Raw genomic sequence first — 120,447 nt, 5'->3', positions numbered from 1 at the left:
AGGGCCGGAGCTGCCACAGAGAAGACCCTCCCCCGGGTGGTAGCCAGATGGCATTGGCTGGTAGACGGAACCCGGAGGAGGCCTAATCTGTGTGATCTAATGGGTCTTTGGGAGGTAATTGGCAGCAGGTGGTCTCTCAAGTACCCAGGTCCAATACCATGAAGGGTAGACCATTCTCTCCTTGAAATTTTCTAAGGCGCCTGTAAAATTAGCTCCCACTGCAAATAAAAGCTTAAACACAAGAATCCTTGTAGTATTATATGTGACAATTACCTTTTTAATGATTAATGTTCTGCAAGCACATTATCCTCCACCTAAATAGCTAAAGGGGGGGGAGAGAGAGAGAGAGAGAGAGAGGACGTTCTTCCTATTCCTTCCTTTTTCTCTGAGTATCTAATGGCAGTTTTTACTTCCCTAAAGTTAATCAAGGCCAAAGGAAAAGACGGTAGTTCTCTCTAATTCAATGTTTTGCTGATTAGCTCACTTTGCAAGAAAGCTAACAAGGTTCTAAAAAGGATTATGGCGTAAAGATAACATTAAAAAATGACACTTGGGAAGGGATAATCAACCTAAGACTAATCGTGTACCATAGCAGTGTTCTAATTCAGTGTTTCTCAACCGCAGCAATTTTTTAAGCTGCGTGGATTTCAACTCCCCATGCTGGCCGAGGTAATTCTGGGAGTTTATATCTACACAGCTTAAAGCTACCGAGGTTGGGAAATTCTGTTCTAATCCTCTGCACGCTGGGAGGAGAGTTGAACTCTGCTCCTAGAAGCTTTTAACTTGGATTTTTGCTTCTAATTGCAAAACCACTTCTAGCCCATCCTTCTTGATAAAACCAGGGTATCCGCCAACAATTAAGAACAGTGCATAATTTAAACCATCACAGTGACTCCAATTTGTCCTTGGTCGTGCTTCATTTCCAAAGAATTAAATGTTTTGGTTCTTGAGACAAATAATACATCCATCCCCTGCCTGCCTGCTAATATCTGTCCTACCCTGATTTTGCAATTCTTGCAGTGAGGCCTGTTCTGGAAAACTTCCTTGAGACATGGTGCTCCTGGGAAATCATCCCCCTGCTTGAGGCAGTCACTCACCTGCTCTTTACTCCAGAAGGGGCAATTCCAAAATTCATATTTCAATAGTGACAGCTCCAAAAGGCGAGGAAGTTGCTCTGAAGATTGGAGGTGAACGATAGGCTGGGATTGTCTATAAGCAGTGTGTAAGAAAGTTATGCAAATTAACTGCTCTCTTCCTGGTAATTTTTCCCTATTTATTAGTTATGGAAATATGTAGAATCCTAGTAATGATATACCCCCCCCCCGTCCTCCTTTAAATGCATGATTGCAATTTGAATACTAGGTGGTATTCCATCAGTGGTGGGATTCAGCCAGTTCGCACCCATTCGGGAGAACCGGTTGTTAACTTTCTAAACAGTTCGGAGAACCAGTTGTTGGAAGAAATCTCATTTTGTTTTTTTCCACTTTGCAGGGCTAATCCTGTAAGGAAGGCAGGAAGGAAACATTCTGGTGTTGTTTCTAACCTAATCTTTATTGCCCTGCTTACAGAAACTGCCTCTCTGGTTAACCCTTATGACATTGTAACAGCTAAGGCGAAGCGCCCATCAACGTGATGTTGAGTTGGCCACGCCCACCCAGTCACACGACCACCAAGCCCCACCTACCCCGCTGGTCATTAGGGCAAAGAACCAGTTGTTAAATTATTTGAATCCCACCACTGTATTCCATCCATTCAAGAATTACAGGCTGCAAGTAAACACATATAGCAGAACTGGAGCAGACGTTTTCATAAGGAAAATAATTCTTTGAAAGCTCAGCTCAGTACGGAGAAAAGCAGATGAGGTGGAGGTTAACTCTTCTCCAGTCACAGCAACCTTTCGCCAACGAGTTTAATACAGGTTTTCACCAGTAAATTCTGAATATGTTTAGGAACTCAGATTCAGGGGAAAGAGTAACAGCCCCACCCTGTGAAATCTTTGTTCCAAATTGTACCCACTAGATCAGTGTTTCCCAAACTTTTGACATATGTGTACCCCTTCTATAATTTTCGTAACGCTGAGTACCCCTCATAAAAAACGCTGAGTACCCCTCATAACTACATAAAAAAATGTAGTTAATGATTTTCACGCTTTCATCCAGAACTTTCTGTAGATCAGCGGGCATCTTACGTGTTGCCAAAGCCTCTCTGTGTATGCAACAATGTGTGGATATGACATTTGGAGCAACATTTTGAATTCTTGCAACGAGTCCTTTATTAATTCCAACCATACTTTTTGCTCCATTTGTGCTTATTCCAACACATCTATTCCAATCAATTTTGTTCTCTTGCATAAATGTATTCATAACATTAAAGATTATCTTCTCCTGTTGTGATATTCCCACGTGATCCCCACCAAACTCCGGTGCAACGCGTACCCCCACCAAACTCTTCCCGTACCCCTGGGGGTACGCGTACCACACTTTGGGAAACACTGCACTAGATCTGTTCACACACACACACACACACACACACACTCTCCTGACCAAAAAAAAAGCTTTAGCCAACTCACAACCTCTCTTCCTACCTTGCCAGGTAGACTTTGAAGATGTGATCGCTGAGCCAGAGGGAACCCACAGCTTTGATGGAGTGTGGAAGGCCAGCAACACCACCTTTACCGTCAGCAAGTACTGGTGCTACCGGATTCTCTCAGGGGTGCTGGGCCTGCCCCTTGCCTTGCTCTGGGGTTTCCTCTTTGCCTGTGTTTCTTTCTGCCACATCTGGGGGGCTATGCCTTGCATCAAGAGCTACTTCATAGAGGTGCAGTGCTGCGGGCGCTGCTATGCCTTGTGCATACGTACCTTCTGCGACCCTCTCTTTGAAGCAGTAGGGAAAGTTTGCAGCGACGTCCGAGTGGCCCTGCGCAAGGAACATGCAAAGGACTGAGGCCTCTCCTTTGGATCAGGAACAGGATTCTGGCTTCGTTTTTCCTCCCCTTGACCCACTCAGATGGGACAGTAGCTCAGCTGGAATCCTGAGTCGGTTGACTGATGGGCGGAAACAATCTGGCTGATGGATCTTCCCCTTGAATTCCTTGCCCCCAAGAAATTAATCCACCTCTTTTTGATTAAGGTGGGAAAAATAAACAAACAAACAAAAAAAAAAACCCTGTACTCAAAATCAGTGTTCCTCAACCATGGCAGCTTTAAGATGTCTGGACTTCAGTTCCCAGAATTCCCCAGCCAGCCAGCCATACTCCAACTTCAAGAAGTCCACACATCTTAGCAGTAGCAATAGCAGTTAGACTTATATACCGCTTCATAGGGCTTTCAGCCCTCTCTAAGCGGTTTACAGAGTCAGCATATTGCCCCCAACAACAATCCGGGTCCTCATTTCACCCACCTCGGAAGGATGGAAGGCAGAGTCAACCCTGAGCTGGTGAGATTTGAACAGCCGAACTGCCGAACTGCAGTCAGCTGAAGTAGCCTGCAGTGCTGCTTTTAACCACTGTGCCACCTCGGCTTAAAGTTGCAAGATTGAGAAACACTGCTCTAAATTCCCCTCCCCATCCATCTCTCTCTCTCTCTCTCCCTTCCTTCCTTCCCTCTCTCACATACACACACACAAACACGTATCACAACATAGTGGCAAGTTCTTCTATACAAGTCCACTTGTGGAAATAAATAACTGTGCAGGACTGCTGTAAAAGTTTTGTATAGCAAGGCTTTCTAGCAGCAGAATAGGACAATTTGCCAACTTACCGCAGCCAACTTGCCATGCCATGACCTGTGGGTCGTTTCAGCATCATAGCCTCCACATTCTGGGCACATTCTAAATGTGCCACAATCACAGTGTGTCCAGAATCTCCCAGCAGCCTGGCTGCGGGATGTTTTGAGTTGCCCCTTCCACAGTACATTGAGGCAGCCGATGGGGATTAGAGCTATCCTATCCGGGATACAAAATTCGAATACTGCCTTAAATTGGAACAAGATGATAACATTGTCCTAGGAAGGCATTACAGAGATGCTTTGAGTACAGCACTAAAGCCTCGTGACCCGTCAAAACCGCAGTAGACAAAAGCGCGCTCGACGAAAGCGCGTACCTGACGTCATCAGCAGCGCGACGAAAAAAATTAAAAATAAATTAAATTGAAATTAAAATAAAATTAAAGCAAGCCGATTCACATAAAGGTAAGGGTTAGGTTTAGGGTTAGGGTTAGGTTAAGGGTTAGGGTTAGGTTTAGGGTTACGTTAAGCGTTAGGGTTAGGTTTAGCGTTAGGTTAAGGGTTAGCGTTAGGTTTAGCGTTAGGTTAAGGGTTAGGTTTAGGGTTAGGTTTAGGGTTAGGTTTAGGGTTAGGTTTGGGGGGGTTAGGGTAAGGTTTTCGCTTTAATTTTAAATTTACCGCTCACAGCGCGATGTTTTCGTCGCGCTGTGATGACATCACATATGCACTTTCGTCAAGCGCGCTTTTGTCTACCGCGATTTTGTGGTGGAACCCTAAAGCCTTACACCTCAATCTCTCTCTCTTGAAACTCACTACATTACGGTTTTCTGCCAACACATTTCATGTCATCACTATGGTAGCTTTCTTTGAAATCAGTTTGTGGGCACAACATTTACTCAATCAGTGCTGCCCTTTCTTAAACCTTAATGCCAACTGCTACTTCGAAACGAAAACGGACAATTTTCTAAAATTATAAAAGATATTTTGCATTTTATGACAATAAAACCCAAGCAAATCCTTCAGTGTCTTGTTTATTCTTTATAAAATCCTGACTGGCAGGCGCTTTCTGTGGAGAGTTTATAAATCCAGTTTATTGCAAGAAACAGAAATCAACAGGCTGTATAGAAAGATCACAGTACAGTCATTTTTTTTTTGTTAATGACAAGCTAAATACCAGGGCTGTACATATGCTGTAATTCGCGAGAAACTCACAGGATGCGGCATTGGGCACAGAATTCTGCTTCCTGAGAATGTGAAAAAAAATTATATATATATAAAATTTTTATATATATAAAAGAGCAGGTTTCTAGCCCTTATGTCTATAAAGTGATGCTGAAAAGTGTGGTTTTAATTTCCTGCTAAAAGTTTGGAACCACGAGGGTGCCCATTAAGTCAGATTTCCAGTTGTCAGATTGGCAACATAAATTATGGAAGAGAATCTCTACGAGTTGAAGTTGCATACTTTACACATGTAAAGGTTGCAGGTTGCAGAATTCAGCTTGACTTTACACAGCATTTTAAAGCACAGAATACATGCAGCCCTGATTAATACTGAGCAGTAAAGACAAAAATATGATGATGAAGTAGAAGGTGGGGGAGGGGGGCAGACAAACTGGACCTTGGATGATGAGGGGAAAATTGGCACATGGGTCCCCACCACAAATATGTCCCCTTACTTATTGCCCCAATGTAGGAGGGTGATGCGTGCAGGGTTGGATGAGGCTGTACCAAGTAGCGTGTGTGGAAAGTTTTAAATTCAGACGAATGTTTAAAGCAACAAGAGATACATTGCCGGGGGTTGAGAGTCGAGGAAGGAAGGAGAGGAGGTGAGGGCTAGTGTGAAGCACGTCAGGAAGAGAATAACACACATGTACAAAACAATGCCCGTCCTTTCAACCTCTGGCACCATAACTCACTAGACATGATTCCCTTGCCAAGGCCAAGAACAGAGTCCAGGAATCTTGGCACATCCCCTCCCCCCATGCATCCCTTCCACATGAAGATCCAAGTGCAAACTCTTTGTGACAAAGGAACAGCTGGCCTGGGTGTTGGGTCCCAGGATCATCCTGATGGGAGCTGTATGTTTTAGTCCCAGTCACATCCACAACATGAAATCCTTCAGATGCACCTCCAGTGCAGGAAGACGTCCAACAGCAAATGCATCTTCAACATTTGGCTTGGAGGTCGGAACACAAATGCTGATAATCTTACATCACCCCCCTTTCCCACCCACCCCCACCAGGAGAGAGCAAGACACAACTGCCCTGAGTTGGTATCCGGAACAGGAAGGAAGAGGAGGAGGAGGAGGAGGGTAGCCACAGTATTGGGCAAGTCACACTGGGGGGGTGCTTTTCCCCATGTTGAGTTTGACTCACTCTCCATTTCCCAAAGACTTGAAGACCCCTTTGCCCCGCAGAAGCGCCCTGTTGGAAGAGGCTGGCTTGGCAGGGGCGATACCCTTCTTAGCCAAAGGATTGCTCTTTGGGGGTTCAGAATGATTGGGAGGGTCACAAATCCCCGTGTGCTTCAGAGTAGTTTTCCCAAGAAGTTCTTTGAACACAGAATCCATATTCCTGGCAACCTCCTATCAATGGAAAAAGAGAAAATATGGTGAAGGGAGCAAGAGAGGGAGGAAAAACTAGAAAGGGGAGGGGGAAAAAATGAGCAGGCTCTTACCCGGTCTACCTCTACTCGTTTCTCCGTTGGTCCCTGCCTCTCAAAATTATTGCCAGCCCAGGTGCGTGGAGAAACTTCGTTCCAGCGGTCTGGCCTTGGGGAAACACAAAGACCACCAAAGAGTGTATGAAACATAAGACTGCATATGGATTTCTTTCTGAAATATACTTTTTTTTAATTTTCTATTTTCATAACATAAAATCACAGGTATACTATTACATAGCCAATATCCTATTGTATTAAGTAGTAATTACATCAGTTCCTCTTGCCATCAACGCCCAGAAAGATAACAACCCATTATTAGCTCTTCTGCTCTCCATACACCTTTCTTCTACCTCTCTCCTACCTCCTTTCGGTTCCACCACAAAACCGCGTTCGACTAAACCGCGCTCGACTAAACCGCGTAGCTGACGTCATCAACAGGGCGACAACAGCGCGGAGACAGAAGCACGTTGTAAACGCTAAACCTAAAATTAACCCCTAAACCTAAACCTAACCCCCCTAAACCTAATCCTAAACTTAACCCTAAACCTAACCCTTAACGTAACCCTAAACCTAATCCTAACCCTTAACCTAATCCTAAACCTAACCCTTAACCTAACCCTAAACCTAACCCTAACCCTTAACCTAACCCTAAAGCTAACCCTAAAGCTAACCCTAAACCTAACCCTTACCTTAAGTTGAATCGGCTTGCTTTTAAAGCGCTATTTAAAGCGCCCTTCTTTCTCCGCGCTGGCTGTTGTCGCCCTGTTGATGACGTCAGCAACGCGGTTTAATCGGGCGCGGCTTAGTCGAGCGCGGTTTTGACGGGTCACGCCTCCTTTCTTCCCTCCATCATCCTTTCCTACTCTACTTCCCCTTCCTTTCTCCTTCTCCTCTCTCTTCATTCCACTCCTCCTTATCCTCCTCATCTTCCCCCCTTACCCTCTCTCCTATCCCTCTCTTCCTAACTTTCTTCTCTCCTCTGTTTTCCACTCTTCCTCTTATTGGTGTATTTCAGCTTCTGAGCAAACTCCATTCTATGGTATTTATGCTTCCATATCAATATACTTAACATATCTTAGTTTTAAAGAAAAAATAAGAAAAGACAGTATACATGTGCATTCATATTACTTTAAAATCTAACACCCCTCGTCAAGCCTAATATAGATCCCTCCCTCCCACCCTCCGCCCCAACCCCCCCACCCAGCCTTCCCTCCCCCGACTTCCCAGAACCCATACACGGTATAAATCTTTAACAAAAACAGTCTAAAATATATTTGAAAAAAGAATAGAAAATTGATAACATCTTTAAATTGAACTTAGCTCCTCCTCGCTAGGCTAACTTTAAACAATTTATATCATTCCTGATCTTAATCATAAGCTATCTGGAATTTCTTGGTCCCATATTTATTTTGTATATAACCGATAATTTCTTAATTGTATCATTAATATTTTATCCTGTGTGTTTTTTTTCAGTTATCCATCCCTCTCAATTATCTTAAGTTTATATTATGTTAGCACTTTCCAAGTGCTGGTTGAATAGGACATTTGATAGACGAGAAAATGCCCTGCGGAGAGCTTTGCTAGCTATCGAGCACCTGTTGGAAAAGCCTATGGAAAGCACACATTTCGGTAATAGAGCAGAGTGATCAACATCAGGCATCATGTCCATTTGTTCTCTCCATTCCTCTGCCAACCTTATTCTGTCTGTATTGACAACATTCTCTTGCAATGCCACTTCAGCTAATTTTTTTTGCTAGCCAGACTATGTATCATGAAAAACACTCAGCTGCATTATCAAGAACACGTGATCTGCCTCTGCTTTATAATGCTTGTTTTGCTTGCTTTCTTATTTATTTATTTATTTACCTACTTACTTATTATAAGGGAGCATTTCCGAATTGGATGCTCTGCTTCCTTGTAGTCATATTTACCTACCTACCTACCAGAGCTGGGTTCCTGCCAGTTCGCACCTATTCGGTAGAACCGGTTCGTCAAATCTACCAAACCGGTTAGAAGAGGTTCCACCAGTGGACCCGGAAAGCAGGCCACACCTACAGAAGAGGTTCCAAAAGTTTTTGAAACCCACCACTGGTCCTTGGATATGATTATTCTACACTATCATGCTCATATTTATAAAACTCAGTGCCTCTGTGAAAGGTGAGGATGACTGCTGCGTTTGTGGTGCAATCAGAACATTGCGTGTGTTGAAGTTGTTTGAACGCAAACCAAAGATGCCTTTTAAAAAACAAGTTTACACCATATTCTTATGCATGCCAGTGCTGTGTGTGAGGTAATTTAAGGTGGTTCTGACAAGTGTCGTCGGCATCTTCATATCCGGTCACGTGGGCGGCAAGCCACTCCCATCCAGTCACATGGGCTGCAAGCCACTCCCATCTGGTCACATGGGTGGCAAGCCACTCCCATCCGGTCACATGGGCAGCAAGCCACTCCCACAAAGGAGGCCACACCCACAGAGTAGGTTCGAACAATTTTTGAAACCCACCACTGCTACCTACCTACCTACCTACCTATTATTTTCAAAGCATTTGAAATGGGAGTCCCGTGATTTGTTATAACAGAGCACTCAAAATTAGAATCTCCGCATTTAATTATATCCCAAACCACAAAGATATTGTCTATTTTTCTCCTGTCCCATCTAATGCAGATGATTCTTTTGGACTCTACCAAAGCAGACATGAAATACTTCCCAAATACAATTTGTCTAGGACTAGGTAATATAAGAGCCACCTCTAAATGTCCCCCCCCCACCTAATTAATCCAGCACATGCCAACGCACATTTGTGCCCTCCCCTTCAACACTCTCACCGCTCAACAGGATGAAAAGTCTTGGCCTGGTTTCCTTGTAGGATGGGAAAGGGCAGGCGGCCCCCATCCATGAAGGGTGATGCCAACTTGCGAATGGGGCTGCTTCCTCCACGCTGGCGACTCACATCTGAATTGACACGCAGTCTAAAATATGAGAAGTGGGGGGAGGGGGGAGAGAGAACGCCTGCTTAAGAGACAGATCCAGTCCCAAGACAAGCCCTCTTTGCAGCAGGCAACAAATCACAGAGGTAGCATCAGTGACCATCACGCAGCGCTGAGAATTTGGATGAGATCTACCTGCCACACTTCTCCTACCTGCTGGCGGGTTCAGGGAGCGGTTCCTCCAGAGGTGGTCCAGTATCAATCTCTAACCTGGAGCTGCGGGTGTTAGATTGTTTTTCACTGCAAAAGAAGCAACCAAGGGACCAAGAAAGTTGTTAGAGGGGTTGATGTCTCCTCCCTCACACCTTCTTCCACAGTCTTCTTTTGAAAAGATCTTGGAGGACACTTAATCGTTTGACGTAAAAAGGCAGTCCCCGAAAGTGTTTCCCCCAAAATATGACATGTCCTGAAACTAAGGCCATGCCACATTTTTCGGGTGGGCAAAAATATAAGCCCTCCACTGGACAACCCCACCCCCTCCAGCCAGGCAGAGCAACGCTCACCGACCTAGCGGTATCCCAAAGGCAGTAAGCTGTGGGAGCTGGGGGGGGGGGCAAAGTGCTCACGTTGCTTGGCGCCTTCGGGATTCCACTAGGTTGGGAAGTGGCGCTCTGCCTGGCCGGAGGGTGGAGTTGCCAGGCAGATGATTTCTTGTGAGTGGGCTCCCGAAGAGCCAGACACAGTCTCAGGGGCGAACGGCTGTGTTGCACTGTCGCAGCAGTGCAACACAGCAGGCATAAGGTGACCACGCTCACGAGAAGCCGCCCGGCAAACTCCCTATCCAGCCGGGCAGATAGCCATTCACTGACCTAGGGGGTATCCCTAAGGCACCAAGCCACATGGCGCTCTGCCCGCCCCCCCCCAGCTCCCGCGGCTTGATACATTCGGGATACCTCCTAGGTCAGTGCATGGCGGTCTGCCATCTGGAGAGAAGCGGCTGTTCATGAGCATGGTCACCTCATGGCTGCTGTGTTGTGTTGCCCTGATGCTGTGCCTGGCTCTTCGGGAGCCCGCACACAAGAGACCAGCCACCCAGCAACCCCAAAACAATTAGCCCTCCTCTGAAAATAAGGCCCAAGCCATATTTTGTGGGTCAAAAGAAAATAAGACCTTGTATTATTTTTGGGGAAACACAGTATAATTTGAATTTTGAAACTACAAAAGGTGAAAGTGAAGGTTAGTGTAAAAAAAAAAAAAGTGAACAGATTGGCCTCTAAGAGTGACCTTTCTCAGACTTTGCTATATGGAAGAGAACTGAGATGGTAGGAGAAACCTATAACATAAACAAGTTAAATACAGTAGGAAGTGCATTATTAGTGTGAAAGAACCCTGAAATGGTTAGGGCGTACAGAGAGAAAGAATAAAAATCAAATCCCCAGAGAAATATATGAAGAACCACGAACAGTTTGAGAGGATGTGGAATAAATGTATGGTAGATGACGTGTTGAGCTCTTCAGAAAAGAGCGACAAGAATTTTAAAGAACAAAAGGCAAAGGGTGCCTAAAGAGGTGAATCAACAGGAGACAAGAACAGTTTGCCAGAATAAAAACATATGAATTATAGTATGAATTGTGTTTCTGTTAAGCCATAATTAATTCCATTTCTTTTCCTTCTCTCTTTCCTGTCACTTTAATTTCCTTCTCTATTCTCCTGTAGTTGTGCTTTGCAAATTGTTACTTACCTGAAAGGGAAGATCATGTAGAATTTATAACTCCAAAATGCATTCCCACGACCACTTCCACTGCAATTGTCTTTAGCAACCTTTTTTTTGTAATGAATATTTTATTTCCATTTTCATTTTCATAACACACACTCACATGTATACTATACATAGCCCGTATCATATAGCATTAAATAATAATTACATCAGTTCCTCTTGTCAACAATGCCCAGAAAAATAGAAACCCATTATAGCTCTTCTGCTCTCCATACACCTTTCTTCTACCATCCTCCAACTTTCTATCTTCCTTCCATCATCCTTTTCTACTTTCCCTCCCTTTCTACTACTCCTCTCTCTACAATCCACTCCTCCTTATCCTTGTCATCCTCCCCCCTTACCCTCTCTCCTATCCTTCTCTTCCCATCTTTATTCTCCCTTCTATTTCCCACTCCTCCTCTCCTTGGTGTATTTCCGCTACATGTCAATATGCTTAACATATCCTAATTTTAAAGAAAAAATAGTAATAATAATAGTAATGAAAATATAAGGGGGAAAAAAAGAAACAGAGCCAAGGTGGCGCAGTGGTTAGGGTGCAGTACTGCAGGCCACTTCAGCTGACTGTTATCTGCAGTTCAGCGGTTCTAATCTCACTGGCTCAAGGTTGACTCAGCCTTCCATCCTTCCGAGGTGGGTGAAATGAGGACCCGGATTGTTGTTGGGGGCAATATGCTGACTCTGTAAACCGCTTAGAGAGGGCTGAAGGCCCTATGAAGCGGTATATAAGTCTAACTGCTATTGCTATTGCTATGTAGGGTCAAATTATATTAAAATCTAACACGTCTCATCCAACCTAATATATATCCCTCCCCACCCTCCCCCACAACCCCCAATCTTTTCTTCAGACCCCAAGACAACCCTAAACATATCCACATCCACACAAATCCATAATCCTTGCTCACTCACATGTATGGGAGCATTTGGTTTCTATTTAACTGACACTGTTATTGGGTTATTTCTATCTCCTCCTCTCAGTCCAGATTGGGAACGAGCCTTCTTGGACATTATTTTATTTTCATTCTGGGATAGTTTCAACTAAAGCTCGCAATATGCAGCAAAGCCTCCCTTTTATGTGCTAAACATGAAGATTTCGCCAGCAATCTTGCATCTTTCCAAAACTACCCTGGTCTGCTTGCATTCACGACTGCTACTTTCCTCTTGACTGACAATACAAACGGCCACTCACCTGTCTGGTAAGACAATGGGTGGCACTAATCCTCGGTTGCCACCACGTTCACCTCGCCGCCAGCCCACTGGGATTCCTCGCACAAACCGCTCTTCAGGTTGAGCTATGGGGCCAGAGCGGGGCACAGCTTCCGATTGGGAATCGCCTTCTGAGAGGGCAAGAAAATGAATAATTTGTAAGTCAACAAGCCCTTTCCAACCCACCAGAGGTGGGTTCCTACCAGTTCGCACCTATTCGGTAGAACCGGTTCGTCAAATCTACCGAACCAGTTAGAAGAGGTTCCACCAGTGGACCCGGAAAGCAGGCCACACCTACAGAAGAGGCTCCAAAATTTTTTGAAACCCGCCACTGGCCTTGGATATGATTATTCTACACTATCATGCTCATATTTATAAAACTCAGGGCCTCTGTGAAAGGTAAGGATGACTACTGCGTTTGTGATGCAATCAGAACATTGCATGTGTTGAAGTTGTTTTAATGCAAACCAAAGATGCCTTTTAAAAAATAAGTTTACATCATATTCTTTTGAATGCCAGTGCTGTGTGTGAAGTAATTTAAGGTGGTTCTGACAAGTGTTGTCAGCATCTTCATATCCGGTCACATGGGCAGCAAGCCACTCCCATCCGGTCACATGGGTGACAAGCCACTCCCACAAAGGAGGCCACACCCACAGAGTAGGTTCGAACAATTTTGGAAACCTACCACTGCAACCCACCTGCAGAAGAACACCTCAAATGTCAGCCAGAAAACATGTTTCTGCAACTCCACAGGGGGAAAGGTAACGAAGGTTTATTTACAGCAGGGTCTACACGAGGAGTTGTATCCTATCTTAAGGATATCCACACTCTGTTCTTGTTGGAATAATTGGATCTAGCAAACAAAGGATGCTTGTGTGTGCAGACAGATGGACAGAAACATGCAGGTAGTCCTCAATTTACGACGGCTGCTTGGAAACCATTCAAAGTTATGATGGACCTGAAAAAGGGGAGTTATGTCCCAAATCCAAAGTTTCAATGGTCGCCAAACTTTGCAATCATATGACTGCACATTAGAGGTTGTCAATACAGCTAGAGCTGTATGATTTGAAATACTTAACCACTATATGGATTAATAATTCATAATGGAAAACTATTATTGGAACTCTGGATGATTGGTGGCATTATGGTCAATTGAAAATATGAATGTATATTACAAATTAATGGGAATTCTTTGTTCTAATCTCCGCTTTTTCTCCTTGGAGATAGGTGATATTATAATACTTTGAAGACTTGTTGTTATTAGATAGATAATTATGAATTCAAGGAAATAAGGATTGTTACAAATGAAAGAATATTAATGGTAACTTGAAAACACATAATGCTCAATGACAGCGAAATATTCAGTTATGTTTAATGCAAAACCAGTGATGTTATTCTTAATCTTAAGAATCGATGCACCAAAACTTGTAACCAAACGGCATGCTTGATGAAATGGAGGAAAGTTTTTTTTTCTTCCTCTTGTTTTGTATGTGTTGTTTTGTTTTTTAAGAAAAAGAATAAAAATATATATTTTTTAAAAAGTACAGCTAGAACTACCCTAGCAAACAATAGGTTTGCTTAATGAATTCATTTGACAACCAACTGTATTACCGACTGCTAAAAAAAAAAAGCTCATAAAATCAGATCGGTCACAAGACTGACCTGTTTTACAATCGTTAAAACAGCTTGCGAAGCCTACGTTAATAACAATTAAAGAGCTACGAAACTACATGAGAGATCCTTTAAGCTACAGAGTGTGGAGAGAAATGTTAAACTTTGAAAAGATTCTAATAAGTGAAATGACACAACTGCTGGCAAGAGAGAAAGGATTATTTTGCTACTGGAAAGACACTGCCTGAAAATGCCAATTGATAAAAATTAGCTAATTTTTGATGGTTAATAAGTAGGGATTTTAGTATTTTGTAGACTCTTATAGATTATCATTGAATGTTTAATTGCTAACATATAAATATATCATGATATTAACAATGAAAGGATAACCTTAATTAGGATAAATAACCCGGCCACAAATTGCAACTGAGTTTTGGTGGTGTGATAAAGCCTATTAATTTGTGTTTCAGACCTTGTTATGAAGCTATAAATAATTTGGATTAGAATAAGAGGTGATGTGATGTAAATAGCAAACTATTGTTTTCTTCTCTGTCTTTCTCTAATTACAATAATAAAAGGGAATGTTAATGCATATCTTGGAAATTATCAACTAGACATTTTAATTTGGATTAGAAATGGCAAACAATTGTGTTTTTTTTCTGTCTTTCAACTATAAAAACAAAAGGGAAGGTTAACATATACTTCGGTGATTATTAACTAGAAATGTCAACATTTTTTCCTTTTCCCTTTAGATTGTCTTAGACTTTAAATGGTCATTTTGTTAACACATATTAATAGATTGTTGTTTAGAGATTGTTGCTTTTTGCCTTTGTGGAGAGAAGAGGAGAGAAAAATGCCAGCAGGTGGCTGTGTCTTTGAATCTTAACTAAATGAAAATTGTGGTATGGCGATAGTAAAATATATAAATTTTTAACATATACAATTTAAACTGAATGGAATATATGTGATTGTGGACAGAACGCACGAAACGTACTTGTGACCAATGGATACGCTTTCTACAAGATGTAATGAAAGATGATGCTTTTCTTTTTGTGTTTTTTTTTGTAATAAAACTAATAAAAAAAATTATTAAAAAAAACAGCTTGTGAAGCTGAAGCACCATCTGCGTTTAAATATTGTATTGTCAAACGGAAGACTGAAGCTTATTGAAAAAGCTTGTAAAATGGTCCTCATTATCATAAGTAGGGAATAGGAACTCATAGGAAAACCATTATTTTTATGAATATCGATGTCACATTATTGACGCAGGCAGGGGATGGTGGGGCCACGATGCATATTTTTCTTCTCTGAAGGATCTATGGGATGAGCGTGTCAGCCAGGTTCATTAGGGCAGGGGAGGAACAACTTTTGCCTCCTAAAATAAAGTGCAGACTGTGACATGCTTGTTCCATAAAAAGAAACAGATGTGAACCAACATCCCAAAGTATCTAGTCATACTTATTCTTGCACAGACTGTCTTTAATTCTACTGCATGGCCAGATGATACTCCAATAAAGATATGGAGCCCAGAAACCCAATTTGTATATATCAGAATTCCATAGCAGGTCCTCTAAGACAGTGTTTCTCAACCTTGTCAACTTGAAGATGTCTGGACTTCAACTCCCAGAATTCCCCAGCCAGCGAATGCTGGCTGGGGAATTCTGGGAGTTGAAGTCCAGACATCTTCAAGTTGACAAGGTTGAGAAACACTGCTCTAAGAGACACATTTAAAGCATATCTAAAGGAGAATGTTCAGTGTTGCTCCCAGCATCCCTCATCATTTACCATGTTTAACTAATCAGGGACTAATCAGTTCCAACTGTGAAAAACAGACCCTGATCCAGGACATGGACTCATGTACTCTGTTTTAATTCATGTCTGTGTTTAGATATATGGCTTCCTGTTCTGACCCCCCGTCTTCGCTCGTTCACAGACGACAGTCAGACAGAACTTCAAAGGAAATATATTTATCAGTCCTGGCTCAAGCTGGCTGAGAGCCCAAAATTAAACGTAGATAAAGTCTCTGGCAAAAAGTTATAATGCAAAAACAAAAAGCTCTTACAGCAAACCAGGTTTACAGAAAGCAAATCACTTATCCAAGTGCCTCTTTGAATCAGGTTTACAGAAAACAAATCACTTATCCAAGTGCCTCTTTGAATCTCCAAACAATGAACCACACACGATGAACCACGAACGTTGACTTCTGCCACGAAGGCGTGGCACCATCCGTCTTTTACCTGCAGAAGCCGACCCTAACGAACAACAGCTGCTCATTATTCCTGCATCCCGACGCAACTCACAGCAAGCTTCTGCTGAGTCACAACAGCTTCCTATATTGTCTTCCTCCAAGAAGCTCAACTACAGACTCCCTACCACTGATTCCCTTCTTCCTTTAGCACTGAAAATGCTATGGTTTAGGTTTAGGTTTATTAGATTTATATGCCGCCCTTCTCCCAAGGACTCAGGGCGGCATACAACATTAAAAGAAACACATAATACAAAAATAAAAAAAAAATTAAATAGAATATCCCAAACAAACCCATTAGAATTGACAATAACATTTTTTTAAAAAAAAATTCGAATTAAAATGAACAATGATCAATAATTTATATTGTTTTGTTCAGGCCAGGCTGGCTTGCTGGAAAAGCCAACTTTTTAGGGCGTGCTGGAAGGACCGGAGGTCGGGGATTATGCAAAGTTCCAGGGGTAGCTCATTCCAGAGGGAAGGCGCTCCCACAGACAAGGCTCTCCCCCTGGGGGTCGCTAGCCGACACTGTCTCTGAATCTGTGGGATCGCACTGGACGGTGGGAGGCTACCGGTGGCAGTAGGTGGTCTTGCAGGTACGCTGGGCCTCTGGCCCTGTAACCTAACTATTCTTTCAATCCCCCACCCCCATGCGGAGGGTAGTATCAAGTACAACAAGCAGGACAAGACAAAAGAGGTCTCAGAACTTCCTCTTACAAACACACACACACACACTCACCATCCTCACTTGCTGGAGTTTCTGGGGTCCCCTCAGTCTCAGGTTCTTCTGCTGTAGTCTCCAGGGGCAAGACATCACTGTCGAAAGAGAGACAAAGAGACAAAGAATGAGAGCCAAGGGGTGTTTTCGCATGGCACCCTTAACTAAGTTATTGGGCTGGAGCTGTACAGCAAATCAAAGCACGTAGGCACACAAGCAACACACACATACCATGACTGTTCTTATTTCTTATATACTTGCTTCAGTCGCAGACCAAAAACATACAAGAGGGAAAATATTAACACAGGCCACATAAAAGCTATTGACACTCATAGTTGTCTGATGGCTGATTTTAAAAAGTACCCTATTCAGAACAATTGTGCCATTCTGTGGATGGGAAGATAGAAACAACGAAGTAGGCACTACAGGTTTGGCAATATTAAAGCCGGTGGGTTTCAAAAAATTTTGGAACCTAATCTGTGGGTGTGGCCTCCTTTGTGGGAGTGGCTTGCCGGCCATGTGACATGGTGGGAGTGGCTTGCTGGCCATGTGTTCTCGTTCTCTCTCTCTCTCTCTCTCTCTTTCCTTCCTTATGTCTCTCTGCCCCTTTTTCCTTTTTTTCTTTCATCTCTCTCTCACTTTTTCTTTCTTTTTTCTTTTTTTATTTATTTATTTCTTCCTTTCTTTCTCTTTCTCTTTCTCTCTCTCTGTGTGTCAGTCTGTGTGTGTGTGTGTGTGTGTGTGTGTGTGTGTCAGTCAGTGGTGGGTTTCAAAAAATTTTGGAACCTCTTCTGTAGGTGTGGCGCCTGCTTTCCGGGTCCACTGGTGGAACCTCTTCTAACCGGTTTGGTAGACTTGACGAACCGGTTCTACCGAATAGGTGCGAACTGGTAGGGAACCCACCTCTGCCGTATATGCAACACTGCCATTTATGCCCCTGCTAGATTTTCCGGGCCACTCTAGGTATTTCTATCCATTGTTTCTATTGTTTGATAAGGCTCGTACCATAACACACACAAAGTGCCCAAATTCTGCATGACAGCGTGTGAAATCAGAAAGACGGCCACAAGAAGTTATCAAAAACGGTTTCCCCTCAGTTTTTCTTCCTTCATTTCCTAATGCTTCCTTTCACCCTCAGCAACCACTTTTATATTTGCTCTACTTGTTTTATGTATTTATGTTTACATTTACCTGCCCAACATACTACTTGGATATTTATATAGGACTTTTTTTTTGAAAAAAAAAATAAACATTTAAACAATATTTTAATCTTACTTAGGCCTAAATTCCTGATAATACGTCCTGTCCCTCACACAATTCCCTTATATCACCCTTTTGCCTTTTGTATTGTAAGTCTACATTTCTATAAATCCTTTCTTATTGTATTGTATTAAGCTGGTCTTGGGCTAAAATAAAGTTTTTGTTTGACACTGGTTTAGAAAAAGGAAGGAAAAAGAAAGGTGGATCTATCACTCACTCAAACAGAGTAAATAGGCTAATATTGGGGGCTCTAAGCCATTCATAGCAAGCAAACCCAATGATTTCTATTCTGACCCCCCTCGTCTCACACCAACACACAGTCCGAGCCAGAGATAAGTTACAGCATTTAATTACTCGACAGACAGGTCCTTGGCAGCAAACCGGCACAGACAAGCTTGGGCAGCAATAAACACAGATAAGGCTTGGCAGCAATCCAGCCTGCCAAGCTCACAGTAATGTCCTCCGACATTCAATCCTGTGTTGACTTCTGCAAAGAGGGGCGTGTGCACAAGGAGTCTTTTTATAGTCTGGAGAGGAGCCTAATGACCACCAGCTGAGTACAATTACCTCCTGTACCTGCGCAACTTTTCCTGACACCTACTAGCTCTTCGATGGCGCGCATCCAGGAACAACTCACTACTGGCAACCAGCTCACTCTCCCTTGTCTCCTCCCCACTGGTCCAAGGCTTAGGTGCCTCCTGGTGGCCAACCAGCCTCTCTGCGCCCTGCTCGGAGTCGGAACCCTGTCCAGGGTCCTCCACATCCTCCAGAGCCGACTCATAGGGCCCCTTGCTGTCGGAGTCTGGTGGCAGCTCCAACGGCTCCTGCTGGGCCACAACAGATTTCTAACTTCAATCAAAGAGAACACAATTTCATCTATTGCAGTGGCTCTACCAGACTGATCCCTTAGTAGAAAGGACACGATTTCCGACTGAGGCCAGCCCAAGCATCTGATGAAAGGATTCAGGTATAACACAGGGTGGGCAACTCAGCAGGACAAACACATGTCATCCAAACAGATGCAAAGGCATTCTTGAATAGGAATATGATGCCCCTCTGTTACCTTTGAACAAAGGGCACCAAATCTTGCCAGAGTGAGCACCCTTGGGGCAGACCAAAGTTGAACTAAGCAAGCTTAACATGCTGATGTAGATGCAGATCTTTAACTAACTTGGTTCAGCATGGATGTGATCCGAGCTGCCACACCGCCATGGAAGACTGAAGGGCATGATATGCAAAACCAGCACTGCATAAGCAGTATCTGCACACACACCCCTGGCTGCTTTGCCCCCAGTTTAGAGAATCCTCCTCCTCTACTCCTTCTCATACCAGTACTCCTCTTCGGCCAGAGCCATGACTTTTTCATACTGGGGCCCAGGCAGCTGATTAGCTCCAGGAAAGATGGCTTCATGATGGACGATCAGGCACTTTACCACCTCGTTGATGTGAGGCTGCACCGACACGGCATCCTGGCCTGCAGGTACCGTCACCAGGGTGGGGCCGAAGCAGACAGCTAGGTTGTGGGGGTCCATCATATTCTCATCACTGTACTGAGATAAACTGCAGGAAGAAGAGGGGTGGGGGAAGGCAATGGCGTTCCCTTAGCCAAAGAAAGCTCTCGCCATGGAAATCCTAAGGAGCGGGTTTACTTGCCACACGGTGCCCGAATACTCACTGGTTGAGGAAAGCAAAAAGGTACCGCAGAACCACCAACACTACCGACGGAAGCTGGGAAATGAGAGCCCGGAGGTGTGAGATGCGATCAGCTAAAGGCTCCAGATCTGGAAAGCAATGGATGGCAGTGTGAGATAGAGGACCATGCATTGGATGGATCAGTGCTGGACCACGTGCTTCTGCATCCCCCCAAAACTAGTTAATTCTCAACTTTGGGTATTATAATTCATAACCACTTTGTGCTCAAAAGGAAGAATGGGAAATGATTTATACAGTTAGTGCATTATTGGCGCATGAAGCATTCAACATGTTATTCATTTGTTTATATTTCGTATTTTTAAATCACCCATCTTCCTCTGTGTTAAGCCATACTCCTCTTCAGAAGTTGACTGTTTCAATTAATAAATCAACAACAGTTGTCATTTAGCAATTGAGAATAGCGACTTCTCCATCTTGCCCTGCAAGAGTTTTAGCATCACCTAAATCTCCCCTTGTTAGTTGAGATTTGAGATTTATTAGATTTATATGCCGCCCTTCTCCCAAGGATTCAGGGCGGCGTACAACAATTAAAAGAAACACATAATACAAAAGTTAAGAAAAAATTAAATGGAATATCCCAAACCCAATTAAAATTGACAATACATTTTTTTAAAAAACAAATTGAATTAAAATTAACAGTGATCAATAAGTTATTTTGTTTTGTTCAGGCCAGGCTGGCTTGCTGGAAAAGCCAACTTTTTAGGGCACGTCGGAAGGACTGGAGGTCGGGGATTATACGAAGCTCCGGGGCAGCTCATTCCAGAGGGAAGGCGCTCCCACAGAGAAGGCTCTCCCCCCTGGGGGTCGCTAGCCGACACTGTCTGGCCGACGGCACCCTAAGGAGGCCAACTCTGTGGGACCGCACTGGACGATGGGAGGCTACCGGTGGCAGTAGGTGGTCTCGCAGGTACCCTGGGCCTAAGCCATGGAGCGCTTTAAAGGTCATAATTAGTACCTTGAATCGCACCCGGAAGACAACCGGCAACCAGTGCAGGCTGCCTAAAAGGGGTGTAACATGGGAGCACCTAGGTGCCCCCATGATAACCCACGCAGCTGCATTCTGGACCAGTTGAAGCTTCCGGGTGCTCTTCAAGGGCAGCCCCATGTAGAGAGCGTTACAGTAGTCCAGGCGAGAAAGGACGAGGGCATGAGTACCTGTTGCCCCCAAATAAACTCTAGGGCCAAGGATCTGTATATTTTGCTGGCATTTCCTGTTCTGAGAAATACACCAATAGAAATCAGCCCAATTAAGTTACCTAGCCTGCTCCCTCTGCTTGGAAAACCAGAAAACCAGATGCAAACAGTCTGGGAGCTGTGGGGGAAGTGGTGTGTGGATACCCTCTAAACTTCCAGAAAAATAAGGGAAGGGATGAAAATGTCAGCCTTACTCCACTCCTAAAGGACAGGGCTTCTTGATTCCTTGCTAGTTAGGGATAGGGAGAAACAACTGGAGCTGGGGAAATGTGATGAATGAAACATGTCTTTAGATCTGTTTCCTAATGACATTCCTAATGACAGAACATTTTACCAATGGTTTCCTCTTTGCTATAGAAAATGGACCATAAAAATAACTTACTTATCCCTTCTCTAAGCCTAATACACCCCTTTAAAAATCACAGAAGTGGGGGGGGAAGGTATCTCATTCTCAATTTTAAATTCTTATACATTTATTTTTATTTTGTTTCACTTTTATTCCATTTTTCAATATATGTGGCCTCTACACAACTAGCTGTAGAGGCCAAACATACATGCACACAGATACCATTCAAATCCTATAAAGTGTGCATAAAGTTACCGTACATTCAACCAATTGACGAATAAAACAAATTATCAATACATTACTATAAAATACTGCATTTGTTTCTAATTAGCACAAGATTCTTGCTTTATTACAGGCTGAATAAATGAATTATAGGTAGCGATTACTGACACAATTGGGACCAGCAACCCCACTGCTAAGTGATATAATTAATATGACCTCATTGCCCTTATGTCAGTTCTGCTGCAGTTATTAAGCAAAGTACCCACAGCCACAAAGCACAATATGACATGACCAAGACCTTCTGCCGGCTTCCTCATTTTGTTCGTTAGAAGTCAGTTGTGAAAGTTGCAAACAGTGACCCATTGACTGAGGGACTCTGTGATTGTTGAAACAATTTGTGCTGGCTTGCAAAGCACCCAAACCACGTGACCCGACAAAAGCATGTACAACAAAACTGCGCCGACAAAACCGCGTCGCTAAAACCGCGACATCATCAAAGCGCCGACAACAGCGCGATGGCAACAGCACGTCGACAGAAGGGCGATTTAAGGGCGATTTAAGTTAAGGTAAGGGTTAGGGTTAGGGTTAGGGTTAGGTTTAGGGTTAGCGTTAGGTTTAGGGTTAGGTTCACAGCACGCTTCTGTCGCCGCGCTGTTGTCGCCGTGCTGTTGTCGCCGCGCTTCAGCGCTCATTCGTTGTCGCGGTTTAGAACTCGCGGTTTTGTCACCGCAGTTTAGTCGGGCGCAGTTTTGTCGGTCGCTCTTTTGTCGGTAAACCCCCAAATCACACTCACATGACCTCCGAGACAATGTACAGCCACAAGTTCAAGGACCAGTCATAAGTTTACTTTTTTCAGTGTCATCATAACTTCAAAAGATTGCTAAACAAAGTAATGGGTAAGTAAGGAGTATCTGCATTTATATTGAAGCTGGTGGAGATGTCACACTCTATCCCATTTTTTTCTTACCTCTGGCCAGCTTTATTCTCTTGTAAAGAAAATAAATGTTTTTTTTAAAAGGATGTATGTAAGAGAGATAGGTTCCACCACAAATCCGTGAAGCCCTTATCCGCGGAGACATAAGCGCGAAGACTAATTCGCACCGTTCGAAGCACTAAGGAAAAACGCGACCCTACCGCGATGACATAATCGCGGAGGGCAAACCCGCGCATTTCCAAGCACTCAGTAACCTAAACCTAACCCTAACCCTAACCCTAACCCTAACCCTAACCCTAAACCTAACCCTAAACCTAACCCTAACCCTAAAACAAACCCCTAAACCTAATCCTAACCCTTACCTTAATTGAAATCGGCTTTCTGCTGCGGCGCCGTTTTAAAGCGCCCTTCTGTTGCCGCGCTGTTGTCGCGGCGGTGATGACGCGCGGTGATGACATCGCGGCTTTAGCGACGCACTTATGTCTCCGCGGATAAGGGCTTCGCGGTTTTGTCGTGCCACGAGAGAGATAGAGTGGAAGTTCACATGTAAAATGTTAACTCTTTGATTTTGTAAGAAATGGCCTGTATATCCCAATGCAATGCATAAACATTCATATTGGCTGCAACAGCAACACCGAGGAAGAGGCAAATATACTTACGGGCCGTGGCCAGCAGCTCAGGAACAATATCATAAGGAAAGAGAGGTTTCTCCAGTCCCCGAAAGTACAATTTCAGCACTCCAGCCACTGAATCCAAGTCATGCTGTACATAGCTATCGGCTAAGGGGTCCTCACCTGGTGGAGAAAAATCAAACTTGCAACCACAGGTAAAAGATGGGGTCCAATCCCAGGCTAGCTATGAAAATGTCTAAACAACTTTGAATGTGGTAGCCAATGCCAACGCTGAAGGCTGTTGCAATGGGATCTGAAGACCAATATCTGTTGTGGTTATAATTTCTGGAATGTCAATGCATAAGAGGTATTTGATGTACCTCCTGCTTCTATGGCATTCTAGAAATGCCATGGCAAGCTTAATAAAACCTTTTAAACGTCCTCCTGACTGCTCACCTTTCTCAAAGGCATTCCTGATCTCCGCTACTTGTGCTTGAGATCCAGGCACACGAAAAACACCTTCATGCTGGAGGCCTGAGCAAAGAAGAAGGTGGGGGGGAGGAAATACCAAGGGGTATTTTCAGTGAAGAACTCATGGTCTTCACAGTTCAATTCCCAGCAAGGTGACCAAACATGAGCACAAGGAAAGAGGGAGGAAGGAAGGAAAGGGGGGATTAGCACAGGACAGTCTTACCATGGAGATTGATGAAGCGGATGCAACTTTCCACCACAAGGGGCACCGCTTGGCCCGAGGCCTGGAGTTACAGGAAGGAAAGAAGAGGGTCACAAGATAGCATTCTCACAACACACCCAGGACTGCTAGGGACTAAGCTCCTAGCTGCCGTGATTGGGCCTGTTCCAGTGGTGGGTTTCAATTTTTTTTAGAACCTCTTCTGTAGGTGTGGCCTGCTTTGTGGGAGTGGCTTGCCGGCCATGTGACTGGGTGGGAGTGGCTTGCCAGCCATGTGACTGAATGGGAGTGGCTTGCAAGCCATGTGACCGGGTAGGAGTGGCCAAGTTGTAAACTGTGGTGAAACTCACTTAACAACGCTCTTGCTTAGCAGCCAAAATGTTGGCTCAGAAACTCTGGCATTTGAAGCACGGAAGTCTTAAAGCTGTCAAGTTACAGGACCCTTGCACCCCTAACCCTTTAGGAAAAAAAACCCAGGGGTGTTCAAACTTGACAGCTTTAAGACTTGTGGACTTCAACTCCCAGAATTCCTCCTCCAGTCATGTTGACTCAGGAACTCTGGCATTGAAGTGTGCAAGTCTTAAAGCTGTCAAGTTACAAGACCCTTGCACCCCTAACCCTTTAGAAAAAAATACCCCAGGGGTGTTCAAACTTGACAGCTTTAAGACTTGTGGACTTCAACTCCCAGAATTCCTCCTCCAGTCATGTTGACTCAGGAACTCTGGCATTGAAGTGTGCAAGTCTTAAAGCTGTCAAGTTACAAGACCCTTGCACCCCTAACCCTTTAGAAAAGAAAACCCCCAGGGGTGTTCAAACTTGACAGCTTTAAGGCTTTAAGGTTTAGATAGGAGTCTTAGAGGTGGGCGGGGCGATTGGTGAGCCAGCCAATCAGTGAGCGGCAGACAGGGCAAGCGTGGTGCGGATGGGCGGGGGGGAGTGGGAACTGGTTCTAAACGGCATGGTAGTGGTTGGAACTGGCAGGAACCCACCCCTGTTCATTACTTAATGACATCTTTATTCTGCTCTAGCAGATAGAGCAAAACAAAATGCTGCAGTGGGTATAGCTAAAACTCTGATTAGGAAGTTTCCTGCTCATCTTATCTTATAACTCAAATGGTTTACTCGTAGTCGAATCGCTCCCTCAGAGTCAAACTTTTATCTGCAAGAGGGGCAAGAATAGCGCCTTAGCACAGTTGTAACAATTGCTGTACTATAATGCAATCTACAGTAACTCACTGCTGTAACTAGTGAATTGCTGTAATGACTGAAATAAACGTGGGGAAAAGATGGGTGAATAAAAATCATTTGGGTGCTGCTGACAGCTGTTATCAGTAGCTTATTTTATATGTGCCTCTTCTCCACACTATTGACGCTCTGCAGACATGGGAGGTTTTGGAAACAAGACAAAAAGCTTTGGTTATCAACAGCAGAAACAGAATAAGTGTGATCACCATTAGCAATGATCCCTCTTACTGTAAAACTCAAATGTTTGCACTGTGTTTTTCTATATTCAGTGCAGCACGCTAGTGGTGGGTTTCCAATTTTTTTTACTACTGGTTCGCTCGTGTGCGCAACACTTCTACGCATGTGCAGAAGCGTCTTGGCGGGTGGATGGAGCCTCCCGCCGCCGCTACTACTGGTTCGCCCAATCTGTGCTGAACCCGCAGAAACCCACCTCTGCAACATGCGCATTGGAGGGATGAGAAGAGTTGGATTTAAACTGGATTTTAGGGCAACTGTTAACTAATTCAGTGGCAAAGAAACGAGGACTTTCTAATGCACACTAGCCAAGCTTATACCTTGGGCTTTTGAAGAGAAGACTGTGATACAAATAAAATAAAACTGAGAGAAGAAACTTTTTAAAAATATGTCTTTTCTCTTTTATTTTTTTGGCCAGGTGCATCAAATTTTACAGGACAATTGTGAAGGCGAGAGCCACTTTGGGGTAGTGGTTCAGGCATCAGGCTAGAATCCGAGACGCTCTGAATTTTATTGCCCATGAAGTCAGCTGACCTTGGGCCAGTCCTCCTCTCTCAGCCCTAGGAAGAAGGCAAGGCCAAGCCACTCCTGAAAAAATCTTGCCAAGAAAACTTCAGGGGGCTTGCCCAGGCAGTCACCAGGGGTCAAGACTGCCTGGAAAACAGAAGGGAAAAAAAAACATGTGAAGATAAAATGAAGCAGGAAAAAGAGAAGGGAAAAAACCTCCAGATACCTTACTCTGGCCATTCTTGGGAAAAGGGTAGATCCTATCCAAGTAATTGCATAATTAGCCCATCACATTTCCATTCTTCAGGAGAGAGCTTCAAAGCTTTAGATAAACCATTTTAATTTGTCCTCTAAAAACTGCAGAACAAACGGTTTGGTCCACATAATTTTACTTAGCACAGAAGTCTGTATTATGTTTTAAAGCAATACCAACCACGCCCCAGAGCTAAGAAAATTTCTACATATTGTTCAGAATTGCAAAATCAAAAAAAGAAAAAAAACCCAACTTCCTCTCAGTTTCACTTTTTGCACAAATATAGCACTGAGTGAGGGGGAAGGGCAGGGGGCAAAAAAGAAATTAGAGAGAGAACCTGGACTTTCCCTACTTAGGCAAGCATTATAGATCATAAAGAAAGTAAAAGCATCTTGAAGAGAGCTCACCCCACCCTACCCTACTTCCGGTACCTACATTTATACATTTTTCTCAGTACTATTATGGAAGCAGTTTGCTACCATCTCTTTCTAGGTTGATGTCTTGATTTCCCAGCGTAGCCTGTAGGCTTGAACTGAGTCTCCTTCTACAGCAGGAGTGACAACTCCTGATGACTCTGTCTGTGTCTGTGTGTCATTTTGTCTCTGTGCCTCATTTGGGGATCAAAGGAGATGTGGCTGTAGGGGGTTCACCGACAAAAGGGCGAACGACAAAAGCGCGCCCGACTAAACCGCGGTGACAAAACCGCGAGTTCTAAAGCGCGCCGATGAATGAGCGCTGAAGCGCGACGACAGAAGCACGACGACAGAAGCGCGCTGTAAACCTAAACTTAACCCTAAACCTAACCCTAAACCTAACCCTAAACCTAACCCTAAACCTAACCCCAAACCTAACCCCAAACCTAACCCTAAACCTAACCCTAACCCTAACCCTTACCTTAAATTAAATCGCGCTTCTGTCGGCGCGCTGTTGTCGCCGCGTTGATGACGTCACATTGATGACGTCGCAGTTTTAGCGCCATGCTTTTGTCAGCGCGCTTTTGTCGTGCGCACATTTGTCGGGTCACGGCTGTAGGGTCATTACAACATCATCAGAGGAGAATGACAAAATGTCCACTTCTCTTCCCCATGTTATTTTTTTTTTACTAATAAGCAACAAATTTGCTAGAGAAACTTTCAACAACTTGGCACTCATCTCACTCCTTAAAACCTCTGCAAATGGGGCGGGGGGGGGGAGATATAATCATTGCAGGTGGGATTTTAAAAACAGGGTGCCTTTATCATAGGGAAGCTTTAAAATGCTTATCTGAAGCCTGAAACACCTCCAACTTCCTCAAAACTGGGGAAACCCATTTGAAGGTTTTGGCCCCAGGCGCTTGGGAAACAAAACCGGAGAGCTAGAAAGGCGGGGGTGGCAGGAGTGCGGATTCCACATGTGGCTTGCAAACTGTTAAAATTGCTCGGCCCTATCTTCTCATGTATACAATGGAAAAAGCAGTCTATGAGCAAAATGACTCAGGGTGTTAAATATTAAGGCACATTCACTGTTTAGCACAGAAAAAAAATGGGCAGGGGGAATAATGGGCAAAGTCTCTCTTTTAATACAGTAATATCCAACAATGAAACAGCAAAACAAGACATCTGGTGTATAGAAGTAGAAATAGTCTCATTTTAGCACTGAAAACCACCCCTTCACCCACATATATACCCTGTGTGTGTGTTGTGTATGACTGCAAAAAGACCTGGTAAAGCAGAGTGATTTCCCATTCCATGCTGGGATTTGAGTTCAGGTTCTCACGCATTTACCACATTTCTAACACGTGGATAAATTGTGGGTGGAATCCAAATGTAACATGGTGAGAGTGGATCCATTGACACCAAAGAAGAATCAGATTAATTGAGAAGAATTCAAATCCCTATGAGTTCAACAGATCACTTTCAGCATGATGTATGTCTAGATCAAACCCCAAATCTCTCGCTTTAATCTGTTTATGAAAACTAAAGTAAAGTGTAAACCATAAAAATCAAACAAATCTGCACAAGCTATTAGTGGTGTGTGAATCAAACAATTGTGATGATCTGTAGGCAAATGGTGAGAAGAGGTATTGCCTACAAAATAAGCAAAAAGGAACAAGTAGTTTTTCTTAACTAGGATCCGTTACCTACGGTTATCAAATAAACTCCTGTAAAGAATGAATGAATTAATCCGCTTAATTATGGACAAATTTGAAGCAATCGAAAGCTTTTAGTTCAATCGCATTAGCGTATTTTAATATCCTTATTCTAATGATATAAAATAGGTGTGTCAACTCGCAACGTCGTCGCGTGGCATATTGCAACTTTCCCCCCCCCTTCGCTAAAACGGGGGTGGGCGTCGCCAGCGCGTGACGCATCTGGTTCGCGGGCCACGAGTTTGACACCCCTGCTATAAAACAAATTCTGCAGAACCTTTTTTTTCACACGTCGTTTGACTGGAAAGGTATCATTTCTTCTCAAATGTAATCAATACTTTATTTTATTGTTAATTTATGGGTGTAGCTCCTGGTCACTGGCTGGCTGGCTGGCTAGGCAGGAAATTTTGGTTCAACTTACTTGGCTCAGGTCCCCAGAGTTATCCCTAAATTATCAGCTTAAAATTCAAAAGAAGCAAAGGACTCCAGGCTGTGATCCACAGGGTCAGTTATTGATGACAGCAAAATGATGACACACACATGACAAATGCTGCAATGACATTTGTTGTCAACAAACACATGTGTTGCAAGATCTGTGTGATTATGTCATCATGCTCTATCTGCCCCTTTGCCTCTATGGATGCTCATGCCAGCGCGCTATTTCTTGGAGGATAATGTATTGCAACGATACAGCAAAAGCAACGAGCATTTCCCAGAAAGTAGCCGGGACACAAATTCAAAGCTTTCCTATACAGAACTAAATTTTTACAGCCTTTTAATGGACTGAAAGAGACCATCAGACAATGCATAATATATATGGCTAAAACATGCAGTCATGTCTTATTTCGATAACACATCAAGATCTTCCAGTGACAAGTGAACATTAAAAAAAAAAAAAAAGATGGAATAGTGCATGTGCAGAAATACAAGCAAGATAGCACTGCATGCACATCGTGACCCGTCAAAACCGCGCTCGACTAAACCGTGCCTGATTAAACCGCGTCGCTGACGTCATCAACAGGGCGACAACAGCCAGGAGAAAGAAGGGCGCTTTAAATAGCGCTTTGAAAGCAAGCCGATTCAATTTAAGGTAAGGGTTAGGTTTAGGGTTAGGTTTAGGGTTAGGTTTAGGGTTACGTTAAGGGTTAGGATTAGGTTTAGGGTTAGGTTAAAGGTTAGGTTTAGGTTTAGGTTTAGGTTTAGGGTTAGGTTTAGGTTTAGGGTTAGGTTAAGGGTTAGGGTTAGGGTTAGGTTAAGGGTTAGGTTTAGGGTTAGGTTTAGGATTAGGTTTAGGGGGGTTAGATTTAGGTTTAGGGGTTAATTTTAGGTTTAGGGTTTACAACGTGTTTCTGTCTCCGCGCTGTTGTCGCCCTGTTGATGACATCAGCGACGCGGTTTAGTCGGGCGCGGTTTAGTCGAGCGCGGTTTTGTGGGTGAACCCATGCACACATAGGCAAGTACATACAGAAATGTAGTATTAAATAGTCTGATGTGCAAAGCATGCTTCATGCAAGGTTAGCACTTTATAATCCCACAAATACTTGCAGACACACTCATACATAAATATATATATATAAGTGAGTGAGTACACAAACACTCAAAATCATGGTCTGTGTGTGTGTTTTTTTTTAATGAGAAAGTACAGTCCATCACGCAAGCGGCCTATGTACCCTTCCATGCCCCTTAGGTTGGCAGGCCTCCCCACCCACCGAGTCAGGCTACCGTTTCCCACCGCCAGTCCTGTACCTGCTTCCGTGCCTGCAGCCTCCGCCTCCTTGGGCAGCAGGGACAGGAGAGACAGAGTGAGCATAGACATGTTACAAGCAAAGGGAGCAGCAAAAGCCATTAGGGGGAGAGCCAGAGGCAAAAGCTGGGCCAGAACAGCGCAGAGTAATCACACTAGGCAAAGGGCAAGAAAGCAAGACTAGGAGCTGGGCAGGAGGGGAGCAGCTGAGGGCAGCAGCCGGTACCTCCAAGAAGGCCTGTAGGTCACCCTCGAAGAGCTGGTGATGACAGCGCGAGGGAGGGCGGGACCGCCGGATGCGCTGGGACTGTGGCCTGGAACCAACATTTTTGTGGTGTGGGGAGGAAGGCAGATGTCAGAGCGTTCCCCCACCCAAACTGGAACGGTGTCCTCCCCAGAGTTCTGCTTGGATTCTCCACTGCAGAGTAGGCCTGAGGGATTCTTACAAGGGAACCACCACCACCAACTGAATCTGCAATTTTCATTCATCCCAGGATTCCTTTTTTACCTGGCTAATTCTCTATCCAACGCAGCACCTGGGAAAGCAAGGAGAAAGAACAAGAGGAAGACCAAGAAGTTAAATTTGGAGTCTTAGTGGCTTTATTCATGCCTCTGATTTTAGAGTAAAATCAGAGAGCTTGTTGCTCGTCGAAGATCAGCTTGTTGCTTCTACAGTAAGAATCTCATTGGAAGGAACTCACTGATACAGATTGCTAGTTCTCACTGGGCCCAAGCTTAGCAAGAATCTGGTTTTGGTCAGAAACCAGAGTTGCACGAGTTGACAGAAATTGTGAAACTTCTTTCCCTGCTTTTCAAGAAGAAGGTTCAATTGGCAAGCACTTGTCCTTTATTTATTTATTTTTAATTGCTTTTAAAATAATGCCAAAAAAGGGAGGGGGGAAGTACATAGATGCTTTTTGACAAAATGTAAAAAACACAACAAAGGAAAAAAGAGAAAAATAGTATATCATTTTAATAGTGAATTCTATACAGCATACACTTAATTTAATGCAGATATTAATATATATATTTCAAACACATTTATATAATTTTCCGCTCTTATCCTACTCTCCAAACCAATTTCATCTCTCTCAAAATATATATAAGGTTTTAAAAAATAATAGTTTCAATGAAGCACAGAACTTATATTTGATCAAGTAAATATGACAAAGGAAAGCCATACAGGAGAGAATCACAGACTTTGTCACTCAAAGAGCTATCAGCATTCAGGATTCAAAACAAACACTGTGTCTCTGTGTGTATGAAAGTGTGTGTGTGTGGTGGGTGGTGTGTGGTGTGTGTGTGTGTGTGTGTGTGTGTGTAAAATACAGAAGGGAATGCAACTCCCCAATAGACTGTTCCTTCTTCCCTTAAGTGAAAACAACTAAACAATTCTCACCACAGAGAACCTTGGGATCAGAAATTCTCTCAAAAGAGTACCAAGGCAAACTATTTCTGCAACCTGTAATTTTGAGGGTATTCTGGGAGAAAGCATGACAAAGTGATTTATTCTTTTAGATATTATCAGGTGTTTCTCAAGTCCTTAGAAGCTGGATGGACAGATGGGTGCATGTGTGAGTGGATGGATGGACAGACGGACAAATATAATAAATACCAATAATAGGCTCCCAATCGAAGAGTACAGGTATTGTCTATTCCTTCACACCTCACCTTTCTCTATCGCTTCCTTCATCTGGTCATGCTTTGCTTGCAGTTTTGTTTGAATGCTTCGTCCAGAGAGATATTCTTTGAATTTCTGTGCAAGAGATAGCATGAAATCTGTTATCAAAGATTGGGCCGAGTGGGACAGGTTTCTCTATATACTGATCAAATCCAAGACATCTTATTGAAGCTTTCAACAAACTGGAACCATGCCAGGAAGACTGAATGGGAGAGAACTTATCTTTCATCCTTCACAAATGTTTAGCGTCTTGTTGCATCTAGCCAGCTATTTAAAATCCAAGAAAGCGGCCTGGTCACCTTTCTACATTATTTCGATAATTGAGAAGAGCTAAATCATCAATTTCAAAAGTAGGAGGCATTCCACCATTGAACAAGAGTCAGAAACTGTTTTTTTTTCTCAAATCAATCTTCTATCACTTTATTTTTAAACTCCGGGTCTCTATAGTATCTAATCAGGTCAGAGGTTCTCATTCTACAGCAGATTCATAATTTGTGTTTCTCCGCTTTGAGAGACAAAATCCAAAGCCACTATCCCTAAAAGTGATACTGCCATTCAATTGGGAGGAGGGGGACCTTGGAGTCGATTTATTAACAGTGCCTGTGACAACTGAGATTTCACAACTGGTCTCCTGATGCCGAAGCGCCTTGAGATCCCCTCACCTTTTGGGGAATGTTTATGATGGCCATGTGGGACAGTTCACTTTAATGTCTAACGGAAGATAGCCATGGGAATGTATGCTTATCCAGTTCTCAGGGCAGCCTGGTAAAGGAACCACCTTCACACTTGTGTATTGGCTAAAATCTGCATTCTGACGAATGGGAGGGGTCTCTACCGCTTTAATTCTAGTTGTCTTGTCTCAGGGGATTCAGATGTTGCTTTGAACTGATTGTTTTCACTTCTACTTAGTAAAAGGTTCCTTTTGAAATACTTCATTTCAAGAGTCTTCACTTTCTTAAGCTAGAAGGAGAGGCAATCCTTACAGCCACCTTCTTTTTGTCTAGGTTTCTAAAATGGGGCTGAAGGAAGGGTCTCTGGCAATAGGTCTTGCTCAGAACAATGCTGAAGCAGGGATTAGTTCAGGGTGGTTCACCGACAAATGCGCGCCTAACAAATGCGTGCCGACAAAACGGCGAAATCAAAAGCGCGCCTACTAAAGCGCGTCGACAAATGCACGCCGACAAAAGTGCGCCATCGAAAACAACATGAAAACAATGTTAACAACATCAACAACCCTAACCCTAACCCTTACCCTAACCCTAACTTAAAAACCCTAATCACGCTTTTGTGGGCGCAGTTTTGTCGGCGCGCTTTAGTGGGCGCGCTTTCGACTTTGCCGTTTTGTCACGGGTTTTTTGTCGACGCGCGTTTGTTGGGTCACGGTTCAGGGTAACATTCTATCAGTGATTTCATAGAGAAATTGTCGTAAAGAAGAAACCTACCAATAGCAAAAGTGACCTTACGCTGTCTTATATAAATAGGAGGAGGGTGAGTTATCATAAACAAGTTCTGGTGAAATCTAAATTAATTAAAATAAAAATAACTATCTAAATGTATTAGGTTATGGTGGCCTCGTCTTTATGACCGCATATTAAAGGTGCATCAAGTTTAATTCTTTCAGGCATCTAGGATTCTACCATGATATAGAAGCTTTCTGTATCCTGCTGGTTGGCCCGGCGCTTTGCCAATGCCTGCTTCCCACCAGCATCAGAACCTGTGGACTTGAGTGACTCTGTAGACTGACAGCCTTGAAAGGCATCCAGCGCTTCGGGCTCCTCTGCTGTCAAAAGATCTATCAGGCTTTGCAGGGTGGCCTTCAGAGTCTTGTTGACCTGTGAAAGAAAATAGAAATTCCTATACCAGGAGACCTCTACAGTAAAAAGGTCTTCCTAAGAGCCCAGCTACATTCTGATGAATCCTAGGAATTCCTCTCTAGCACTAAGGGAATGGGGAATTGGAATTGGAATTGGAATTTTATTATTTGTATGCCGCCCTTCTCCGGGAGGACTCAGGACAGCGAACAATTCAAGGGGGAAAAAGGGGAACATAAAAAACAAAATACAAATAATAAAAGTAAACAACAGTTGCACAACCATACATGTCGAGAGGGGAGGGGAACTCATCAACCCCAGGCCTGCCGGCAAAGCCAGGTTTTGACGGCTTTTCGGAAGGCCTGGAGAGAGGTGAGGGTCCGGATCCCTGCGGGGAGTTCATTCCAGAGGGCCGGAGCTGCCACAGAGAAGGCCCTCCCCCGGGTAATAGCCAGATGGCATTGGCTGGTAGATGGCACCCGGAAGAGGCCAACCCTGTGAGATCTAATGGGTCTGTGGGAGGTAATTGGCTGCAGGCGGTCTCTCAAGTACCCAGATCCGATACCATGAAGGGCTTTATAAGTTACGACTAGCACCTTGAAGCGTATCCGGAGACTGATCGGTAACCAGTGCAGCTCGCGGAGGATAGGTGTAACGTGGGTGTACCGAGGTGCACCCACAATCGCTCGCGCGGCTGCGTTCTGGACGAGTTGAAGTCTCTGAATACTCTTCAAGGGCTGCCCCATATAGAGCGGAAGGCTTCTGCAGGACAGTCAGTGGCAGGAAGAAGTGCCAGAATCCCCCACCCCCACCCCTCCAGGCACTTCTCCTTTGCAGTTCCTAAAATTAACGAAACTGATTTTTGAAATTGCAATTAATTCCTGCCCATCCCCCCCCTTCAATTGCACCTCACTCTCTCTATTGGTACCTACTTCATCTGTCTCCAGGGTGATGGAATTGAGGCGAGACTGGATGTGCTGGAAACGGGAAACTAGTTCATTTCTCAGCGGACCCTCAGCCCGGACTTCAGATACCTGAAGATAGAAAAAGTACAGGAAAGAAATAATAAGGGCCAGCCTGAGCGGAGAGCGAAACCTGTAGAAGAAGAAGCAGCCAGGAATCCTCTCACCTCGTCGCCTTCATGAGGCTGGTAGTCAAAAGACAGAGGAGGGCAATAGGCTGCAGGGTTGGCCTCCATCATCCTGGACTTATCTCCCAATGGATCCAAAGCATCAACCACCCCTTCAATGGCGCACAGGCCCTGTTGCCAAGATGCCTGGGCCCGTGATTCTGCGGCTAGGTAGGTCCTCAGTACTTTGCCCAGCGACAGGTGGAAGCCAAGGTCAAAACACTGCAATCATATGATAAAGATGTCATTAGTTATCAGATGAGCCCGATGGTCATTAGGTTCCACGGTTGACCGATCCCCACTATCTTTTCCAATAGCTGCACGATGACCCAACAAGCACAACTTTTGTTCTTGGTGCATCTTTTCTATGACGTGCAAATGACCGTCTGCTACAAAGGCAGGTCAAGTTATGAAATGGATAATAGTGTAGAAATAAAGCCACGATAAAGTGTGCAGTAGATTCTGCAAGAAAGGGAATAAATTCTGCGGGATTTGGAATTTTGTGATTGCAAGATTAGAAATTTATAACGTTTCATGGTTTAGGAGCACAGGAAACAAGACAGCCAAGTAGAATGCCCTTGAAGCTTCATAGCAGAAATTTACATTTTAATTAGGACAATTATATCCTTGTGCAGCAAAGAGCTACGCAAAACTCCAACTCTTTGTTGTCACCTAACAAGTCATCTAAAACAGTGGTCCCCAACCTTTTTATCGCCGCGGACCAGTCAGCCTTTGATAATTTTACCGTGGCCCGCTGAGCGCGCGCAGGCGTGGGCGGGCGTTGTTCGCGACGACACATTGATTGTCGTGGGGGAAATAGGGTTTGGGAGTATTAGGTATCTTCACTACCATATATAAAAGGAGATACTATCTTAAATAACAAAGTGGGCCCCCACCTCCAAAATATACTAAAAGAAAAAAGATTCCATGTGCTCAACTAATTTTTTTTTAAATCATCACTATATTATGGACTACAGACATATATATATATATATATATATATATATATATATATATATATATATACATACACACACACACACACACACACACACACACACACACACACACACATACATGCATATATACATACCGTACGTATGTACGTACGTATATATATAATGTCCAAATAACAGGAAAAGCGCTTCAAGGACCAAAGTATATTCCTTTTTTGCAGCCTTAAGAGAACTCTCGTTTTTTGAGGCTCAGAACCAGGCATTCTCGTGGGCTGCAAAAAGGAAACGCGACCCGGGAGCGCAGCCTCCAAGAGTCCATATCGCCAATAATACGCGTGGGGGGAAAGGAAATGTGTTTTGTGAGGAAGAGAAAGAGCGCGCTTCACCGATGCCCGTTGGCGAAATTTTGGAAGAGAGGCAAGAGACTTCAGGCACCGAGCCCCCACCCCTGCCTGCGCCAACTGGAGCGGGCGGGAGGCAGGAAAAGGGTGGGCAAGACCGCCGCTTTTCCACCGTGCGCTGCCCCCCATCTCCCCTCAAAAGACCCCCCCCCCGCCCTCGGCTGCCCGACGTTCTCTCTCTCTCTCTCTCTCTACCTCTCCCGCCGTTCCTTCTCACAAGCCAAGGCCGGGCGGGGAAGCCGCCAGGGCCTCCAAGGGCTCCGCTTCCAGCGCATGGTCCGCCCCCTCCTCGCCTCGCTTCCAGGCGAGCCGACTGAGGCAAGAAAGGAGAAAGAGGCGGAGGCGTTCACGGAGGGGACGGCTGACTCGGGGAGGGGGCGGAGGTGGTGTAGTAGCGGGGGATTCTTCCTCCTCGCCTCACTTGCTCCTGTGCTTCCGCGCAGCTCCCCCCCGGACCGGGGGTTGGGGACCACTGATCTAAAATGTTATAACTGAGATATGGTAAACTTATTTCAGTTGGCGAGCAGAAATTGCTCCAGTATCTTTTTCAAGGTTCTCATTCTCATGGGGGGGTTAAACTTATATCATTTTTAAATGGAGAATGCCCCCATTAAAATAGCTGTTAAAATATGGCAGGCACTGTCTTTTTAAAAAAAATCAAGTTACAGGAAACTAGCTAACTTCTCTATACTGTAACTTTTAAAACAGTGGTCTCCAAACTTCCTGGCACACAGTCTTGATTCCAGTTTGAATACTGATGCATACTCTCTGCTTTTCCCAAAATTGTTTGAACTATAGTTCTGTGAATGAAACCTATGAGCAATTTCAACATTCCCACCATACAGAAGGTTGCAGGATACTTTAGACAAGCCATGAAGTTGCACTGGAAGACCAGTATACATTTGATATATACATGGACTCGTGCCCTCACATAAACAATAGCAATAGCAATTAGACTTATATACCGCTTCATAGGGCTTTCAGCCCTCTCTAAGCGGTTTACAGAGTTAGCATATTGCCCCCACAGTCTGGGTCCTCATTTTACCCACCTCGGAAGGATGGAAGGCTGAGTCAACCTTGAGCCGGTGAGATTTGAACCGCCGAACTGCAGCTAACAGTCAGCTGAAGTGGCTGCAGTACTGCACTCTAACCACTGCACCACCTCGGCTCTAAACAGTGACAAAAGGAATTCATATAGGCAACCAAAGGCTTGGCAGTTGATATCTTAGTGCAAACCCCTACGTTGCTGATGGGCATGGAGAGAATTGACTCACATCTAGCAGGTCAGCCACATCTCGTACATAGTAGTTGCTCATGGCAGAGTTAGCGGTATGTAGATTCAACAAGTAATCATTCCGAGCCTTGGCACACTTCAGCTTGCTTTCCAGGAATTTAGCCTGTCTCTGCGAAGATCAAGAAATCGTTATGTTAACATTCCAGACTGTCCTTCCTTCTTCCCTCCATTTCCCTCAGCTTAGTACTTTTGCAAACATCTTTTTTCCTGATAAATAGTGGCAGCAATTGCTCATAAAGGGAACAACCTCCTTCCTAGCCTGATTCCAGCAGAAGTTGTATGATAAATCACTGAGCAAGAAGGAAGAAGAAGATCATCTCTGAAATCACTGAAGAAAACAGCCGAAGGAACTGTTCAGCAACTTTATTCGATAGGCAGCTGAGGAGTGACAGCTAACTATTTCTTCCTTCCCATTAATCCCCTCAATTATACTTTTTTCCTCCTAGCATTCTACTTTCCCATAACTTTTGCATAATAAGAAAAATCTGGTAGGTTCTGGTAGAATAAAATTCTTTTTTTTTGTTATTTTTTATTTTATCAATTTCATATATACATTCACAATTATATGATCTCATAACTGTTATTAATAATATGTATTTATAACAATTTTTTCCCTACAGTTGACAATATACTTGAAAATTGCTTTCTTACCATCCCATAGATCCATCTTATTTTACAAGGGTCCTACTTCTTCTTCCCTCACTCCCTCTTTCCTTCCCTCGTTTCTTCTCTCCTACTCTCCTTCCTTCCCTCCTTCCTTCCCTCCCTCCTTCCCCCTTCCCTCCTTCGTTCCCTCCTTTCTTCTCTCCTTCCTTCCTTCCCTCCTTGCTTCCCTCCCTCCTTCCCTCCCTCCTTCCTACCCCCCTTTCTTCTCTTTCTTCTCTCCTTCCTTCCTTCCTGCTCTCCTTTCCCTTCTCTCCTTATTCTATTGCAGGGGATCTCCCCTAACCATTTTTTAAACCGATGGATATATTTGAAATATTGAGGATACACCGGAGGCACCAGAGTTGTCATTTAGTAAAGAGATTATATAAAATGATTGAAAAAAACGTGGGAAGAGCGGTATTCATAAATATCATGCTGGGGTTCCAGATCTGCTATATATGGTTCATACAGTTTGACTTACAACCACGATGGAGGCCAGAATTTTGACTGCAAGGCATTGTGATCGTAAGTCAAGGCACTACGTAACTGGACTTGATTTTATGATTGTTTTATGACCATTAGAGTACAATCATTAACCAAATCTAACATATCCAATGAGTGGTGTTTTTTTTGCCATTTTCTGCTGGTTTCACACGAATGCAGGATGCCACAGCCAGTTGTAAATGCACTTAGCAATAGAAATAGCAGTTAGACTTATATACCGCTTCACAGTGCTTTGCAGCCCCTCTCTAAGCAGTTTACAGAGTCGGCATATTGTCCCCCAACAGTCTGGGTCCTCATTTTACCCACTTCGGAAGGATGGAAGGCTGAATCAACCCTGAGCCTGATGAGATTCAATCTGCCAAACTGCTGGCAGCCGGTGATCAGCAGAAGTAGCCTGCAGTACTGCACTCTAGCCACTGTGCCATCACGGCTCTTGCAGTCCACAGAAAGGAGTGTGTGGCAGTCATAACTTCAAGGACAGTTCATAAGTAGCTTTTTTAAAAATCTATCTTCAAATGGTTGTTAAGCAACTGGTTGCAAGTTGAGGAATACTCATCCTATTTCCTGCAATGCAGGACTCCTCTGTGAGTAGGAACAGTGCAAATACCCTGTCTGCCTTGCATTACCCCAACAATTCCACTGTTTCCATTGTTAAAAGGGCAAGTTTTGAGACGTTAAAAAAAAAAAATCAGACCAAGATAAATCACTTCAGATTTTTTTCTATATACAACATTTAAAGTGTACAATTCAATTGAAAAACAAACTGAAACATTTTAGGGGGGAAATAACAATAAAAAACATACAATAGGAATTAAAGGCAGTAAGTGCTATCTAAATGGATTCAAGGAATATAATCTAGGCTAATCTGTAATCGGCTCAAGAAGGAAAGCTACAAAGATACGACGAGAACTTCATTTAGATGCAAGACGTTAAGACGGATATATTCTCCATGACTACACAGAAGACAAATCTTTAAGATTTTCTTCCAGATTTCTAAGGGGCATAAAGGGAATTCTGGCAAACTCAATATATGTATGAGCTCAGTTTGCACTGACATTCTAAAATGATTAATGGAGTTACGTGAATGTTGGAACAACAGTGTGTTTAGTAGGGGAGACTTGTAACCTATGTTAGTGTTCCTTAAAGACAATTTATTTATTTATTTATTAGACTTATATACCGCTTCATAGGGCTTTCAGCCCTCTCTAAGCGGTTTACAATTTTTTTTTTAGCAAATTGAGTCAGCAACTTGCCCCCAACAGTCCGGGTCCTCATTTCACCCACCTCGGAAGGATGGAAGGCTGAGTCGACCTTGAGCCTGGTGAGATTTGAACCGCTGAGCTGCAGATCACAGTCAGCTAAAGTGGCCTGCAGTACTGCACCCCTAACCACTGCGCCACCTCGGCTCTTAATTGCTATCGGTTTTGTTGTTTAGAAACAGCCTTGTCAGATGGAACCAACCTTGCCTCCACCAAGGTCACAAAAGTTTCATATCAGCCCACCAGCAGCAGAAAAAAGAACCAAAAGAAAAGGAAGTGGTTTGTGGTCTGAACTTACTGGCTCAAATCATTGCAAGGTAATAAATGGCCATAGATTTGGGTTGGCCTCAACTGCCAGCCATTCTGTGTTCTCTCAAAACCTTCCCCCTTCTGTGGGGAGATTCTCTGATGCACCTTTGAAAAGGAGCCTCTGGTCACCTCTTACTCCCCACACCTGCTCCAAATCTGAAGCTGGAATGAGCTGCCTCTTCCAAAGGACAGTTCACTGAAGACCTCTCTTCTCCAAACCTCTCCAGCTCAAAATGGGAAGATTAAGATTTACGGGCTGAACTCATATTTCCACATTTCTCACCCAATATACTGAGCCAGAAAGAAGCCAAATGTGTTCATAAAACACACGAACCCACAAAAAGAACCTGAAAAGTTAATACACACAAGTTTATGTTATGCAAATGGCTTTTGTCCTGCCCCAATTAAGCAGGCTGTGTGAACAGGATGATAGCCCCACAGTTTCAAACCAAACATATTTACTCCAAGTCCTAATATATTCAGTGAACAGTACTAGCATCTTTACCAAAAGGCCCAGTCGCATTTTGATCTATGATCAAAATTTCCAACACTCCCACCCCCCATCTTCTAGCTACCTTTTCCAGGAGGCGCTCCACCTTCCGAAGTGAAGCGCGACGAGGGGTTTTGTCAAGTCCAGCCCCACCCGGGGATCCGCTAGGATCTGAATGCTTTCCGCCGCTGCGCTTCTCCTCTTGCCGTTCAGCCTCACGCAGCTTCGCCTCAGCATTCAGGCAATCAATGCGGTACGTCTGGTATGACTTCATAGCCTAACAAATAGACAAAAGCTGATCGGCTCAAAGTTGTCAAACTTTGTTAAGAAAGAAAAGACAAATCTTAATCGTTAGAGGATTAAACAAGCAGAATTTTAGCCAACAGTAAAATGTCGCTACAAAAACGGCAAAGGTGGTTTTAGATGGTTCCACCACAAAACCGCGGTAGACTAAAGCGCGCTCGACGAAAGCGCGTACGTGACGTCATCACAGCGCGACGAAAACAGCACGCTGTGAGCGGTAAACTTAAAATTAATGCATAAATCTAAACCTAACCCCCCCAAACCTAACCCTAAACCTAACCCTAAGCCTAACCCTTAACCTAACCCTAAACCTAACCCTTAACCTAACGCTAAACCTAACGCTAACCCTTAACCTAACCCTAAACCTAACCCTAACGCTTAACGTAACCCTAAACCTAACCCTAACCCTAACCCTAAACCTAACCCTAACCCTAACCCTTACCTTTATGTGAATCGGCTTGCTTTAAAAGCGCTTTTTAAAGCGCCCTTTTTCTTTCTTGTCACACTGCTGATGACGTCACGTACGCGCTTTAATCGGGCGCGCTTTAGTGGACCGCGGTTTTGACGTGCCACGGTTTTAGATGACCTCTTCAGAAGTATACATTTCAAATCATGAGAAGAAACTATTCAGCTCTATTGAATTCTGCTTTCATCTGACCCATTTCAAGTACGGTATCCATTTTGGGGCACCACAAATAAAGAAGATTCATAAAAATTGAAACTGGCTAAATGCTGGAGATGCGATTGTCTCGATGCTACCTGCTATCATATATGGTGGACTTGTAAAAAGGTAAAAGCATTTTGGATAAAAATATGGTGGATTATGCAAAATGTTCTTTAAAAAAGGATAAAGTTCACCCCTCAGTTATTCTTGTTAGGTATAATTACTGATTGTACAGTTATAGAGACTAATTTGATTTTGCATTTAATAACTGCAGCAAGACTGTTGGTGGGGCAACACTGGAAGAAGGAAGATTTGCCTACTATTCAAGAATGGATATTAAAAGTAACAAACTTAGCAGAGATGGCTAAAATATCAGCATATCTCAAGGATCACTCAAATGAGAGATATAAACTGGAGTGGAGAAGATGGATTGGCTATACTCTAAATAAATATGGGACTAAGAAATTCCAGATAGCTTATGACTGAAGAAACAAGGAATGATATAATCTGTTTAGAGTTAACCTAGCAAAGGGGAGTTAAAGCTCAAATGAAAGATGATACTAACTATTTTTAAGCTTAATTTAGAATATCTTTGTTAAAGATTTTTACCCTATATTGGTTCTGGGAAGTCGGGGGGTGGGGCAAGGTTGTGGGGGTTGGGTGGGAATGGTAGGGGGAGGGAGGTAAACATTTGTAAAAGTTTTTTTTCAAAAATTTTCAATAACAAAAAAATTGAAACTGGCTCAAAGAAAGGCAATCAAGGTGATTGGGGACTAGAAACCAAGCATTGGGAAGAAAGATTTAAGGAGGTTGGGTCTTTTAAGTCTCCAGAAAAAAACAAGGGAGGGTGGATATAACAGCCCTCTTTAAAAGTATGAAAGGATGCCACAAAGAAGGAGGCCAGGCTTGTACTTTCTCATTCCAGAAAAACAGAATATGAAATTATGGGTTTAAATGTCAAGAAAACTGATTTTCCAACTAAATTATCAGAAAATCCTTCCTGAGCACTTGGACAGCAACATCAGTTGCCTAGAGAGATGGTGGTGTTCAAGCCAACACTAAACAGCCATCTGTTGGGAATACTTCGAGTATTTCTGCTCAGAGGAAAGAGTTGGACTTGATGCAGTGGTGGGTTTCAAAAATTGTTCAAACCTACTCTGTGGGTGTGGCCTCCTTTGTGGGAGTGGCTTGCCGCCCCTGTGACCGGATGGGAGTGGCTTGCCGCCCCTGTGACCAGATATGAAGATGCCGACGACACTTGTCAGAACCACCTTAAATTATCCCACACACAGCACTGGCATGCATAAGAATATGATGTAAACTTGTTTTTTAAAAGGCATCTTTGGTTTGCGTTAAAACAACTTCGACACACACAAAGTTCTGATTGCACCACAAACGCAATAGTCCTCCTTACCTTTCACAGAGGCACTGAGTTTTATAAATATGAGCATGATAGTGTAGAATAATCATATCCAAGGACCAGTGGTGGGTTTCAAAAAATTTTGGAACCTCTTTTGTAGGTGTGGCCTGCTTTCCGGGTCCACTGGTGGAACCTCTTCTAACCGGTTCGGTACATTTGACGAACCGGTTCTACCGAATAGGTGCGAACTGGTAGGAACCCACCTCTGACTTGATGGCCCCTTCCACCCTAAATGCATAGTCTGGGGAAAGCGGCATCTCAGTCTTAGAATAAACACAAAGACTCTTCCATGTCTACTGCTGTAAAACGACTTGAGTCATTATATTATTGCTATCCTGTTAGAGCAGGGGTGTCAAACTTGATTTCATTGAGGGCCGCATCAAAGTTGTGTTTGACCTCGGTGGGGCTGGGGGGGGGGGCTGGCCAGAGTGAGCATGGTCAGCTCGGCGCCACTCGTGTCAGGAACGCCTATGGAGGCCTGAGTAGTCTGCCAGCAAAAATGGGCTCGCGAGCTCCGTGATGGCTTCCTGGAACCCACTGCCAGTGAAAACGATGCTCCATTTTCGCCAGCAGAGGCACCGTGGGCTGGTCCTTTGCTGTTTCCAGGGTGGCCCAGATCTAAGAACCCCGCAGGCCAGATCTGGCCCCCCGGCTTTGAGTTTGATACCCCTGTGTTAGAGACTAAATGAGATGACAAATGCAGGATAGGGACCCTTTCTTTCCCACTTACCATCTGCAACTCTGAAATTGCCTTCAGGAGCTCATCCTGCATCTGCTGTTCCATCTCTTTGCTCTGACCAGGGAGGAAAAGGGAGGAAAGATTAAGATAGGGCACCCTGGGCTGCACATAGTCTACTCAACTATAGGGGTAAACAGAGACATTGTTATTGCAGCAGGCTGAGAATCTCAGCTTTGATTTTTAAGGGGGGGAAAAGGATTTAATCCTTGTTGTTACAGAAATATAGTTGCAATCCAGCAAGCAATGCTTTAGAAAGCACCATAAACATGGCAGTGATTAACAAGGATTTCCAGTGACCAAAGGATAGGGCTTCAAATGCTCAGGCAGTTCTTGGCTTCCCTCCAATGACACAAAGGATTTGCATAAGCAGCCTACACATGCTTTAAAAAAAAACATAAAGGCCAATTCAGACTCTCACTGCATAAAATTACAGACTATCCTGGCAAGAAATGGTTGAATACAAGTGAATTCAGATGTAATAGGAAAACATTATTTCCTGTTTTCTGATGGTGCATGTCTAACATAAAAGAAGTAAGGTCTTAAAAAATACCATATTTTTTGGACTATAAGACGCACTGGACTATAAGATGCACCTAAATTTACAGGAGGAAAACAAGAAAAAATAGTTTTTGGCCTCTGTGCATCGCATTTTCGACCTCCCTTGCCCCCAGAAGCACTCTGCAGTGCTCCGCACGCCCCATTTTCACCAAAAATGCGCAGAGGGATTGGAAGCCCAAAACTGGGTCCATTTTGGGGCTCCCAAGCCCTCCCTGCATCGTGTTTTTGTCTTCCCAGACCCCCAGAAACACTCTGCAGTGCTCCACATGGCTTTTTTTTTTTTTTTTTTTTTGCAAAAAAGGGCCCATTTTTGGCCTGCAAAGTGCTTCTGGGGGCTGAGTAGGGTGAAAATGCAACACATGGAGGGCTTGGGAGCCCAAAAACAGGCACGTTTTTTGGCAGAAATGGGACGTGCGGAGCATTGCAGAGTGCTTCTGGGGGCCGGGGAGGGTGAAAATGTGACGCACCATAAAAACCTGTATTCGGTCTATAAGATGCACCTAAATTTTCACCCACATTTGGGGAGGGAAGGTGCGTCTTATACTACGAAAAATATGGTAACTTATCACAAAAAAAACCCCACCAAACCTTCGTTTTGCATGCTTCCTATGGTCAGAGAATTGTAAATTGTTAACAACGGAAGGTAAAATGTCCGATGTCCTCCTTACAGTTATTCAAGTCAATTTTTAACTCCTGGTAACTGCCGGCACAAGTCCTTGCAGTTTATTTGGCAAGATTTTGGATGTGGTTCGTCATTGCCTACTTCTGAGAGAGAGTGACTGGCCCAAAGTCACTCAGCTGGCTTTGAACCTCAGGTGGGAATGGAGCACTCAGTTTCCTGGTTTCTAAGCTAATGCCTTAACCACTACATCAAACTGGTTCTCAGTTTTCACAGCACCGGTATCTGTAAAATAGAATTCTAGTATCTCTTGGATAAAGCACTTGTAACTTCCAGGATAAATTGTTGAATATAATGTAGGGTCACACAAATCGGTTTCCTGGCCTGATTTACCTAGCAGAGCTAATGTCTTCTTAACAATCCCACTGGATCAACCAAGGATTGCAGACAGACATAACTGAATCGGGTAAGACAGTGGTCTCCAACCTTGGCAACTTTAAGACCTGTGGACTTCAACTCCCAGAGTTCCTCAGCTGGCTGAGGAACTCTGGGAGTTGAAGTCCACAGGTCTTAAAGTTGCCAAGGTTGGAGACCACTGGTGTAAGAGGACAAATCTCTTTTGTGGTACACTTGATGGGAGTATTTGAGCCTGGTTACCCAATTTTCTTCTCTTTGAGTGTTCTTAATTATAATGTTCTCATATAGGGAGGCAAATGCTTGGCTTAAGGCAGCAAGTGCTGAAAACCACCTTATACTTTTTAAATGGCAAAATGTTCATTTACTGTCCTTCTCAGCTTCTTTGCCTGTAGGTCAGACTTAAATAAAAAAAAAAAGTGAGACATTGACAAAGGGGAGGCTTGCAAACTGTGAATTTGTGAACACATTGTTTTCAGATCAGGAGAATCATTCTAGAAGCTAGTTTAGTGTAAGAGCTCCAAATAAAAACTTGGAAATTACTGTGCATGACCATTTTGAACCTTTGGTGAGCACGATATAAAACTCGGAGGAAATTACAAGTAGAATGGGGCTTCCTACAGAGATCATAAGGATATACTAAATAGAAATAGACATTGGGCTCAGAGTATTTGAGCCCATTCTTCATGTCCCTCATACACAACACCCATCACATTTGGTGCTGGTACTTCACAATCACTGCTCTGCCAGGTAAGAACTGGATCTGAGAAAACATTTTCCATTATTACTTAACAGTCACAGAAACATTAGCCAACTTCTGAATTGATCAGGAGGCGACTGGGGAAAATATTCTCGTACAGATGCTAGAGAGCCATAAAAACTCTTCATTTTGTCCATTTTCCCTTTTCTTTTTTTTTATAGAAAGTTTTTTTATTTTCCATTTTCATAGCATATAATCACATGTATACTATTACATAGTCAATATCATGTTGTATTATTAAGTAATTACATCAATTCATCTTACCATCAACTACCAAAGGAAAAAAACCCCCACCAATTATTGGCTCTTCTGCTCTCCATACACCATATTTATACCTTATCCGACACTTTCTTCCCACTCTCTCCTCCCCATTTCTACATCCTGTCTTCCCTCCATCATTTTCTACTCTACTTCCCCTTCCTTTCTCCTTCTCCTTTCCCCCCTTACCACACCTCCTTATACACCTCATCTTCCCCCCTCACCCTCTCTCCTGTCGCTCTCTTCCTATCTTTCTTCTCTCCTCTGCTTCCCACTCTTCTACATCCTGTCTTCCCTCCATCATTTTCTACTCTACTTCCCCTTCCTTTCTCCTTCTCCTCTCTCCTCGTTCCACTCCTCCTTATACACCTCATCTTCCCCCATCACCCTCTCTCCTGTCCCTCTCTTCCTATCTTTCTTCTCTCCTCTGCTTCCCACTCTTCTACATCCTGTCTTCCCTCCATCATTTTCTACTCTACTTCCCCTTCCTTTCTCCTTCTCCTCTCTCCCCTTACCACTCCTCCTTATACACCTCATCTTCCCCTCTCACCCTCTCTACTATCCCTCTCTTCCCATCTTTCTTCTCTCCTCTGCTTCCCACTCTTCCTCTAATTCACTTGGGGTATTTCAGCTTCTGAGCAAACTCCCTTTTGTGTTGATGGTATTTATAATTCCATTTCAATATACATAAAAAAGAAAAAATAGCAGTATACATGTACAATCATAATACCTTAAAATCCAACACCCCTCCTCCAACTTTTCAATCAGGAATAATAACTGGCTTGATGGCAAAGGGTGATTCCAGCGAGGGCAAGGCGAAAGGATAGTATAGGCTACAAAGAAGAGGCCTATTGTTCAAGCCCTGTACAAAGTCTAACTTTGACAGACATTATCAAGGTGACATGAGGATGGAATCCACCTTGGTCTTACTCCAAAGCACTTACTTTCCGGGCTAATCGCCCCACATCCTCGCTGATGTGCACCAACCGAAGCACCAAATGCCCTGTGTAGATTTCACTCAGTGCTCCATGATCCCGGCTTGCCTGCCGTGTCTGGTTGAGGATTGTATACCAGCAGTTCAAAGGTGAAGGGAGATTCTGGTCCTTCCTGCATGTAAAAAAGGAAGCCCTTTAATCTTTGACTGCAGGAACAACACACTCTGCATCCTTAGCTTTTATCATCTTTCATCGCTCTTCCTTATTTGCGATATATTCGTTTTATTTTCTCCACCATTTTACTCCAAGGAAGTAATGAGTACCTGAAACTGGTCTTAGCCAAGTCTGGCCAATGTGCTAGATAAAGGCCAACTGTCTAAAATTAACTATCACCACCCACAAGGTGGGAAAACTGCGGGAAGTAACTGAGCTCTGGAATTGTGGTTAGCCTATTTTAGATCAGTTTGTATTACCTCTGAAAGAGGAGGTCTGCTGGGTGGGGGAGATCCAAAGCTGCCTCTCCATGGTTGTAAGGAGCCGAGGTGGTGCAGTGGTTAAATGCAGCACTGCAGGCTACTTCAGCTGACTGCTAGTTCGGCAGTTCGGCTGTTCAAATCTCACCGGCTCAGGGTTGACTCCGCCTTCCATCCTTCCGAGGTGGGTAAAATGAGGACCCAGACTGTGGGGGCGATATGCTGACTCTGTAAACCACTTAGAGAGGGCTGGAAGCCCTATGAAGCGGTACATAAGTCTAACTGCTATTGCTATTGCTATTGCAACAGTGGCAAGGAGTTTGCGCAACCACATTTAGTGTGCCAACTGTGACCATTCCTAAGCCATTTGGACCTAGTTCACAACATAGCTACAGCCTAACGTGACTGCTATGTTGTGTTCCACCCAGTTACACCACAGATACCTTAAGATGAAAGTACTGCATACACAGAAAAAAGAAATCAAACACGCCTGATAATTGTTACGAAACTTAGAAAGAAAATTTAGGGATTTTTCACTTTTCCTGCTGCTCAGCTTCTATGTTCATATCAATTATCAGAACTCTGCATCTACATGTTTTTTTCCTCAGAAGGAGGAGAGATGCTGTCTGTGTGCTGACATTGCACTGGTACATCAAACCAAGTATTGCTGGTGAGGTAACCTAGTCATTTTTCCCCCCGTCTATATTTAATTGTGTCTGATTCGTGGAGACTTCCTGGATCAGTTCCTGCAGTTTTCTTAGCAAGATTTTTCAGAAGTGGGTTGCCGTTGCCTGCTTCCTAGAGATCAGAGAAAGTGACTGGCTCAAGGCCTCTCAGGTGACTTTTATACCTAAGGCAGGAATAGAACTCAAGATCTCTCTGTTTCTATCCTGGTGCCTTAACGCTAGACCAGTGTTTCTCAACCTTGGCAACTTGAAGATGTCTGGACTTCAACTCCCAGAATTCCCCAGCCAGCGAATGCTGGCTGGGGAATTCTGGGAGTTGAAGTCCGGACATCTTCAAGTTGCCAAGGTTGAGAAACACTGCACTAGACCAAACTGCCTTTCAACCTAGTCATAACATAAAGCATTTATATCCTCCGGGATAAATTGTTGAATATAATATAGAGCAGTGGTGGGATTCAAATAATTTAACAACCGGTTCTCTGTCTTAATGACCAGGTGGGTAGGCGGGGCTTAGTGGTCATGTGACCATGTGGGCATGGCCAACTCAACATTACTCAGGTCGATGGGCGCTTTGCCTTAGCTGTGACAATGGTAATAAGGGTTAACCGGAGATGCAGTTTCTGTAAGCAGGTCAATAAAGATTAGGCTAGAAACAACACCAGAATGTTTCCTTCCTGCCTTCCTTACAGGATTAGCCCTGTGAAGTGGAAAAAAACAAAAGGAGATTTCTTCCAACAACCGGTTCTTTAAACGAATGAGGTCCGGTCCCACCAAGATTGAGTGTATGGTGCGTTGCTTTTAAATTTGTTTTCCTCCCTATTTTTAACTTTTTATCTTTTAGTCTTGTTTTTGTAAGCCGCCTGGAGTCCTACGGAATTGGGCAGCATATAAATTTATTAAATTACAATTAAATTATTACAATCTCTTGGAAAGTTAAGAACCGGTTCTCCCGAATAGGTGCGAACTAGCTGAATCCCACCACTGATATAGAGTCAGTGTCACACAAATTTAGTTGCAGATGATGTATATATTCAGACTTAACTCCCATCAGCAAGCCACCTTTCCTTCATCTACCATCCCATCAGGTGTTTTCTCCAGGGCTGGCCACCTCCAGAAATATTTTTTTAAAAAAATAAAGTGTCACTCACCTGGCTTTCTTGCCTAAGGTAGGCAAATGAATACAGATTAATATTATATAATGTGGACCTTTCCATTTGGAAATCCTTCTTATATATTATGATATTCCAATCAATTGTACCATAATTATGTTAAAGTACTAATCAATGTTTTATTCTGTATTTGCACTGCACTTAGTTACAAGCATCTGCTTCAATCTGTTCTCCTGACTATTACCCTTCAAGTATCCAGGGATATTTTTGGTAGGGTTTTTTTTTTAATAAATCTTTGCTTTCATATGCTGTTGCGTAAAATATATGTCAATGTTGTTGCACTTTCAATTTTCTTTATGAAATATTTCTAACAGAAGGGTCCCCGACCCCAGGAGTTTTCTATCAGTAGTATGACACTGATTCACAGGTTATGAAACATGCTCCACTAAAACTGAACTGCGGTATTGACTGAAGAATGGGTAAAAGGTCAGAGGGATTATGTGCATCCCATATCTCTAGCACTCCCAAGAGATTGGAAGGCTGGGAAAGATTAATCAGTTTTCTAACAAAAAGGAGAAGGGGTGGGGATGAGGCATGATAGCGTGAACCTAAGCACACTGAGAGGAAACTGGGCTAATAAGGAACGTTCCAACAAGGGTTGCCTCCAAGTGCAGGATTACTGGTTACCAACCGATGAACTTTCTACTTCTTCCTGTATAGTTACTTGCTGTAATGTCTCTTAGATATAATTAAGTATTTAATAAATTTATAGGCCGCCCAATCCCAAAGGACTCCGGGCGGCTTACAGAAATACATTTCCAAAAATAAAAAATTAAAAGAGAAAATTAAAAAAAAAAACAGATTAAAAGATCACTTCATACACTCAATCTAGGCGGGACTGGACCTCATTCATGAGGTCAACAGCCCCAGGCTTGCCGGAATAGCCAGGTTTTAGTAGCCTTTCGGAAGGCCGGGAGAGTGGGAAGAGTCCAGATCTCTGGGGGTAGATCGTTCCATAGGGTCGGAGCGGCTACAGAGAAGGCCCTTCCCCGGGGGGTCGCCAGACGACATTGTCTGGTCGACGTCACCTGGAGAAGGCCTGTGTGATCTTATCGGCCGTTGGGAGGTATGCGGAGGTATAATAAGATACATATAATCGCCATTGCACTGACTTACACACAAAATGGACGCCAGGAAAAACCTTGCCAGGAAAGCTCCCAGGGTCAAACTCTTGACCTGTTCAATAATGTCTCTAAACCTTTTTTTTTTTCAGCTTCTTCCCACGCAATCATCACCCTCAAGTTATCTCCGCGGAAGGTCCTTCTCAACACCTGTCCACCCTTCCCCCCCCTGAAGAATCCAAAGACTCTAACCTGAAGTTCTGATGCTCCTTGGAGCCACGTATCTTAGCCGAGAAACGTTCCGACAATTTCTCCAGTCCTCTGGAATATTCTTGTTCCACTTCAGCCTTCCGGCGCAGGAAGTCGGCCACATCTTGGAGCAACTGTTGTCGACTCTCCGCCTGAGAGTCAAGACCTCGGACTTGCTCCCCCATTTGCCAGCGCATTTCTGAGAGAGAAGCACAGATTATAGTAGAGAGGAAGGTTTGGAGAAAAAAATCACCTCCGGTGGAAGCGGTGGTAAAAAAATTGGCAACCCACTACTGCCAGGAGAGGCAGTTTTTGCCCTCCCAGAGGCTCGAGGAAAGCCTCCGGAGCCTGGAAAAGGCAAAAATGGTCCCCCCCACCATGATGCAGGAGGCCAACTAGGCCATGCCCACCATGGCAACCAACCACCCAACAACCAGGCATAGAACCTGTTGCTGAAATTTTTGAAGCCCATCCCTGCCTCAGGCAATGCCTAGCTAGAACAAAATCTTTCCTCCGGACTCAGACACACAGAGAAGGCCTGTTAAAGATTTCTCCTTCAAGAGACATGACTGAGAAAGCAGACCTTCTCTTTCACAGCCTCATTCTTTGGTACCTTCTCTGTTCTGACCCACCTCGTCCCACACCAATACACTCCGAGCCAAAGATAAGTTACGGCATTTAATTAACAGACAGACAGGTCCTTGGCAGCAAACCGGCACAGACAAGCTTGGGCAGTAATCCAACACAGATAAGCCGTGGCAGCAATCCAGCCTGCCAAGCTCGCAATAATGTTCTCCAGCATTAGTTCCTGCGTTGACTTCTGCAAAAGGGGCGTGTGCACAAGCAGTCCTTTTATAGTCTGGAGAGGAGCCTAAAGACCATCAGCTGAGTGTAATTACTTCCTGTACTTGCGCAACTGTTCCTGACGCCTATTAGCTCTTCGGTGCCGGGCATCCAGGAACAACTCACTGCTGGCGTCTGGATCACTCTCCCTTGTCTCCTCCCCACTGGTCCAAGGATCAGGCGCCTCCTGGTGGCCCACCAGCCTCTCTGCGCCCTGCTCGGAGTCGGAACCCTGTCCAGGGTCCTCCACATCCTCCAGAGCCGACTCATAGGGTCCCTCGCTGTCAGAGTCTGGGGGCAGCTCCAACGGCTCCTGCTGGGCCACAACACTTCTCACCATGGAGTTATGTGATTCTTGAAATTTTTTCCATTTCACAGAGAGATGATGAACTCTATTTCTGCAAGCCATTATTCCAAAGTAATTGTTAGACCAGAATTAGGTGATTAGGACTTGATCATTTTATTATATGATTGTATTATGGTTGGTTGCACAATCAGTCAGATATTGAGACTGGGATTTGGCTATTTTATTCACCTATTGAATTATTATTACTATAATAGCTGCAATTATTTTCCTTGCTTTGCTTTATTACATTCACAGGGTTTTTGCCACCCAGCGTCCACTAGGATAAAGGTTGGATATAAGCACTGCTAAACAAATAATGCTTTTAGGAAAGAGGACCATCGCAACATGGTGTCCCATTCAGTTAGCTTGTCTCTCTATCAAAGAAGTTATTTGTCTAGTTTCAAAAGCAAAGGATGCATTTATAATCTTGCTTTTAGACTGAGAGTAATCGCCTTTTGTGGTCACACTAAGCAGATATTGAACTACCGTAATAAATGAAGCACTCAGTATTTTTAATACCAGGAGTGTAAACTTTTAAAATGTAAATGATCTGTTCCATCAATTTTACTACTTAAAAAGGAAAGACAATATAAATATAAATAGGAGAGTGAGTTTGTAGCACAGAGGGAACACACCAGAGGTGGGTTCCTACCAGTTCGCACCTATTCGGTAGAACCGGTTCGTCAAATCTACCGAACCGGTTAGAAGAGGTTCCACCAGTGGACCCGGAAAGCAGGCCACACCTACAGAAGAGGTTCCAAAAAGTTTTGAAACCCACCACTGGTCCTTGGATAGGATTATTCTACACTATCATGCTCCTATTTATAAAACTCAGGGCCTCTGCGAAAGGTAAGGATGACTACTGCGTTTGTGGTGCAATCAGAACATTGCGTGTGTTGAGGTTGTTTTAACACAAACCAAAGATGCCTATTAAAAAACAAGTTTACATCATATTCTTATGCATGCCAGTGCTGTGTGTGAGGTAATTTAAGGTGGTTCTGACAAGTGTCGTCGGCATCTTCATATCCGGTCACATGGGCGGCAAGCCACTCCCATCCGGTCACATGGGCAGCAAGCCACTCCCACAAAGGAGGCCACACCCACGGAGTAGGTTCGAACAATTTTTGAAACCCACCACTGTTTTAGACTGAGAGTAATCGTCTTTTGTGGTCACACTAAGTAGATATTGAACTACCGTAATAAATGAACCACTCGGTATTTTTAATACCATGGTGTAAACTTTTAAAATGTAAATGACCTGTTCATCAATTTTACTACTTAAAAAGGAAAGACAATATAAATATAAATAGGAGGGTGAGTTTGTAGCACAGAGGGAACACACCATTCAGTATTCTTTTCATTCAGCTTCTGTTATGAATTGATATCAGTTTTTACAGCTCAAAGTTACTTATGGCAAGAACAAATACAGGTAGTTCTCAAGTCACAATAGTCCATTTAGTGACTGTTCAAAGTACAGTGGCACTGAAAAAAATGACTAATGACTGTTTTTCACACTTACAACCATTGTGGCTCTATAGTCACATGACAAAAATTTGGCTGCTTGGCAACTGGTTCATATTTATGACGGTTGCAATATTTCAGGGTCACATGATCAGCTTTTTCAACTTTCTGATAAGCAAAGTCAATGCGGAAGCCAGGTTCACTGAACAAGCATGTCACTAACTTAACAACTGCACTGATTCACTTAACAACTGTGGCAAGAAAGGAGATAAAATGAAGAAAAATTCACTTAACAAATGTCTCACTTAGCAACATAATAAATTTCGAGCTCAATTGTGGTTGTAAGTTGAGGACCACCTGGTACATCTGAAAAAACTATTGTGTGCTTCCGCAATAATTCACTTCCCCTCAACTTGACATGTATGGAATATCTATTTGACCAAAAACCGAGAATATATTCATTGATTTTTCAGTCGTCTTATTCACTGGAAAGTTAAATAATGAAACACCCCAGATAGGAAATACTTCCAAGTCTGTTAACAAAAACAAACTAAATATAAATCAAACATTTTCACTTTACATCAGTATGCTAACCCAGTTATCTCCTGACAAGTACTGTATAATTAAGATCTTGAAAAACATGATGTAAGAGTCTTAAGACTTTTTAGAGTATATTTTTAGAGACAATATTGAGAGGTTTTTTTAAAAAATGCTGTCAGTTTCACAACTCCTTTCAAGAAGAGAATTCACAAGGAAGCAACAGATTGCAGCTGGGAGGAAAAAGAATCAGTGAATAATTGCAAGAAGACCCCTCCCTCTTTGATTTGGGGACCCTGATTTCCCAATTGTAGTTTATACCAAGGGATTTTATATAAGAGAGGGATTGGGATGTATTTCTTAGTAGCATGAAAAATGTTCTCTGGATATACTTAGGGATTCTCTACTATTATTGTCTTGTATACAAGAAAGAGATAAGTCCTGACATATGTTATTTCCAGAAGGAGGGTAAAGAACTATAATAAACATTCGATCCATTACAGAAATAATCCTGCATTTCCTATCTGCAAACTGAAGAGATTAAGAAAACAGCAGACACCTTACAGCAGAATTGCAGATGCTCTTCTGGCACCCATAAATTCCACAGAGTTTAACAGTTAGGTAAAAGGAGTCTCTGCTCCAGAGGTGGGTTCCTGCCAGTTCTAACCTCTTCTATAGAAGAGGTTCCACAAATCTACCGTGCCATTTAGAACCGGTTCCAGCTCCCTCCCTCCCCCCGCCCGTCCGCACCACGCTTGCCCCGCCCGCCGCTCACTGATTGGCTGGCTCACCTATCACCCTGCCCGCCTCTAAGAATCCTATCTAAATCTTAAAGTCTTAAAGCTGTCAAGTTTGAACATCCCTGGGGTTTTTTTTTCCTAAAGGATTACGGGTGCAAGGGTCTTGTAACTTGGCAGCTTTAAGACTTGCACATTTCAATGCCAGAGTTCCTGAACCAACATGACTGGAGGAGGAATTCTGGGAGTTGAAGTCCACAAGTCTTAAAGCTGTCAAGTTTGAACACCCCTGGGGTTTTTTTTTCTAAAAGATTACGGGTGCAAGGGTCTTATAACTTGACAGCTTTATGACTTGCACACTTCAATGCCAGAGTTTCTGAGGCAACATTTTGGTTACTAAGCAAGAGCGTTGTTAAGTGAGCTTCACCACATTTTACAAGTTGGCCACGCCCACCCCATAACATGACTGCCAAGCCACTCCCACTCGGTCACATGGCCGGCAAGCCACTCCCACAAAGCAGGCCACACCTACAGAAGAGGCTCTAAAAAAATTTGAAACCCACCACTGCCCTGCCCGCATGTTGTGGATCATCGGAGTTCATAAACAGAAGATCTGATAATGAGAGAGAGAGAAAAATTATACACAACGAGAGTGCTTCTTCGCAGACAGCTATCTTAAAAACTCTCATAAGAAACTACAAGCATAGTAAATAGGCACCGTACCTAACAATACCTTGAGACTTACAGGCACAGGTGCCCAAGACCAAATTTTGGCTACCTTCAGGAGTCAAGAGGTATCTGGACACAAATAAGGAGAAGGGAAGAACACGTGCAGAAATTAGCAAAATTGATCCCTAAGGGAAGCTTCTATTGGTATCTTCCAAGGCATGGGGCTTTCAAAGCCAAGCTGAACCAATTAAGTACCATAGGCTCAATTCCTGCTAGGGGAAAACATGCTGTAGAAATGCTGCCAAGTTTCCGCTTGGTGGGTGAACTATGCTGTGTTTTGCCAGACCACATAGAGCAGGTAGATAAGCTAACTTCTGGTAAAGACCAGACAATGTCCAGGAGTCCTTTTACCATAGCACCCACACTCTTTCACAACAACCACAATCAAGTCAGTCTTCTCTACTTCCAGTGAATGGTGAGGCTGAGACGTGAGGACTTTCAGGTTATTTCGTTTCCTCTTTTCTTTGCAAACTTTTCTCAATATTCAGGGACACATTTTGATGCTGGTTGCAGAAACTCATAGCGGCATCTCCGCAAGCAAGGAATCCATTTCACATCTTTTTTTGTCACCAACAGCAATAATCACCAGAACACTCCTAGATTCTTCATCGTCTTTGGCAATTCATTGGTCTAGGAAGTCTCCTCTCCAGAGGTGGTAGTCAGCAGGTTCTGACCAGTTCTGGAGAACCGGTAGCGGAAATTTTGAGTAGTCCGGAGAACCAGCAAATACCACCACTGACTGGCCCCACCCCATCTATTCTCTGCCTCCCAAGTCCCAGCTGATCGGGAGGGAATAGGGATTTTGCAGTAACCGTCCCCAGCCACGCCCACCACGCCATGCCACATACGAGGTGGGGAGCCGAGGTGGCGCAGTGGGTAGGGTGCAGTACTGCAGGCCACTTCAGCTGACTGTTATCTGCAGTTCAGCGGTTCAAATCTCACTGGCTCAAGGTTGACTCAGCCTTCCATCCTTCCGAGGTGGGTGAAATGAGGACCCAGACTGTGGGGGAGATATGCTGACTCTGTAAACCGCTTAGAGAGGGCTGAAAGCCCTATGAAGCGGTATATAAGTCTAACTGCTATTGCTATTGCTATCCACCAAGCCACACCCACAGAACCGGTAGTAAAAAAATTTGAATCCCACCACTGCAGAGGTGGCTTCCTACCGGTTCGCAGTGGTTAGGGTGCAGTACTGCAAGCCACTTCAGCTGACTGTTATCTGCAGTTCAGCGGTTCTAATCTCACCGGCTCAAGGTTGACTCTGCCTTCCATCCTTCCAAGGTGGGTGAAATGAGGACCCAGACTGTGGGGGCAATATGCTGACTCTGTAAACCGCTTAGAGAGGGCTGAAAGCCCTATGAAGCGGTATATAAGTCTAACTGCTATTGCTGTTGCTATCCACCAAGCCACACCCACAGAACCGGTAGTAAAAAAAAAATTGAATCCTACCATTGCTCCTCTCCCCTTACATGCTACGAGATAAGCAATTACTCTATTCAAAATACCACACTGTGCTTTCCATGGAGCCACTGGGATCGACCCTTAGTTGCTTCATGAGGGAGACAGACTGAAATCGTGACTCATACAGTGCCATATATGATCTCCCTTGAGTTGCCTCAGGAATGGGATTCTGAGTAGGAGAAGAATTAGGAGGAAAGTAGGGCATCCTTCTATTCTTGGCTTACGTGATGGTATGAAAGTGGTATAAACACCTCTATCAGTCTATGTGAAGCAGTAAATGAGGTGGGGAGCAGTTGAGAGCCAGACTTTTTAGGGCAAAGATTGAAATTAAGTCAGCAGCCAAGAAGAGCCGAGGTGGCGCAGTGGTTAGGGTGCAGTACTGCAGGCCACTTCAGCTGACTGTTATCTGCAGTTCGGCGGTTCTAATCTCACCGGCTCAAGGTCGACTCAGCCTTCCATCCTTCCGAGGTGGGGGAAATGAGAACCCAGACTGTGGGGGCGATATGCTGATTCTGTAAACCGCTTAGAGAGGGCTGAAAGCCCTATGAAGCGGTATATAAGTCTAACTGCTATTGCTATTGCTAAGTGCCCAGCTTTTAAGATCAAGCAGCACATGACAAAGGGTCCATTAAATTGTAGGGCAAGATTAGTACTATTTCACCATGCAAAAATCCAGGATATTAATTTATGCTACATGGGGGAGAATCCTCTCTCCAACTTTCCTAGTGTGGGGGCCTTAAGCTGGACCTGTAACTTGTGAACTACTCCTGGTCTTTTGCCTGGCCATGATGAGTCAATTTTCTATCTCCGGTTGTATAGAGTTGTTAAGCTACTTATGCAAAAGTGAGTGAGGGTATTTCTCTTCTTCCCACTAGTTAGACTTACTCTTCCATTTCTAACCCCTTTGTCCCAAGTGGTATTTATGTTTGTATATAAATGCAGGGTTACTGGAAGGCAGTGCTGCATCAAGGGCATATGGTACTTAGCTGGCATTGATAGCACCCCTTCCCACCAATGGGAAGTTCTGTATGTTTAGAATGATTCGGCAGGCAGGCTGGCATTGGTGCCCCCTAAGCTTTGGTATCCTAGGTCAGTCTCTGCTCATCCTTATTGTCAGCGTTCCGAATACCATGTAGAATCAAATCAGAATCGAAGGCGAAACTATGCTTAAAGTTCCAATTTAATAAAGCAGGCATGTTGGCACATAGCTGTGGGATCCCAACTCTGGAAGTTACATCAGAATCCCACCCAGTTAAAAGTTCATGATCTTGTCCCCACACCCACAATCCATCACATGGTCCAATCTCCTTCTTCCACGCTGGCGTCCATGCCCAGCTTCTTCTGGTCAAGTGTACTGGTGTGGAGACAAAGGATGACCTTGGCTTCTAGCAAAGAATGAAAAACAATACATTCCGAAATCCTACTCCTTCTAATCCCCCTTCCCATTGACTATACTTAAAGAAACAGCACAATGAAATAAGAGAAAGTGTGGCAGGCCAAAATTCTAAAAGGAATATAAATGCAGGCCTGACCCTTATATTCATCTTTATTCTTTAGGCAACCTTCTCTGGAGAGGTGTTTTGTGCCATCACTCCGTGATATGATTGTGACAATGCAGAAGTGAGTCCTACGAAGACTTTGTCTTTGAGAGTGATTTTATATCTATTACTGGTACTAACTTATTTCTAAAAATATATATATCACCATCTCATACAGCATAGACAAACCTCTTAAATGAAACATGTAAATGACTTCATGACATTATGTGCTAAAAGTATTCTAAACATAAAAGTGAACATGATGAATCTTTTTTTCTTGTGGATGATGAGCAATTTATTTGCAAAAAAAAAAAAAAAAAAGCCCTCAATTTCCTGCAATCAACAAAGCTGAATTGACAGACTTAATTGGCTGCCTTCCTTTTTCTCATCATAGCAACAAATAAAGCTCTCAAAATAAATGCCTTTTGTCCTTCATTTACTGCAACACACATCTAGGAATCTTTCCTTTAAGTCAAAATCCATGACATTTTAAGATCATTTCATCTGCTTCCACAATGAAGAAATGAATTAATGTTATATCAGTTTAAAGAATTCATCCTATTGTAAAGCAGCAATAAATACTACCAATGCAACTACTACTTAATAAATCAGTAGTGTATTGTCTTTAGTTTTATGCAACTAACACATATCTGTTCACAAATTAACCACATCATTTATGACATCTAGAGTAATGGCCCCCAACCAGAGGTGGGTTCCTACCAGTTCGCACCTATTCGGTAGAACCCGTTCGTCAAATCTACCGAACCGGTTAGAGGAGGTTCCACCAGTGGACCCGTAAAGCAGGCCACACCTACAGAAGAGGTTCCAAACATTTTTGAAACCCACCACTGGCAAGGATCTTGTAACTTGACAGCTTTAAGACTTGCATGCTTCAATGCCAGAGTTTCTGAATAGCTACTTGGACCAACCTAAGTACTAATTCATAATTTCATATCTGGTCACATGGGCGGCAAGCCACTCCCATCCGGTCACATGGGTGGCAAGCCACTCCCACAAAGGAGGCCACACCCACAGAGTAGGTTCCAACAATTTTTGAAACCCACCACTGCCCCCAACCTTCTGGGGCACCAGGAAGCTGTTCCATGGGGAGGTTTTCCCACGGACCAGAGGGGGCGTGGTTTTGTGTGCTGCCTGCATTTGGTGAATGGGGCGTCACTTGTTTGCGCAGCCCAGTTTCTGGCATGCTGCGAACCTGTGTTGGTCCCTAGACTGAGGATTGGGGACCCACGATGTAGAGCAGGGGTGTCAAACTTGCATTGTCACGACATCATGTGATGTACAGCAACTTTCTCCCCCCTTCACTAAACCAGGTGTGGGTGTGGCCAGCGCATGATACATCCGGCCCACAGGCTGCAAGTTTGACAGCCCTGATCTAGAGGATATGCAGTGGATATAAAACATCTACACATCACTGTTAAAATGCCACGTTTTTGAGATGTAAAAAAAAAAAATCAGCCCAAGATAGATCACTTCTGAATTTTTCCCACCTTTATTGGAAAGTATTGAATACAAACTAATATCTTTTTAGGGAGGAAATAACAGTAAAAAAACATGCAATAAATAGTACGCAACACCCTTAAAATAATACTTTGCTGAAGCACCTTTTGATTTTATGACAACATTAAGTCTTTTGCAGAAGTGGGTTCCTACCAGTTTGCACCTATTCGGTAGAACCGGTTCATCAAATCTACCGGACCGGTTAGAAGAGGTTCCACCAGTGGACCCGGAAAGCAGGCCACACCTACAGAAGAGGTTCCAAAACATTTTGAAACCCACCACTGCTAAAGGGTTAGGGGTGCGAGGGTCTTGTAACTTGACAGCTTTAAGACTTGCATACTTCAATGCCAGAGTTTCTGAGCCAACGTGACTAGAGGAGGAATTCTGGGAGTTGAAGTCCACAAGTCTTAAAGCTGTCAGGTTTGAAGACCCCTAGGTTTTTTTTTTCTAAATGGTTAGGGGTGCAAGGATCTTGTAACTTGACAGCTTTAAGACTTGCACGCTTCAATGCCAGAGTTTCTGAATAGCTACTTGGACTGACCTAAGTACTAATTCAAAATTTCATATCCGGTCACATGGGTGGCAAGCCACTCCCACAAAGGAGGCCACACCCACAGAGTAGGTTCCAACAATTTTTGAAACCCACCACTGGTCTTTTGGTGTAGGAGTCTATTAGCATGGCACAAAGATTGTCTTGGGAATCTGTGCCTACTCTTCCTTGCAAAAAGCCCTCCAAATCTGTCAGATTGCAAGGGTAACTCCTGTGCCCAGCCTTCTTTGGGTAACCCCACATGTTTTCAATTGGATCCAGATCCAAGCTCTGGGTAGGCCATTCCAAAACTTTGATATTCTTCTGTGAAGCCATTCTTTCGTTGATTAGGAGGTATGCCTTGGGTTGTTGTCGGCTAAAAAGTGAAATTTCTCTTCATTTTCGGCATTTTAGCAGAAACCTTTCTGCCAAAATTGACTGATATTTGGAATAAGTTCATACCTTGACTAAAACCCCAGTTCCAGCTGAAGAAAGGAAGCCCCAAAACATAATAGCAGTTAGTAGTTAGACTTATATACCACATCATAGGGCTTTCAGCCCTCTCTAAGCGGTTTACAGAATCAGCATATCGCCCCCACAGTCTGGGTCCTCATTTTACCCACCTCGGAAGGATGGAAGGCTGAGTCAACCTTGAGCCGCCGAACTGCAGTCAGCTGAAGTAGCCTGCAGTGCTGCACTCTAACCACTGCGCCACCTCGGCTCAATGCTACTACCACCACCATATTGCTGTATGCATCTTGGCAGCCTGTTGGACCAGTTTTCTTTTTTCCTTTTTATCAATTTTGAAGGAATATCCAGTTTTTGGTAATGTCACTATTGTGCTTTATTTTCCCCACCTGTTGATGACTGTCTTCCATGGTATATCAAATGCTTTGGAATTTTTTTGTATCCTTCTCCTGACGGATACCTTCCAACGAGATGCCTTTCATGCTTTATCATCTCTTTGCAGACCATGGCTTTTGCTGTAAATGTCAGAAATGTCAGAAAAATCCTACGAGAACAGCTGAACTTTCTATGGGCTTGATCAGTCACATTAATTGTGTGCTGCTACTATTTAACATCAGTTTGAATGTGATTGGTTAATTCTGAACACAGCTACTTCCCTACTTATAAAAGGATGTGCGCACTTCACCACGTTATCGCAAGTTTGCATTGTTATTCTTTCCACTAATGATTTTAGTTTGTTTTTCAACTGACCTGTGCAACTTATATGCTATATTAAATGTACAAAAATTGATTTATCTTGGTCTGATTTTTTTTTTAATATTTCACAAACCTGCATTTTAACAGGATTGTGTAAACTTTTTATATCCACTGTAAGGTGGACTACAGCCTCCCTTAATCTCATGCCAGGACTATTTCTCATAAATTATTCATAAGGTAACTTTCTTAGGAAACATAAGTTTTAATAATTACTATCACATTTCTGCATGTTGCTTTCTATCTATAGCCCCCCCCTCCTCCGAATTTGGTATAGAGCAGGGGTGGGTTTCAACCGGTTCGCGGCGGTCCCCGCGAACCGGTTGGTCGGCAAACCCAGAAGTAAGTAACTTCCGGGAACGGCGAAGGGCCCACCCGCCCGCCCGCGTTCCTTACCCGGTTTTGACGAGTTCCGCGCCTCCACGTATGCGCAGGACGCATACAGCGCCTGCGCGATCCTCCAGGAGCAGCTGGAGCATCGCACAGACGCTAGTACGCATGCGTGCGCTGCGCGCGTGCACGAGGACGCCGCCGGCCCCGTTCCAACCGAACCAGTTGGAATGGGGCGAGAAACCCACCCCTGGTATAGAGGTAGTCCCTTGAGTTACTACCACAGTTGAGGCCATAATTTTGTTGCTAAGTGAAACATTTGTTAAGTGAGTTTGCCGCATTTTTTGACTATGCTTGCCATAGTAATTAAGTGAATCACTGTAGTTGTTAAGTTAGTAACATGGCTATTAAGTTAATCTGGCTTCCCCATTGACTTTGCTTGTCTGAAGGTTGCAAAATGTGATCACATGATCCCAGACACTGCAACCGTCATAAATATGAGGCAGTTGCCAATTTTGATGACGTGACCATGGGGACGCTACAACAGTCAAAAATTCACTTTTTTTCAGTGCTTTTGTAACTTTGGTCACTAAATGAACTGTTCTGAACAGTTCATGAACCTGTGCTAGTGTCAGGTAAGAAACCATAAACCTGCACGGTATTCTAATAATCAAGGCTAGTAATTCACTTAATGACATCTATAAAAACAAAATGCAAAGGTAAAATAAAAGCAGAATCAGGCTGGATTTGATGCAGAGAGGCACAACTTGCATTAAGATCTCACTACTGCAATCAAAACCATCCCAAAGGCACACCTTGGAGCAGAATTGCATATATAGTTATTAAATCACATAACAATGCTGACTGCTGAATACTGCTTCTCAATGATTCTAGCAAGCATGAATGTATAATTAAATATCATGACAAGAGGCCTGGATCTACATAAAGAGAAACCATGGCTTCAAAACCTATGCAAAAAGGAATCCCATTCTTACTGAACAATCATTCCTATAAATTGGTAAAGGAAAAGAATGCCTATGCCCTTTTCATGTCATGCTCATAGTTTGTCACTGGCATGGGCATATTATTGTAAAAATTAATATTCTGTGTTCAGATGCCCTGCATATGCTCAACTATCATATATATAAGCAAATGTACTTCAACCATTTCAAAAATCTTCCGGCCCTTTGGAACAATCTACCTCCCCCGAGATCCGGACCCTCCCCACTCTCCCGGCCTTCCGTAAGTCTGTTAAGACCTGGCTGTTCTGGCAGGCCTGGGGCTGTTGATCTTGATTGAACTTCAGCCCCTTTTAAAAACTGAGTGCATGTTGTGTTTCTGTTTTTAAGCCGTTCTCTCTTGTGTTTTTAAATATTTTTTAGTATTTTTTTAAACTGCTTTTATGTAAGCCGCCCGGAGTCCTTCGGGATTGAACGGCATACAAATCTATTAAAAGTTGAAAAGTTGAAAGTTCCGTTTTTTCCTAAACCCAGTTTAATGCAATGCCGCAATGCTAAATGGAGCTCACACTGATTTCATGTGTCTTTACACTGAAATAGGCTTGTGAACAATTCATCTGAAGAGCTAGCGTAACAATTAACAGGGAACACGAGGCAAGTAGATAGGCAAATAGGGATGGAGGAGGGAGGGAGATTAGAAAGAAGATGATAGAGTGATAATAGATGATAGATAGGCAGATAGAGATATAAATAGTCTGTGTGTGTCTCTCTCTCTGTGTGTAATACACCCACGCTTCCTTTTTTCACTTGCAAAGTATGACCTACACACTATATAGTAAATTCAGAAAATATCCAGATCACCTTGGTTTCTGTCCATTTTGTTGTGCTGCAGCCTGATTCTAAAGTTGGTGAAATTCATTTTCTCTCATTAACTTAGTACCCTACTATGTCAAAGTGAAAACAGAATTTTAGAAATGTCTGTAAATTTATTAAAAAGAAAAAAAAAACCCTGAAATTGAGATTGAGATTTGTTTTATTTATATGCCGCCCTTTTCCGGGAAGGACTCACGGCGGCGAACAACTCAAAAGGGGAAAGGGAACATAGGACACAATACAAGTAGTTAAAATAGCCAAGAACCACACAGCCACACAGGTCGAGAGGGGAGGGGAACTCATCAACCCCAGGCCTGCCGGCACAGCCAGGTTTTGACGGCTTTTCGGAAGGCCTGGAGAGAGGTGAGGGTCTGAATCTCTGTAGGGAGTTCGTTCCAAAGGGCCGGAGCTGCCACAGAGAAGGCCCTCCGGGTGGTAGCCAGATGGCATTGGCTGGTAGACGGAACCCGGAGGAGGCCCACCCTGTGTGATCTAATGGGTCTTTGGGAGGTAATTGGCAGCAGGCGGTCTCTCAAGTACCCAGGTCCAATACCATGAAGGGCTTTATAAGTGACGACTAGCACTTTGAAGCGTATCCGGAGACCGATCGGTAGCCAGTGCAGCTCACGGAGGATAGGTGTAACGTGGGTGTACCGAGGTGCACCCACAATCACTCGCGAAATATCACATTGGCGTAAGTATTCAGACCCTTCACTCAGTACTTCGTTGAAGCACCTTTGGCAGCAATTACAGCCTCGAGTTTTTTGGGGATATGACACAATACACTTTGCACACTAGATTGGGGGGGATTTTATGCCATTCTTCCTTGAAAATCCCCTCAAGCTCAGTCAGGTTGGATGGCAACCATCAATGGACGGCCATTTTCAGGTCCCTCCAGAGATGTTCAATAGGGTTCAAGACAGGGCTCTGGCTGGGCCACACTAGGATATTCAGAGTTCTCCCTAAGTCACTCCTGTGTAATCTTGGCTGTGTACTTAGCATCATTTATCATGTTGGAATGTGAACCTTTGGCGAAGTCTCAAGTCCCAAGCACTGTGGAACAGATTTTCATTGTGAATGTCCCCTGTATTTACTCTATTCAGCTTTCCCTTCCTTTTTTGCACTGAGGAGAAGCTTCTGTCCAGCCATAAAGCCCAGATCGGTGGGGGGGCCTGCAGTGATGGTTGTTCTTCTGGAACTCTGTCCCATCTCCACATAGGATCGCTGGAGCTCAGTCAGAGCGACCATCGGGTTCTTGATCATTTCTCTTACTAAGGCTCTTCTCCTCCGATTGCTCAGTTTGACCGGGCGACCAGCTCTTGGAAGAGTCCTCACTGTGCCAATATTTTTTCCATTTGAGAATTATGGAGGCTTCAGTGCAGTAGAAATTTTATTGTAGCCTTCCCCAGATCTGTGCCTTGCAATAATCCTATCTCCGAGCTCCTCGGGCAGTTTCTTTGACCTCAAGCTTTTGCTTTGCTACAGTATGCATTGTCAGCTGTAAGGCCTTCTATAGAGAGGTGTGTGCCTTTTCAAATACAATACAATACAATAGCAGAGTTGGAAGGGACCTTGGAGGTCTTCTAGTCCAACCCCCTGCCTAGGCAGGAAACCCTATACTGTTTCAGACAAATGGCTATCCAACATCTTCTTAAAGACTTCCAGTGTTGGGGCATTCACAACTTCTGGAGGGAAGCTGTTCCACTGATTAATTGTTCCAACTGTCAGGAAATTTCTAAGTTGCTTCTCTCCTTAATTAGTTTCCACCCGTTGCTTCTTGTTCTGCACTCAGGTGCTTTGGAGAATAATTTGACTCCCTCTTCTTTGTGGCAACCCCTGAGATATTGGAATACTGCTATCAAGTCTCCCCTAGTCCTTCTTTTCATTAAACTAGACATACCCAGTTCCTGCAACCGTTCTTCATATGTTTTACCCTCCAGTCCCCTAATCATCTTTGTTGCTCTTCTCTGCACTCTTTCTAGAGTCTCCACATTTTTTCTACATCGTGGAGACCAAAACTGAATGCAGGATTCCAAGTGTGGCCAATCAAATAATGTCCAATCAATTTAATTTACCACAGATCAACTCCAATCAAGGTACAGAAACATGTCAGCAACAATCAAGAGAAATGGGGGGCACTGGAGCTAAATTTCAAGTGTACTTACGTCAATGTAATATTTCAGGTTTTTTTTTCTTTTTAATACATTTACAGCCATTTCTAGAATTCTGTTTTCACTGTGTCATTATGGGGTACTGAGTGTAGATTAATGAGGAAAAAAATGAATTTCAACAACTATAGAATGAGGCTGCAGTATAACAAAATTTACAAAAGTGAAGGAGGTCTGAATACTTTCTGAATGCACTGTATATGTGGAAGCATCAGCAGGCAGAGGGAGGGATTGCCCTACAAGAGACATGCTGTAAATATTCCAGAAAAGTGTAGGAACAATGTAAGCAGTGGTAGTGAGAGCTGTGGGAAGTTATCATCCAGCCCTCTTCCAGAAAAATGAAATATCCTAGGAAATATTGAAAAGGCAGAATATTTCTCTGGATGTGAAAAGAAAGAAACATGTTTTAAAAGACAGAATAGTTGCCTGTAGCTTCCTGCCCATCCCCACTTTGTCAATGGGCCATTAAGAAGGCCAAGATAGTCCACTTTACATAATAAAGACTTCACCAGCAGCTGCAGAAAAGCATGATAATATTGGCCCTTTACTCAACTGACCGCATGGCATCTGAGAACTCATCCATACCTGGATTCAAAACACAGCCTAGAGAGTTGCCCCTGCATGGCCCTATGGGAGTCTGACAACCAATCAGAATTCATTTCTTACACAGGAACAGGAACACAGAGAGGTGGGACTGAACAGGTTATAAAAAGCCTAGCAAGCCCCTCCCTCAGCCCTTCTTCACCAACATTGAAGCATGTGATCCCCTTTTCTGTTCAGGGCTCAAGCCACGTGGTCCTGTCCACCAATAAACCATCTTTCCAAGCAGCCTCCGTGTCTCCAGTGTCTTTTTCCCCACTTGGAGCTGAACCCAGAAGGACATTTCTTTCATCAGTGCAAAATTCAGCTTCTAGTCCTTTGAAAGTGTGAGATTATACTTGAAAATGTGTGAGAAGCCCATGCCTGTTGAAACTGCAGGTCAGCTTAGACGCTAGATATTATTAAATCAGAGGTGGGTTGCTGCCGGTTCAGTCGAACCAGTAGCGGTGGCAGTGGGAGGCTCTGCCCACCCGCTCTGACGAGCGCGAGCAAACCAGTAGTAAACCAGTTAGCAACCCACCACTGTATCAAATGATGTGGGGATTACATTTTTGAGCAACGTTTTTTGCATCTACCTTTTGATATCACAAGGTATGTGTGCACATATTGGTTGACTGAATAAATTTATATGTCACCCATCTCACCCAAATTTATGAAATTTGGAAGGTTGCTGGGAGATAATACAGCATTAAAAAATACTAGAATCCAAAATAATGAGAAGAGAATAATCTATGTCCCGGAAGAAATGTTTCCAGATCTAGCATGAACAGGTTTCATGTTAACAGAAGATGTAAGAATGGGTTCACCGACAAAAGGGCGACTGACAAAAGCACGCCTGACTAAACCGCGGTGACAAAACCGCGAGTTCTAAACCGCGCCAACGAATGAGCGCTGAAGCGCGCCGACAGAAGAGCGCTGTAAACCTAAACCTAACCCTTACCTTAACTTAAATTGTGCTTCTGTCGGCGCGCTGGCGGTTTTAGCGCCGCGGTTTTGTCGGCGCGCTTTAGTTCTGCGTGCATTTGTCGGGTCACGGTAAGAATGAACTTTAAAAAATAAATTAAAATTAACAATTTCTATTCAAATTAAAATGAATTCCTTCCACCAACACTCACCCTAGAATTTTTTTAAAAAAAACCATGATCCATGTCAGATCCCAGGGTGCTGGAAGTCCATTGCTTAATGGGATGGGGGGCATTGAGAAAGGAGCCAGCAATTAAGGAGGCGGGGGGTGGGGTGGGGGAGGGCATCTGCTTTATCTACCAGCTTTATCAACAGAAAGAAGAAGGAAGAGTAAAGAGACACAGAAATGGATAAAGCCCCTCCTCCACCCCTCAGCACAAAAGCCTCTGAAAAATCAGAACTGACAACTCGGAAGCTATACTCAATGGGGAGAGAAAACTCATCTGGGAACACGGGGAAGGGGGAGTTAGTTGACTGGGGAGAAAAAGAAAGTCAGTAATATCAGGCCATTCCCCACCCCTCCCCTGCCCCCCATGCAAAGCCTTGATTCAGCAACAAGATAAGAGCACAAAGCCAAGGATAAGGGGAAGAAGGACAGAATAAGAAAGCCTCCAGGAAGTATTTGCTTCAATCCAGTGGGCCTGTAGAGAGGACTGTGAAAATAATCTATATATTAATCGCACTAACAGATACGAGAGTCAGGCATTCAAGAGCCTACAGATAATCTGATTTATAACATGGCTCAAATCTTCGCCTGAACGCAGCTACAGGAACTCCTCGGCATCTGACTGCAAGTGGGACTGGAATTTCCACTGTAAGTCACTACGATTTGTAAGCCAAGTCAGATCCAATTTTGTGACCATTTTACTGCCGTTGTTGTTAAGTGAATTCGGTTTCCCCAATGGGGCGTATTTTGCCAGAAATCAGCAGGAAAGGTAACAAGCTATGATCATATGTGACTGAAGGAGGTGAGCCAATTGCCAAGCACCCGAAATGCAATCATGTGACCCCCCCGGGGATCTTGTGACAGTCATAAGTCACTTTTTTTCTGAAGCCATCTAACTTTGAACAGACCTTAAACGAACAGGCATAAGTCAAGGACTACTGGTGACACTATATTCTTCTCATGCAAACTGTCATGTTCTTTAGAAAAGTAGTTTGCTTAAAAAAAGATTGACTTAGTGATGTAATTGCAAGGATCTTATTTATTGCCTTCAAATTTGTACGGCGGTTCAAACAGATTATGCTACCATATTGACTCTCCAGCTAATCTGGTATCCAAAACTCATCTCCCTCAGAGCAAATTCTAGTTCACTAAAGTTCTCCTTTCACTACCTAACCTCGTGCCTTCTAGATGTGTTGCACTACATCTTCCATAATTCCCAGTCAATATGGCCAAACATTGTCCTATTAGGAACTGTTGGAGATGTAATCTAGCACACCCAAAGGGCAGTGCACCCTACCATTGCAGCTTAGCTAGCTTCATCTTATACCTTGAGTTAACTTGCTTTGGTCCCAGTGGTGGGATTCAAATAATTTAACAACCGGTTCTCCGCCCTAATGACCATCTGGGTAGGTGGGGCTCGGTGGTCATGTGACTGGGTGAGCGTGGCCAACTCAACGTCACTCCCGTCGATCGGCGCTTCGCCTTAGCTCTTACAATGTCATCAGGGTTAACCGGAGAGGCAGTTTCTGTAAGCAGGGCAATAAAGATTAGGCTAGAAAAAACACCAGAATGTTTCCTTCCTGCCTTCCTTACAGGATTAGCCCTGTAAAGCGGAAAAAAACAAAAGGAGATTTCTTCCAACAATCGGTTCTCTGAACTACTTAGAAAGTTACCAACCGGTTCTCCTGAATAGGTGCGAATTGGCTGAATCCCACCACTATTTGGTCCCAACCATTTTACAGTACTGGCAGAAGCAGAATAGGAAATATGGTCTCTATCTTTAATGAAAGTACAGAGCCCCCAGAGGTGAAATTATTAAAGCAGAACATCCCACAAGTGCTTCTCCCTCTGGTAGTAAAAATACCTTTGTAATTATAAATTAAATAGCCCTTCTGTTCCCTTCCATTGAATGAATGGCCTGAAACAACAACCTCCTTCTAGGGAAAACCAAGCATATCCTACATTTGGATCAGAGGTGGGTTCCTACCAGTTCGCACCTATTCGGTAGAACCGGTTCGTCAAATCTACCGAACCGGTTAGAAGAGGTTCCACCAGTGGACCCGGAAAGCAGGCCACACCTACAGAAGAGGTTCCAAAGTTTTTTGAAACCCACCACTGATTTGGATCTATCTTGACATCTGGTCTAAAGCTAAACTACTTGGGTTCAAAGGGTCTGCATTCAGTGCACCCCTGGATGAATTTGTATTGCTGCGGCCACTTTTCTAAAATGGCTTAAGGAGGAGATTCACAACCAGACCCAGAGTAGCACATCTAAAATTGAAAAAGTCAGCTTGTATTCAGCCTCTGACTCTCGTTTCCAAGCATGTAAACTAGTAACGCCCCCCTTCTACCACTCCAGCTTCTCTTTTAAAAGAAAAAAAAAAAAATAAGAGCAGCATAATTGCCACGTTTTTAAATAAAGCAGTGGACACCAAACACCTCCTTTTTTTTAACTTGTAAAGAATGCCATTCTTGGAGATAAAGATGATATGAGAGCATTTTGTTTTGTCACTACCGTCTCCCACGCAAGAGAACTTTTGAAAATGTACTAAGCTTGAAGGAACACAATGGAGATGCTCTTTGGCATGTTGGAATCCATAGCCACCACATCGGCTATTCCTACCCCAGGGGCATGCCATCTGTAACACCAAAGTCAACATATCAGCAAACTCCACTAAACTAAGCCCCATGATGAAAGCATCCCCCAAACCTCCTCAGGGGCTATTTTCCCACACTCAAAATCTCCTTACACAGATCTTCAGAAGTGCTTCTGAAGTAGATGAATCACCTTTTGCTTCAGGGAAGACTAGATCATGATAACAGAGTTGGAATGGTCATCTAGTCAACCCCCCCTGCTCAAGTAGGAGACCCTATACCATTTCAGACAAATAGCTGTCCAGTCTTTTTAAAAGCCTCCAGTGATGGAGCACCAACGGTTCCACCACAAATGCGAGAACGACAAAAGCGCGCCTGACTAAACTGTGGTGACAAAACCGCGCCGACGAATGAGCGCTGAAGCACGCCGACAACAGCACGCTGACAGAAGCGCGCTCTAACCCTAACCCTAAACCAAACCCTAAACCTAACCCTAAACCTAACCCTAAACCTAACCCTAAACCTAACCCTAAACCTAACCCTAAACCTAACCCTAAACCTAACCTTAACTTAAATCGCGCTTCTGTCGGCGCGGTTTTGTCGGCGCGGTTTTGTCGGCGCGGTTTTGACATCGCGGTTTTAGCGCCGAGGTTTTGTCGGCACGCTTTTGATGTTCGCACATTTGTCGGGTCACGAGCACCAACAACTTCTGAAGGCAACCCATTCCACTGGTTAATTGTTCTCACTGTTAGGAAATTTCTCCTAAGTTCTAGGTTGCTTTTCTCCTTGATTTAATTTCCACCCATTGCTTCTTGTCTTGCCTTCTAGTGCATTTGAAAATAGGTTGACTTTCCCTTCTTGGTGGCAGTCCCTCAAATGTTGAAGCGTTGCTATCATGTCATTCGGTCTTTCTTTTCACAAGACTAGATACACCCAATTTCTGCAACTCCTCTTTATATTTCAGCCTCCAGTCACCTAATCATCTTTGTTGCTTGTCCCTGCACTCTTTCCAAAATCTCAACATCTCATTTACATTGTGGTGAGCTAAACTGGATGCACGTATTTCAAGTGTGGTCTTACTAAGGCTTTATAAAGTGGTACCAACACTTCACGTGATCTTGCTTCTATCCCTCTGTTAACGCAGCCTAGGATTGTATTGGCCTTTTTGGCAGCTGCAGCACATATTTAAGTGATTGTCCATTAGGACTCCAAGATCCTTCTCACAGCTACTGCCGATGCCTTCTTTCAGCAGCAACCCAGGAAAGGAAGCATAAATTCATTTGCGTCTAAATATATTTGTGTTCTATTCCTCCTTTATGTGTAGTAGCGTGTATCCAGTCTTGTATGGTTTAGGAGGAGTATTGTAGTGAGCAAGGTAATAGGACTTCTGGGAGAGGAAATTAAGCTTAGCAATGGGCAGAGATACCCACAACAATAAAGCAAACCTGTGTATTTTAGATGCCAAGTAATCGAGGATAAACATAGTAAGGTAGCTTAATGGATGTACAGTTTTATAGCCTGTTCCCCTGATGCGTAATATATATTACTTATTCAAATCAAAATATGATAAGTCCACCCTGTTGCATTTAGAGGATTTCCTGCTGGAACCCCCTGTTCGGTGGGTTCCAGGTGTCTGCCACAATGCCCTGCCTCAATGCCATCAATGGTGCTTTGCCACTGATAAGAGAGGTCTTCTTCACAACGTAATATCCATTGAATAATATCCTATGCAAATTGCATTAAAATGGAGCACTATCCTCTCGTACAGCTGCTCCTTACTGAAACCGAGCTTATACTCCCATGCACACACCCGGTTGTCTAGAGATCATGGTTTCTCAACCTTGGCCGCTTGAAGATGGGTGGACTTCAACTCCCAGAATTCCCGAGCCAGCCTGGGGAATTCTGGGAGTTGAAGTCCACTCATCTTCAAGCGGCCAAGGTTGAGAAACAATGGTCTAGATCAGTGTTTCTCAACCTTGGCTACTTGAAGATGTCTGGACTTCAAATCCCAGAATTCCCCAGCCAGCATTCGCTGGCTGGGGAATTCTGGGAGTTGAAGTCCAGCCATCTTCAAGTGGCCAAGGTTGAGAAACACTGGTCTAGATGATGGTGATCCCCAAGTGGGGCCACTCTTCTTTCTTCCCCAAGCATCAAAATGCCTTAGAAGATTTTGTGCGTCGATCGGTTAAATGATAGTAAAGACTGTGAAGCCAGACTGCTGGACCGAAGCCTTCTGGTATTCGGTGGAAGCTTCTGTTATACACAACGACAAGCCGAGGCATGTTCAGAAAGATGCCATGAGCTGGGGAGGGAGAGGAGCTGCAAATGAATGGGGCAGAGGCAGAATTCTTGCTGGTTGATCACTCACAACAGAGAGGAAGTTGAACAACCGGAACCTTGAAGAGGGGATGTTGCATTATAATCAACAGCTTTGCTGTACAAGGGTGTCTTCAGATGGGAAGTGGAAATGAATGTTTTGCAGAGAAGAGAGAGAGGTTGCTGGGAATCAAGGGGTTCTTTCCTTTTTCTGTCAATCTGGTGTATTTCTTTCTCTTTTTTTTCCCCACTAAGGAGCCTCACATTACGTCCTGAACCAATAACCACACATCTTTTTATCTGTGAGAGCATGTTCATGCCCATGCACCTGGAACATTTAAAAAAAAAACCCAAAACACCCCAGTATTGTAGCTTTTGCTCGTTTTTTGTTTTTTTTTTACCACCTCTAGCAATCCTATTATCTGGGTTGAAAAATCTGGGTCACATTTTTCTAGGTTTCAGGGGCGGGGAGGGGTGGCGGGACAACGCATTCGTCTGCCAGCAATCCAAAACGCAGCCGCAATGGATCCCCCCCCCCCCCCCAGCAAGGAGGATGATCCTTGACAAGGCAGTCATCCCAGCGGGAATGGGGCTCGGGGCTCCAGCAGACGGTGCCCTGGATCTCCCCCCCTCCCAGGCCTACGTGCTCACAGGCAAGACAGGGGAAGCGAGAGGGGCCACCACGCCGTTGTCACTGCGGTTACCACCTGCAAAAAAAGCAGGGAGACGTCCAGCTCCGGAGGGCCGCTTCTTGCCGCCCCCTCCCCCGCTACGATAGCGCAGTGGCGCTCCCCGATGCACGCCTTCTTCCACCCCCCCGCCACCCACCGGTACCCGTCTGCACAGTGCACCCCTATGAACCTCATAGGCAACCCGCCTCTTTTCTCCCGCTGCAGGCAACTGAGCAGCCCCCCCCATTCCGTCCTCCGGTCCCCGTGTTCTTGACTCTCCACCTCGTGCAGCCCCACCCACTCCAGCAGCCGCCCCGCCGGACGCCCCCGTCCCGTTGCCCCAACCCAACCCAACCCAACCCAACCCCAACCCCAACCCCAACCCCAACCCCAAGCTCACCTTTGACTTGGGTCTCGTATTCAGCCAGGCTGCCTCGCTCGCGGCGCGCTTTCCCCGGCGCGTTCATCTCGACGGGTTGTGTGGCAGGGCGCAGCAGGGCCGCCGCCGCCGCCGCCGCTGCTGCTCGCCTTGCAAGATGCGCACGGGAGATGCGGCGCGGTGTGCGGCGCTCCTGGGCGAGGCGCCGCCCCCTTTCCTTCTGGTTGCCTTCCCCACACAGGAGAAGCTGGGGCTGGAGCGGCTGGATTAACCCCCTGCCTCCCGGCTTCCCCTCCTTTCCGTGCCAGCCACTATCAGCCCCCCCCTCCCGGGTGCCAGGCGCTATACAGTCCAGGGTTGGAGCCAAAGGCTTTGTGTCACTCTCTCTCTCTCTCTCTCTCCAGCGCTCGGACGGCACAGCAATCAACAGCAGCCGAAGAAACGCCAACGGCGACGGTTGCACCACCGGATTGCACCCTCCTCTGCGAATTGCGTTGGAGTAACTACACCTCCTCCTCCTCCTCCTGCGTCGCCCATTCCAAGCAAATCAGATGGTCATCGCGAGTTGCCGCTGAGAAACGACACCTTTCCCTTCAATCGCTTGTTTTTTTCAAAGAAAGAACAACGGCGCATTTCAAAGACATGACAACAGTCATACAGAGTTGGCCCCGAGGGCTGTAACTTGGGATAGCAATAGCAGTTAGACTTATATACCGCTTCATAGGGCTTTCAGCCCTCTCTAAGCGGTTTACAGAGTCAGCATATCGCCCCCAACAACAATCCGGGTCCTCATTTTATCCACCTCGGAAGGATGGAAGGCTGAGTCAACCCTGAGCTGGTGAGATTTGAACAGCCGAACTGCAGAACTGCAGTCAGCTGAAGTAGCCTGCAGTGCTGCATTTAACCACTGCGCCGGCTCTTAAAAGCCACATGTTCAATGGAAGATCTTTGGTGCTTCGTGTTGCAAGAGGACAGGCACGGAGGATTGTACCTGCGAGAGGGAGCAAAACTGTTGTGCTTGTATCAGTGCCAAACAGGAGGAGTAACAGGAAAAAGCATGGTATATAAGAGCTATCTGTTATGGCTCTGCACTATTTGTGAACCAGGCTGTGGAACATGGCTTGTTCCATAAATCGTAGTGTATAAATCTTGGCATTTTGATGAAAATAAGGCTCAAAGTTATTGCATTCTGTTAAATGTTGCCTTCCCAGGGAAGGGGAACTAAACCACTTTAAAACAAATATCAAAATAGAAGAAGATCCCTTTTTTCCACACACACTTTTCTCTCAAGTCTCCTTCCTTTGATTCAAGCTGCATAAATGATTAAATGTCTCCAGAAATCCCTTCAGGGAAGGCCTTTGTGGCATAGATTAGAGGTGAATAGGGCTGGAGCTGGAAATCTGGCTTCTTTATGTCTGCCCTTTAAATAAACCCATTTCATTGTATTGGAAGATACTGTTTTCTCTCCTGGAAGATAATTTCTCTCTTGGAAAATAAAAGGAATGGGAAGCACATGATGCGTTTTGCCTCGGGCAGCAAAATTTCTCCAGCCAACTGAAGGCAGAAGTATTTAACTGAAGTAGATTATCATTAGGCCAGAGACGGACATCCTTGGCCAACATGTGCCTGTAGATACTATCTTGGCATTCATCCAGCAATCTCACTCACCTAATTTTTGATAGGCTCCTTGAATCATAAATAAATGAAATGGCAGAATGCCAGACTTCAAATTCATTTTCATTTCTAAGAACATCTCTGGGACCCACATGGGCCTCAAAGGCAATTGGTTAAAATGAGGCATGGCTGCAGCCTTTTTTGAAATTTGCAAATATGTGGAAGGGTGACAGAAGGCATCTAAGAGCCAGGAAGCTAGTTTGGGGGTACATCAGTCTTGTGTGGCTGGTCATGTGGACCGCATCAGAAAAAAAGGACATTTTTCCCTCAGCATTTTATGAAAATAGTCGCAAGAGGGTCTCTTAATTCCAACTGTGGCCCCCAAGATTTTCTGTTCTTCGTTTAATATGTATATTTTGTGTTACTCCGATGGAAGATGGGACAAACAGAAAAGGTATGGAGATGAATTCCTCTTTATGAAACCATAAAGTCCATCGTGGCACGACAAAACCGCGCTCGACTAAGGCGTGCCCGACTAAACCGCGTCGCTGATGTCATCAACAGGGCGACAACAGCCAGCGCGGAGAAAGAAGGGCGCTTTAAATAGCGCTTTGAAAGCAAGCCAATTCAACTTAAGGTAAGGGTTAGCTTTAGGGTTAGCTTTAGGGTTAGGTTAAGGGTTAGGATTAGGTTTAGGGTTAGGTTTAGGGTTAGGTTTAGGGTTAGGTTTAGGGTTAGGTTAAGGGTTAGGATTAGGATTAGGTTTAGGGGGGTTAGGTTTAGGGGTTAATTTTAGGTTTAGCGTTTACAGCGTGCTTCTGTCTCCGCGCTGTTGTCGCCCTGTTGATGACGTCAGCGATGCGGTTTCGTCGGGCGCGGTTTAGTCGAACGCGGTTTTGTGGTGGAACCAAAGTCCATCACTTTTATTTAGAAATATTTCTGTGTTCCCCAAAATAAATGTTCTGATCAAAATAGAAAATAGAAGTAATAAACGACAGTAAAGAGAAATGCTGCTATATTTAATATGTAACGTCAAAACCAGTAACCATCTTTAAATAGTTAATAGCTAGCCTAGACCAAAACATGCAGCTTTTCTCTTTCAAAAACTATTCTGCCTCGATGGAATAAGCAGGATCAGACCAGCCAGAAAGAACATTTATTTATGCAGTCTTAGTACAAGTCATCTTTACATTAAAGGCTCGGTGCAAAAAAAAACCAACAACACCAGGGCATAAAACAAAGTATAAGTGATATGATGTCAACACTCAGGAGGGCCTCCATTCACAGGCCACTGCTAATTATATATGGAGTTTGGTGCTTGGAGCCTTTTTTTCCAGTCTTTTAACTCACACAAGATTCAAATGTACTTAGCTCAGTCACTAAATAATATTTGAAAGGTCAAATATGTAAGGCAAATTATAGTTATAGACATAACTTGTCTTGCCCATTTAAAAGCGGAGTCCTTTTTTCATTCAAAAGTAATTTTTATTTTTTAAAGAACAAGAAGTACACAGCTTTGTCTGAATCAGATTCAAATCAAGCAGATCAAGGAAAATTAAAATGAGCCGTGCCAGTTAAAATGTTCCACATTTCCTGTCTCGTCTTCTATGACCACCACTACCCCCCGCCCCCCCACCCCCACCCCTTGATCTCTTTTGCTAGGATCATCTATAGCTAGCAAGAATAAGATTGAAGCTGGTGCCTCCGGTGCAAAAAATGGGATTTCCCAGCACAGAAAGCTGCTTTGCTTTAAATTCTACACTCTGCGCTGGTCCACTGCAAACACCCCCGCCCACTTGGGAGGAAGCTGAACAGGCACTTTCAAAGCTGGGATTATGTGGCCTCTGGTTGCAAAACCACAGGCCTGAATAACATGGGGTGGGGTGGGGGGAGACGGGGACGTTCTTGATATATAAAGATGGACAGAAGGACCATTCAGAGAGGCCTATTTTCACACTCCTCAACGGGCCAGAGGAGAAGGAAGGAGAGGAGCAAAATATGCTGCAGCTGAACTGCGACATCGGGCCTTGGGTTCAGGAACTAAAGAGGCATTGCACACCGACCACAGCCAACGCTTGTGAAAAATGAGGAAGTTGAAGAGAGAGAACACAAGCCAAGCTTTGCAATGAGTTTCACTTTTTAGGCTAGATGTTTCCTGTCCCTCTTCCCTGGCATCGGGCACAAGTCCCTTAAGGGAGGTTGCTTAAGAAACATCAGTTCAAGGGGCAAGTAGCAATAGCAATAGCAGTTAGACTTATATACCACTTCATGGGGCTTTCAGCCCTCTCTAAGCGGTTTACAGAGTCAGCATATCGCCCCCAACAACAATCTGGGTCCTCATTTTACCCACCTCGGAAGGATGGAAGGCTGAGTCAACCTTGAGCCGGTGAGATTTGAACAGCCGAACTGCAGAACTGCAGTCAGCTGAAGTAGCCTGCAGTGCTGCATTTAACCACTGCGCCACCTCGGCTCTATAGATACTTCATTGGTGAACACCTGTATTACAAAAATCTTACCTGTCTGCCTTTTCTTGGAAAGCAGCAGATTTTACCCCAGATTCCAAACTGGGATACCTCTTTACTCCCCCTAGAGCAGGGGGTCTCCAAACTTGGGAACTTTAAGACATGTGGACTGGGAGTTGAAATCCACAAGTCTTAAAAGTTCCCAAATTTGGAGACCCCTGCCTTAGAGGGCCCTTTCTCCTTCAGCCAATGATTCCACCACATCTGGGGAACTGTTCTTATAATCATGACATGAATACAGACTTCCTTCAACAACAACAAAAAAGTAGGATGGGCTGAAACTTTTTTTTTTTGAACCCACAAAGGATGAAAGCAGAGCTAGGGCAGTATACCAGTGGGAACCCATGGCCAGGTTCCTCAACCGTGGCAACTTTAAGATGTGGGTACTTCAATTTCCAGAATTCTCCAGCCTGCATGGGAATAAAACACTGCTCAACAATGCTGAATACCCAGCAGTCTAGCTGGCATGTGGAATGCAGTGAGTTGTAACTCACCTCATCAGGAGGGTCCCGGGTGCCTTCCCTGACTCATTTACAGATTTCCTGCCACCATGTTTAATCCAGCAGTGCCAAATACTTAAAATATTTATCACTAAATACCCAGGTTTATTTTGTCCAGGGCCAATCAAGTTTCCTCTCCCCACCCACTATGGTTTGGAAATGTGGGAGAACGACAGAGAAAGGAGGTTGGAAACAACTTTCCTTACTCTTTGCATCACTGCTCATACTGCAATTGTGATTAATGAATGCATGTTTTGCATTAATGCATTAATCTGGATAGGGGAACTGCCTAGCAGTAGTGGGATTCCAAAAAATTTAGTACCAGTTGTGTGGGTATGGCTTGGTGGGCGTGGCAGGGGAAGGATACTGTAAAATCTCCATTCCCACCTCACTCCATGAGAAAGTTACTGCAAAATCCCCATTCTCTCCTGATCAGCTGGGACTGGGGGGGGGGGGGGGAGGCAGAGAATAGATGGGGGCGGGGCCTGTCAGAGGTGGTATTTCCTGGTTCTCCGAACTACTCAAAATTTCCGCTACCGGTTCTCCAGAACTGATCAGAACTTGCAGAATACCATCTCTGAGATGCAGGATCAAATCCTTACTCCAGTGGTTCCCAAACTTGGCAACTTTAAGAGTTGTGGACTTCAACTCCCAGAATTCTCCAGCCAGCTGGAGAATTCTGGGAGTTGAAGTCCACAAGTCTTAAAGTTGCCAAGTTTGGGAACCACTGCCTTACTCAATCAAAAAGCTGTCATTTCACAGTTAACTTAGCTCACGATTGCAGTGGGTTAAAAGTGGGGGGGGGGGGATTTTAACTGTAAGCATCCAGAGGAAATTTAGATTATAAACACTAAGGTAGCTACATTATTATTAACATCTTTATGCCTGATACTCCTTCTTTTTAAATTTTCTTGTTGTATATTTTTATTGTTTTTAATAATTACGGCTGATTATGTAAATTTGGCAAATATCAAAACAAACATGGAATTCTTCAAGCACTAGACTTTTATTTCTGAAAGAAAAAGGGTTTCTAGAACACCCCAAACTACCTACTGAAATCCAGCAGCATTTGCACATACTAGTTCTCGCAACACAAGTTGCATTAAACATTTTGAAAGCGAAATGCCGTCACTGAACAAAACACCAGGGACATGGACTTAAAATCATCATTAGCTGCTGGTTCCACCTGCCCACTTACCTCCCCCCCCCCACCCTCCAACAGGAAAGCAGAATAAAAACTAGTGTAAGCAGGGCAAAAAGAACCCATTGAATTGAAAAAATGAGTTTTAGTAACTGATCCCTTTCAGTAATACTCCAGTCAGGACTGTTGAATTGTTCAATTCCAACAATGCCAGAGTTTGGTTGCTGGAGATGTTGTGGGTCCAGAATCAAAGCGTGCAAGCAGTAACTCTATATTCAGCATTAATTATCCACTTAGGCATCTGGTAAAATTTTGCCTAGTGGCTATTTCAAATGGAAGACAGATGCAAATTAACATTCAAAGGATGATATCCAAAGGCTTAGCTTTGATCATTACATAGTGTTTTGCTAGTCCACAAAATGTCTAGGAATGATGTGTTTATTATACAATACTTATATTTTTCTTCCCATTTATTTCAACCTCATATTTTAACAAATATTATAAAACATTGTGATGAAATAAGGTATCCATTACAAATATAAACCTTTGGGAAGAAGTCACTCAGAAACACAACGTAAGAAAAAATATTTTTAAAAGGGACTCATTTTTTAAAAAGGAATGATGAAATAAGTTTAAAGTGAGGCCTTTAGATTCCAAAATTCCAAGCCTCACTTATTCCCTGATGAGATCTAAGCTGGAGATGGGGGAAAAAGGGATTTGGGCATCATAGTGGGGTGCTTAGTGAAATGCCATCCTAATCTTAGTTGCTAAAATGGCTAATTCTATGCCTGCAATAATCAGTATTAATTCGAAAACTACCAATATAACAATTCTGTCATGTGGCTCTAAGGTGAAATCGTATCTGGGAATAATGTGGATACTTTTGATTATCCCACTTTAAAAATGGCATTACAGAGGTTATGATTAGAAGGCTAGAGCACTTCCTCTTCAAGGAACACTTAGGTTTTTAGCTTGGAATGAAGGAGGTTAAACAGACAGGACAGAAAATCATGCATAATACGCATAATATGGGGAGGAAGTAGGTTTCCCTCCTCCCCTTCTCTGACAATGTCAGGTCATCCACTGAAACTAGATGCAAACAGGTTGAAGACTGGCTGAGTCTATTGCACAGTGAAACCAGTGGATTCACTACTGGTAGTTATGGTAATGGCAGTCAGTTTGGATGGTTCAAAAGGGGGGTTCATGGAGAACCAATAACTACTAATATTGCAGGTTATTTACCAGATCCTAAATCACAGCCACCATCCATCAACACTGGTTGTTGAAATCAACAATAGAAAGGGACTTTCATTTTCCAGTCCATGTTTGTGAGCCTCTCAAATGCATCCAGCCAGCCACCATGTAACATAGAATCAGAGGTGGTATTCAGCAGATTTTGACCAGTTCTGGAGAACCGGTAGTGGGAATTTTGAGTAGTTCAGAGAACCGGGGAAACGCCATCTCTGACTGGTCCCGCCCCCATTTATTCTCTGCCTCCCGAGTCCCAGCTGATCAGGAAGGAATGGGGATTTTGCAAAAACCTTCCCTTGGAGTAGGGAGGGAATGGAGATTTTACAGTATCCTTCCCCTGACACGCCCGCCAAGCCAAGCCACGCCCACCAAGCCAAGCCACGCCCGCCAAGCCACAGCCACAGAACCAGTAATAAAAAAATTTGAATACCACCACTGCACAAAATGCAAGATTAGATGGGTTAATGACATGATGTACTATGACATGATTGTACAGGACAGAAGCCATTGTAGAAAAGAGCCGATTCATTGCCACTGGAGGTGTAGCCTGCATGCTGCAACAGAGAAACCGAGATTCATCATTAAGATCATATGTCTTCAAGGCTGAGATAACTGAAGATTTATTTATTCATTCATTTGATTTATACATGCCCATCCATCACATGTATATGTACATGATTCTTTAGGCTGCAAAGAAAACGCAACATTTCGAAGCTGTCCAGCCTTCAAAAAGAAAAATCCTGTATAAATTGTAAAGAAGTCACAGCATCTACGCAATATTAGACTATCAAGCAGAATCATTAATTCTGTTTCATTTACTCTTTCCACTCATCATAGCAGATAAAGGTGCTGGCCTCTGAACAGCAGAATATCTTTTGTCATATACTCCCATCCTGGTTTGAAGATTTCTCCAAATACATACATAACTGCATCACACTATTCCCTGTTGAGGTTCAGTAATAATAGCGAAAGCAAAGAAAAGCGTGGCACGACAAAACCGCGCTCCACTAAAGCGCGCCCGATTAAACCGCGTCGCTGATGTCATCAGCAGGGCGACAACAGCGACCGCGGAGAAAAAAGGGCGCTTTAAATAGCGCTTTGAAAGCAAGCTGATTCAAGTTAAGGTAAGGGTTAGGTTTAGGGTTAGGTTTAGGGTTAGGTTAAGGGTTAGGGTTAGGTTTAGGGTTAGGTTAAGGGTTAGGGTTAGGGTTAGGGTTAGGGTTAGGTTAAGGGTTAGGATTAGGTTTAGCGTTAGGTTAAGGGTTAGGGTTAGGGTTAGGGTTAGGTTAAGGTTAGGGTTAGGTTTAGGATTAGGTTTAGGGGGGTTAGGTTTAGGTTTAGGGGTTAATTTTAGCTTTAGCGTTTACAGCGTGCTTTTTTCGTCACGCTGTGATGACGTCAGCTACGCGGTTTCGTCGAGCGCGCTTTAGTCGAACGCGGTTTTGTGGTGGAACCAAGAAAAGAACTGAGAAATGGTAAGCCAAAGAAATTGAAAGCATGAGGAGACAATTATATCTGATGTTTGCTAACACCATTCGCTATTCCTCATCATATCTCTACAAATTATCATTGCTTCAACCATCTTCATACTCTGCTTCATACAATGCCTTTGGTTCTTTTAAGATTTAGCCATTCTGAAATGTATTTATTTGACTTGTATCCAGTGGTGGGTTTCAAAAAATTTTCGAACCTACTCTGTGGGTGTGTCCTCCTTTGTGGGAGTGGCTTGCCAGCCATGTGACCTGGTGGGAGTGGCTTATCAGCCATGTATTCTCTCTCTCTCTCTCTCTCTCTCCTTCCTTTTGTCTCTCTGTCCCTTTTTCCTTTTTTTCTTTCATCTCTCTCTCACACTTTTTCTTTCTTTTTTTTTTCTTTCTTCCTTTGTTTCTCTTTCTCTCTGTGTGTGAGACTGCATCTGTGTGTGTGTGTGTGTGTATGTGTGTCAGTGGTGGGTTTCAAAAATTTTTGCAACCTCTTCTGTAGGTGTGGCCTGCTTTCCGGGTCCACTGGTGGAACCTCTTCTAACCAGTTCGGTACTCTGGCCCTCCCCCACTCGTTCATGCCTAGGCCTTGAAATCTGTACAGTATCACTGTTTCCAAGCAATAAATTGCATTCCTAATCTGAATACAGATAGTCCTCGATTTACAGCCATTTAGTAACCATTCAAAGTATCAATGGCACTGAAAAAAAAGTGATTTATGAAGGTTTTCCCACTTATGATCCTTGCAACAGCCCTGTAGTCACGTGATCAAAATTAGGACATTTAACTGGCGTGTGTTTATGACGGTTAAAGTGTCCCAACGTCATTGCGACCTTTGGACAGGCAAAGCCAGATTTTCTTAACAAACCATGTTAGTAACTTAACAACTCAAATGATTCACTTAACCATGGCAAGAAAGGATTCAAAATGGGGCAAAATTCACTTAACTGTTTTGCTTACCAATGGACATTTTGGGTTCAACAGTGGTTGTAATTCAAGGACTACCTGTATAAAAATATAAACAGTACAATGATTTGGATGACGGCACGCTTCTGCTTTTCCTAATTTCCACATCTATGTCAGTATATCCCAAGAATTGGGAAAAAGAAGGGGAATGAAGCAGAAAACCTGTTTCCAGGTGCCATTTCCTTATGAGCTAATAAAAAAAATTACGAGTCAAGAGTCACACAAAAGTGTCACAACATAGGGTGGATTATGCAAAATATTTTTAAAAGAAGGATAAAGTTTACTCCTCAGTTATTCTTACTAGGTATATGTACTGACTTTACAGTGGTAGAGACTAACTTGATTCTGCACCTAATAACGGCAGCCAGACTGTTGGTGGCGCAATACTGGAAGAAGGAAGACTTGCCTACAATTCAAGAATGGACATTGAAAGTTACAAACTTAGCCGAGATGGCTAAAATATCGGCATATCTTAAAGATCACTCAAATGAGAGATATAAACGAGACTGGGAAAAATGGATTGACTATATACAAAATAAATACGGGACCAAGAAATTCCAATTAGCCTATGCTTAAGATCAGAAATGATTTAAATTGTTTAAAGTTAGTTCAGCAAGAAGAAGCTAAGGTCAATGTAGAGATGTCATTAATTTCTTTATTTCTTTTTTCTCAATAGATTTTAGACTGTGTTTGTTAAAAATCCATACCGTGTACGGGTTCTGGGAAGTCGGGGGAGGGAAGGAGGAGGGGGGTTGGGGGGGAGGGGGGAGGGAGGGAGGGGCATACATTAGGCTAGACAAGAATTTGGTGGTAAACTAGAACTATTTTGACATACAAAAAATTGTACTTCCATGTCTTACTGATTGAGGAATGATGAAATGTTTGTTTTAAAAGAAATAAAACTTTTGAACCCAAAAGTGTCACAACCCTTCTTTAAGCACTGATAAAAAATAAAGGAAATCTGTCAATGAAATAAGGAAGTGATGATCCATCAACAGATATGTGCACTTGGCTTTCACAGAGAAAGTAAATGCAACTTCCATGAAGTTCAGGATGCTCTCAATAACAAAATACATTTGGAGTAAATGTTGGAAAACAGAAGATGAGGTAGGTCAGAGACATTTCTGCAAGCCTGTTTTTTGATTGGAGGAACTCTTGATGCCTACAAGCAGGATGTAGTTTGAGTTTGAGTTTAATAAAATTTGTATGCCACCCACTCCCTTGGGACTCTGGGCGGCTCACAGCAAGACAAAAGAAACATTTAAAATTTAAAATAAAAATACAAATATTAAAATTCCACATCATCCATTCCATCTAAGCGGGGCTGGATATCAATTAACAGCCCCAGGCCTGCCGGAACAGCCAGGTCTTGACGGCTTTATGGAAAGCCGGAAGAGTAGTAAGGGTCCGGATCTCTACGGGTAGATCGTTCCACAGGGCATGCGCAGCAACAGAGAAGGCCACCCCTGGGGGGCCGCCAGCCGGCATTGCCCGGTTGACGGCACCCGGAGGAGACCCAACCTGTGTGATCTTGTTGGTCGTTGGGAGGTAAGTGGCAGGAGGCGGTCTCTCAGGTAGCCAGGTCCTAAACCATGTAGGGCTTTAAAAGTAACGACTAGCACCTTGAAGCGCGTCCGGAGACCAATGGGGAGCCAGTGCAGCTCGCGGAGGATGGGTGTAACATGGGTGTATCTAGATACACCCCATATCGCTCGCACGGCTGCATTCTGGACCAACTGTAGTTGGTCCGTGGAGATCCGGACCCTCACCACCCTCCAGACCTTCCGCGCCGCCCTTAAAATCTGGCTGTCCCGGCTGGCCTGGGGTTAAAGACTCTAACCCCTACTCGAATTGTATGACTGTTGAGTTCTTAAATGATGTAGTGCCTTTATGTTGTAAATTGTTTGTCCTTCCCCCCCCCCCTTTGAACTGTGAGCTGCTCTGAGTCCCCCCAGGGAAAAGGGCGGCATACAAATAAAGTGAAACTGAAACTGAAACTGAAACTTCGAACACTCTTCAGGGGCAGCCCCATGTAGAGCGCGTTACAGTAATCCAGTCTTGAGGTGACAGCCCTGTAGGAAGGCAGATCACCAACGTGTTCTGTGAAGATTAGAATAGTCAACAGGGTTCCAGTCTTTCAGTTACCTACCTCTAGGCGAGTGACACAATCAACGTGTTTTAAATATGCAACAACCTGATCATTGGAATCCACATTCAGACTCCCAACCCTTGCACCAAGCTATTCAGCAACAATGTCCCGGTAGAAGACTGGAGCGAGGACCATATCTTCCTTGCGGTTGCCTGTTCCTAAAGTTTGAAATACTTTCAGGATTGCAGCCCAGAGGCGATCAGGGTGAATAGGCAGCAGCCGAAGTCAACGAAGCTCAATGTCTCTTTTGAGGGATCCTGATAGCCTTTTGAAGTTGCTCAGCTGGCATGAGTTGGAGAGTTTCCAGGGCATGAATGAGCTGCTCCCGGGCATTGCCAATAAAAGTATTGCTGAGGAACATTGGGAGGCCCCCAACGCCATCACGTAGGATATAGAGGGGAACGCGGATGAGACCCATCACCTGAACCATTAGAGGGTAGAAAAAACAGGTTAAAATAGACCCTTAGGGAAGCTCGTCCTCATTCTGCTCTCCTCACCACCACTTCATTCAAGACACCCAACTTCACAGTGTGTTGGGTTTACCACAAAGCTTTGAAAATGCTCCATCTCTAATACCGATGTTCAATTTCCACTTCGTTTGTTTTTGTTCTAAACGTTTTAGCTGACACAACTACCAAAATATGTTCACAGGCATTTGAACAAGACTTGATAAAATCTTAGCAAAGGTCACAATGTTCAGAGTGGGCTTACAAAATACTATTCAGCTTTCTACTTATACACACACACACACACACCCGATTAGTCTCACCAGAACTATTGTGTAAAAAAATAACTTTAAAAATGGGTGTGGATTATTATTAAGAAATATTAAGATATTATCGAGAAAAATAGGACAATTTGTCAACTTTGCCCAGAGAGCAATCGTCTGGGAGCAATTGTTTTTATACTGGCTCCCAACAACTCTCTTAATTAGCAATAGCAAGAGCAGTTAGACTTATATACCGCTTCATAGGGCTTTCAGCCCTCTCTAAGCGGTTTTACAGAGTCAGCATATCGCCCCCAACAATCTGGGTCCTCATTTTACCCACCTCGGAAGGATGGAAGGCTGAGTCAACCTTGAGCCGGTGAGATTTGAACAGCCGAACTGCAGAACTGGAGTCAGCTGAAGTAGCCTGCAGTGCTGCATTTAACCACTGTGCCACCTCAGCTCCCTAATTTCCCGCTTCCCTTGCCTTGCCCCTTACGCACCTCAAATCCATGGTCTTTTGCCTGAATAGCCCCTTCCTCTACCCTTTGGAACTCTTCCAAGCTAAGCTGCTTGGCGTAGAAATGCATCACCACTCTCTGTGGCTGCTCAGAAGCATGGGAGCTAAAGTAGTCCTTCTCAGCCAGGTGGAGGGAGGCAGCCCCAGGTCCCAACTCTTCACACAGTTCTCGATTTAGTCCCTCTTCCAAGGAAATATCCCGAGGATCTACAAACCCACCTGGAAATCCCAGCCGACCATCAAACCTCATCTGCATCTGGAACAGAAAAGAAGAGATTCAGACTGAGAGTGCTCTGCAATCACCCTTAATTTACAGGGGTAGGGATCCCTTTGGTTTGGCTCCAGTCTACCCTTCTCACTGTATTCTTTCTAGCAATAGTAGCAATAGCAGTTGTTTTTATACTGGCTCCCAACAACTCTCTTAATTAGCAATAGCAATAGCAGTTAGACTTATATACCGCTTCATAGGGCTTTCAACCCTGAGCCGGTGAGACTTGAACCGCTGAACTGCAGAACTAGCAGTCAGCTGAAGTGGCCTGCAGTACTGCACTCTACCCACTGCGCCACCTCGCTCTATCATGGGTGGGATCCTACCAGTTTAACAACCAGTTTAGTGGAGCTGTAGAATGTGTTGTCAAAATAAAACATTCCTTTCTAGAAGCTCAAGGTCATCCTTTGTCTCTGCACTTCTGCACCTGACCGGAACTAGATGGGTGGAAATGCCAGCCTGGCAAAGGAAGATTGGACCATGTGATGGACTTGTGGGTGAGGGGACAAGATCTTGAACTTTCAACTGGATGGAAACCCCAGGAAGCTTTCAGATTCAGGTTTCCCACAGATGTGCCAACATGTCTCTCTTAATGAATTGGAAGTTTGAGGAAAGCTATTCCTTGGACTCTGATTTAATTTTGGATGATATTTGGAACACTAACAGCATCTTTGCGAACGGGTCTGAACCAGTAGCATTTCACCCCTGGTAAAAACATGAACATTGCATTCCCACTACAGTCACATTTTCAGGATTTAGGTGTGACCAAATTTAGTCAAATACCTACATCAAAAATATAGTCCTTGAGAAAATACCAACGCAGGAGGAAGTTATTCGAAAAATAATGGAATGTACTGAAATGAGTAAATTTAAATTGACATTTGAAATTAGAGAACAAGATGATGTACAATTTTATAAGGTATGGGATTTGTTTTATCAATGGCTAGATAAAAAAACATGGAAATGAAAAACTTTGGAGAAGTTTTCCATATGGTAAGAATAATAGAATAAGATAGGTGATACTATAAATATATATTATTATTAAATAGACTAACAATGATGTAATGGAATATTGGTATATACATGAATTGAATATCTAGAACATTTTGCTTTAAAATGGAATAACAATTATAGTTGAACATATGATGTACAATGATAACAATGTACCTATGTATACTCGATGGATAATCCGTGATTCTATATACAATTGAAAGTAGTGATGCATAAATATAAAATGTTGGAGAATTCTTTCATATTGCAAAAATAATTTAATGAGATAGGTGATTCTATAAAGAAATATTATTATTAAATATACAAATAAGTATGCAATAGAATATTGGTATATATGTGAATATAGTTTCTAGAATATTTGCTTAAAATGAAAGAATATCAATTATAACTGAACAATATGATGTACAATGATAATAACGTATCTATGTATGCTTGATGGATAGTTAGAGAGCCTAAACACACTTGAAAGTGGTGATGCACAAATGCTTGTAACCTAACGACATGCTATATGTAATTGATGAGGGTTTTATGTTTCATGTACTGTTTGTCCTTTGTTGTTTAAAAATAAAAAACTTTTTTTAAAAATATAGTCCTTGGTGTTAGATATAATAAAACTGCATATACACACACTGTATATTTATATATATATTTTATATATTTTCTATAAGATTCACTCTAGTAAAAAATGTCCATCCCATTCCAGATTTTCTATATTTTCTATAAGATTCACTCTAGTAAAAAATGTCCATCCCATTCCAGATTTTCTATATTTTCTATAAGATTCACTCTAGTAAAAAATGTCAATCCCATTCTAGATTTTCTATATTTTCTATAAGATTCACTCTAGTAAAAAATGTCCATCCCATTCCAGATTTTCTATATTTTCTATAAGATTCACTCTAGTAAAAAATGTCAATCCCATTCTAGATTTTCTATATTTTCTATAAGATTCACTCTAGTAAAAAATGTCCATCCCATTCCAGATTTTCTATATTTTCTATAAGATTCACTCTAGTAAAACCTAATCTTTTAAACCTAAACTGATCTCCCCTTTTTCTTTCCCTACTCAAGAGATTCCAGCCCTTCTCCCCCACCCACCCCCACCCTGCCCTCCCAACGTTGGCTAAAATCAATCCTCACCAACACTGCGAAACGCAACGGGATCTTGCCAAAAAGCCGGCCGGGGTTGGGCGCGTATAAAAGGGCATGGCAAGCGTGCTTCCAGTCGGGTCCGAGACTCTGCGCTTCGGCCTTAGTTAGAGCCCGAAGTTCAGTCATTCTCTCCCGGCTGTAGCGCCCTGAACCGTAAACCTTGGAAGTCGCAGCCCTTTTTTTTTTTTTTAGGATCCACCTCCACCAGCGCCAGAGGTGGATCCCGAGCGAACCGGCTGCCGATAGACTTTAAGAGCGAATCCCCCCTGCAGCCAATCAGATATTGAGAAGGAAGAACCCGTGGAACGCTGAACGCTGAACGTTCGGCAGCCTTTCCGGGCGTTTTCCATTGTTGGTCAATAGAGGGCGCGTCAAGGCAACCTTTGGTGTGGCCGCTCTGGGAGGAGAATCTGGCCGTTTAATTCCTTCCCTCTCGGTTATCTCTGATCCACCATTTTGCCTTGAAGGTGCAAAACCGAACCGCGCCGTGGATATCTGTAGTCAGAGGCGTAACTAAGCAACGTTGGGTTGTTTATGGGTTAGGCTTCGCATGACCTTGGTATATTAAACGGATCAATGATGATGTAATGAACATTTGATATATATATATGAATTGAAATACTTAACCTCTATATGGATTAATAATTAATAATGGAAAATTATTGTTGGAACTCTGGATCAGTGGTCTCCAACTTTGGCAACTTTAAGACCTGTGGACTTCAACTCCCAGAGTTCCTCAGCCAGCTTTGCTGGCTGAGGAACTCTGGGAGTTGAAGTCTACAAGTCTTAAAGTTGCCAAGATTGGAGACCACTGTTCTGAATGATTGGTGGTATTATGGTCAATTGAAAATATGAATATATATGATAAATTAATGGGAATTCTTTGTTCTAATCTCCACTTTTTCTCCTTAGAGATAGGTGATACTATAATACTTTAAAGACTCATTGTTATTTGATAGATAATTATGAATTTAAAGAAACAAGGATTGTTACAAATTTAAAGAATATTAATGGTAATTTGAACACATAATGCTCAATGACAGCAAAATATCCAGTCATCTTTAATGTAAACCAGTGATATTAATCCTAAATTTAAGAATTGATGCGCAAAAACTTGTAACCAAACGACATGCTTGATGAAATGGAGGAAAGTTGTTCTTTGTTCTTCTCTTGCTTTGTTTTGTATGTGTTGTTTCGTTTAAAAAGAATAAAAAATATATTTTAAAAAAAGAAGGGGGAATTTCTTTTTTTTCCAATTCCAGGCCTATTTCGACCTTCTTCTGAAGAATCCCCATGCTCAGCAAGGGTGCTCCATGACTGTTTTGTGCTCCTGAGTTTTCACTGTTAAGGAAAATAGATCTCTTGAATTGGAATTTAGGCAGCGATTATTACTATATTTCCAGGTGTGAAGTGCTCCAAGGCAACTCCATTCAAATGAAATCATACTGGTTTCATCTGTAAACATCCACCTGTTTTGTAAGAAAACCTGGAACTATTTATAAAATAGTTGAGTAGCAAATGTACCCTTACATTCCATGTGAAAATGTATCACTGAAAATAAGAATATTTGCAAATTAGCATTTTTTAAGAATAATCAGGATAAGATTCTCTGGGAAGAGTGAGTTGGAATACAGGGGAATAAGTACCACTGAATTCTGTAGGTAACTGTGAAAGACTTTCCTGTGTAAAGGATTTCAACGCATCAAAAAGAATTTGTTCAGATCTCCAGAAAAGATTATACCAGCTATCAATCAACTTTTCTTCACAGGCCATCTTTGTTCCTCTACAAGTAGCTTAAGGCAGCATGCAGGACCTAGCTTTCCTTTTTTTAAAATTTCATTTCATAGAATTGAGGACCTCCAGTAGGCAGAATCTGTTTCATACCTTTCCTAAAGCCTCTGGGCTCTCATGACCTATATATTATTTGGAGTTGTGAGACAGTACAAATGTTTTATGCGCTGCATTGCCTCTATCTATTGCAATGATTGAAGTAAGTTTTGAATGGATTCAATTTCAGCTGCTTTCTTTTCCTTTTTCTCGTGACATCACTGCTTTTCCAAATTACTGTAAATGCTGTAAATTGTTCCTTTTTCCAAATCTTTGTATCTTTTTTCCAAAGACGAAGCTAATCTCCAAGGTCCTTCTCAAGCACATATTCCTATCCAGACAGATTTTGAATAGTTATTAGAAAACCTCTCTAGCCCTCTCTGCTTTGGGGGGGTGGGGGTCTTTTTATTTCTTTTTGTCGGTGGTTCCTTTGTCAGTCCTGACTTCTGGAGGCTGCCTGGACAAATACTAGAGCAGGGTCCCCATCTCCCCCCCCCCCGACCACCTCTGGGCCTTGAGCTGTTCGGAACCAGGACCCAGAACCAGGACCCATGTTTGCATACCCATTGTGGATAACTGGGCAATTGTGGGTGCCCCATTTGCTCGAATGGCAGGCAGGCTCAAATGAAGCTGTGAACACGCGCACAACCATCTCCTCCCACCTCCCGCTCCTCCATGAAGCCAAAAAGGTTGGGGAACTTTCACTTGCGAGATTTCAGAAGTGATTTGTCATTGCCTACTTCCTAGGGTAATGAGAGAGCGACTGGCTGAAGGTCACCCAGCCGGTTTTGTGTCTTAACAGGACTAGAACTCAAGATCTCCTGGTTTCTAGCCTGATGTTTGAGTAATTTAATGATGTAATATGAATGTTTTCTTTCTTCCTGTTTTATATACTCCAAAGCTGTTGTAACAAAGGATTGAGCAGTTAAGGAAGGACAATAGCAGAGTCATTACACTTACTTGGATTGGTAACAGTGAGGACACTGGTATGTAATGAGAATGCAACACAGCCCTCATGAACCCTCATCATGTGCTGAATAGTATGTGACGGGCCCAACTCCATCTCCAGTTAGCACTAAAGTTTGCTGTAGCTATTTTATTTAGAAAAAAATGGCACATTTGTATTTTCTGGTTCTAAGTTCTTTTCTTTTAAACTGAATGCATGTTTTGGTAATTGATGAATGGGGAAGTCACCTTGACTTCATCTCCCAAAATTAATGCAAACACAACATTTCAGGTGAGTACTTCTCAATTTTGTGGGTCCAATTATTCTTGGCTCGATTTAAACAAAAGCCCTCTTTTGGGTCAAGAAACACATTTAAGTTTACAAATGTTCTAGTTCATGTATTGCTTATACAGGTAGTCCTCGACTTACAACAGTTCATTTAGTGACAATTCAAAGTTACAACAGCACTGAAAACAGTGATACGACCACTTTTCACACATGACCATTGTAGCACCCCCCTCCTAAGATCATGTGATCAAAATGTAGATGTTTGGCAACTTGACTCATATCTATGATGGTTGCAGTGTTGTAGGGGATGTGATCCCCTTTTGCAACCTTCTGATAAGCAAAGTCAATGGGGAAGCCAGATTCATTTAACAAACATGTTACTAACTTAACAACTGCAAGAATTTACGTAACAACTGGAGGTCATAAAGTGGAGTAAAATTCACTTTAAAATATTTCACTCAGCGACAGAAATTTGGGGTTCAATTGTGGTCGTAAGTTGAGGATTACCTGCAGTAGGTTTTAAAGTGAACAAGTTTTAGAGATTTATCTTTTGACCCAGCTACGCTACGTCCAAATCCCATCTATGGGATGTATACAAAGCTGCTCTCCCACTCACTTTGCAGTAAGCACTGACCTGTCCTTTAGATTTCTAGTTGCAATATGGGATTAAGCAGACACAGTATCTTTCATCCCATTTCTTGCAATGTTTTTTATTCACTGCCCAGCATGCTGCTGAAAGCTTTTCCACTGGTGAAAGGAGCACACGCTAAGATGGCAGAAGAATTTGCACAAGTCCTTTTTCACTTCTGCAAGAGTTTCCAAATTTATTACATTTGTTTGCTGCCCTCCCGTCATGAAGAGACTCTCGTGATAAACGGCCATAACTTCTATAAAAGGTGGCAACCGTTGACTAGAAGCATCAATTAACTAGAAGGGGATAGGGAATGAGCCAAGACAGACACCAGAAGTGGGTTCCTACCAGTTCGCACCTATTCGGTAGAACCGGTTCGTCAAATTTACCGAATCGGTTAGAAGAGGTTCCACCAGTGGATACGGAAAGCAGGCCACACCTACAGAAGAGGTTCCAAAAATTTTTGAAACCCACCACTGGTCCTTGGATATGATTATTCTACACTATCATGCTCATATTTATAAAACTCAGTGCCTCTGTGAAAGGTAAGGATGACTCCTGCGTTTGTGGTGCAATCAGAACATTGCGTGTGTTGAAGTTGTTTTAACGCAAACCAAAGATGCCTTTTGAAAAACAAGTTTACATCATATTCTTATGCAGGCCAGTGCTGTGTGTGAGGTAATTTAAGGTGGTTCTGAGAAGTGTCGTCGGCATCTTCATATCCGGTCACATGGGCGGCAAGCCACTCCCATCCGGTCACATGGGCGGCAAGCCACTCCCACAAAGGAGGCCACACCCACAGAGTAGGTGTTTGAACAATTTTTGAAACCCACCACTGACAGACACATATACACACCCACAGCTTTCAAGGCGACTTCTTCTCCACAAGACACAACACAAGACACCTGGTTCCAAAAGTTTTATTTCCAATCCCATCTGTAGCGGTCCAACCTCTGGCCAAGGACGACACAAGTCCAATCGCTGGAAAGTGAAGAGCACAGCCAAAGAGCTTGCTAGGAGGCAGAGTCGGAGGCCTCTGAGCTGTCCTTGACATCTGTGCTCTCTGTAGCCTCACTGACCTCACTGACGTCCTTGCTGTCTCCACTGTCTTCAGCTCCGGGTCCGGTGCCCACAAGGGTCCCTGGGCATCTGTCGTCCCGGCAACAGTCACCCACGTGGTTAGTCTTGTGATCACTGCCCTTGTTCTCAATGGAGCCCAGCACAGAATGCTTTCCCTTCTCTTTCAATTCCACCTGCCTCCGCAGCTGTGAGGAAGATAGGCTTGTTTTGAGTAGAGTGTTCTATCCAAGGATGGCATTAGAGAGGTATGATTATACAGTTGTTAAGACACTTGGAATCAGCAACACAAAATACATCCATATTGTTAAGATCTCACAGATTGGGCCTCCTTCGGGTACCGTCGGCCGGGCAATGCCGGTTGGCGACTACTCGGGGGAGGTCTTTCTCTGTAGCTGCTCCGGCCCTGTGGAATGATCTCCCCGCAGAGATGCGGACCCTTCCCACTCTCTCGGCCTTCCTTAAAGCCACTAAAACCTGGCTGTTCCGGCAGGCCTGGGGCTGTTGACCCCAAAATATGGTCCAGCCCCATCTGGAATGGAGTGCATGGTGTGTTTTCTTTTCTTTCCTTTCCTTCTTTTTGATTTATTTGTATTGTTAGCCGCCCGGAGTCCTATGGGATTGGGCGGCATACAAATGTTATTAAACTTTGAACTCATGTTGCCTCCAAGGGTAATCCTGTTATGGTATACTTCAGGATAAACAGAATGCCAAAATCTAAGCAGCCATGGCGACTGATTTCAATGTTATTTCTCCCTGTTCACAATTCTATAGCCAGTCTTTTCACAGAGAAGCATGGTAAAAGGATTCTAAAGAATTTGATGATGAATGCAGATGTGCTGGTCTGAAGTCAATTGTTTGGCCTTAGCCAAATTAAGAAAGGCAAAATAGCAATAGCAATAGCAGTTAGACTTATATACCGCTTCATAGGGCTTTCAGCCTTCTCTAAGCGGTTTACAGAGTCAGCATATTGCCCCCAACAATCCGGGTCCTCATTTCACCCACCTCGGAAGGATGGAAGGCTGAGTCAACCTTGAGCCGGTGAGATTTGAACAGCCAAACTGCAGAACTGCAGTCAGCTGAAATAGCCTGCAGTGCTGCATTTAACCACTGCGCCACCTCGGATCTTATTAAACAGGACTCCACCCACCCACCCATTTTAACAGCACAGAATCAAAACCTAAGATGAAACTCTGTGTATGATTCTGCTTGTTTAATTAAGGTACTGTAGACCACAAATGTTTATGCCACAATAATTTTGTTAGCCACATGTCTCTTTGTTCTTTTAGGTTCAAAGTCAAGACTGACTTTGCCTGGTATATTAAGACAAGAAAAGCAAGCTTGGTCTTGGTTAGTACATGTTTAAGAAATCCCAAGGCTTTCTAAGCTATACAGCAAAGTTGAAAAAAAATCCACTACAAAGTCGTTCTCGACTTACAGCTATTTGTTTAGTGATCGTTCAAAGTTACGACGGCACTGAAAAAAATGACTTATGACTGTTTTCACACTTACAACTGCTGCAGCATCCCCATGGTCATGTGATCAAAATTCAGACGCTTGACAACTGACTCATGACAGTTGCAGGGTCTTGGCATGATGTGATCACCTTTTGTAACCTTCTGACAAGCAAAGTGAATGAGGAAGCCAGATTTACTTAACAACTGTGACAGTGTTACTAACTGTAGTGATTCACTTAACAACTCTGGCAAAAAGGTATTAAAATGGGCAAAACTCATTTAGCAATTGTCTTGTTTAACAACATAAATTTTGGACTCAATTGTGGTCATAAGTCAAGGACCACCTAGACTATTATTAGCAAACAACCTGCACATTTTTTTCCCTTTAGACAACAGGAATCAAAATCAATTCAACAGAGTCTTTATCCATTTTTATAAACCAACAAGGCATTTGCAAAATATATTAATTATTGCCTCAGTTGTTAAGTGAATCACTGCACGTGATAAGTTAGTAACTCGCTTGTTAAGTGAATCTGGCTTCCCCACTGACTTCGCTTGTCAGAAGGTTGCAAAAGGGGATCACATGACCGTGGGACTCAGCAACGGTCATAAACATGAACCACTTGCCAAGCATCTGAATTTTGATCACATGATTATGGGGATGCTGCAAAAGTCGTAACTGAAAAACAGTCATAAGTCACGTTTTTTCAATGTGGTCGTAACTTTGAACGGTCATTAAACGAACTGTTGTAAGTTGAGGATTACCTGTATTTGGGCTGTCCTAAAGGCAAATGTAGTTAAGCATTTGTTTTGATTTTTTTAACGAAGCTTTTGTTCCTGCCAGAAGGCAGGCAGGCTGGCTACCCATCCGTTTCTGCACAAGGGGTGATTCTGAACTGTGTGGTAAGGCCACAGTAGCTGGCAACAGCAATTTCAGACTTAAAATAACAAGGCCATGTTCTCCCGCATGTTTCCACCAACAGAATCTCTGCTCACCTCGTCTGCCATCTGTGTTAAATCACGCTTCATAGCATATGCATCCTCCCCATCAGCATAGTATTTAGGCTCCACTTCACTGATCCTGTGGGAAAGAACAAGCATGTTTCCTCTTTTGAAAAAATAAAAGCAAGTCTTCACAGTCTCCTCTACTCTGCTCACAGCCGGAACAACAGAATACAGAAAAATATAAGCTGCAAAGCCCCAGGTTTATACCTAAGTACTTAAATACAATGTGATAGTCTTACAAGAACTGCTTCCAGTAATAGAAAATTCTGGGCTACATTACAGGATTGTTTTAAGTATTACTGAGAGAAAGCATTTATATGCTTTGGAATGTTCAAAACATAAATTATAGACAATAAACTGAGAAGATCTACAGCTGTTCCAAAGGCAAGTATTTTCAGGCAGTGAGAAAAATAGCAATAGCAATAGCAATAGTTAGACTTATATACCGCTTCATAGGGCTTTCAGCCCTCTAAGTGGTTTACAGAGTCAGCATATTGACCCCAACAACAATCCGGGTCCTCATTTTACCCACCTCGGAAGGATGGAAGGCTGAGTCAACCTTGAGCCTGGTGGGATTTGAACCGCCGAACTGCTGCACTGCAGTCAGCTGAAGTAGCCTGCAGTGCTGCATTTAACCACTGCGCCACCTCGGCTCTTATATCTGGCAGGTTTTAGAATGATGCTGATTTTAAAAGTTCTTCCTTGTTTGCGTAATGTTTTCTTAGTACTAAAAAAAAACTAGGTTTTAGAAATCCAGATATCTTAATCCATACAATTCTAGTTAATAAAGTAGTACAAAATAAACAATGCTGTGTGCTGAAACATACATAGGAGATCAGTTGCTAGCATATTGTCCAAATAAAACCTTCAGCTAGGCAAGACTTTTGCATGGGATCAACCATGCTAAAAACGCAGAATATCTCCTATCTGAATATGTACTGGATTACATCTCCTATTAATTCCCATCCCATGTACTCCCAGGTACCCTCATTCATTCCAGGGAAAGCAACAAGGAGCTCACAAGCTTGCACAGCAGTTAGTCTGAGGGACTCTCACCCCTTCAGAGCCACTCAAGTGTCTTTTGCAATCCAGTTAAAAGATCAAAAGATCAATTTCCAACAATGTTCTAACATCAAACAACTCTTTCATCATGCCCCCTTCCATCCTGGTGGTACTCACTGAAAATTGAGCGTGTTGGAATAGAGGTGTAATGCAGCTCGGTTACTGGAAGAGAGAAAGTGCAAGTTATGTAAATCAAGAGAAATGACAAAATTGGACTGATCCCAGTTTTTGGATTGGGACCATCATGAACCTGAAATCATCCACAGAAACTAAAGGCAAGGACATGCAAGACCCATACAATGGGTCCTATTCATTATTTCTTTTTACTGCTGTTATTAAAATTGGAAATTGCTGCTCAGATGAGACAATAGTGAAAATGCAGATGGTTTTAAAAGAGAACTAACATTTACACAGAATTGATCCATTAATAGCTACTAGTCATAAAGCTTACTATTTCCTCAATCATAGGAAACATACCTTAAACATAAGCTGCTTAGAAGCTAACTGGTGCCTTCCTATCCCTGCTATTAAGCTTCCCAGCTTCACCTGCATACAGTGTGTCACCCAAAATGCTGGACTGGATGGGTCCTGGCATAATCCAGGAGAGTTTTACTTGTGTAATAGAGGCAAATTTTTCCACATGTCTATCCACCAATTCCCAACTCTTTTTCCTCTTTTACGGCCACACCTAAGGAGAACAGAGCTCTTTCAATGCATATCAACCTTTTGGTGGCCATTACATTTATATCCAACTTAGGTATCAAGAGCCACAATTGGCAATTCATTGTGAAGCCGATCAGAGCATGCCAAGAATAAGGACTGAATCCAAGTAATTCAAATTCTCACTGAAAACAGAAACTGCACTGAGTTGAAAACAACATAGTGGTAAAAGACAGCTGTCTCCTGAAGACCATGGATGAGAGAGAGCAGACAATGTTACTTACAAAGTTATGGACATTGGTTTGTCCAGACATGTCTCTCCATAAATACTGGATTTATGTAGATAGCCTTTTCTCACATTATCCAATGTGACAATGTGCAAATGAACAGAATATGTGGATTTTGTGTGAATCATTCATTCTACAATCTTCAGATGTTGGGAGAGGTGATGAAAAATGGAAGGCCTACCTTTCTTAACCAAGCTTACAATTATATGGTAACAATGGTAAGTTTAGCCTTGCCTTTTTAAAGGAGACTGCAAATAAATCTGACACGGGACGGGAAAACTCACCTTTTGCGAACATGCAGTGAGACATACTTAGCATTGAAGTTCTCAATCATGGCTCGGGAAGCCTGGTCCATCAGCTTTTGAGCCAGCCCTAAGCGACGATGGGACCGCTTGACGGCCTACCAAAGAGGGACAGCAATGAATGTTATTATTTAATTTTTAAAAAAGAGAGCCAATGAAAGATGTTACATACTAATATCTATATATATATCTATATCTATCTATATCTATCTATATCTATATCTATCTATCTATCTATCTATCTATCTATCTATCTATCTATCTATCTATCTATCTATCTATATCTATATCTATATCTATATCTATATATATTCCCAGTAAGGGTATGGCTAGCTGATGAGAGCTAAATAGCTCGAAATAGATCTATACTAGTCTCCCTTTATTTATTTATCAGCACAAATACAACAAATGTAACAAAAAGGCAATAGTAAAAATATTGGGTTTCTGTCTGGATGGTCTCTTGTGACGAGCCGAAGGACAGAGAAAGGAAGTAGTGATCTTCCTCCTATATTTGGGCATACCGGGGGTTGTAACTCTAATAGATATATCTATATCTATATCAGTAGTGAAAGTAAAAGTATTTTGTTTTCAGTATTTCTGAGGTTTTCGCGGGTGTTAGTATGTAGGCCTTTGGTTATTCGGGTTTTCTCCCGCGAAAAATTGGAAGTGTCTTGGCAACGTTTCGACAAAGTCTCATTCGTCATCTTCAGGCTTCTTGCTTCCAGAAGCAATGTGAGATCTCGGCTGTTTCTTCCTTTTAAGAAGAAATTCGGGAGAAAACCCGAATAACCAAAGACAGACAGACAGACAGACAGACATCTATCTATCTATCTATCTATCTATCTATCTATCTATCTATCTATCTATCTATCTATCTATCTATTATCTATCTATATATATATATATGAGACCTCGCCGAAACGTTGCCAAGAAAATCTCAATCTTACACGGGAAAAGACCCGAATACAACAAGACCAGCATACCTACACTCGTGAAAATCTACGAAAACAAACAAACAAACAAACATATGTATGTATGTATGTATGTTTTCGTAGATTTTCACCGGTGTAGGTATGCTGGTCTTGTTGTATTCGGGTGTTTTCCCGTGTAAGATTGAGATTGTCTTGGCAACGTTTCGGCGAGGTCTCACTCGCCATCTTCAGGCTGGTGTTTTCGGCTTCATGCTTGTGCCAGTACAGCATGGTCGGAGTTGCCATCTCTCTATAAATCTTGGTGGGTGCAACTACACAGCCAATCAACCCACTTACAGCAACAAAGCCAGCACTCCACACACACACACACACACCAAGATTTATATAGAGATGGCAGCTCCAACTACGCTGTACTCGCACAAACACGAAGCCGAAAACACCAGCCTGAAGATGGTGAGTGAGACCTCGCCGAATCATTGCCAAGACAATCTCAATCTTACACGGGAAAAGACCCGAATATCTTAGCAAAGGTATAAATGGCTTCCCCTATTCTCCATTATCTACCAAAGTGGTCCAAATGGGTACTAACTTGATTGTCGGCAATTAAACAACTTCTTTCTGTGCAATGGTATTCTCAGAATTGCAAAGAAAAATGACCCTCAGTCATTACTCAACAGTGAGTCAAGCCTCAAGTACCAGCTCTCAGCACTATCTCTGCAACTTTTCATAATTTCTTCTGAAGGATCCACCTCCCAACTTGAGTTTGATTGTAACAGGACAATGCAATGCTTTCTATTTAATTTAAATACCTGACCTGTCTTAGGGTTAAAATGCGGAGGGGAGTGGGGAGGAGGCAAAGAAACATTACCAGAGATGTGATGTGTCCATGGGGGACATCATCGGGGTCTTCTTCCCTAGAAATAGTAGTAAATATTAGCTCAGTTTCAACCACAAATTGCAGACATAACTATATGTATCTTTGTGTACATTTTTAAAACATGTATTTCCCAATCCGGTAGTCTTTTTATTTGTAAAACAGTAACACAACACCCCCCTCATTATGATGGAAAGTGTAGCAGTACACAACTGAAAAACTCCAATTTGGCAAGGCTGTTTTAGACTGTATATTAAACCAAAAATCAAATAACCCCCCATATGGCTGCTGAGAGACAGGCCCCTCAGAACATAAAAGCAGCAATATCGAAGACTCATTTATTTCGGCATTCTGTTTCCACTGTGGCCAAACCATCGTCAATAGGCATTTCTCAAGCAGGCTATGAGGCCACCAGCACCCTTCCATTTTTTTATTATTATTATTTTTATTTTAAGTTTTCAAAACAGACACAACACAAAAAATCCTTTTTCTTTACATACTGTAAAAAGTGTATCAGTTGGTTACAAAAAAAATTCGTGCATTTCTTTCACAGTCACCCATGATTCCTATTAATTCTAGTATTTTAAATCAAATATATTTGTACATATTACCATCATCCTACCCCCATTCTCGTTTGACTATAATTGTTTAAACGTCCTTCATCATAAAACATACCAAAACTCAAGACATAACCACATACTGGCATCTCATTTGCTATTTCTAGTATCCCAATAACACTATTTCTTGTGGCCTATTCTAGCTAAACATCAATAACATTTAGTAACAATCTTCTAATCTAATCTTCTAATCTTCCTTTCCAAATCACGGTTTACAATTTACATCCAATTTCCCATGTTGTACCCATACCTATATATACATTATCACTATCTCCTTTATTTGACTATATCCATTATCATAATTTAGTTCTTTTTTATTAATCTTTATATGTAACCAAATCATTTCTAATCTTCCTTTCCTAGGTACCATTCAATATTCATATCCAATTACTACTTATTATACCAATACATATGTATACATTGTTATCATTTTCAATTGTTTATTTAACCATATCTATTGTCACTAAATTCCACTAAGTCCAACTAGTTTTAGATTAAACACTTTCATCTATCAGCCTGTATCTTTCCAGTAGCAAAACAGTCTCATGTCTTCTGCCATTTGTGGCATCAATCCTCTAATCGTCTCCTTAATCAAGTTTGTATGGACCCTTCTTTGTAACTCCTTGTTTATTGATTCGCTCATGTAATTTCAATGCCCTTCTTTTTCCTTAATCAGCTTGTCTTTAATTTTCAGTGTTATTATCGATGGTGTTACTAATAAAATTTCTCTCTTTAAATCCCTAAGTTCTTTTATTTTTTCATCTTCTGTGTCTTGCCATCTAGGGTAGGGTTCCCATCCATCTGGTTCCCCTTTCCATATTCCACTTTTTTCATTTCCAGACAGAAACCATTCACCATAGATGTCAGCAGATTTGATTTCTTTGCAGTCATTTTTCTCTTTATTGCTTGGGACTCTACCCTCTATTTCTCCCATTTGATAAGCATCTCCATCCTTTTCATCATATTTTTCTGTTAGGTGCTCTAATTTTTCAAACATATTCTCAAATCTATTTGATAATTTCTGTATTGCAAATATTATCTCTTGCAAGCTGATAGTTTCTCTCTGTTGTTGGAAAAAAGCCATTGTTTCCAGCTGTTAAAACACTGCTGCTCTAACTTGGAAGATTTTTACAAGGTTACACCTAGGTTCACCATGAGATCTCTGGTTAAGGATATACTTCAAAGGAACATTTGTATAAACAAATAGTGTTTTACTTTTTATCACTTTCTATAAACAAACTCTGAGACTTTAAAGTTCCAGACCAGAATAATCAGTAGTGAAAGTAAAAATATTTTGTTTTCAGTATTCAAGTTTCCAGTCTTTCAGTAGCAGTTATCTCTCCCTTTGTTGTTACAATTGTTGCAATTCTCTTTGTTCTTTTTGTATCTTTTAATATTCCAAGTTTAAAAAAAAGTCAAACTCTTACATGAAATAGAGAAGAAAGAGTAAAAGACACATGTAGTGATGAATAAGGAGAAGTTTAGTCCTTAGGTTGTGAAAGTAATAGTAAAATTTTTAGAAGAAAACTTGATCCATTCATTTCAAACGGTTTGCATAAATTCAATTCATGAAAATAACGTTTAAAAATTAAGATAACACACTTACCAAAACCATCCAAAGTTTAATTCCACCACTTATTTCTTTTATTCTTAGATTTAAATTAGCTTTAAGTTTTTTTATAGGCAGGCTCTTTTAAAATGGGTAAAAATTCCTCATCAGCTGTAAACACTTTCTCTTCTGTTTCCTTCCGTTTTGGAGCCGTCCCTATTTCATCAGCCTGGGGGCTGAGCTTTTAACGCCAGCTGAGAGACCTTCTCCTGCATCAATCAGGGACTTTGCGATGTCCCTGTGATCAGCAGAACATAGTCTTCCTGTTCACCACCTCTACGGGACGGTTTAGGTCCGATTGGACCACCCAGCGAAAAAAGTATTGGCGGCGATCTTGGAGCATCGAGATCGGGCGACCATTTCGTAGGGACGTAGGCTCCTCCTTCCTCAGCACCCTTCCATTTGTGGTCTCCAGTAACTGATACTGAAATATATCCTGCCTCTGATGCTAGGGGTCTTATACAGCCAGGTTCACTAGTAAGCCTTGAAAATCTTATCCTCCATGAATCAAACCTCATACTATATTTTGAAGGAACACAATTCATCGCCTGAATTGTCCTCTTTTTCTACTCATCTGTATCTTTCAGCTCAAAGCACACATAGAAAGAGTCAAACACACACATAGTTTATCAAAGTACAGGTTCAGATGAAACTAACAGCAATTCCTAGATCCCTGATATAAGAGTATCTACGTAAAACAAAGCTGTGTCTAAATTAGAAGCTGGGACCTTACTCTGTACTTTTTTCTGCCTCAGGAGTTTCACATTACAAGAGCAATTATAAGATTTCAGCTATTTCATCTAAAAGGGAGCTCTTAGGATTTTTTTTTTAACAACTAAGAGCAGCTTCTTTGATTCTTTCATCTCCCAAATTATACCAAAGTTATACTTTTAATTATATCCTATGACAATTCGCTTGTGAAATGAGGATATAGTTCCCTGTAGCTTCTTCCAGTCCTTTGTCAATATAATAATAGAAGATCCAGCATGTCAATCCAAATCTTTATGATTAAAGTTATTTAGTGTATTCATTCTGAAATAATAACAACAAAAATTACTTGCGTCTGCCACTTGCAGACTAGAAATTGTTCTATTGGTCCTTGAACTCCTAAATTAGCTCAGGCTAAAGAATGTCGTCTCCCAGCAGGATAACCAATGATGGGGCATGCCTTGAGCTGTAACTCTGTAAGTCTACCAATTCCTCATCCTTTAATTAGCTAATGGAAAGCAAGTTTACAATTAAATGAATGTATTTCTTATCACAAGAAATCAACATTTGACTGTTCTTTGTTCTCCTCTGCCTCAGCCATCTCTTGCTTTCATGAACTTCTTCCTATGTTATTTTCAGCAGCACAACTCCTTCAGAAAAGTGTCCATCCTGACCACTTTCCATACCAATAGTCCTTAACTTACAACTGGGGCTGCCCTTGAAGAGTGTTCGAAGACTTCAGTTAGTTCAGAATGCAGCCGCGCGAGCGATTGTGGGTGCACCCAGATACATCCATGTTACACCTATCCTCCGCGAGCTGCACTGGCTACCCATTGGTCTCCGGACCCGCTTCAAGGTGCTGGTCGTTACCTATAAAGCCCTGCATGACATCAGACCTGGGTACCTGAGAGACCGCCTCCTGCCAATTACCTCCCATAGACCGATCAGATCTCACAGGTTAGGTCTCCTCCGGATTCCATCTGCCAGCCAATGTCGGCTGGCGACTCCCCGGGGGAGAGCCTTCTCTGTTGCAGCTCCGGCCCTTTGGAACGACCTCCCCGTGGAGATCCGGACCCTTACTACCCTCCCGGCCTTCCGCAAAGCCACCAAGTTCTGGCTGCTCCAGCAGGCTGGGGGGGCTTGTGATATATCCAGCCCCACAGAAACTGTGAATGTTGCATATTTTTAAAGTGTTGTTTTGTCTATTTATCCCCCTTCCCTTGTCTATTGTGAGCCGCCCGGAGTCCTTCGGGAGTGGGCGGCATACAAGACAAATAAACTAAACTAAACTAAACTAAACTGGTCACTTAGCAATCATCTGAAGTTACAACAGACTTCTCGAGGACGATTTATAACCTGAATTTGAAGTTCCAAAAGCCAAGGGACAACTCATAGTCACATAATTGCATTCTGGGCATATGGCAACTGGCCCATATCAATGGTTGTTCACAGCATCTCACGATCAGATGATCACGATTTGCACATTTTTGTTGCAATCCATATATTTCCAGTCTCCCAACAAAAAATGCTCACTGTAAATGATGACATTACAACTGTAGAATTTACTTAATGACCACCACAAAAGAAAAGCTTGCAAAATCAGCTGTGGTCACATGATGACTCGTTTAAAAACTGGCATAATTTACAACTGCAATACTGAGCTCAACTACAGTTGTAAGTCGAGGATTACCTGTAGCTAAGCAAACAATAAGGTGGAAGGAGGAAATAGCGCCTACACATTGTTTTTTTTAATTCCATATGTGAAAATGCCAGAGACTAATAAGAGATCTGAGATGAAAGATTGAAATATCTCTAAACAAAGAAGCCAAATACTCCAATACACTTAATCCACTGATTGTATTATTTAAAAAACAAAAACAATCCACAAAATGCAACAAAAAGCTAGAAATTGCATTTGCTTGTATTGTTCTCACAATCCTACACACTGATACTATCTACCCTGGCAAAGAAACAGCTGCAGGAAAACAACCAAGCCCAAATAATATAAAAATCTAATACAAAAAAGAAAAAAAATATTTTCAAATGTAGAAGGGAAAAAAAATCTTCAAAAAGATAGTTAAAAAAAAACTTTCCCCTTTATTCCTAGCAAGTATATTCAACATTTAACAACTTATCAGTGCCTCCTAGCGTGGCACGACAAAACCGCGCTCGTCAAAATAGCGGTGATAAAACCGCGTCGCTAAAGCCGCGATGTCATCACCGCGTGTCATCACCGCCGCGACAACAGCGCGGCGGCAGAAGGGCGCTTTAAAACAGCACGGCGGCAGAAAGCCGATTTACATTAAGGTAAGGGTTAGGATATTAGGTTTAGGGGTTTGTTTTAGGGTTTGTTTTAGGGTTAGGTTTAGGTTTAGAGTGCTGAGTGCTTCGGAAGGCGCGGATTTGCCCTCCGCGATTATGTCATCGCGGTAGGATCGCGTTTTTCCTTAGCGCTTCGAACGGCGCGGATTTGCCCTCTGCACTTATGTCGGCGCGGATAAGGGCTTCGCGGTTTTGTGGTGGAACCGCCTCCTAGAATACATTTTCATTCCACACCTCATTCCATTTTCTATAAACTCTATAAATTATTCTCTAAATCTGCAGCTCTCCTTATTAATCAACAAAGATCTAGTAAAACTGTAATGAGTGTCGTAGAAGACCTGGGGATTGTTAAAAAAAAACCCACAAATGTAACTGTTTTGTGATCCTCCTGTAATCTACCCTTGCAATCCTGCAATATTTCATTCATTCTTAAAATCCCTTCTATTTTCAAGCTCATGACTATTCATCAGTAAGAAGAAAATGAGGTTATGCAGCTTTAGAATTTAAATATACAAACGCAAATATACACAATGTATGATAAAATCATAGCTTGAAACCTTTCATTGCTGCAGCATAAAAGATTGCAAACATGTTTTATCTGTAGTGCGCACCCATTAAAATCATCCAATCAGGGCACATACTCACATTTTAGCTAGCACGTAGCCCACAATCTTGCCATTCTCATCTTCAGCAATGTAGGAGAGCTGGAGAGAACAATGAGGAGATTAGACACACCTTGGAAAAGAATGCAGAAACCAAAGGGATTCATCCAAATTACTACTTTTTCCTAGAGAAGTCAAACTAGTCAGCTTAAAATTTGACTTTTTTAGACTACTAGTTAACCTGTTAGCAACAGGGAGAAAGCAGAACGATTTAACTCATTTTTTGCATCTGTCTTTACACAAAGGGATAAAACAGTCCAACCTATCAAAAACAGCACCACAAAGATCAGATTAAGAACACAAATTGAAATATGTAAGAAAATGGTAAGTGAGCACCTGTCTACCCTACACGAGTTCAAATTACCAGGACCGGACAGATTACACCCCAGGGTTCTGAAAGAACTGGCAGACGAGATCTCAGAACCACTGAACTATATCTTTCAGAGATCTTCGAGCACCGGGGAACTGCCAGAGGACTGCAAAAGAGCTGATGTGGTTCCCATCTTCAAAAAAGGAAAAAATAGATCCAGGAAACTATAGACCTATCAGCCTGACCTCAATATCAGGAAAGATTCTGGAAAAGATAATCAAGCAACGAATTAGCGAACACCTAGAAGTAAACAAAGTAATAGCCAAAAGCCAACATCTGTCAAAAACAGATCATGCCAGACTAAGTAAGGCATTTGATAAGATAGACCATAACCTACTGCTAGATAAATGCTAGAGGAATGTGAGTTAGACAGCATCACCACCAGATGGATTCGTAACTGACTGACCAACCGCACTCAACATGTAGTCCTGAATGGAACTGCATCTACATGGAGGGAAGTAGGCAGTGGAGTACCCCAAGGCTTTGTTTTAGGCCCAGTACTCTTCAACATCTTCATCAATTATTTGAATGAGGGAATAAATGGGGAACTCATCAAATTTGCAGATGACACCAAGCTGGCAGGAATAGGCAACACTCCAGAAGACAGGCTTAAAATACAGAAGGATCTTGACAAACTTGAACATTGGGCACTATCTAATAAAATGAAATTCAATGGTGAAAAGAGTAAGGTTCTACATTTAGGCAAGAAAAACGAAATGCACAGGTACAGCATAGGTGGTATCCTGCTCAATAGTAGTATCTGTGAGAGGGATCTTGGAGTCCTAGTGGACAACCATTTAAATGAGCCAGCAGTGTGCAGCAGCTGCCAAAAAAGCCAACACAGTTCTAGGCTACATAAACAGAGGGATAGAATCAAGATCACGTGAAGTGTTAATACCATTTTCCAGAATGGGAGGAGGGAATGGTCACACGTGGGTTTTATCACAACCTGATTGGTCCAAGGCTGAGAGGAAATCTATAAATACCGGTGCCTGTCCATTGCTAGCCCAGATTCTCTCAGCCTGGTCCAAGCTGTAGAGTAGTTGGATAGGTTCTGTTTGTTTTCTCCTTTTGGGTGAGTTCTATTCAGTCTGATTCCTATTTGGCTAATTGGGCACTTTAAATTTAAATTCTAAATTGATCTGCTGCGGCCCCAAGGGACAGATCTCTGCCTCGGGCGGCTGGGGGAGGGCCCAGTGGGGCACTAGTCTCCCCCCCGCAGGCCAGGAACCTTTGCCCGTCCCCGGGTGCGGGGGTGCGGTTCCATTCAAACTGCTTCGTTCAAACTTCTTGAAGAGGCTGTTTTTTGCAGCAGGAAAGTGAAAGAGAAACTTAAGCCTCGAGGCTCCAGCGAGCAGATCGCTCCGGAGGGGGCCCTCGCTGCAGGCTTCCTTTGTTTGTGTTGCCGGGGAGACAGAGCAGGGGGGGAGAGCTGTTCTCCCTGCTCATTTTAAAGTGAAGCCGGCTAGAAAAGCCTGGCTGGGCTGCTGGTGATTATTTCCAGCCCTTTTCTCCCGCGCACGGCGTTCCGGCGGCCATTTTGGAGGCTGCCACGTGCGTGAGGCCTGGCCCTTATCGACGGGCCTAGTGCGGCCTAGTGAGAGGCCTTGAGCCTAGGTCTCCCCACAGGCTTCAGGCCCTGGTCTCAGGGGGACTTTGGAGGCCGATTCCTGCTCCTTTCGTCGGACACGTGAGTGGGGCATGGACGAGGGAGCGGAGATTCCCCAGGGACAAGGGGCAGGCCCTACTGGGAGTGAGGAGGCCCTGGATCAGGAGGTGGGGGGGAGGGCTCCCCCTCAGAGATCCCTTTCTTCAAGGCGCCCCTCCAGTTCTGTCTCTAGGGATGAGGCAGCTCGCCATAGGGCGCTGGAAAGGACCTTTGCCAGGGCAGAAAGGCAGGCCCAGCCCTCCAAGCCTTTATCTGGGGACAGATCCAGGTCCCCTGTTAGGCCCATTTCAGAAAGGTCTCTACTTAGAGGTTTTAGCCCGGCTTCTTCATGCAGCTCCCCTGGTAGGTCGCGGGCCTTCTCCAGGAGGGGGCGTTCTCCATCCCCCATAGATGATCCTCTGGAGGGCACGTCCAGAGGCCCCTGTTCCCCCCAAAGGTTGGCTCCTCAGGGCCCTGCTTCTACTTATGTGGATGTGGAGGATCTGGATAATCTCCCTGAAGGGATTAAGAGGCTTATTTCGGCAGCCATCACTCGGGGCATTGCCCAGCGGGACAAAGGCTCCCTTTACTCTAGGCATGGGGGGCTGAACAGGGCTCAGTGTCGGGCTTCCTCCCCTTCCATGATCAGTGAGGCTTCCTTCCTGGGTGGGGGGGAGTTACCCCAGGAGATGGGATTCTCAGATGATGAGAATACCACTGTTTCGGAGGAGCCTTCTTCCAAGGTCCTATTTATGCCCGCCTTGTTTAAAGTTCTCTTGGATAAGGCGAGACACACCACCAAGGTCGGAACTGGGGATCCCTCTGTGCCCCCCCCAAGGGATCCCGACATGGTCATGTTCTCTGCCACGGCCACCAACAAGGAAGAGATCCCTGCCCCTCCCTTGTTCCTAGAGGTTCTGACCGACCAGTGGGCTAAACCTTCTAATTTCTCTTCTCCAGGCAGTACCGACCGTCGGCATTATAACATGGAGCAAACCTTTGCTCAGGCCATTCAGCTCCCGACGGTTGACACCCCTGTGGCCGCATTGGTGTCCTCCTCCCCGGTGGTGTCGGGCGATGCGGCAGATAAGATGAAGCCGGAGGATAAGCGCGCAGAGCTTACTTTGCGGAAGAACTTCAACGCCACAGCGTGGGCCATTAAGGCGGCGGCCTCGGCTTCCTACTTTAATCGTGCCACGGTCATGTGGCTCAAGAAGCTGCAGGCACGCATTCCCATACAGGAGGACCGGATCCATCAGGATCTGGTCAAGATTCTGGTGGCGTGTCAGTTCTCAGCTGACGCGACCTTGGACACGGTCAAGTTTGCTTCTAGCGCCCTGGCCACCTCGGTCACCTCCCGTAGGCTCCTGTGGTTGCGCCATTGGCAAATGGACAACAAAGCCAAATGGGATTTGGCGGCTGCCCCCTTCAAGGGGCCCGATCTCTTCGGGGAGGCCCTTACTCGCATCCTCGTGGAGGATAAGGACAAGAAGAAGGTCCTACCCTCCACGGCTAAGAAGGCCGAGAACAAGTCACGTCCCTTCCGTAGGCAACGGTATAGGGCCCCTAGCTTCGGCTATAACCAGCGCTTCTCTTCTTTCTCTTCTGACAGGCATTTCTTGGGGCAGCCCTTCCAGGACAGGAGCCGTTTCCAGGGCCAGGCTCGGCGGCCCTTTCGGGGGGGAGGCGGCCGTCCCTTCCGCAGGGGGAAGTGACTCGAACCCGAGTCATCCCATCGGCGGCCGCCTCGCTCTTTATGCGGACCGGTGGGACGACATCACGTCGGACGCCTGGGTTCGAGCCACGGTTCGTTACGGGCTCAGGTTAGAATTTCTCTCCACTCCTCCAAATCTCTTTCGGTCGTTCCCTCCATCCCGGAGTCGAGAGCGCCGCCGCCTGATGAGTCAGGCGATCGCCCACCTCCTCGAAATCCATGCGGTGGAGGCGGTTCCCGCAGGGGAACGGGGCCGGGGCCACTACTCAAATCTCTTCGTGGTCCCGAAGAGCACGGGGGGTTGGAGAGCAATTCTAGACCTCAAGCGCCTGAACAGGTTTCTGGTCTACAGGCGGTTCAAAATGTCATCGCTCAAGTCCATCCTTCAGGGCATCAGGAAAGGCGATTTCCTGGCCTCCGTGGATCTCACGGAGGCCTATCTTCATATCCCCATCCTGCCCGCTCATCGCCGGTTCTTGAGGTTCTCCCATGGGCCCCACCATTACCAGTACAGGGCTCTTCCCTTCGGCCTGGCCTCGGCCCCGAGGACCTTCACAAAGGTCCTGGCGGCTCTGGCGGCCCATCTGAGATCGGTCCCGGTCCGCCTCCAATGTTATTTAGACGATGTCTTGCTTCAGGCGGGCTCCCTGTCTCAGGCCGTTTCAGATCTTCAGATTACCATTCGAAGCCTCCAGGCCCTGGGGTTCTCGGTAAACTTCGAAAAGAGCCATCTCACTCCCTCCACTCGCATTCTGCATCTGGGGACAGTCATAGATTCCAAGTTGGGGGAGGTGCGTCTGTCTCAGGAGAGGCAGGTCAGCCTTCGTCGGCTGACAGAGAGCGTTCGCACAAAGCGCTCCGTTTCCATCCTCTCTCTGTCGCAGTTATTGGGCAAGATGGTCTCTTGCATAGGGATTGTCCCGTGGGCCAGACTCCATCTTCGGCCCCTTCAATGGGAGCTTATCCCCTATCAGAGGGGACAAATGAGCAATTCCCTTCGGACTCTCCGCATCTCGACGGGGGTCCGTGCATCCCTGGTGTGGTGGCTCTCCCCGGCCATCCAGCGGGGGTGTCTGTTCTGGGAGCCGAACAGGGTGACCGTCACCACGGATGCGAGTCTGTTCGGGTGGGGGGCCCTGGTGGGCTCTCGGATGGCTCAGGGCAGATGGACGGCCTCGGACCTCCGTCACAACATCAATTGGCTGGAACTGAAGGCCGCGCGTCTGGCTCTGAGTCACTTTCGCTCCTCGGTGGAAGGGAGCCACGTTCTCCTCCTGACGGACAATGTGGCCACCAAGGCGCACATCAATCGTCAGGGCGGGACCCACTCGAGAGCCCTCTGGCTGGAGGCTCTGCGATTGGGGTCATGGGCGGGGAAACACTTACAGTCCCTGGTGGCGGAGCACATCTCGGGACTCTCCAACGTCCAGGCGGACTGGCTCAGTCGAGTAACTCTGGACAACGGCGAGTGGCAACTTCACCCGTCGCTGTTCCGGGAGATCTGTCGTCGGTTCGGGTCCCCCCGGGTGGACCTGTTTGCGTCTCCCGAGAACACACAACTCCCGCGTTTCTTCACCCGTTTCCAATCCAGCTCGGCGGAGGGCACGGATGCCCTCAGGAGCCGGTGGCCCCCGGGCCTTCTCTATGCCTTTCCCCCCATTCCACTCATCCCGGGGACCGTCAGGAAGGTGGTAACGGAAAGGGCCCTGGTCATTCTGGTGGCCCCGTTTTGGCCCAGGAGACCCTGGTTTGCGGACCTGGTTCAGCTGTCGGTGACTTCCCCGTGGAGGATTCCGCAGGGGGAGGTGGTCTTACGGCAGGGGGCCCTGACTCACCCAGAGCCTCAGTGGCTTCAGCTGACCGTTTGGCTCTTGAACGGCAGCTTCTAAGGGGGGCTCATCTGTCTTCCGGGGTCATTCGCACCATCGAGGCGGCCCGTCGTCCCTCAACGACCCGCATTTATAACTCCACCTGGGCAGCGTTCGTCCGCTGGTGCTCCCCCAAGGGCATCCCTCCCGACAGAGCCACCATCCCCAACGTCTTGGATTTCCTTCAGAAGGGCCTGGAGGACGGGCTCTCGCAAAACACCTTGCGTCGCCAAGTGGCGGCTCTGTCCTCGGTCTTGGGGGGGGCGGGATCTTCTTCTCTTTCCCAGTCTCCTCTGGTCAAGCTGTTCCTCAAGGGGGCGGCAAATCTCAGGCCTCCCCCCGTTCATAGATTCCCCACATGGGATCTTCCGCTTGTCCTCAAGGCCTTAACGGGAGCTCCGTTTGAACCTCTCCGCTCGGTGCACTTGCGCTTCTTATCACTGAAGGTGGTCTTCCTGGTGGCCATCACTTCCGCCCGGCGTATATCCGAGCTGGGCGCCCTGTCTTGTAAGGACGACCTCTGTCATTTTCACCAGGACAGAGTGGTCCTTCGCCTTGACCCGGCATTCGTCCCCAAAGTAAATACCCCTTTCACAGGGCTCAGGAGATCGTCCTGCCTGACTTCTGCCCGAGTCCGTCCACTGACAGGGAGCGTCTTTGGCATCGTCCGGATGTCCGCCGTGCCTTGCGGATCTACCTCCGGCGGACCAAGGATTTCCGCAAGTCGGAGGCCTTGTTCGTCTCCTTCCTACCTGGAGCTCTGGGTTCGAGGGTGTCCTCGGCTACCATCGGCCGTTGGCTGCGTCAGGCCATCTCGGAGGCCTACGTGGCCTCAGGGCGGCCGGTTCCATCAGGCGTCACGGCGCACTCTACAAGGAGCGCGGCAACCTCGGCAGCGTGGGCCACGAGGGCCCCGTTTGAAGACATCTGCCGGGCGGCTACCTGGGCCACTCCAACCTCGTTCATCCGGCATTATCGTCTAGATGCTTTCGCGTCGGCGGACGCATCTTTCGGTCGTAGGGTCCTACAGGGGGTGGCAGCTGAGGCTCCCCTTGGTTCCTAGAGTTCCTGTTCTCCCTCCCTGGGACTTTAGCTTGGGTATGTCCCACGTGTGACCATTCCCTCCTCCCATTCTGGAAAAAGGACGTTGGTCTTACCTGAACGTCTATTTTCTGATGGGAGGAGGGAATGGTCACAACCCGCCCTGAGTTCTGTCTGTTGGGGCCAAGGGGAGGGCCCGGGGGGTGTTTCCCGGGGTTTGTTGTGTTGTTTCTTGTTTTTCAGTTGTACCGTTCATGTTCGAGAATCTGGGCTAGCAATGGACAGGCACCGGTATTTATAGATTTCCTCTCAGCCTTGGACCAATCAGGTTGTGATAAAACCCACGTGTGACCATTCCCTCCTCCCATCAGAAAATAGACGTTCAGGTAAGACCAACGTCCTCTTTATAAGGCCTTGGTAAGGCCACACTTGCATTCAGTTTTGGTCCCCACGATGTAGAAAAGATGTGGAGATTCTAGAAAGAGTGCAGAGAAGAGCAACAAAGATGATTAGGGGACTGGAGACTAAAGCATATAAAGAACGGTTGCAGGAACTGGGTATGTCTAGTTTAATGAAAAGAAGGACTAGGGGAGACATGATAGAAGTGTTCCAATATTTCAGGGGTTGCCACAAAGAAGAGGGAGTCAAACTATTCTCCAAGGCACCTGAGGGTAGAACAAGAAGCAATGGGTGGAAACTAATCAAGGAGAGAAGCAACTTAGAACTGAGGAGAAATTTCCTGACAGTTAGAACAATTAATCGGTGGAACAGCTTGCCTCCAGAAGTTGTGAATGCTCCAAGTCTTTAAGATGATGTTGGATAGCCATTTGTCTGAAACGGTATAGGGTTTCCTGCCTAGGCAGGGGGTTGGACTAGAAGACCTTCAATGTCCCTTCCAACTCTGCTATTGCATTGTATTGTACTTTATTGATATACTTGCTAAATAATCATAATATATTTTATGCATATATATTATTACATTTGTAGTCTTTCATAAAATTAGTTCACTTGAAATTCCTTTCTGTCAACTGTTCCCATATCACTAAAGATACAGCTAGCTAATCAAAAGAATAATTTCCAAGGTTAAAATATGAAGTACTTTTGTTTATGGTCAAAGTGCCAAGAGGAATTCTAAGGATTCAGAATGAAGTATTACTATCAATAAAATATGCTACACAACTTACTGAAAACAATGGCCATCTGAAAGTTGCAACAGACATGGCAGATTGAGGCTGAGGAAGGACACATATATACTTGGAAAGCCTGGATCAGACTGGTTTTCTGAAGAGGCATCACAGGTAGTCCTCAAAATTTATGTTGCTAAGTGAAAGTTACTGTATAAGACGCAGCTTTTTCCCTCAAAAAAGAGGCTGAAAATCTGGGTGCATCTTATACATCGAATACAGCATTTTTTGCCTCCCAAAGCCCCACCTCCTTCATCAAAATGGCTGTGCATAGCCTTATGAAGGCTTTCAGAGAGCTCCTGGGGGCTGGGGAGGGCAGAAATGAGAAACAATTGGGATTTTTTTGTCCCCCACCCACCCACCCAGCAAGCACTCTATAAGCCTCCATAAGGCTAGGCATGTAATTTTTTTGACAAAAAACGGGCCTGTTTTCGCAAAAACCCGACTGTTTTTCAGAGGTTTGCAGAGGGCAAAAACTTTTTTTTTCCTTTTGGAAAGCTCTTTAACTGATGAGAATTACATTGATCAAAAGCTGTGCCAGCAGAAACCAAGTCTTAAGGTTTGTCAGCGATTTCCTTCTCCAGTACATGGATAAATACACCTGGAAACATCTACCTACCTACTCTCTCTCCCTACCTATCTACTGTATTTCTCTTTCTTTCTCTCTCTCCCTCTACCTACCTACCTACCTACCTACTCTCTCTCCCCACTCTCTCTCCCTACCTATCTACTGTATTTCTCTATTTCTCTCTATTCCTTTACCTACCTACACACACTCCCTACCTACTGTATTTCTCTCTCTTTCTATTTCTCTATCCCTCTACCTACCTACACACTCTCCCTACCTACCTACTGTATTTCTCTCTCTCTCTCTCTCTATCATCTATCTATCTATCTATCTATCTATCTAATCTATCTATTATCTATCTATCTATCATCTATCTATCTATCTATCTATCTATCATCTATCTATCTATCTATCTATATATATATATATATATATATATATATATATATATATAATTTGTCTTTCTTTCTCTCCCTCTCTCTCCCTCTACCTACCTACTTTAAAAAAAATTGCATCTTCAAAACCTTGGTGTGTCTTATACTCTGGTGCGTCTTATACTCCGAAAAATACGGTAAGTGAATTTTGCCCCATTTTACAACATTTTGATGCAGTTCTTAAGCGAATCACTGCTGCAGTTGTTAAGTGAATCTGGTTTCCCCATTGGCTTTGCTGGTCAGAAGAATGCAAGTGATCATATGACCCCAAGATACAGCAACAATCATAAATTTGAGTGAATTGCCACGCATGGGAATTTTGATCATATGATCATGGGGATGCTGCAATGGTCATTAAGTGTGAAAAACAATCATAAATCACTTTTTTCAGTGCCATTGTAACTTTGGTCACTGAACAATCTGTTGTAAGTCAAGGACTATCTGTACTGTATCAGTTTCCAATGCCAAATCAAAAAAAAGACAAGACGAAGGAAAATACGGTGTAGAAGAAACTTGCACCAGACCCCTTTGAGATCAGGCTCAACCCTTAGCTTTCAATATTCTTCACAAATGAGTAAGGATATAAATGTAAAAGGAATCACCTGTGGCCACGAGAGTCCGTGATAAAAATAGTATTTCATCTGATAATTCTCGGGCAAGCAAAGGAGATTGCAATGTTGCATGTTCATCAGGTCCTCGGGCTGATAAGTGAAAAAAGGAATAAAAATTGAGACAGGGAAAAAAAAAAGAGGCAGCAATTCATTCCCACAAGAGGAGCCTGCTCAGGCTGAAATAAACGACTGGATTTTCTGCAATCAAAGGCAACATAGGGCAGTGCCAAAAAGTGGGGCATTCAGCAAGGTGTCCCTGTCTATTTCAGGCCTTGTTTTTCTAAGCACAACACAGTGCTGACTTTAGGAACAGAAACTTGCCCATTGATTAAAATCATCTTTTTGGATCAAACTGACTGTAATAATGGCTGTCACCAGCTACGAACTGTTAACAGCCAAATAATAACAACAATAACAATTATTATTAGACAATTGTATCACAGCGGCCAGTTGTTTCGCCGGATTTGGCATTGGTTACTAGTCGGGCCCCACCCAGGGGCCTAGGCCGTCGTAACGTATTTTCGTAATATGCGTGCAGATCCAAGCAGTGCGGCTTTTTTCATTTGACTGATGGTGATTTTGTCAATTTTTAACGGTTTTAAATGTAATTCCAGTGCTTTTGGAATAGCACCCAGTGTGCCGATTACCACTGGAATTACCACTGCTGGTTTGTGCCATAGTTGTTGAATTTTGATTTTTAAGTCCTGGTATTTTGTGATTTTTTCACATTCCTTCTCATCGACGCTGCTATCACCTGGTATTGCAATGTCTATGATTGTAACCTTGTTTTTTATTTATTTATTTATTTATCTATTTTTATTTATTATGGCACAAACCAGCAGTGGTAATTAGCACACTGGGTGCTATTCCAAAAGCACTGGAATTACATTTAAAACAGTTAAAAATTGACAAAATCACCATCAGGCAAATGCAAAAAACCGCACTGCTTGGACCTGCACGCATATTACGAAAATACGTTACAACGTCCTAGGCCCCTGGGTGGGGCCCAACTAGTAACCAATGCCAAATCCGGCGAAACAACTGGCCGCTGTGATACAATTGTATAATAAAAATGATAATAAATGTGTTATATATATATATATATATATATATATATATATATATATATATATATATATATATATATATATGTGTTTTTATTTGTGCTGATAAATAAATAAAGCCATACCCTTACTGGGATTCGAACCTGTGCTAACCCTAAGGGTATGGCTAGCTGATGAGAGCTAAATAGCTTGAACTAGATCTATACTAGTCTCCCTTTATTTATTTATCAGCACAAATATAACACAAAATGTGTAACAAAGGCAACAGTAAAAATATTGGGTTTCTGTCGTGATGGACTCTTGACGAGCTGATTGACAGATAGCTTCCTCCCATAATTGGGGCTTACCAGGGGTTGTGACACTAAATAAATATATATATATTTATTCATATATATATGAGTTACAACCCCCGGTATGCCCAAATATGGGAGGAAGATCACTACTTCCAATATTTTTACTGTTGCCTTTGTTACACACACACACACACACACACACACATATATATATATATTATCCAGCATTTAATTTTGGTCAGGAGCCAGATAACACATATGAGTTGCAGGCAAGTCCTAAATCATGGAGATTTACTGCTCCTAACAAGTTTCTACCACTCTGATCCCCACAGCTATCACCTCCTCCTGCGGGGCTCATTTTAGGCTCCTTCCCTGAGACCAGATTGTTGGCCACCACCAACGCAGAATCTGGGTAGGCCTAGCCAGCAGAAGAACCGACTTTAAAATGTTCAATTAATATCCCACAAGAATCTGGAAGTGACCGACTGAAGTCCCTTCAGCAAGAAATGCGCAGCGGCCATTAGGAGGAACAAAAGAGCTCCCACGCTTTAATCTTCATTAACTAGGGAGGGGGGGGGGAAGGATTAAACAATAAGCCTTCTCTACGTAGCCTTTACCTCAAAGAAAATTCGCCCCAGAGCACCTCGTGAACAACACCCCACCCCCACACGCCTCCCCACCCCCACCCCTTTTGCCAGCCCCAGACTCGAACCCGCGCATTCCGGATATTCATAGTGACAGCAGCGACCCTTCCTCGGCTCACGCGCTAGTTACGACCATCAAGGTACGTTGCCCCGGGAAAAAGACGTGAGTAGCTGGGGGCGGGGGGGAGAGAGAACGTGCTCATCTCCGCTACGCAGCCAATACCGGGTCAGAGACGGAAAGGCCACTAGCCAATCCCGACAAATATTCTGGTAATTGTGCCACCCTCTTCTCCAATTAAGGAAAACCTGCCTAAGGAAGGTTTCTTCAGTATCCAATCAGGGCTTGCCTAGAACTGGTCATGCTGGCCAATGAGTACTCGGCTTACTCTTCTCTTCTCTCCCTCCACCCCCCCCCGTGGAATCGTTTTTTAATTCATGTATGATTCCATTCGATTGGTTCTTCGCTCATGACCAGGTTAAGAAGGTCTTGCATTGTCCCCGCCCCTTTGGACTAAAGAAAACTAAGGTGGGTGGGGGGAGACAGATTCATTCCTCTGAGAAGTGCTTTCATTGATTATCAGTTCAACCAATCCTTGGCAACCAGAAATTGAATGATATATTGATGAAAGAAATGTCCTTCTGGGTTCGGCTCCAAGTGGGGGAAAAGACACTGGAGACATGGAGGCTGCTTGGAAAGATGGTTTATTGTTGGACAGGACCACGTGGCTTGAGCCCTGAACAGAAAAGTTGACCACATGCTTCAATGTTGGTGGAGAAGAAGAGAAAAGGTTGAGGAAGGGGCTTGCTAGACTTTTTATACCCTGTTTAGTCCCACCTCTCTGTTTCCTGTTCCTGTGTAAGACATGTATTCTGATTGGTTGTCAGACTCTCATGGGGCCATGCAGGGGCAGCTCTGTAGGTTGTGTTTTGAATCCAGGTTTGGTTGAGTTCTCAGATGCCATGTGGTCAGTTGGGGCCAATATTATCATGCTTTAATCCCATCCCCAGCTGAAGTGGAGAAGCCTTTATTATGTAAAGGGACTAGCTTGGCTTTCTTACTGGCCCATTGACAAAGTTGGGATGGGCAGGAAGTTACAGGCAGCTATTCTGTCTTTTAAAACATGTTTCTTTTCACATCCAGAGAAATATTCTGCCTTTTCAATATTTCCTAGCATATTTCATTTTTCTGGGAGAGGGCTGGGTGATAACTTCCTACAATAATATATAGGGAAAGTAGCCGTGAAAAAGTGAGGCTATGCATTTGTGAGTGGTTAAATCGACCAAAGAAAGGGGTATAATCTAAGTAAATGACAAATCTAAGACATTGCCACTTTTTAAAAAGAATACGTTTGAAATTATGTCAAGAAGCTCCTTGGTGACTCTGGACAGACATTACCTTTCTCAGCCCAAACTGTGGGGGGGGGGGAAATTGGAGGTGAAAGTAGTGTATACACACACCAGGTTGTGTTCTTGCATGAAGGATAGAAGTTGGAATAACTTCACAATTTGTATTCTCTAAAGGTCACAATCTTGAGCCTCAGATCCATTTGCAAAAAGGATATAATGAGTCTCTAGCCCAGCCTCCCCGAGTCTGGCATCTTGTCGATATATTTGCTTGAGCTGCGTTGGGTGCTGGTTTGCTTCTGGGTCCAATTCAAGGTTTCGTTACGAGCTTTGAAACCCTGTGTGCTCTATTGCACGCTATTGCATTGGCCCATCTCAGCTGGTCAGACATCCTGTGGACCCCATCAATTAAACAATTTCAGCTGACAAGAGTCCAGGAAGAGAGTCTTCTTTGTCATTGCCCCAATCATTTGGAACATTCTCCCTCGAGGGTTGAAACAGGCCCCCACTCTCTTGCCCTTCCAGAAAAGACCCAGTTTACTAACTAGGTAGCTTAGGGCCCCCAGAGCTACATGCAAACATGGGGCTGGTTAATCCCTTGAAGACCACCACCATCCCGCCTTTTAATTCTGAATTTTAAATACTTTATTTGTGTTTTGGTACTGTCCATGGGGTTTTCATGGCAAAGATACTTGAGTGGGTTGCCATTTTCCTCTTTCTCCGTGGATCACATTTTGTCAGAGCTCTCTGCTATGACCTGTTCGTCTTGGGTGGCCCTGCACGGCGTAACCTATATCTTCATTGTGCTATGCAAGGCAAATCTAGACAGCGTACTAAAAAGCAGAGACATCACCCTACCAACAAAAGTGTGTTTAGTCAAAGCTATGATTTTCCCAGTTGCAATGGATGGCTGTGAAAGTTGGACCATAAGAAAGGCTGAGTGTGCCAAACAATTGAGGCCTTTGAACAATGGTGCTGGAGAAGACTCCTGCAAGTCCCTTGAACTCAGTGGTGGGGTTTCAAAAAAATTTCGAACCTATTCTGTGGGTGTGGCCTCCTTTGTGGGAGTGGCTTGCCAGCCATGTGACTTGGTGGGAGTGGCTTGCCGGCCATGTATTTTCTTTCTTTCTTTCTTTCTCTCTCTCTCTCTCTCTCTCTCTCTCTCTCTCTCTCTCTCTCTCTCTCTCTCTCTCTCTCTCTCTTTCCTTCCTTTTCTCTCTGTCCCTTTTTCCTTTTTTCTTTCATCTCACTTTTTCTTTCTTTTTTTCTTTTTTTCTTTATTTCTTCCTTTCTCTCTTTCTCTCTCTGTGTGAGTCTGTGTGTGTGTATGTGTGTGTCAGTGGTGGCTTTCAAAAATTTTTGGAACCTTTTCTGTAGGTGTGGCCTGCTTTCCGGGTCCACTGGTGGAACCTCTTCTAACCGGTTCGGTAGATTTAACGAACC

The 120,447-nt window shown here is 43.8% G+C and overlaps 4 protein-coding genes across 4 annotated transcripts in view; 1 reads left to right on the top strand and 3 right to left on the bottom strand.

Moving 5' to 3' along the window:
* The window catches only part of LOC116504343 (caveolin-3-like), a 7,685-nt gene extending 4,444 nt beyond the window's left edge, over positions 1-3,241 (top strand). The window contains exon 2 of the mRNA XM_032211306.1: positions 2,593-3,241. Coding sequence (XP_032067197.1) covers positions 2,593-2,943 — 351 coding nt within the window. The 3' untranslated portion in view covers positions 2,944-3,241. The remainder of the gene's footprint in view (positions 1-2,592) is intronic.
* Positions 3,242-4,737: 1,496 nt separating this feature from the next.
* Positions 4,738-74,339, bottom strand: ARHGAP4 (Rho GTPase activating protein 4). Its single transcript, XM_032211502.1, has 23 exons — positions 73,696-74,339; positions 50,738-50,933; positions 47,106-47,268; positions 43,544-43,606; positions 40,512-40,703; positions 37,200-37,328; positions 34,569-34,790; positions 34,372-34,473; positions 33,266-33,460; positions 31,619-31,703; positions 30,456-30,483; positions 30,174-30,261; positions 23,840-23,900; positions 23,602-23,679; positions 23,194-23,328; positions 19,801-19,906; positions 19,455-19,685; positions 16,887-16,963; positions 12,275-12,422; positions 9,525-9,611; positions 9,210-9,353; positions 6,399-6,492; positions 4,738-6,306 (listed from the first exon to the last, which is right to left on the bottom strand). The coding sequence occupies exons 1-23, from the start codon at positions 73,760-73,762 to the stop codon at positions 6,094-6,096; spliced, it is 2,904 nt and encodes a 967-aa protein (XP_032067393.1). The 5' UTR covers positions 73,763-74,339; the 3' UTR covers positions 4,738-6,093.
* Positions 74,340-85,170: 10,831 nt separating this feature from the next.
* On the bottom strand, positions 85,171-89,212 carry NUDT16 (nudix hydrolase 16). The gene is made up of 3 exons (XM_032211423.1): positions 88,944-89,212; positions 86,508-86,780; positions 85,171-85,719 (listed from the first exon to the last, which is right to left on the bottom strand). The coding sequence occupies exons 1-3, from the start codon at positions 89,079-89,081 to the stop codon at positions 85,534-85,536; spliced, it is 597 nt and encodes a 198-aa protein (XP_032067314.1). The 5' UTR covers positions 89,082-89,212; the 3' UTR covers positions 85,171-85,533.
* Positions 89,213-93,551: 4,339 nt separating this feature from the next.
* On the bottom strand, positions 93,552-117,853 carry NAA10 (N-alpha-acetyltransferase 10, NatA catalytic subunit). The gene is made up of 8 exons (XM_032211121.1): positions 117,729-117,853; positions 115,651-115,749; positions 106,205-106,263; positions 100,298-100,343; positions 98,480-98,595; positions 97,366-97,410; positions 96,178-96,262; positions 93,552-93,912 (listed from the first exon to the last, which is right to left on the bottom strand). Exons 1-8 carry the CDS (start codon positions 117,747-117,749, stop codon positions 93,661-93,663), a joined length of 723 nt encoding a protein of 240 aa, XP_032067012.1. The 5' UTR covers positions 117,750-117,853; the 3' UTR covers positions 93,552-93,660.
* Between the last annotated feature and the right edge of the window lie 2,594 nt (positions 117,854-120,447).

The sequence above is a fragment of the Thamnophis elegans genome, chromosome 2 (assembly GCF_009769535.1).
Source record: "Thamnophis elegans isolate rThaEle1 chromosome 2, rThaEle1.pri, whole genome shotgun sequence".
Lineage (NCBI taxonomy): Eukaryota > Metazoa > Chordata > Lepidosauria > Squamata > Colubridae > Thamnophis > Thamnophis elegans.
This window is presented reverse-complemented; position numbering and strand designations above follow the sequence as displayed.

Excerpts from the sequence above, each read along its gene's own strand:
- ARHGAP4 (XM_032211502.1), bottom strand. The coding sequence starts at position 73,762 with ATGAACGCGCCGGGGAAAGCGCGCCGCGAGCGAGGCAGCCTGGCTGAA. Across the intron at positions 16,964-19,454 it reads CTGGCCGAAGAGGAGTACTG|TGATGTCTTGCCCCTGGAGA; the intron begins GTATGAGAAGGA and ends CTCTTTCGACAG. Across the intron at positions 6,493-9,209 it reads ACTTTTCATCCTGTTGAGCG|GCCAGACCGCTGGAACGAAG; the intron begins GTGAGAGTGTTG and ends TGTTTCCCCAAG.
- NUDT16 (XM_032211423.1), bottom strand. The coding sequence starts at position 89,081 with ATGACTGAACTTCGGGCTCTAACTAAGGCCGAAGCGCAGAGTCTCGGA. Across the intron at positions 86,781-88,943 it reads CGTTGCGTTTCGCAGTGTTG|ATGCAGATGAGGTTTGATGG; the intron begins GTGAGGATTGAT and ends TTTCTGTTCCAG. Across the intron at positions 85,720-86,507 it reads CAAAAGACCATGGATTTGAG|GTGATGGGTCTCATCCGCGT; the intron begins GTGCGTAAGGGG and ends CTAATGGTTCAG.
- NAA10 (XM_032211121.1), bottom strand. The coding sequence starts at position 117,749 with ATGAATATCCGGAATGCGCGG. Across the intron at positions 97,411-98,479 it reads TCACTGCATGTTCGCAAAAG|TAACCGAGCTGCATTACACC; the intron begins GTGAGTTTTCCC and ends TCTCTCTTCCAG. Across the intron at positions 93,913-96,177 it reads TAACACAGATGGCAGACGAG|CTGCGGAGGCAGGTGGAATT; the intron begins GTGAGCAGAGAT and ends TCTTCCTCACAG.